Genomic DNA, 144,179 nt, shown 5'->3' with positions numbered 1-144,179 from the left:
TTTAATTAGTTTTATAAATAAAAGTTATGAAATTGGAATAATCAAAATATTCAAGTACTGATGTAGAAAAATAAAGAATAAATTAATCCAGGAAAAAAAAAAAAAAAGTCACAGGCTGGCAATCCTGCACTCCAAGAATATTTACCATAGCCAACACTTGGAAGCAAAGAAAATGTCCATCAACCGAGGAGTGCACAAAGTAGAAGTGGTCCATGTACTCAGTGGAAAATTACTCCAATAAAAAATAAAAATTAAATTTAAAAATCCAACCAAAGTAAGGAGACATCAGCTTGTGTGGGTTTGTCTGGGCACACTCCACTCTAATTTATAACCGAGAAACACCACAGGCCGCAAAGGCTTTTCCCTAGTTACCAGGGTGGGGGACATAGAAAGGCTGCCAGCCTCTGGCAGTTACCTGCAAAAGCAGCTTTAAAGCCTGTGCTAATGGTCATTTCATAGGAACAAGTACTGCAGAACTGTAAATGAAACCTGCCCTCAAAATGGCTTGAGGGAGGTAATGGCCACAACATTTCAAAATGTGACACATACTTAAAGAGAACACTTTGAAGAACTAAGGGGTAATCACAGCTTGAAAAAGAAAAAGGACATGCCTTAAAGCTCAATTTCAACAGATTATGTGACACATTCGAATTCAACCACAGAGAGGTATCAGCTCACACTTGTCAGAATAACCATCAGCAAGAAAACTACAAACAAAAAATGCTGAAGGTGTTGTGGAGAAATGCATACCCTCAGCTTCTAAGGGGACGTAACTTGGAAAGGGCCACGAATGAGAAGAGAATGGAGGTGCCGTAAAAAGGTAAACATTGAGCTACCATATGATCCAGCAGGCCCACTCCTCGACGTATAACCTAAGAAGAGAGAATTGGAAAGACACAGGCAGGCAAATCTGCATTGCACAGTATGACAAGAGCCAAGATATGGAAGTAACCAAAAAGTCCACCAACAGATGGGTGGACAAAGAAGAACTCCTCCATGTACAGATGGAATATTCGCTAGTGAAAAAAATGAAACAATGCCATTTGCAGCACCATAGATGAGTCTAGACGTAATCACGCCACCTGTAGTAAGTGAGAAAGCAAAAGACACATATCCTATCATATCACTTTTAAGAGTTACTTAAAAATTGACACCAATGAAGATATTTCCACAGAGAAAGGCAATCACAGATTCATTAGAAAACTTATGGTTCACCAAATAGAAAGGGATGAGGATTGGATCCATTACCATATTGGCGTCAACAGAGATATACAAACCATGTGAAATATATAACCACCAAAGACGTACGGAAGACCAGGAGAAGACTACTCAACATTGTGTCATAACCTACATGGGAAAAGGATGCGAGGAAGTATAGATACATGTATATGTGTGAAAGGACCACATCTTGCACACCTAGAACAAACAAACCATTGTAATCATATTGGCTGGGATAAAAAATAAAAAGTAAATTACAAATATGAACAAGAAGTAATGAGACATAAACCTAAAGGGCTTTTTCCTGGCACATTCCATTCTAATTTACAACCTAGAACACCACTTCCATTAAGGCTCTGTTTCCCTAGTAACCAAATTTGGTAAAGGGGAAATCCTGCCACCTTGTGGCCGTTTCCTGCAAGGACAGCTTTAAACGCACAGCTAATGGTCACTTAACATTCCAAAGGACTCAGGGCTGTAAAGGACACCTGCCCTAAAAAATTGTGCTGAAGTAGGGAATGGACAAAAAAATTCAAAACAGGCAAATGTTTCAGGAAGAGAGTATGAAGAGTTAAGTTTTACTCACGCTCTTTTTTTAAAAAAGGAAAATGCATAAAAGCTCAACCTCAGGGAGGGTTAGACCCATGCAATCTAATCTACAAAAAGTTTCAACTTACACCAGTCGAATGACCATCAGCAAAAAGTCTACAAACAATAAATGCTGAAGGGATTTTAGAGAACTGTGCACCCTCTACCTGCAGGTGAGAGGTAAAGGGGTAACAGCCAATAATGAGAACAGAAAGGAGCTGTGTTTAAAAGTAAAAATGGAGGTACCATTCAATCCAGCAGGCGCACCATTGGACCTCTCACCTGAGAAGACAAGAATCGAGAAGACACAGGCCGCCAAAGCTGCAGAGCAGCCTTATTCACAATAGCCAAGACAGGGAAGCAATCAAAATGTCCAACAACAGGTGAATGGATCAAGAAGAAGTGGTCCATGTACACAATGGAATATTAGCCCTGGAAAACAATGAACCATTGCTCTTTGAGGCACCACAAATGAGTCTGGAGATAATCACGAAACATGAGGTAAGTCGGAAAGCAAAAGACCTATATTCTATGATATCACTTATAGGCGTTATCTAATAACTGACACAAATGAACATATTTCCACAGAGAAAGACATTCACAGACTTCGAAAAGAAACTATGCTCATCTAAAAGGAAAGGTGGGGGGAATGGATAAATTAAGATTAGTGTTCCTATATGTATACAAACCCATATTATATACATATCTCAAAAAGACCGATCATATAGCAATGGACGTCTGCAGAACCCTCTGTAACATTTTATATGGGAAGAGGATCTGTACTTGAAAAGACATGCATAATGTACAAATGAACCAGATTGTGTACACCTAGGACAAACAATATTCTAAGCTTTACACCAAGTAAAACTTTTTTTAACCCAAGAAGAAATAATGAGACATCAACTTATGGGGGTTTCTCCATGCACATTCCAATGTAATTTACAGCCTAGGAACACGACTCCCAGAAAGGCTCTGCTGCCCTAGTACCCAGGTTTGGGAATGGAGAAATGCTGCCTCCTTGAGGCCACGTCCCACAACAGCAGCTTTAAACCCATTGCTAAAGGTCACTAAATATTTACCGAACTTGCAGTTCGGTAAAAGACATCTGCTCTCTAAAAAAATTCTGAGGTGGAATATCGACCAAAAATTTCCAGAGAGGGCAACCTTCCAAGAAAACAATTCCAAGAGTTATATTGTACTCCCAATTGTTTCCTTTTTTTTAACAGAAAAGAAAACGGTGGAGAAAAATGATGAGTTTTACGAATTTTCAAAGACATGCAAACCCAAATTACAAAAACCTATCAGCGCACAGCAGCCAGAAGGGCCATTAGCAAAAATGCTGCAAACAATAAATGCTGAAGCGATTGTGGAGAAATGCGTACCCTCGATTCTAAGGGGGACGTGGTAAGAGCCACTGAAGAAAACACAAAGAAGGTGCTTTGAAAAGGGAAACACGGTGCCACCAGTCAATCAATCACACCCACTGCTGGGCTTATCACCTGAGAAAATGAGAATCAAAAAGTCACAGGCTGGCAATCCTGCATTCCAAGAATATTTACCATAGCCAACACTTGGAAGCAAAGAAAATGTCCATCAACCGAGGAATGCACAAAGTAGAAGTGGTCCACGTACTCAGTGGAAAATTACTCCAATAAAAAATAAAAATTAAATTTAAAGATCCAACCAAAGTAAGGAGACATCAGCTTGTGTGGGTTTGTCCGGGCACACTCCACTCTAATTTATAACCGAGAAACACCACAGGCCGCAAGGGCTTTTCCCTAGTTACCAGGGTGGGGGACATAGAAAGGCTGTCACCCTCTGGCAGTTACCTGCAAGAGCAGCTTTAAAGCCTGTGCTAATGGTCATTTCATAGGAACAAGTACTGCAGAACTGTAAATGAAACCTGCCCTTGAAATGTCTTGAGGGAGATAATGGCCACAACATTTCAAAATGTGACACATACTTAAAGAGAACACTTTGAAGAACTAAGGGGTAATCACAGCTTGGAAAAGAAAAAGGACATGCCTTAAAGCTCAATTTCAACAGATTATGTGACACATTCAAATTCAACCACACAGAGGTATCAGCTCACACTTGTCAGAATAACCATCAGCAAGAAAACTACAAACAATAAATGCTGAAGTTGTTGTGGAGAAATGCATACCCTCAACTTCTAAGGGGATGTAACTTGAAAAGGGCCACGAATGAGAACAGAATGGAGGTGCCGTAAAAAGGTAAACATTGAGCTACCATATGATCCAGCAGGCCCACGCCTCGACGTATAACCTAGGAAGAGAGAATTGGAAAGACACAGGCAGGCAAATCTGCATTGCACAGTATGACAAGAGCCAAGATATGGAAGTAACCCAAAAGTCCACCAACAGATGGGTGGACAAAGAAGAACTCCTCCATGTAAAAATGAAATATTCGCTAGTGAAAAAAATGAAACAATGCCATTTGCAGCACCAAAGATGAGTCTAGACGTAATCACGCCACCTGTAGTAAGTGAGAAAGCAAAAGACACATATCCTATCATATCACTTTTAAGAGTTACTTAAAAATTGATACCAATGAAGATATTTCCACGGAGAAATGCAATCACTGATTCATTAGAAAATTTATGGTTCACCAAATAGAAAGGGAAGAGGATTGGATACATTACCATATTGGGGTTAACAGAGATATACAAACCATGTGAAATATATAACCACCAAAGACGTACGGAAGACCAGGAGAAGACTACTCAACATTGTGTCATAACCTACATGGGAAAAGGATGCGAGGAAGAATAGATACATGTATATGTGTGAAAGGACCACATCTTGCACACCTAGAACAAACAAACCATTGTAATCATATTGGCTGGGATAAAAAATAAAAAGTAAATTACAAATATGAACAAGAAGTAATGAGACATAAACCTAAAGGGCTTTTTCCTGGCACATTCCATTCTAATTTACAACCTAGAACACCACTTCCATTAAGGCTCTGTTTCCCTAGTAACCAAATTTGGTAAAGGGGAAATCCTGCCACCTTGTGGCCGTTTCCTGCAAGGACAGCTTTAAACGCACAGCTAATGGTCACTTAACATTCCAAAGGACTCAGGGCTGTAAAGGACACCTGCCCTAACAAATTGTGCTGAAGTAGGGAATGGACCAAAAATTCAAAACAGGCAAATGTTTCAGGAAGAGAGTATGAAGAGTTAAGTTTTACTCACGCTCTTTTTTTAAAAAAGGAAAATGCATAAAAGCTCAACCTCAGGGAGGGTTAGACCCATGCAATCTAATCTACAAAAAGTTTCAACTTACACCAGTCGAATGACCATCAGCAAAAAGTCTACAAACAATAAATGCTGAAGGGATTTTAGAGAACTGTGCACCCTCTACCTGCAGGTGAGAGGTAAAGGGGTAACAGCCAATAATGAGAACAGAAAGGAGCTGTGTTTAAAAGTAAAAATGGAGGTACCATTCAATCCAGCAGGCGCACCATTGGACCTCTCACCTGAGAAGACAAGAATCGAGAAGACACAGGCCGCCAAAGCTGCAGAGCAGCCTTATTCACAATAGCCAAGACAGGGAAGCAATCAAAATGTCCAACAACAGGTGAATGGATCAAGAAGAAGTGGTCCATGTACACAATGGAATATTAGCCCTGGAAAACAATGAACCATTGCTCTTTGAGGCACCACAAATGAGTCTGGAGATAATCACGAAACATGAGGTAAGTCGGAAAGCAAAAGACCTATATTCTATGATATCACTTATAGGCGTTATCTAATAACTGACACAAATGAACATATTTCCACAGAGAAAGACATTCACAGACTTCGAAAAGAAACTATGCTCATCTAAAAGGAAAGGTGGGGGGAATGGATAAATTAAGATTAGTGTTCCTATATGTATACAAACCCATATTATATACATATCTCAAAAAGACCGATCATATAGCAATGGACGTCTGCAGAACCCTCTGTAACATTTTATATGGGAAGAGGATCTGTACTTGAAAAGACATGCATAATGTACAAATGAACCAGATTGTGTACACCTAGGACAAACAATATTCTAAGCTTTACACCAAGTAAAACTTTTTTTAACCCAAGAAGAAATAATGAGACATCAACTTATGGGGGTTTCTCCATGCACATTCCAATGTAATTTACAGCCTAGGAACACAACTCCCAGAAAGGCTCTGCTGCCCTAGTACCCAGGTTTGGGAATGGAGAAATGCTGCCTCCTTGAGGCCACGTCCCACAACAGCAGCTTTAAACCCATTGCTAAAGGTCACTAAATATTTACCGAACTTGCAGTTCGGTAAAAGACACCTGCTCTCTAAAAAAATTCTGGGATGGAAAATCGACCAAAAATTTCAAAAGAGGGCAACCTTCCAAGGAAACAATTTCAAGATTTATATTGTACTCCCAATTGTTTCCTTTTTTTTTAACAGAAAAGAAAACGGTGGAGAAAAATGATGAGTTTTACGAATATTCAAAGACATGCAAACCCAAATTACAAAAACCTATCAGCGCACAGCAGCCAGAAGGGCCATTAGCAAAAATGCTGCAAACAATAAATGCTGAAGCGATTGTGAAGAAATGCGTACCCTCGATTCTAAGGGGGACGTGGTAAGAGCCACTCATGAAAACACAAAGAAGGTGCTTTGAAAAGGGAAACACGGTGCCACCAGTCAATCAATCACACCCACTGCTGGGCTTATCACCTGAGAAAAATGAGAATCAAAAAGTCACAGGCTGTAATAAGAACCTGCAGTATAAAAAAACAAACAAAACAACTAATACTAAACTTTCATTGGGTTATTTGTATGGAAATATGTTAATATAAATGTTTCAGACATTACATGAAATTTCTAAAAATCTTATATTTGTATTTGTATGGAAATATGTATGGAAATATGTTAATATAAATGTTTCAGACATTACATGAAATTTCTAAAAATCTTGTATTTGTATGGAAATATGTATGAAAATATGTTAATATAAATGTTTCAGACATTACATGAAATTTCTAAAAATCTTATATTTGTATTTGTATGGAAATATGCATGGAAATATGTTAATATAAATGTTTCAGACATTACATGAAATTTCTAAAAATCTTATATTTGTATTTGTATGGAAATATGTATGGAAATATGTTAATATAAATGTTTCAGACATTACAGGAAACTTCTAAAAATCTTATATGTTCTGGTATAATGTTATAAGTAATAATCCTAGTTATTACTTTAAAATGTATATCTCAGAAATAACTAATTTTCTTGTCAACTGCATTATTATGAACTTTCATCAAATCTTTAACCATGGTCATTTTTAAGTCTTTTGTCATTTACAGACAGTTCTGGGTGTACTCTGATGATTTTGCAAATATGTTCCTATAAAAGAGTTTCATCTTCAAGAAATTCATGGAAAAGACTCTGACAAGTACAGGTTTCTGGTAACTGACTGTACTGCTGAACTGAATGAATAAGCATTTTCAGAACTCTAATGAAAAACTGATGAACTCATAAAACTGCTAACAAAAGATCAAGATGAAAAAAAAGAAATTAATTACATGGGACTGAGTGAACTGATGAGGATGAGTATAATTTTTGTGACTTTCTGTCTGAATTAAAAAAAAATCCCACAAGGACTCAGAGGAAAAGAATATACAAATCAATTTTCACTGCAAAGTAAAGGAGCTGTTACAGTGGAGGATTACTGGACTGAATGTCAATATTATGACATAGTATAAGTGTGTTTCATGTTTGGTAATTGCAATCATTGTTGCTTTTGTTGTGGTCATCCATGTACAATGCTTGGTGTCAGTCTATCTATCTCTTGTAAAAATAAAAAAAATAAAAAAATAAAATAAAATAAAATAATCCAATATTTTCACAAACGCAAAACTGAAAAATACAAAATCTAACTATTAGAATTTCAAAAAGCATTTTAATTAGTTTTATAAATAAAAGTTATGAAATTGGAATAATCAAAATATTCAAGTACTGATGTAGAAAAATAAAGAATAAATTAATCCAGGAAAAAAAAAAAAAGTCACAGGCTGGTAATCCTGCACTCCAAGAATATTTACCATAGCCAACACTTGGAAGCAAAGAAAATGTCCATCAACCGAGGAGTGCACAAAGTAGAAGTGGTCCATGTACTCAGTGGAAAATTACTCCAATAAAAAATAAAAATTAAATTTAAAAATCCAACCAAAGTAAGGAGACATCAGCTTGTGTGGGTTTGTCTGGGCACACTCCACTCTAATTTATAACCGAGAAACACCACAGGCCGCAAAGGCTTTTCCCTAGTTACCAGGGTGGGGGACATAGAAAGGCTGCCAGCCTCTGGCAGTTACCTGCAAAAGCAGCTTTAAAGCCTGTGCTAATGGTCATTTCATAGGAACAAGTACTGCAGAACTGTAAATGAAACCTGCCCTCAAAATGGCTTGAGGGAGGTAATGGCCACAACATTTCAAAATGTGACACATACTTAAAGAGAACACTTTGAAGAACTAAGGGGTAATCACAGCTTGGAAAAGAAAAAGGACATGCCTTAAAGCTCAATTTCAACAGATTATGTGACACATTCAAATTCAACCACACAGAGGTATCAGCTCACTCTTGTCAGAATAACCATCAGCAAGAAAACTACAAACAATAAATGCTGAAGTTGTTGTGGAGAAATGCATACCCTCAACTTCTAAGGGGATGTAACTTGAAAAGGGCCACGAATGAGAACAGAATGGAGGTGCCGTAAAAAGGTAAACATTGAGCTACCATATGATCCAGCAGGCCCACGCCTCGATGTATAACCTAGGAAGAGAGAATTGGAAAGACACAGGCAGGCAAATCTGCATTGCACAGTATGACAAGAGCCAAGATATTTAAGTAACCCAAAAGTCCACCAACAGATGGGTGGACAAAGAAGAACTCCTCCATGTAAAAATGAAATATTCGCTAGTGAAAAAAATGAAACAATGCCATTTGCAGCACCAAAGATGAGTCTAGACATAATCACGCCACCTGTAGTAAGTGAGAAAGCAAAAGACACATATCCTATCATATCACTTTTAAGAGTTACTTAAAAATTGATACCAATGAAGATATTTCCACGGAGAAATGCAATCACTGATTCATTAGAAAATTTATGGTTCACCAAATAGAAAGGGAAGAGGATTGGATACATTACCATATTGGGGTTAACAGAGATATACAAACCATGTGAAATATATAACCACCAAAGACGTACGGAAGACCAGGAGAAGACTACTCAACATTGTGTCATAACCTACATGGGAAAAGGATGCGAGGAAGAATAGATACATGTATATGTGTGAAAGGACCACATCTTGCACACCTAGAACAAACAAACCATTGTAATCATATTGGCTGGGATAAAAAATAAAAAGTAAATTACAAATATGAACAAGAAGTAATGAGACATAAACCTAAAGGGCTTTTTCCTGGCACATTCCATTCTAATTTACAACCTAGAACACCACTTCCATTAAGGCTCTGTTTCCCTAGTAACCAAATTTGGTAAAGGGGAAATGCTGCCACCTTGTGGCCGTTTCCTGCAAGAACAGCTTTAAACGCACAGCTAATGGTCACTTAACATTCCAAAGGACTCAGGGCTGTAAAGGACACCTGCCCTAAAAAATTGTGCTGAAGTAGGGAATGGACAAAAAAATTCAAAACAGGCAAATGTTTCAGGAAGAGAGTATGAAGAGTTAAGTTTTACTCACGCTCTTTTTTTAAAAAAGGAAAATGCATAAAAGCTCAACCTCAGGGAGGGTTAGACCCATGCAATCTAATCTACAAAAAGTTTCAACTTACACCAGTCGAATGACCATCAGCAAAAAGTCTACAAACAATAAATGCTGAAGGGATTTTAGAGAACTGTGCACCCTCTACCTGCAGGTGAGAGGTAAAGGGGTAACAGCCAATAATGAGAACAGAAAGGAGCTGTGTTTAAAAGTAAAAATGGAGGTACCATTCAATCCAGCAGGCGCACCATTGGACCTCTCACCTGAGAAGACAAGAATCGAGAAGACACAGGCCGCCAAAGCTGCAGAGCAGCCTTATTCACAATAGCCAAGACAGGGAAGCAATCAAAATGTCCAACAACAGGTGAATGGATCAAGAAGAAGTGGTCCATGTACACAATGGAATATTAGCCCTGGAAAACAATGAACCATTGCTCTTTGAGGCACCACAAATGAGTCTGGAGATAATCACGAAACATGAGGTAAGTCGGAAAGCAAAAGACCTATATTCTATGATATCACTTATAGGCGTTATCTAATAACTGACACAAATGAACATATTTCCACAGAGAAAGACATTCACAGACTTCGAAAAGAAACTATGCTCATCTAAAAGGAAAGGTGGGGGGAATGGATAAATTAAGATTAGTGTTCCTATATGTATACAAACCCATATTATATACATATCTCAAAAAGACCGATCATATAGCAATGGACGTCTGCAGAACCCTCTGTAACATTTTATATGGGAAGAGGATCTGTACTTGAAAAGACATGCATAATGTACAAATGAACCAGATTGTGTACACCTAGGACAAACAATATTCTAAGCTTTACACCAAGTAAAACTTTTTTTAACCCAAGAAGAAATAATGAGACATCAACTTATGGGGGTTTCTCCATGCACATTCCAATGTAATTTACAGCCTAGGAACACGACTCCCAGAAAGGCTCTGCTGCCCTAGTACCCAGGTTTGGGAATGGAGAAATGCTGCCTCCTTGAGGCCACGTCCCACAACAGCAGCTTTAAACCCATTGCTAAAGGTCACTAAATATTTACCGAACTTGCAGTTCGGTAAAAGACACCTGCTCTCTAAAAAAATTCTGGGATGGAAAATCGACCAAAAATTTCAAAAGAGGGCAACCTTCCAAGGAAACAATTTCAAGATTTATATTGTACTCCCAATTGTTTCCTTTTTTTTTAACAGAAAAGAAAACGGTGGAGAAAAATGATGAGTTTTACGAATATTCAAAGACATGCAAACCCAAATTACAAAAACCTATCAGCGCACAGCAGCCAGAAGGGCCATTAGCAAAAATGCTGCAAACAATAAATGCTGAAGCGATTGTGAAGAAATGCGTACCCTCGATTCTAAGGGGGACGTGGTAAGAGCCACTCATGAAAACACAAAGAAGGTGCTTTGAAAAGGGAAACACGGTGCCACCAGTCAATCAATCACACCCACTGCTGGGCTTATCACCTGAGAAAAATGAGAATCAAAAAGTCACAGGCTGTAATAAGAACCTGCAGTATAAAAAAACAAACAAAACAACTAATACTAAACTTTCATTGGGTTATTTGTATGGAAATATGTTAATATAAATGTTTCAGACATTACATGAAATTTCTAAAAATCTTATATTTGTATTTGTATGGAAATATGTATGGAAATATGTTAATATAAATGTTTCAGACATTACATGAAATTTCTAAAAATCTTGTATTTGTATGGAAATATGTATGAAAATATGTTAATATAAATGTTTCAGACATTACATGAAATTTCTAAAAATCTTATATTTGTATTTGTATGGAAATATGTATGGAAATATGTTAATATAAATGTTTCAGACATTATATGAAATTTCTAAAAATCTTATATTTGTATTTGTATGGAAATATGCATGGAAATATGTTAATATAAATGTTTCAGACATTACATGAAATTTCTAAAAATCTTATATTTGTATTTGTATGGAAATATGTATGGAAATATGTTAATATAAATGTTTCAGACATTACAGGAAACTTCTAAAAATCTTATATGTTCTGGTATAATGTTATAAGTAATAATCCTAGTTATTACTTTAAAATGTATATCTCAGAAATAACTAATTTTCTTGTCAACTGCATTATTATGAACTTTCATCAAATCTTTAACCATGGTCATTTTTAAGTCTTTTGTCATTTACAGACAGTTCTGGGTGTACTCTGATGATTTTGCAAATATGTTCCTATAAAAGAGTTTCATCTTCAAGAAATTCATGGAAAAGACTCTGACAAGTACAGGTTTCTGGTAACTGACTGTACTGCTGAACTGAATGAATAAGCATTTTCAGAACTCTAATGAAAAACTGATGAACTCATAAAACTGCTAACAAAAGATCAAGATGAAAAAAAAGAAATTAATTACATGGGACTGAGTGAACTGATGAGGATGAGTATAATTTTTGTGACTTTCTGTCTGAATTAAAAAAAAAATCCCACAAGGACTCAGAGGAAAAGAATATACAAATCAATTTTCACTGCAAAGTAAAGGAGCTGTTACAGTGGAGGATTACTGGACTGAATGTCAATATTATGACATAGTATAAGTGTGTTTCATGTTTGGTAATTGCAATCATTGTTGCTTTTGTTGTGGTCATCCATGTACAATGCTTGGTGTCAGTCTATCTATCTCTTGTAAAAATAAAAAAAATAAAAAAATAAAATAAAATAAAATAATCCAATATTTTCACAAACGCAAAACTGAAAAATACAAAATCTAACTATTAGAATTTCAAAAAGCATTTTAATTAGTTTTATAAATAAAAGTTATGAAATTGGAATAATCAAAATATTCAAGTACTGATGTAGAAAAATAAAGAATAAATTAATCCAGGAAAAAAAAAAAAAAAGTCACAGGCTGGCAATCCTGCACTCCAAGAATATTTACCATAGCCAACACTTGGAAGCAAAGAAAATGTCCATCAACCGAGGAGTGCACAAAGTAGAAGTGGTCCATGTACTCAGTGGAAAATTACTCCAATAAAAAATAAAAATTAAATTTAAAAATCCAACCAAAGTAAGGAGACATCAGCTTGTGTGGGTTTGTCTGGGCACACTCCACTCTAATTTATAACCGAGAAACACCACAGGCCGCAAAGGCTTTTCCCTAGTTACCAGGGTGGGGGACATAGAAAGGCTGCCAGCCTCTGGCAGTTACCTGCAAAAGCAGCTTTAAAGCCTGTGCTAATGGTCATTTCATAGGAACAAGTACTGCAGAACTGTAAATGAAACCTGCCCTCAAAATGGCTTGAGGGAGGTAATGGCCACAACATTTCAAAATGTGACACATACTTAAAGAGAACACTTTGAAGAACTAAGGGGTAATCACAGCTTGGAAAAGAAAAAGGACATGCCTTAAAGCTCAATTTCAACAGATTATGTGACACATTCAAATTCAACCACACAGAGGTATCAGCTCACACTTGTCAGAATAACCATCAGCAAGAAAACTACAAACAATAAATGCTGAAGTTGTTGTGGAGAAATGCATACCCTCAACTTCTAAGGGGATGTAACTTGAAAAGGGCCACGAATGAGAACAGAATGGAGGTGCCGTAAAAAGGTAAACATTGAGCTACCATATGATCCAGCAGGCCCACGCCTCGACGTATAACCTAGGAAGAGAGAATTGGAAAGACACAGGCAGGCAAATCTGCATTGCACAGTATGACAAGAGCCAAGATATTTAAGTAACCCAAAAGTCCACCAACAGATGGGTGGACAAAGAAGAACTCCTCCATGTAAAAATGAAATATTCGCTAGTGAAAAAAATGAAACAATGCCATTTGCAGCACCAAAGATGAGTCTAGACGTAATCACGCCACCTGTAGTAAGTGAGAAAGCAAAAGACACATATCCTATCATATCACTTTTAAGAGTTACTTAAAAATTGATACCAATGAAGATATTTCCACGGAGAAATGCAATCACTGATTCATTAGAAAATTTATGGTTCACCAAATAGAAAGGGAAGAGGATTGGATACATTACCATATTGGGGTTAACAGAGATATACAAACCATGTGAAATATATAACCACCAAAGACGTACGGAAGACCAGGAGAAGACTACTCAACATTGTGTCATAACCTACATGGGAAAAGGATGCGAGGAAGAATAGATACATGTATATGTGTGAAAGGACCACATCTTGCACACCTAGAACAAACAAACCATTGTAATCATATTGGCTGGGATAAAAAATAAAAAGTAAATTACAAATATGAACAAGAAGTAATGAGACATAAACCTAAAGGGCTTTTTCCTGGCACATTCCATTCTAATTTACAACCTAGAACACCACTTCCATTAAGGCTCTGTTTCCCTAGTAACCAAATTTGGTAAAGGGGAAATGCTGCCACCTTGTGGCCGTTTCCTGCAAGAACAGCTTTAAACGCACAGCTAATGGTCACTTAACATTCCAAAGGACTCAGGGCTGTAAAGGACACCTGCCCTAAAAAATTGTGCTGAAGTAGGGAATGGACAAAAAAATTCAAAACAGGCAAATGTTTCAGGAAGAGAGTATGAAGAGTTAAGTTTTACTCACGCTCTTTTTTTAAAAAAGGAAAATGCATAAAAGCTCAACCTCAGGGAGGGTTAGACCCATGCAATCTAATCTACAAAAAGTTTCAACTTACACCAGTCGAATGACCATCAGCAAAAAGTCTACAAACAATAAATGCTGAAGGGATTTTAGAGAACTGTGCACCCTCTACCTGCAGGTGAGAGGTAAAGGGGTAACAGCCAATAATGAGAACAGAAAGGAGCTGTGTTTAAAAGTAAAAATGGAGGTACCATTCAATCCAGCAGGCGCACCATTGGACCTCTCACCTGAGAAGACAAGAATCGAGAAGACACAGGCCGCCAAAGCTGCAGAGCAGCCTTATTCACAATAGCCAAGACAGGGAAGCAATCAAAATGTCCAACAACAGGTGAATGGATCAAGAAGAAGTGGTCCATGTACACAATGGAATATTAGCCCTGGAAAACAATGAACCATTGCTCTTTGAGGCACCACAAATGAGTCTGGAGATAATCACGAAACATGAGGTAAGTCGGAAAGCAAAAGACCTATATTCTATGATATCACTTATAGGCGTTATCTAATAACTGACACAAATGAACATATTTCCACAGAGAAAGACATTCACAGACTTCGAAAAGAAACTATGCTCATCTAAAAGGAAAGGTGGGGGGAATGGATAAATTAAGATTAGTGTTCCTATATGTATACAAACCCATATTATATACATATCTCAAAAAGACCGATCATATAGCAATGGACGTCTGCAGAACCCTCTGTAACATTTTATATGGGAAGAGGATCTGTACTTGAAAAGACATGCATAATGTACAAATGAACCAGATTGTGTACACCTAGGACAAACAATATTCTAAGCTTTACACCAAGTAAAACTTTTTTTAACCCAAGAAGAAATAATGAGACATCAACTTATGGGGGTTTCTCCATGCACATTCCAATGTAATTTACAGCCTAGGAACACGACTCCCAGAAAGGCTCTGCTGCCCTAGTACCCAGGTTTGGGAATGGAGAAATGCTGCCTCCTTGAGGCCACGTCCCACAACAGCAGCTTTAAACCCATTGCTAAAGGTCACTAAATATTTACCGAACTTGCAGTTCGGTAAAAGACACCTGCTCTCTAAAAAAATTCTGGGATGGAAAATCGACCAAAAATTTCAAAAGAGGGCAACCTTCCAAGGAAACAATTTCAAGATTTATATTGTACTCCCAATTGTTTCCTTTTTTTTTAACAGAAAAGAAAACGGTGGAGAAAAATGATGAGTTTTACGAATATTCAAAGACATGCAAACCCAAATTACAAAAACCTATCAGCGCACAGCAGCCAGAAGGGCCATTAGCAAAAATGCTGCAAACAATAAATGCTGAAGCGATTGTGAAGAAATGCGTACCCTCGATTCTAAGGGGGACGTGGTAAGAGCCACTCATGAAAACACAAAGAAGGTGCTTTGAAAAGGGAAACACGGTGCCACCAGTCAATCAATCACACCCACTGCTGGGCTTATCACCTGAGAAAAATGAGAATCAAAAAGTCACAGGCTGTAATAAGAACCTGCAGTATAAAAAAACAAACAAAACAACTAATACTAAACTTTCATTGGGTTATTTGTATGGAAATATGTTAATATAAATGTTTCAGACATTACATGAAATTTCTAAAAATCTTATATTTGTATTTGTATGGAAATATGTATGGAAATATGTTAATATAAATGTTTCAGACATTACATGAAATTTCTAAAAATCTTGTATTTGTATGGAAATATGTATGAAAATATGTTAATATAAATGTTTCAGACATTACATGAAATTTCTAAAAATCTTATATTTGTATTTGTATGGAAATATGTATGGAAATATGTTAATATAAATGTTTCAGACATTATATGAAATTTCTAAAAATCTTATATTTGTATTTGTATGGAAATATGCATGGAAATATGTTAATATAAATGTTTCAGACATTACATGAAATTTCTAAAAATCTTATATTTGTATTTGTATGGAAATATGTATGGAAATATGTTAATATAAATGTTTCAGACATTACAGGAAACTTCTAAAAATCTTATATGTTCTGGTATAATGTTATAAGTAATAATCCTAGTTATTACTTTAAAATGTATATCTCAGAAATAACTAATTTTCTTGTCAACTGCATTATTATGAACTTTCATCAAATCTTTAACCATGGTCATTTTTAAGTCTTTTGTCATTTACAGACAGTTCTGGGTGTACTCTGATGATTTTGCAAATATGTTCCTATAAAAGAGTTTCATCTTCAAGAAATTCATGGAAAAGACTCTGACAAGTACAGGTTTCTGGTAACTGACTGTACTGCTGAACTGAATGAATAAGCATTTTCAGAACTCTAATGAAAAACTGATGAACTCATAAAACTGCTAACAAAAGATCAAGATGAAAAAAAAGAAATTAATTACATGGGACTGAGTGAACTGATGAGGATGAGTATAATTTTTGTGACTTTCTGTCTGAATTAAAAAAAAAATCCCACAAGGACTCAGAGGAAAAGAATATACAAATCAATTTTCACTGCAAAGTAAAGGAGCTGTTACAGTGGAGGATTACTGGACTGAATGTCAATATTATGACATAGTATAAGTGTGTTTCATGTTTGGTAATTGCAATCATTGTTGCTTTTGTTGTGGTCATCCATGTACAATGCTTGGTGTCAGTCTATCTATCTCTTGTAAAAATAAAAAAAATAAAAAAATAAAATAAAATAAAATAATCCAATATTTTCACAAACGCAAAACTGAAAAATACAAAATCTAACTATTAGAATTTCAAAAAGCATTTTAATTAGTTTTATAAATAAAAGTTATGAAATTGGAATAATCAAAATATTCAAGTACTGATGTAGAAAAATAAAGAATAAATTAATCCAGGAAAAAAAAAAAAAGTCACAGGCTGGCAATCCTGCACTCCAAGAATATTTACCATAGCCAACACTTGGAAGCAAAGAAAATGTCCATCAACCGAGGAGTGCACAAAGTAGAAGTGGTCCATGTACTCAGTGGAAAATTACTCCAATAAAAAATAAAAATTAAATTTAAAAATCCAACCAAAGTAAGGAGACATCAGCTTGTGTGGGTTTGTCTGGGCACACTCCACTCTAATTTATAACCGAGAAACACCACAGGCCGCAAAGGCTTTTCCCTAGTTACCAGGGTGGGGGACATAGAAAGGCTGCCAGCCTCTGGCAGTTACCTGCAAAAGCAGCTTTAAAGCCTGTGCTAATGGTCATTTCATAGGAACAAGTACTGCAGAACTGTAAATGAAACCTGCCCTCAAAATGGCTTGAGGGAGGTAATGGCCACAACATTTCAAAATGTGACACATACTTAAAGAGAACACTTTGAAGAACTAAGGGGTAATCACAGCTTGAAAAAGAAAAAGGACATGCCTTAAAGCTCAATTTCAACAGATTATGTGACACATTCGAATTCAACCACAGAGAGGTATCAGCTCACACTTGTCAGAATAACCATCAGCAAGAAAACTACAAACAAAAAATGCTGAAGGTGTTGTGGAGAAATGCATACCCTCAGCTTCTAAGGGGACGTAACTTGGAAAGGGCCACGAATGAGAAGAGAATGGAGGTGCCGTAAAAAGGTAAACATTGAGCTACCATATGATCCAGCAGGCCCACTCCTCGACGTATAACCTAAGAAGAGAGAATTGGAAAGACACAGGCAGGCAAATCTGCATTGCACAGTATGACAAGAGCCAAGATATGGAAGTAACCAAAAAGTCCACCAACAGATGGGTGGACAAAGAAGAACTCCTCCATGTACAGATGGAATATTCGCTAGTGAAAAAAATGAAACAATGCCATTTGCAGCACCATAGATGAGTCTAGACGTAATCACGCCACCTGTAGTAAGTGAGAAAGCAAAAGACACATATCCTATCATATCACTTTTAAGAGTTACTTAAAAATTGACACCAATGAAGATATTTCCACAGAGAAAGGCAATCACAGATTCATTAGAAAACTTATGGTTCACCAAATAGAAAGGGATGAGGATTGGATCCATTACCATATTGGCGTCAACAGAGATATACAAACCATGTGAAATATATAACCACCAAAGACGTACGGAAGACCAGGAGAAGACTACTCAACATTGTGTCATAACCTACATGGGAAAAGGATGCGAGGAAGAATAGATACATGTATATGTGTGAAAGGACCACATCTTGCACACCTAGAACAAACAAACCATTGTAATCATATTGGCTGGGATAAAAAATAAAAAGTAAATTACAAATATGAACAAGAAGTAATGAGACATAAACCTAAAGGGCTTTTTCCTGGCACATTCCATTCTAATTTACAACCTAGAACACCACTTCCATTAAGGCTCTGTTTCCCTAGTAACCAAATTTGGTAAAGGGGAAATGCTGCCACCTTGTGGCCGTTTCCTGCAAGAACAGCTTTAAACGCACAGCTAATGGTCACTTAACATTCCAAAGGACTCAGGGCTGTAAAGGACACCTGCCCTAAAAAATTGTGCTGAAGTAGGGAATGGACAAAAAAATTCAAAACAGGCAAATGTTTCAGGAAGAGAGTATGAAGAGTTAAGTTTTACTCACGCTCTTTTTTTAAAAAAGGAAAATGCATAAAAGCTCAACCTCAGGGAGGGTTAGACCCATGCAATCTAATCTACAAAAAGTTTCAACTTACACCAGTCGAATGACCATCAGCAAAAAGTCTACAAACAATAAATGCTGAAGGGATTTTAGAGAACTGTGCACCCTCTACCTGCAGGTGAGAGGTAAAGGGGTAACAGCCAATAATGAGAACAGAAAGGAGCTGTGTTTAAAAGTAAAAATGGAGGTACCATTCAATCCAGCAGGCGCACCATTGGGCCTCTCACCTGAGAAGACAAGAATCGAGAAGACACAGGCCGCAAAATCTGCAGAGCAGACTTATTCACAATAACCAAGACAGGGAAGCAATCAAAATGTCCAACAACAGGTGAATGGATCAAGAAGAAGTGGTCCATGTACACAATGGAATACTAGCCCTGGAAAACAATGAACCATTGCTCTTTGAGGCACCACAAATGAGTCTGGAGATAATCACGAAACATGAGGTAAGTCGGAAAGCAAAAGACCTATATTCTATGATATCACTTATAGGCGTTATCTAATAACTGACACAAATGAACATAATTCCACAGAGAAAGACATTCACAGACTTCGAAAAGAAACTATGCTCATCTAAAAGGAAAGGTGGGGGGAATTGATAAATTAAGATTAGTGTTCCTATATGTATACAAACACATATTATATACATATCTCAAAAAGACCGATCATATAGCAATGGACGTCTGCAGAACCCCCTGTAACATTTTATATGGGAAGAGGATCTGTACTTGAAAAGACATGCATAATGTACAAATGAACCAGATTGTGTACACCTAGGACAAACAATATTCTAAGCTTTACACCAAGTAAAACTTTTTTTAACCCAAGAAGAAATAATGAGACATCAACTTATGGGGGTTTCTCCATGCACATTCCAGTGTAATTTACAGCCTAGGAACACGACTCCCAGAAAGGCTCTGCTGCCCTAGTACCCAGGTTTGGGAATGGAGAAATGCTGCCTCCTTGAGGCCACGTCCCACAACAGCAGCTTTAAACCCATTGCTAAAGGTCACTAAATATTTACCGTACTTGCAGTTCGGTAAAAGACACGTGCTCTCTAAAAAAATTCTGGGATGGAAAATCGACCAAAAATTTCAAAAGAGGGCAACCTTCCAAGAAAACAATTTCAAGATTTATATTGTACTCCCAATTGTTTCCTTTTTTTAACAGAAAAGAAAACGGTGGAGAAAAATGATGAGTTTTACGAATTTTCAAAGACATGCAAACCCAAATTACAAAAACCTATCAGCGCAGAGCAGCCAGAAGGGCCATTAGCAAAAATGCTGCAAACAATAAATGCTGAAGCGATTGTGGAGAAATGCGTACCCTCGATTCTAAGGGGGACGTGGTAAGAGCCACTAAAGAAAACACAAAGAAGGTGCTTTGAAAAGGGAAACACGGTGCCACCAGTCAATCAATCACACCCACTGCTGGGCTTATCACCTGAGAAAATGAGAATCAAAAAGTCACAGGCTGGCAATCCTGCATTCCAAGAATATTTACCATAGCCAACACTTGGAAGCAAAGAAAATGTCCATCAACCGAGGAATGCACAAAGTAGAAGTGGTCCACGTACTCAGTGGAAAATTACTCCAATAAAAAATAAAAATTAAATTTAAAGATCCAACCAAAGTAAGGAGACATCAGCTTGTGTGGGTTTGTCCGGGCACACTCCACTCTAATTTATAACCGAGAAACACCACAGGCCGCAAGGGCTTTTCCCTAGTTACCAGGGTGGGGGACATAGAAAGGCTGTCACCCTCTGGCAGTTACCTGCAAGAGCAGCTTTAAAGCCTGTGCTAATGGTCATTTCATAGGAACAAGTACTGCAGAACTGTAAATGAAACCTGCCCTTGAAATGTCTTGAGGGAGATAATGGCCACAACATTTCAAAATGTGACACATACTTAAAGAGAACACTTTGAAGAACTAAGGGGTAATCACAGCTTGGAAAAGAAAAAGGACATGCCTTAAAGCTCAATTTCAACAGATTATGTGACACATTCAAATTCAACCACACAGAGGTATCAGCTCACACTTGTCAGAATAACCATCAGCAAGAAAACTACAAACAATAAATGCTGAAGTTGTTGTGGAGAAATGCATACCCTCAACTTCTAAGGGGATGTAACTTGAAAAGGGCCACGAATGAGAACAGAATGGAGGTGCCGTAAAAAGGTAAACATTGAGCTACCATATGATCCAGCAGGCCCACGCCTCGACGTATAACCTAAGAAGAGAGAATTGGAAAGACACAGGCAGGCAAATCTGCATTGCACAGTATGACAAGAGCCAAGATATGGAAGTAACCCAAAAGTCCACCAACAGATGGGTGGACAAAGAAGAACTCCTCCATGTAAAAATGAAATATTCGCTAGTGAAAAAAATGAAACAATGCCATTTGCAGCACCAAAGATGAGTCTCGACGTAATCACGCCACCTGTAGTAAGTGAGAAAGCAAAAGACACATATCCTATCATATCACTTTTAAGAGTTACTTAAAAATTGATACCAATGAAGATATTTCCACGGAGAAATGCAATCACAGATTCATTAGAAAACTTATGGTTCACCAAATAGAAAGGGATGAGGATTGGATACATTACCATATTGGCGTTAACAGAGATATACAAACCATGTGAAATATATAACCACCAAAGACGTACGGAAGACCAGGAGAAGACTACTCAACATTGTGTCATAACCTACATGGGAAAAGGATGTGAGGAAGTATAGATACATGAATATGTGTGAAAGGACCACATCTTGCACACCTAGAACAAACAAACCATTGTAATCATATTGGCTGGGATAAAAAATAAAAAGTAAATTACAAATATGAACAAGAAATAATGAGACATAAACCTAAAGGGCTTTTTCCTGGCACATTCCATTCTAATTTACAACCTAGAACACCACTTCCTTTAAGGCTCTGTTTCCCTAGTAACCAAATTTGGTAAAGGGGAAATCCTGCCACCTTGTGGCCGTTTCCTGCAAGAACAGCTTTAAACGCACAGCTAATGGTCACTTAACATTCACAAGGACTCAGGGCTGTAAAGGACACCTGCCCTAACAAATTGTGCTGAAGTAGGGAATGGACCAAAAATTCAAAACAGGCAAATGTTTCAGGAAGAGAGTATGAAGAGTTAAGTTTTACTCACGCTCTTTTTTTAAAAAAGGAAAATGCATAAAAGCTCAACCTCAGGGAGGGTTAGACCCATGCAATCTAATCTACAAAAAGTTTCAACTTACACCAGTCGAATGACCATCAGCAAAAAGTCTACAAACAATAAATGCTGAAGGGATTTTAGAGAACTGTGCACCCTCTACCTGCAGGTGAGAGGTAAAGGGGTAACAGCCAATAATGAGAACAGAAAGGAGCTGTGTTTAAAAGTAAAAATGGAGGTACCATTCAATCCAGCAGGCGCACCATTGGACCTCTCACCTGAGAAGACAAGAATCGAGAAGACACAGGCCGCCAAAGCTGCAGAGCAGCCTTATTCACAATAGCCAAGACAGGGAAGCAATCAAAATGTCCAACAACAGGTGAATGGATCAAGAAGAAGTGGTCCATGTACACAATGGAATATTAGCCCTGGAAAACAATGAACCATTGCTCTTTGAGGCACCACAAATGAGTCTGGAGATAATCACGAAACATGAGGTAAGTCGGAAAGCAAAAGACCTATATTCTATGATATCACTTATAGGCGTTATCTAATAACTGACACAAATGAACATATTTCCACAGAGAAAGACATTCACAGACTTCGAAAAGAAACTATGCTCATCTAAAAGGAAAGGTGGGGGGAATGGATAAATTAAGATTAGTGTTCCTATATGTATACAAACCCATATTATATACATATCTCAAAAAGACCGATCATATAGCAATGGACGTCTGCAGAACCCTCTGTAACATTTTATATGGGAAGAGGATCTGTACTTGAAAAGACATGCATAATGTACAAATGAACCAGATTGTGTACACCTAGGACAAACAATATTCTAAGCTTTACACCAAGTAAAACTTTTTTTAACCCAAGAAGAAATAATGAGACATCAACTTATGGGGGTTTCTCCATGCACATTCCAATGTAATTTACAGCCTAGGAACACGACTCCCAGAAAGGCTCTGCTGCCCTAGTACCCAGGTTTGGGAATGGAGAAATGCTGCCTCCTTGAGGCCACGTCCCACAACAGCAGCTTTAAACCCATTGCTAAAGGTCACTAAATATTTACCGAACTTGCAGTTCGGTAAAAGACACCTGCTCTCTAAAAAAATTCTGGGATGGAAAATCGACCAAAAATTTCAAAAGAGGGCAACCTTCCAAGGAAACAATTTCAAGATTTATATTGTACTCCCAATTGTTTCCTTTTTTTTTAACAGAAAAGAAAACGGTGGAGAAAAATGATGAGTTTTACGAATATTCAAAGACATGCAAACCCAAATTACAAAAACCTATCAGCGCACAGCAGCCAGAAGGGCCATTAGCAAAAATGCTGCAAACAATAAATGCTGAAGCGATTGTGGAGAAATGCGTACCCTCGATTCTAAGGGGGACGTGGTAAGAGCCACTAAAGAAAACACAAAGAAGGTGCTTTGAAAAGGGAAACACGGTGCCACCAGTCAATCAATCACACCCACTGCTGGGCTTATCACCTGAGAAAATGAGAATCAAAAAGTCACAGGCTGGCAATCCTGCATTCCAAGAATATTTACCATAGCCAACACTTGGAAGCAAAGAAAATGTCCATCAACCGAGGAATGCACAAAGTAGAAGTGGTCCACGTACTCAGTGGAAAATTACTCCAATAAAAAATAAAAATTAAATTTAAAGATCCAACCAAAGTAAGGAGACATCAGCTTGTGTGGGTTTGTCCGGGCACACTCCACTCTAATTTATAACCGAGAAACACCACAGGCCGCAAGGGCTTTTCCCTAGTTACCAGGGTGGGGGACATAGAAAGGCTGTCACCCTCTGGCAGTTACCTGCAAGAGCAGCTTTAAAGCCTGTGCTAATGGTCATTTCATAGGAACAAGTACTGCAGAACTGTAAATGAAACCTGCCCTTGAAATGTCTTGAGGGAGATAATGGCCACAACATTTCAAAATGTGACACATACTTAAAGAGAACACTTTGAAGAACTAAGGGGTAATCACAGCTTGGAAAAGAAAAAGGACATGCCTTAAAGCTCAATTTCAACAGATTATGTGACACATTCAAATTCAACCACACAGAGGTATCAGCTCACACTTGTCAGAATAACCATCAGCAAGAAAACTACAAACAATAAATGCTGAAGTTGTTGTGGAGAAATGCATACCCTCAACTTCTAAGGGGATGTAACTTGAAAAGGGCCACGAATGAGAACAGAATGGAGGTGCCGTAAAAAGGTAAACATTGAGCTACCATATGATCCAGCAGGCCCACGCCTCGACGTATAACCTAGGAAGAGAGAATTGGAAAGACACAGGCAGGCAAATCTGCATTGCACAGTATGACAAGAGCCAAGATATGGAAGTAACCCAAAAGTCCACCAACAGATGGGTGGACAAAGAAGAACTCCTCCATGTAAAAATGAAATATTCGCTAGTGAAAAAAATGAAACAATGCCATTTGCAGCACCATAGATGAGTCTAGACGTAATCACGCCACCTGTAGTAAGTGAGAAAGCAAAAGACACATATCCTATCATATCACTTTTAAGAGTTACTTAAAAATTGATACCAATGAAGATATTTCCACGGAGAAATGCAATCACTGATTCATTAAAAAATTTATGGTTCACCAAATAGAAAGGGAAGAGGATTGGATACATTACCATATTGGGGTTAACAGAGATATACAAACCATGTGAAATATATAACCACCAAAGACGTACGGAAGACCAGGAGAAGACTACTCAACATTGTGTCATAACCTACATGGGAAAAGGATGCGAGGAAGAATAGATACATGTATATGTGTGAAAGGACCACATCTTGCACACCTAGAACAAACAAACCATTGTAATCATATTGGCTGGGATAAAAAATAAAAAGTAAATTACAAATATGAACAAGAAGTAATGAGACATAAACCTAAAGGGCTTTTTCCTGGCACATTCCATTCTAATTTACAACCTAGAACACCACTTCCATTAAGGCTCTGTTTCCCTAGTAACCAAATTTGGTAAAGGGGAAATGCTGCCACCTTGTGGCCGTTTCCTGCAAGAACAGCTTTAAACGCACAGCTAATGGTCACTTAACATTCCAAAGGACTCAGGGCTGTAAAGGACACCTGCCCTAAAAAATTGTGCTGAAGTAGGGAATGGACAAAAAAATTCAAAACAGGCAAATGTTTCAGGAAGAGAGTATGAAGAGTTAAGTTTTACTCACGCTCTTTTTTTAAAAAAGGAAAATGCATAAAAGCTCAACCTCAGGGAGGGTTAGACCCATGCAATCTAATCTACAAAAAGTTTCAACTTACACCAGTCGAATGACCATCAGCAAAAAGTCTACAAACAATAAATGCTGAAGGGATTTTAGAGAACTGTGCACCCTCTACCTGCAGGTGAGAGGTAAAGGGGTAACAGCCAATAATGAGAACAGAAAGGAGCTGTGTTTAAAAGTAAAAATGGAGGTACCATTCAATCCAGCAGGCGCACCATTGGGCCTCTCACCTGAGAAGACAAGAATCGAGAAGACACAGGCCGCAAAATCTGCAGAGCAGACTTATTCACAATAACCAAGACAGGGAAGCAATCAAAATGTCCAACAACAGGTGAATGGATCAAGAAGAAGTGGTCCATGTACACAATGGAATACTAGCCCTGGAAAACAATGAACCATTGCTCTTTGAGGCACCACAAATGAGTCTGGAGATAATCACGAAACATGAGGTAAGTCGGAAAGCAAAAGACCTATATTCTATGATATCACTTATAGGCGTTATCTAATAACTGACACAAATGAACATAATTCCACAGAGAAAGACATTCACAGACTTCGAAAAGAAACTATGCTCATCTAAAAGGAAAGGTGGGGGGAATTGATAAATTAAGATTAGTGTTCCTATATGTATACAAACACATATTATATACATATCTCAAAAAGACCGATCATATAGCAATGGACGTCTGCAGAACCCCCTGTAACATTTTATATGGGAAGAGGATCTGTACTTGAAAAGACATGCATAATGTACAAATGAACCAGATTGTGTACACCTAGGACAAACAATATTCTAAGCTTTACACCAAGTAAAACTTTTTTTAACCCAAGAAGAAATAATGAGACATCAACTTATGGGGGTTTCTCCATGCACATTCCAGTGTAATTTACAGCCTAGGAACACGACTCCCAGAAAGGCTCTGCTGCCCTAGTACCCAGGTTTGGGAATGGAGAAATGCTGCCTCCTTGAGGCCACGTCCCACAACAGCAGCTTTAAACCCATTGCTAAAGGTCACTAAATATTTACCGTACTTGCAGTTCGGTAAAAGACACGTGCTCTCTAAAAAAATTCTGGGATGGAAAATCGACCAAAAATTTCAAAAGAGGGCAACCTTCCAAGAAAACAATTTCAAGATTTATATTGTACTCCCAATTGTTTCCTTTTTTTAACAGAAAAGAAAACGGTGGAGAAAAATGATGAGTTTTACGAATTTTCAAAGACATGCAAACCCAAATTACAAAAACCTATCAGCGCAGAGCAGCCAGAAGGGCCATTAGCAAAAATGCTGCAAACAATAAATGCTGAAGCGATTGTGGAGAAATGCGTACCCTCGATTCTAAGGGGGACGTGGTAAGAGCCACTAAAGAAAACACAAAGAAGGTGCTTTGAAAAGGGAAACACGGTGCCACCAGTCAATCAATCACACCCACTGCTGGGCTTATCACCTGAGAAAATGAGAATCAAAAAGTCACAGGCTGGCAATCCTGCATTCCAAGAATATTTACCATAGCCAACACTTGGAAGCAAAGAAAATGTCCATCAACCGAGGAATGCACAAAGTAGAAGTGGTCCACGTACTCAGTGGAAAATTACTCCAATAAAAAATAAAAATTAAATTTAAAGATCCAACCAAAGTAAGGAGACATCAGCTTGTGTGGGTTTGTCCGGGCACACTCCACTCTAATTTATAACCGAGAAACACCACAGGCCGCAAGGGCTTTTCCCTAGTTACCAGGGTGGGGGACATAGAAAGGCTGTCACCCTCTGGCAGTTACCTGCAAGAGCAGCTTTAAAGCCTGTGCTAATGGTCATTTCATAGGAACAAGTACTGCAGAACTGTAAATGAAACCTGCCCTTGAAATGTCTTGAGGGAGATAATGGCCACAACATTTCAAAATGTGACACATACTTAAAGAGAACACTTTGAAGAACTAAGGGGTAATCACAGCTTGGAAAAGAAAAAGGACATGCCTTAAAGCTCAATTTCAACAGATTATGTGACACATTCAAATTCAACCACACAGAGGTATCAGCTCACACTTGTCAGAATAACCATCAGCAAGAAAACTACAAACAATAAATGCTGAAGTTGTTGTGGAGAAATGCATACCCTCAACTTCTAAGGGGATGTAACTTGAAAAGGGCCACGAATGAGAACAGAATGGAGGTGCCGTAAAAAGGTAAACATTGAGCTACCATATGATCCAGCAGGCCCACGCCTCGACGTATAACCTAAGAAGAGAGAATTGGAAAGACACAGGCAGGCAAATCTGCATTGCACAGTATGACAAGAGCCAAGATATGGAAGTAACCCAAAAGTCCACCAACAGATGGGTGGACAAAGAAGAACTCCTCCATGTAAAAATGAAATATTCGCTAGTGAAAAAAATGAAACAATGCCATTTGCAGCACCAAAGATGAGTCTCGACGTAATCACGCCACCTGTAGTAAGTGAGAAAGCAAAAGACACATATCCTATCATATCACTTTTAAGAGTTACTTAAAAATTGATACCAATGAAGATATTTCCACGGAGAAATGCAATCACAGATTCATTAGAAAACTTATGGTTCACCAAATAGAAAGGGATGAGGATTGGATACATTACCATATTGGCGTTAACAGAGATATACAAACCATGTGAAATATATAACCACCAAAGACGTACGGAAGACCAGGAGAAGACTACTCAACATTGTGTCATAACCTACATGGGAAAAGGATGTGAGGAAGTATAGATACATGAATATGTGTGAAAGGACCACATCTTGCACACCTAGAACAAACAAACCATTGTAATCATATTGGCTGGGATAAAAAATAAAAAGTAAATTACAAATATGAACAAGAAATAATGAGACATAAACCTAAAGGGCTTTTTCCTGGCACATTCCATTCTAATTTACAACCTAGAACACCACTTCCTTTAAGGCTCTGTTTCCCTAGTAACCAAATTTGGTAAAGGGGAAATCCTGCCACCTTGTGGCCGTTTCCTGCAAGAACAGCTTTAAACGCACAGCTAATGGTCACTTAACATTCACAAGGACTCAGGGCTGTAAAGGACACCTGCCCTAACAAATTGTGCTGAAGTAGGGAATGGACCAAAAATTCAAAACAGGCAAATGTTTCAGGAAGAGAGTATGAAGAGTTAAGTTTTACTCACGCTCTTTTTTTAAAAAAGGAAAATGCATAAAAGCTCAACCTCAGGGAGGGTTAGACCCATGCAATCTAATCTACAAAAAGTTTCAACTTACACCAGTCGAATGACCATCAGCAAAAAGTCTACAAACAATAAATGCTGAAGGGATTTTAGAGAACTGTGCACCCTCTACCTGCAGGTGAGAGGTAAAGGGGTAACAGCCAATAATGAGAACAGAAAGGAGCTGTGTTTAAAAGTAAAAATGGAGGTACCATTCAATCCAGCAGGCGCACCATTGGACCTCTCACCTGAGAAGACAAGAATCGAGAAGACACAGGCCGCCAAAGCTGCAGAGCAGCCTTATTCACAATAGCCAAGACAGGGAAGCAATCAAAATGTCCAACAACAGGTGAATGGATCAAGAAGAAGTGGTCCATGTACACAATGGAATATTAGCCCTGGAAAACAATGAACCATTGCTCTTTGAGGCACCACAAATGAGTCTGGAGATAATCACGAAACATGAGGTAAGTCGGAAAGCAAAAGACCTATATTCTATGATATCACTTATAGGCGTTATCTAATAACTGACACAAATGAACATATTTCCACAGAGAAAGACATTCACAGACTTCGAAAAGAAACTATGCTCATCTAAAAGGAAAGGTGGGGGGAATGGATAAATTAAGATTAGTGTTCCTATATGTATACAAACCCATATTATATACATATCTCAAAAAGACCGATCATATAGCAATGGACGTCTGCAGAACCCTCTGTAACATTTTATATGGGAAGAGGATCTGTACTTGAAAAGACATGCATAATGTACAAATGAACCAGATTGTGTACACCTAGGACAAACAATATTCTAAGCTTTACACCAAGTAAAACTTTTTTTAACCCAAGAAGAAATAATGAGACATCAACTTATGGGGGTTTCTCCATGCACATTCCAATGTAATTTACAGCCTAGGAACACGACTCCCAGAAAGGCTCTGCTGCCCTAGTACCCAGGTTTGGGAATGGAGAAATGCTGCCTCCTTGAGGCCACGTCCCACAACAGCAGCTTTAAACCCATTGCTAAAGGTCACTAAATATTTACCGAACTTGCAGTTCGGTAAAAGACACCTGCTCTCTAAAAAAATTCTGGGATGGAAAATCGACCAAAAATTTCAAAAGAGGGCAACCTTCCAAGGAAACAATTTCAAGATTTATATTGTACTCCCAATTGTTTCCTTTTTTTTTAACAGAAAAGAAAACGGTGGAGAAAAATGATGAGTTTTACGAATATTCAAAGACATGCAAACCCAAATTACAAAAACCTATCAGCGCACAGCAGCCAGAAGGGCCATTAGCAAAAATGCTGCAAACAATAAATGCTGAAGCGATTGTGGAGAAATGCGTACCCTCGATTCTAAGGGGGACGTGGTAAGAGCCACTAAAGAAAACACAAAGAAGGTGCTTTGAAAAGGGAAACACGGTGCCACCAGTCAATCAATCACACCCACTGCTGGGCTTATCACCTGAGAAAATGAGAATCAAAAAGTCACAGGCTGGCAATCCTGCATTCCAAGAATATTTACCATAGCCAACACTTGGAAGCAAAGAAAATGTCCATCAACCGAGGAATGCACAAAGTAGAAGTGGTCCACGTACTCAGTGGAAAATTACTCCAATAAAAAATAAAAATTAAATTTAAAGATCCAACCAAAGTAAGGAGACATCAGCTTGTGTGGGTTTGTCCGGGCACACTCCACTCTAATTTATAACCGAGAAACACCACAGGCCGCAAGGGCTTTTCCCTAGTTACCAGGGTGGGGGACATAGAAAGGCTGTCACCCTCTGGCAGTTACCTGCAAGAGCAGCTTTAAAGCCTGTGCTAATGGTCATTTCATAGGAACAAGTACTGCAGAACTGTAAATGAAACCTGCCCTTGAAATGTCTTGAGGGAGATAATGGCCACAACATTTCAAAATGTGACACATACTTAAAGAGAACACTTTGAAGAACTAAGGGGTAATCACAGCTTGGAAAAGAAAAAGGACATGCCTTAAAGCTCAATTTCAACAGATTATGTGACACATTCAAATTCAACCACACAGAGGTATCAGCTCACACTTGTCAGAATAACCATCAGCAAGAAAACTACAAACAATAAATGCTGAAGTTGTTGTGGAGAAATGCATACCCTCAACTTCTAAGGGGATGTAACTTGAAAAGGGCCACGAATGAGAACAGAATGGAGGTGCCGTAAAAAGGTAAACATTGAGCTACCATATGATCCAGCAGGCCCACGCCTCGACGTATAACCTAGGAAGAGAGAATTGGAAAGACACAGGCAGGCAAATCTGCATTGCACAGTATGACAAGAGCCAAGATATGGAAGTAACCCAAAAGTCCACCAACAGATGGGTGGACAAAGAAGAACTCCTCCATGTAAAAATGAAATATTCGCTAGTGAAAAAAATGAAACAATGCCATTTGCAGCACCATAGATGAGTCTAGACGTAATCACGCCACCTGTAGTAAGTGAGAAAGCAAAAGACACATATCCTATCATATCACTTTTAAGAGTTACTTAAAAATTGATACCAATGAAGATATTTCCACGGAGAAATGCAATCACTGATTCATTAAAAAATTTATGGTTCACCAAATAGAAAGGGAAGAGGATTGGATACATTACCATATTGGGGTTAACAGAGATATACAAACCATGTGAAATATATAACCACCAAAGACGTACGGAAGACCAGGAGAAGACTACTCAACATTGTGTCATAACCTACATGGGAAAAGGATGCGAGGAAGAATAGATACATGTATATGTGTGAAAGGACCACATCTTGCACACCTAGAACAAACAAACCATTGTAATCATATTGGCTGGGATAAAAAATAAAAAGTAAATTACAAATATGAACAAGAAGTAATGAGACATAAACCTAAAGGGCTTTTTCCTGGCACATTCCATTCTAATTTACAACCTAGAACACCACTTCCATTAAGGCTCTGTTTCCCTAGTAACCAAATTTGGTAAAGGGGAAATGCTGCCACCTTGTGGCCGTTTCCTGCAAGAACAGCTTTAAACGCACAGCTAATGGTCACTTAACATTCCAAAGGACTCAGGGCTGTAAAGGACACCTGCCCTAAAAAATTGTGCTGAAGTAGGGAATGGACAAAAAAATTCAAAACAGGCAAATGTTTCAGGAAGAGAGTATGAAGAGTTAAGTTTTACTCACGCTCTTTTTTTAAAAAAGGAAAATGCATAAAAGCTCAACCTCAGGGAGGGTTAGACCCATGCAATCTAATCTACAAAAAGTTTCAACTTACACCAGTCGAATGACCATCAGCAAAAAGTCTACAAACAATAAATGCTGAAGGGATTTTAGAGAACTGTGCACCCTCTACCTGCAGGTGAGAGGTAAAGGGGTAACAGCCAATAATGAGAACAGAAAGGAGCTGTGTTTAAAAGTAAAAATGGAGGTACCATTCAATCCAGCAGGCGCACCATTGGGCCTCTCACCTGAGAAGACAAGAATCGAGAAGACACAGGCCGCAAAATCTGCAGAGCAGACTTATTCACAATAACCAAGACAGGGAAGCAATCAAAATGTCCAACAACAGGTGAATGGATCAAGAAGAAGTGGTCCATGTACACAATGGAATACTAGCCCTGGAAAACAATGAACCATTGCTCTTTGAGGCACCACAAATGAGTCTGGAGATAATCACGAAACATGAGGTAAGTCGGAAAGCAAAAGACCTATATTCTATGATATCACTTATAGGCGTTATCTAATAACTGACACAAATGAACATAATTCCACAGAGAAAGACATTCACAGACTTCGAAAAGAAACTATGCTCATCTAAAAGGAAAGGTGGGGGGAATTGATAAATTAAGATTAGTGTTCCTATATGTATACAAACACATATTATATACATATCTCAAAAAGACCGATCATATAGCAATGGACGTCTGCAGAACCCCCTGTAACATTTTATATGGGAAGAGGATCTGTACTTGAAAAGACATGCATAATGTACAAATGAACCAGATTGTGTACACCTAGGACAAACAATATTCTAAGCTTTACACCAAGTAAAACTTTTTTTAACCCAAGAAGAAATAATGAGACATCAACTTATGGGGGTTTCTCCATGCACATTCCAGTGTAATTTACAGCCTAGGAACACGACTCCCAGAAAGGCTCTGCTGCCCTAGTACCCAGGTTTGGGAATGGAGAAATGCTGCCTCCTTGAGGCCACGTCCCACAACAGCAGCTTTAAACCCATTGCTAAAGGTCACTAAATATTTACCGTACTTGCAGTTCGGTAAAAGACACGTGCTCTCTAAAAAAATTCTGGGATGGAAAATCGACCAAAAATTTCAAAAGAGGGCAACCTTCCAAGAAAACAATTTCAAGATTTATATTGTACTCCCAATTGTTTCCTTTTTTTAACAGAAAAGAAAACGGTGGAGAAAAATGATGAGTTTTACGAATTTTCAAAGACATGCAAACCCAAATTACAAAAACCTATCAGCGCAGAGCAGCCAGAAGGGCCATTAGCAAAAATGCTGCAAACAATAAATGCTGAAGCGATTGTGGAGAAATGCGTACCCTCGATTCTAAGGGGGACGTGGTAAGAGCCACTAAAGAAAACACAAAGAAGGTGCTTTGAAAAGGGAAACACGGTGCCACCAGTCAATCAATCACACCCACTGCTGGGCTTATCACCTGAGAAAATGAGAATCAAAAAGTCACAGGCTGGCAATCCTGCATTCCAAGAATATTTACCATAGCCAACACTTGGAAGCAAAGAAAATGTCCATCAACCGAGGAATGCACAAAGTAGAAGTGGTCCACGTACTCAGTGGAAAATTACTCCAATAAAAAATAAAAATTAAATTTAAAGATCCAACCAAAGTAAGGAGACATCAGCTTGTGTGGGTTTGTCCGGGCACACTCCACTCTAATTTATAACCGAGAAACACCACAGGCCGCAAGGGCTTTTCCCTAGTTACCAGGGTGGGGGACATAGAAAGGCTGTCACCCTCTGGCAGTTACCTGCAAGAGCAGCTTTAAAGCCTGTGCTAATGGTCATTTCATAGGAACAAGTACTGCAGAACTGTAAATGAAACCTGCCCTTGAAATGTCTTGAGGGAGATAATGGCCACAACATTTCAAAATGTGACACATACTTAAAGAGAACACTTTGAAGAACTAAGGGGTAATCACAGCTTGGAAAAGAAAAAGGACATGCCTTAAAGCTCAATTTCAACAGATTATGTGACACATTCAAATTCAACCACACAGAGGTATCAGCTCACACTTGTCAGAATAACCATCAGCAAGAAAACTACAAACAATAAATGCTGAAGTTGTTGTGGAGAAATGCATACCCTCAACTTCTAAGGGGATGTAACTTGAAAAGGGCCACGAATGAGAACAGAATGGAGGTGCCGTAAAAAGGTAAACATTGAGCTACCATATGATCCAGCAGGCCCACGCCTCGACGTATAACCTAAGAAGAGAGAATTGGAAAGACACAGGCAGGCAAATCTGCATTGCACAGTATGACAAGAGCCAAGATATGGAAGTAACCCAAAAGTCCACCAACAGATGGGTGGACAAAGAAGAACTCCTCCATGTAAAAATGAAATATTCGCTAGTGAAAAAAATGAAACAATGCCATTTGCAGCACCAAAGATGAGTCTCGACGTAATCACGCCACCTGTAGTAAGTGAGAAAGCAAAAGACACATATCCTATCATATCACTTTTAAGAGTTACTTAAAAATTGATACCAATGAAGATATTTCCACGGAGAAATGCAATCACAGATTCATTAGAAAACTTATGGTTCACCAAATAGAAAGGGATGAGGATTGGATACATTACCATATTGGCGTTAACAGAGATATACAAACCATGTGAAATATATAACCACCAAAGACGTACGGAAGACCAGGAGAAGACTACTCAACATTGTGTCATAACCTACATGGGAAAAGGATGTGAGGAAGTATAGATACATGTATATGTGTGAAAGGACCACATCTTGCACACCTAGAACAAACAAACCATTGTAATCATATTGGCTGGGATAAAAAATAAAAAGTAAATTACAAATATGAACAAGAAATAATGAGACATAAACCTAAAGGGCTTTTTCCTGGCACATTCCATTCTAATTTACAACCTAGAACACCACTTCCTTTAAGGCTCTGTTTCCCTAGTAACCAAATTTGGTAAAGGGGAAATCCTGCCACCTTGTGGCCGTTTCCTGCAAGAACAGCTTTAAACGCACAGCTAATGGTCACTTAACGTTCACAAGGACTCAGGGCTGTAAAGGACACCTGCCCTAACAAATTGTGCTGAAGTAGGGAATGGACCAAAAATTCAAAACAGGCAAATGTTTCAGGAAGAGAGTATGAAGAGTTAAGTTTTACTCACGCTCTTTTTTTAAAAAAGGAAAATGCATAAAAGCTCAACCTCAGGGAGGGTTAGACCCATGCAATCTAATCTACAAAAAGTTTCAACTTACACCAGTCGAATGACCATCAGCAAAAAGTCTACAAACAATAAATGCTGAAGGGATTTTAGAGAACTGTGCACCCTCTACCTGCAGGTGAGAGGTAAAGGGGTAACAGCCAATAATGAGAACAGAAAGGAGCTGTGTTTAAAAGTAAAAATGGAGGTACCATTCAATCCAGCAGGCGCACCATTGGACCTCTCACCTGAGAAGACAAGAATCGAGAAGACACAGGCCGCCAAAGCTGCAGAGCAGCCTTATTCACAATAGCCAAGACAGGGAAGCAATCAAAATGTCCAACAACAGGTGAATGGATCAAGAAGAAGTGGTCCATGTACACAATGGAATATTAGCCCTGGAAAACAATGAACCATTGCTCTTTGAGGCACCACAAATGAGTCTGGAGATAATCACGAAACATGAGGTAAGTCGGAAAGCAAAAGACCTATATTCTATGATATCACTTATAGGCGTTATCTAATAACTGACACAAATGAACATATTTCCACAGAGAAAGACATTCACAGACTTCGAAAAGAAACTATGCTCATCTAAAAGGAAAGGTGGGGGGAATGGATAAATTAAGATTAGTGTTCCTATATGTATACAAACACATATTATATACATATCTCAAAAAGACCGATCATATAGCAATGGACGTCTGCAGAACCCTCTGTAACATTTTATATGGGAAGAGGATCTGTACTTGAAAAGACATGCATAATGTACAAATGAACCAGATTGTGTACACCTAGGACAAACAATATTCTAAGCTTTACACCAAGTAAAACTTTTTTTAACCCAAGAAGAAATAATGAGACATCAACTTATGGGCGTTTCTCCATGCACATTCCAATGTAATTTACAGCCTAGGAACACGACTCCCAGAAAGGCTCTGCTGCCCTAGTACCCAGGTTTGGGAATGGAGAAATGCTGCCTCCTTGAGGCCACGTCCCACAACAGCAGCTTTAAACCCATTGCTAAAGGTCACTAAATATTTACCGAACTTGCAGTTCGGTAAAAGACACCTGCTCTCTAAAAAAATTCTGGGATGGAAAATCGACCAAAAATTTCCAAAGAGGGCAACCTTCCAAGGAAACAATTTCAAGATTTATATTGTACTCCCAATTGTTTCCTTTTTTTTTTAACAGAAAAGAAAACGGTGGAGAAAAATGATGAGTTTTACGAATATTCAAAGACATGCAAACCCAAATTACAAAAACCTATCAGCGCACAGCAGCCAGAAGGGCCATTAGCAAAAATGCTGCAAACAATAAATGCTGAAGCGATTGTGAAGAAATGCGTACCCTCGATTCTAAGGGGGACGTGGTAAGAGCCACTCATGAAAACACAAAGAAGGTGCTTTGAAAAGGGAAACACGGTGCCACTAGTCAATCAATCACACCCACTGCTGGGCTTATCACCTGAGAAAAATGAGAATCAAAAAGTCACAGGCTGTAATAAGAACCTGCAGTATAAAAAAACAAACAAAACAACTAATACTAAACTTTCATTGGGTTATTTGTATGGAAATATGTTAATATAAATGTTTCAGACATTACATGAAATTTCTAAAAATCTTATATTTGTATTTGTATGGAAATATGTATGGAAATATGTTAATATAAATGTTTCAGACATTACATGAAATTTCTAAAAATCTTGTATTTGTATGGAAATATGTATGAAAATATGTTAATATAAATGTTTCAGACATTACATGAAATTTCTAAAAATCTTATATTTGTATTTGTATGGAAATATGTATGGAAATATGTTAATATAAATGTTTCAGACATTACATGAAATTTCTAAAAATCTTATATTTGTATGGAAATATGTATGGAAATATGTTAATATAAATGTTTCAGACATTACATGAAATTTCTAAAAATCTTATATTTGTATTTGTATGGAAATATGTATGGAAATATGTTAATATAAATGTTTCAGACATTACAGGAAACTTCTAAAAATCTTATATGTTCTGGTATAATGTTATAAGTAATAATCCTAGTTATTACTTTAAAATGTATATCTCAGAAATAACTAATTTTCTTGTCAACTGCATTATTATGAACTTTCATCAAATCTTTAACCATGGTCATTTTTAAGTCTTTTGTCATTTACAGACAGTTCTGGGTGTACTCTGATGATTTTGCAAATATGTTCCTATAAAAGAGTTTCATCTTCAAGAAATTCATGGAAAAGACTCTGACAAGTACAGGTTTCTGGTAACTGACTGTACTGCTGAACTGAATGAATAAGCATTTTCAGAACTCTAATGAAAAACTGATGAACTCATAAAACTGCTAACAAAAGATCAAGATGAAAAAAAAGAAATTAATTACATGGGACTGAGTGAACTGATGAGGATGAGTATAATTTTTGTGACTTTCTGTCTGAATTAAAAAAAAAAAATCCCACAAGGACTCAGAGGAAAAGAATATACAAATCAATTTTCACTGCAAAGTAAAGGAGCTGTTACAGTGGAGGATTACTGGACTGAATGTCAATATTATGACATAGTATAAGTGTGTTTCATGTTTGGTAATTGCAATCATTGTTGCTTTTGTTGTGGTCATCCATGTACAATGCTTGGTGTCAGTCTACCTATCTCTTGTAAAAATAAAAAAAATAAAAAAATAAAATAAAATAAAATAAAATAATCCAATATTTTCACAAACGCAAAACTGAAAAATACAAAATCTAACTATTTGAATTTCAAAAAGCATTTTAATTAGTTTTATAAATAAAACTTATGAAATTGGAATAATCAAAATATTCAAGTACTGATGTAGAAAAATAAAGAATAAATTAATCCAGGAAAAAAAAAAAAAAAAAAGTCACAGGCTGGCAATCCTGCACTCCAAGAATATTTACCATAGACAACACTTGGAAGCAAAGAAAATGTCCATCAACCGAGGAGTGCACAAAGTAGAAGTGGTCCATGTACTCAGTGGAAAATTACTCCAATAAAAAATAAAAATTAAATTTAAAAATCCAACCAAAGTAAGGAGACATCAGCTTGTGTGGGTTTGTCTGGGCACACTCCACTCTAATTTATAACCGAGAAACACCACAGGCCGCAAAGGCTTTTCCCTAGTTACCAGGGTGGGGGACATAGAAAGGCTGCCAGCCTCTGGCAGTTACCTGCAAAAGCAGCTTTAAAGCCTGTGCTAATGGTCATTTCATAGGAACAAGTACTGCAGAACTGTAAATGAAACCTGCCCTCAAAATGGCTTGAGGGAGGTAATGGCCACAACATTTCAAAATGTGACACATACTTAAAGAGAACACTTTGAAGAACTAAGGGGTAATCACAGCTTGAAAAAGAAAAAGGACATGCCTTAAAGCTCAATTTCAACAGATTATGTGACACATTCGAATTCAACCACAGAGAGGTATCAGCACACACTTGTCAGAATAACCATCAGCAAGAAAACTACAAACAAAAAATGCTGAAGGTGTTGTGGAGAAATGCATACCCTCAGCTTCTAAGGGGACGTAACTTGGAAAGGGCCACGAATGAGAAGAGAATGGAGGTGCCGTAAAAAGGTAAACATTGAGCTACCATATGATCCAGCAGGCCCACTCCTCGACGTATAACCTAAGAAGAGAGAATTGGAAAGACACAGGCAGGCAAATCTGCATTGCACAGTATGACAAGAGCCAAGATATGGAAGTCACCAAAAAGTCCACCAACAGATGGGTGGACAAAGAAGAACTCCTCTATGTACAGATGGAATATTCGCTAGTGAAAAAAATGAAACAATGCCATTTGCAGCACCATAGATGAGTCTAGACGTAATCACGCCAACTGTAGTAAGTGAGAAAGCAAAAGACACATATCCTATCATATCACTTTTAAGAGTTACTTAAAAATTGATACCAATGAAGATATTTCCACAGAGAAAGGCAATCACAGATTCATTAGAAAACTTATGGTTCACCAAATAGAAAGGGATGAGGATTGGATACATTACCATATTGGCGTTAACAGAGATATACAAACCATGTGAAATATATAACCACCAAAGACGTACGGAAGACCAGGAGAAGACTACTCAACATTGTGTCATAACCTACATGGGAAAAGGATGTGAGGAAGTATAGATACATGTATATGTGTGAAAGGACCACATCTTGCACACCTAGAACAAACAAACCATTGTAATCATATTGGCTGGGATAAAAAATAAAAAGTAAATTACAAATATGAACAAGAAGTAATGAGACATAAACCTAAAGGGCTTTTTCCTGGCACATTCCATTCTAATTTACAACCTAGAACACCACTTCCTTTAAGGCTCTGTTTCCCTAGTAACCAAATTTGGTAAAGGGGAAATCCTGCCACCTTGTGGCCGTTTCCTGCAAGGACAGCTTTAAACGCACAGCTAATGGTCACTTAACATTCACAAGGACTCAGGGCTGTAAAGGACACCTGCCCTAACAAATTGTGCTGAAGTAGGGAATGGACCAAAAATTCAAAACAGGCAAATGTTTCAGGAAGAGAGTATGAAGAGTTAAGTTTTACTCATGCTCTTTTTTTAAAAAAGGAAAATGCATAAAAGCTCAACCTCAGGGAGGGTTAGACCCATGCAATCTAATCTACAAAAAGTTTCAACTTACACCAGTCGAATGACCATCAGCAAAAAGTCTACAAACAATAAATGCTGAAGGGATTTTAGAGAACTGTGCACCCTCTACCTGCAGGTGAGAGGTAAAGGGGTAACAGCCAATAATGAGAACAGAAAGGAGCTGTGTTTAAAAGTAAAAATGGAGGTACCATTCAATCCAGCAGGCGCACCATTGGACCTCTCACCTGAGAAGACAAGAATCGAGAAGACACAGGCCGCCAAAGCTGCAGAGCAGCCTTATTCACAATAGCCAAGACAGGGAAGCAATCAAAATGTCCAACAACAGGTGAATGGATCAAGAAGAAGTGGTCCATGTACACAATGGAATATTAGCCCTGGAAAACAATGAACCATTGCTCTTTGAGGCACCACAAATGAGTCTGGAGATAATCACGAAACATGAGGTAAGTCGGAAAGCAAAAGACCTATATTCTATGATATCACTTATAGGCGTTATCTAATAACTGACACAAATGAACATATTTCCACAGAGAAAGACATTCACAGACTTCGAAAAGAAACTATGCTCATCTAAAAGGAAAGGTGGGGGGAATGGATAAATTAAGATTAGTGTTCCTATATGTATACAAACCCATATTATATACATATCTCAAAAAGACCGATCATATAGCAATGGACGTCTGCAGAACCCTCTGTAACATTTTATATGGGAAGAGGATCTGTACTTGAAAAGACATGCATAATGTACAAATGAACCAGATTGTGTACACCTAGGACAAACAATATTCTAAGCTTTACACCAAGTAAAACTTTTTTTAACCCAAGAAGAAATAATGAGACATCAACTTATGGGGGTTTCTCCATGCACATTCCAATGTAATTTACAGCCTAGGAACACGACTCCCAGAAAGGCTCTGCTACCCTAGTACCCAGGTTTGGGAATGGAGAAATGCTGCCTCCTTGAGGCCACTTCCCACAACAGCAGCTTTAAACCCATTTGTAAAGGTCACTAAATATTTACCGAACTTGCAGTTCGGTAAAAGACATCTGCTCTCTAAAAAAATTCTGAGGTGGAATATCGACCAAAACTTTCCAGAGAGGGCAACCTTCCAAGAAAACAATTCCAAGAGTTATATTGTACTCCCAATTGTTTCCTTTTTTTTAACAGAAAAGAAAACGGTGGAGAAAAATGATGAGTTTTACGAATTTTCAAAGACATGCAAACCCAAATTACAAAAACCTATCAGCGCACAGCAGCCAGAAGGGCCATTAGCAAAAATGCTGCAAACAATAAATGCTGAAGCGATTGTGGAGAAATGCGTACCCTCGATTCTAAGGGGGACGTGGTAAGAGCCACTAAAGAAAACACAAAGAAGGTGCTTTGAAAAGGGAAACACGGTGCCACCAGTCAATCAATCACACCCACTGCTGGGCTTATCACCTGAGAAAATGAGAATCAAAAAGTCACAGTCTGGCAATCCTGCATTCCAAGAATATTTACCATAGCCAACACTTGGAAGCAAAGAAAATGTCCATCAACCGAGGAATGCACAAAGTAGAAGTGGTCCACGTACTCAGTGGAAAATTACTCCAATAAAAAATAAAAATTAAATTTAAAGATCCAACCAAAGTAAGGAGACATCAGCTTGTGTGGGTTTGTCCGGGCACACTCCACTCTAATTTATAACGGAGAAACACCACAGGCCGCAAGGGCTTTTCCCTAGTTACCAGGGTGGGGGACATAGAAAGGCTGTCACCCTCTGGCAGTTACCTGCAAGAGCAGCTTTAAAGCCTGTGCTAATGGTCATTTCATAGGAACAAGTACTGCAGAACTGTAAATGAAACCTGCCCTTGAAATGTCTTGAGGGAGATAATGGCCACAACATTTCAAAATGTGACACATACTTAAAGAGAACACTTTGAAGAACTAAGGGGTAATCACAGCTTGGAAAAGAAAAAGGACATGCCTTAAAGCTCAATTTCAACAGATTATGTGACACATTCAAATTCAACCACACAGAGGTATCAGCTCACACTTGTCAGAATAACCATCAGCAAGAAAACTACAAACAATAAATGCTGAAGTTGTTGTGGAGAAATGCATACCCTCAACTTCTAAGGGGATGTAACTTGAAAAGGGCCACGAATGAGAACAGAATGGAGGTGCCGTAAAAAGGTAAACATTGAGCTACCATATGATCCAGCAGGCCCACGCCTCGACGTATAACCTAAGAAGAGAGAATTGGAAAGACACAGGCAGGCAAATCTGCATTGCACAGTATGACAAGAGCCAAGATATGGAAGTAACCCAAAAGTCCACCAACAGATGGGTGGACAAAGAAGAACTCCTCCATGTAAAAATGAAATATTCGCTAGTGAAAAAAATGAAACAATGCCATTTGCAGCACCAAAGATGAGTCTAGACGTAATCACGCCACCTGTAGTAAGTGAGAAAGCAAAAGACACATATCCTATCATATCACTTTTAAGAGTTACTTAAAAATTGATACCAATGAAGATATTTCCACGGAGAAATGCAATCACTGATTCATTAGAAAATTTATGGTTCACCAAATAGAAAGGGAAGAGGATTGGATACATTACCATATTGGGGTTAACAGAGATATACAAACCATGTGAAATATATAACCACCAAAGACGTACGGAAGACCAGGAGAAGACTACTCAACATTGTGTCATAACCTACATGGGAAAAGGATGCGAGGAAGAATAGATACATGTATATGTGTGAAAGGACCACATCTTGCACACCTAGAACAAACAAACCATTGTAATCATATTGGCTGGGATAAAAAATAAAAAGTAAATTACAAATATGAACAAGAAGTAATGAGACATAAACCTAAAGGGCTTTTTCCTGGCACATTCCATTCTAATTTACAACCTAGAACACCACTTCCATTAAGGCTCTGTTTCCCTAGTAACCAAATTTGGTAAAGGGGAAATGCTGCCACCTTGTGGCCGTTTCCTGCAAGAACAGCTTTAAACGCACAGCTAATGGTCACTTAACATTCCAAAGGACTCAGGGCTGTAAAGGACACCTGCCCTAAAAAATTGTGCTGAAGTAGGGAATGGACAAAAAAATTCAAAACAGGCAAATGTTTCAGGAAGAGAGTATGAAGAGTTAAGTTTTACTCACGCTCTTTTTTTAAAAAAGGAAAATGCATAAAAGCTCAACCTCAGGGAGGGTTAGACCCATGCAATCTAATCTACAAAAAGTTTCAACTTACACCAGTCGAATGACCATCAGCAAAAAGTCTACAAACAATAAATGCTGAAGGGATTTTAGAGAACTGTGCACCCTCTACCTGCAGGTGAGAGGTAAAGGGGTAACAGCCAATAATGAGAACAGAAAGGAGCTGTGTTTAAAAGTAAAAATGGAGGTACCATTCAATCCAGCAGGCGCACCATTGGACCTCTCACCTGAGAAGACAAGAATCGAGAAGACACAGGCCGCCAAAGCTGCAGAGCAGCCTTATTCACAATAGCCAAGACAGGGAAGCAATCAAAATGTCCAACAACAGGTGAATGGATCAAGAAGAAGTGGTCCATGTACACAATGGAATATTAGCCCTGGAAAACAATGAACCATTGCTCTTTGAGGCACCACAAATGAGTCTGGAGATAATCACGAAACATGAGGTAAGTCGGAAAGCAAAAGACCTATATTCTATGATATCACTTATAGGCGTTATCTAATAACTGACACAAATGAACATATTTCCACAGAGAAAGACATTCACAGACTTCGAAAAGAAACTATGCTCATCTAAAAGGAAAGGTGGGGGGAATGGATAAATTAAGATTAGTGTTCCTATATGTATACAAACCCATATTATATACATATCTCAAAAAGACCGATCATATAGCAATGGACGTCTGCAGAACCCTCTGTAACATTTTATATGGGAAGAGGATCTGTACTTGAAAAGACATGCATAATGTACAAATGAACCAGATTGTGTACACCTAGGACAAACAATATTCTAAGCTTTACACCAAGTAAAACTTTTTTTAACCCAAGAAGAAATAATGAGACATCAACTTATGGGGGTTTCTCCATGCACATTCCAATGTAATTTACAGCCTAGGAACACGACTCCCAGAAAGGCTCTGCTGCCCTAGTACCCAGGTTTGGGAATGGAGAAATGCTGCCTCCTTGAGGCCACGTCCCACAACAGCAGCTTTAAACCCATTGCTAAAGGTCACTAAATATTTACCGAACTTGCAGTTCGGTAAAAGACATCTGCTCTCTAAAAAAATTCTGAGGTGGAATATCGACCAAAAATTTCCAGAGAGGGCAACCTTCCAAGAAAACAATTCCAAGAGTTATATTGTACTCCCAATTGTTTCCTTTTTTTTAACAGAAAAGTAAACGGTGGAGAAAAATGATGAGTTTTACGAATTTTCAAAGACATGCAAACCCAAATTACAAAAACCTATCAGCGCACAGCAGCCAGAAGGGCCATTAGCAAAAATGCTGCAAACAATAAATGCTGAAGCGATTGTGGAGAAATGCGTACCCTCGATTCTAAGGGGGACGTGGTAAGAGCCACTAAAGAAAACACAAAGAAGGTGCTTTGAAAAGGGAAACACGGTGCCACCAGTCAATCAATCACACCCACTGCTGGGCTTATCACCTGAGAAAATGAGAATCAAAAAGTCACAGGCTGGCAATCCTGCATTCCAAGAATATTTACCATAGCCAACACTTGGAAGCAAAGAAAATGTCCATCAACCGAGGAATGCACAAAGTAGAAGTGGTCCACGTACTCAGTGGAAAATTACTCCAATAAAAAATAAAAATTAAATTTAAAGATCCAACCAAAGTAAGGAGACATCAGCTTGTGTGGGTTTGTCCGGGCACACTCCACTCTAATTTATAACCGAGAAACACCACAGGCCGCAAGGGCTTTTCCCTAGTTACCAGGGTGGGGGACATAGAAAGGCTGTCACCCTCTGGCAGTTACCTGCAAGAGCAGCTTTAAAGCCTGTGCTAATGGTCATTTCATAGGAACAAGTACTGCAGAACTGTAAATGAAACCTGCCCTTGAAATGTCTTGAGGGAGATAATGGCCACAACATTTCAAAATGTGACACATACTTAAAGAGAACACTTTGAAGAACTAAGGGGTAATCACAGCTTGGAAAAGAAAAAGGACATGCCTTAAAGCTCAATTTCAACAGATTATGTGACACATTCAAATTCAACCACACAGAGGTATCAGCTCACACTTGTCAGAATAACCATCAGCAAGAAAACTACAAACAATAAATGCTGAAGTTGTTGTGGAGAAATGCATACCCTCAACTTCTAAGGGGATGTAACTTGAAAAGGGCCACGAATGAGAACAGAATGGAGGTGCCGTAAAAAGGTAAACATTGAGCTACCATATGATCCAGCAGGCCCACGCCTCGACGTATAACCTAAGAAGAGAGAATTGGAAAGACACAGGCAGGCAAATCTGCATTGCACAGTATGACAAGAGCCAAGATATGGAAGTAACCCAAAAGTCCACCAACAGATGGGTGGACAAAGAAGAACTCCTCCATGTAAAAATGAAATATTCGCTAGTGAAAAAAATGAAACAATGCCATTTGCAGCACCAAAGATGAGTCTAGACGTAATCACGCCACCTGTAGTAAGTGAGAAAGCAAAAGACACATATCCTATCATATCACTTTTAAGAGTTACTTAAAAATTGATACCAATGAAGATATTTCCACGGAGAAATGCAATCACTGATTCATTAGAAAATTTATGGTTCACCAAATAGAAAGGGAAGAGGATTGGATACATTACCATATTGGGGTTAACAGAGATATACAAACCATGTGAAATATATAACCACCAAAGACGTACGGAAGACCAGGAGAAGACTACTCAACATTGTGTCATAACCTACATGGGAAAAGGATGCGAGGAAGAATAGATACATGTATATGTGTGAAAGGACCACATCTTGCACACCTAGAACAAACAAACCATTGTAATCATATTGGCTGGGATAAAAAATAAAAAGTAAATTACAAATATGAACAAGAAGTAATGAGACATAAACCTAAAGGGCTTTTTCCTGGCACATTCCATTCTAATTTACAACCTAGAACACCACTTCCATTAAGGCTCTGTTTCCCTAGTAACCAAATTTGGTAAAGGGGAAATGCTGCCACCTTGTGGCCGTTTCCTGCAAGAACAGCTTTAAACGCACAGCTAATGGTCACTTAACATTCCAAAGGACTCAGGGCTGTAAAGGACACCTGCCCTAAAAAATTGTGCTGAAGTAGGGAATGGACAAAAAAATTCAAAACAGGCAAATGTTTCAGGAAGAGAGTATGAAGAGTTAAGTTTTACTCACGCTCTTTTTTTAAAAAAGGAAAATGCATAAAAGCTCAACCTCAGGGAGGGTTAGACCCATGCAATCTAATCTACAAAAAGTTTCAACTTACACCAGTCGAATGACCATCAGCAAAAAGTCTACAAACAATAAATGCTGAAGGGATTTTAGAGAACTGTGCACCCTCTACCTGCAGGTGAGAGGTAAAGGGGTAACAGCCAATAATGAGAACAGAAAGGAGCTGTGTTTAAAAGTAAAAATGGAGGTACCATTCAATCCAGCAGGCGCACCATTGGACCTCTCACCTGAGAAGACAAGAATCGAGAAGACACAGGCCGCCAAAGCTGCAGAGCAGCCTTATTCACAATAGCCAAGACAGGGAAGCAATCAAAATGTCCAACAACAGGTGAATGGATCAAGAAGAAGTGGTCCATGTACACAATGGAATATTAGCCCTGGAAAACAATGAACCATTGCTCTTTGAGGCACCACAAATGAGTCTGGAGATAATCACGAAACATGAGGTAAGTCGGAAAGCAAAAGACCTATATTCTATGATATCACTTATAGGCGTTATCTAATAACTGACACAAATGAACATATTTCCACAGAGAAAGACATTCACAGACTTCGAAAAGAAACTATGCTCATCTAAAAGGAAAGGTGGGGGGAATGGATAAATTAAGATTAGTGTTCCTATATGTATACAAACCCATATTATATACATATCTCAAAAAGACCGATCATATAGCAATGGACGTCTGCAGAACCCTCTGTAACATTTTATATGGGAAGAGGATCTGTACTTGAAAAGACATGCATAATGTACAAATGAACCAGATTGTGTACACCTAGGACAAACAATATTCTAAGCTTTACACCAAGTAAAACTTTTTTTAACCCAAGAAGAAATAATGAGACATCAACTTATGGGGGTTTCTCCATGCACATTCCAATGTAATTTACAGCCTAGGAACACGACTCCCAGAAAGGCTCTGCTGCCCTAGTACCCAGGTTTGGGAATGGAGAAATGCTGCCTCCTTGAGGCCACGTCCCACAACAGCAGCTTTAAACCCATTGCTAAAGGTCACTAAATATTTACCGAACTTGCAGTTCGGTAAAAGACATCTGCTCTCTAAAAAAATTCTGAGGTGGAATATCGACCAAAAATTTCCAGAGAGGGCAACCTTCCAAGAAAACAATTCCAAGAGTTATATTGTACTCCCAATTGTTTCCTTTTTTTTAACAGAAAAGAAAACGGTGGAGAAAAATGATGAGTTTTACGAATTTTCAAAGACATGCAAACCCAAATTACAAAAACCTATCAGCGCACAGCAGCCAGAAGGGCCATTAGCAAAAATGCTGCAAACAATAAATGCTGAAGCGATTGTGGAGAAATGCGTACCCTCGATTCTAAGGGGGACGTGGTAAGAGCCACTAAAGAAAACACAAAGAAGGTGCTTTGAAAAGGGAAACACGGTGCCACCAGTCAATCAATCACACCCACTGCTGGGCTTATCACCTGAGAAAATGAGAATCAAAAAGTCACAGGCTGGCAATCCTGCATTCCAAGAATATTTACCATAGCCAACACTTGGAAGCAAAGAAAATGTCCATCAACCGAGGAATGCACAAAGTAGAAGTGGTCCACGTACTCAGTGGAAAATTACTCCAATAAAAAATAAAAATTAAATTTAAAGATCCAACCAAAGTAAGGAGACATCAGCTTGTGTGGGTTTGTCCGGGCACACTCCACTCTAATTTATAACCGAGAAACACCACAGGCCGCAAGGGCTTTTCCCTAGTTACCAGGGTGGGGGACATAGAAAGGCTGTCACCCTCTGGCAGTTACCTGCAAGAGCAGCTTTAAAGCCTGTGCTAATGGTCATTTCATAGGAACAAGTACTGCAGAACTGTAAATGAAACCTGCCCTTGAAATGTCTTGAGGGAGATAATGGCCACAACATTTCAAAATGTGACACATACTTAAAGAGAACACTTTGAAGAACTAAGGGGTAATCACAGCTTGGAAAAGAAAAAGGACATGCCTTAAAGCTCAATTTCAACAGATTATGTGACACATTCAAATTCAACCACACAGAGGTATCAGCTCACACTTGTCAGAATAACCATCAGCAAGAAAACTACAAACAATAAATGCTGAAGTTGTTGTGGAGAAATGCATACCCTCAACTTCTAAGGGGATGTAACTTGAAAAGGGCCACGAATGAGAACAGAATGGAGGTGCCGTAAAAAGGTAAACATTGAGCTACCATATGATCCAGCAGGCCCACGCCTCGACGTATAACCTAAGAAGAGAGAATTGGAAAGACACAGGCAGGCAAATCTGCATTGCACAGTATGACAAGAGCCAAGATATGGAAGTAACCCAAAAGTCCACCAACAGATGGGTGGACAAAGAAGAACTCCTCCATGTAAAAATGAAATATTCGCTAGTGAAAAAAATGAAACAATGCCATTTGCAGCACCAAAGATGAGTCTAGACGTAATCACGCCACCTGTAGTAAGTGAGAAAGCAAAAGACACATATCCTATCATATCACTTTTAAGAGTTACTTAAAAATTGATACCAATGAAGATATTTCCACGGAGAAATGCAATCACTGATTCATTAGAAAATTTATGGTTCACCAAATAGAAAGGGAAGAGGATTGGATACATTACCATATTGGGGTTAACAGAGATATACAAACCATGTGAAATATATAACCACCAAAGACGTACGGAAGACCAGGAGAAGACTACTCAACATTGTGTCATAACCTACATGGGAAAAGGATGCGAGGAAGAATAGATACATGTATATGTGTGAAAGGACCACATCTTGCACACCTAGAACAAACAAACCATTGTAATCATATTGGCTGGGATAAAAAATAAAAAGTAAATTACAAATATGAACAAGAAGTAATGAGACATAAACCTAAAGGGCTTTTTCCTGGCACATTCCATTCTAATTTACAACCTAGAACACCACTTCCATTAAGGCTCTGTTTCCCTAGTAACCAAATTTGGTAAAGGGGAAATGCTGCCACCTTGTGGCCGTTTCCTGCAAGAACAGCTTTAAACGCACAGCTAATGGTCACTTAACATTCCAAAGGACTCAGGGCTGTAAAGGACACCTGCCCTAAAAAATTGTGCTGAAGTAGGGAATGGACAAAAAAATTCAAAACAGGCAAATGTTTCAGGAAGAGAGTATGAAGAGTTAAGTTTTACTCACGCTCTTTTTTTAAAAAAGGAAAATGCATAAAAGCTCAACCTCAGGGAGGGTTAGACCCATGCAATCTAATCTACAAAAAGTTTCAACTTACACCAGTCGAATGACCATCAGCAAAAAGTCTACAAACAATAAATGCTGAAGGGATTTTAGAGAACTGTGCACCCTCTACCTGCAGGTGAGAGGTAAAGGGGTAACAGCCAATAATGAGAACAGAAAGGAGCTGTGTTTAAAAGTAAAAATGGAGGTACCATTCAATCCAGCAGGCGCACCATTGGGCCTCTCACCTGAGAAGACAAGAATCGAGAAGACACAGGCCGCAAAATCTGCAGAGCAGACTTATTCACAATAACCAAGACAGGGAAGCAATCAAAATGTCCAACAACAGGTGAATGGATCAAGAAGAAGTGGTCCATGTACACAATGGAATACTAGCCCTGGAAAACAATGAACCATTGCTCTTTGAGGCACCACAAATGAGTCTGGAGATAATCACGAAACATGAGGTAAGTCGGAAAGCAAAAGACCTATATTCTATGATATCACTTATAGGCGTTATCTAATAACTGACACAAATGAACATATTTCCACAGAGAAAGACATTCACAGACTTCGAAAAGAAACTATGCTCATCTAAAAGGAAAGGTGGGGGGAATGGATAAATTAAGATTAGTGTTCCTATATGTATACAAACACATATTATATACATATCTCAAAAAGACCGATCATATAGCAATGGACGTCTGCAGAACCCCCTGTAACATTTTATATGGGAAGAGGATCTGTACTTGAAAAGACATGCATAATGTACAAATGAACCAGATTGTGTACACCTAGGACAAACAATATTCTAAGCTTTACACCAAGTAAAACTTTTTTTAACCCAAGAAGAAATAATGAGACATCAACTTATGGGGGTTTCTCCATGCACATTCCAGTGTAATTTACAGCCTAGGAACACGACTCCCAGAAAGGCTCTGCTGCCCTAGTACCCAGGTTTGGGAATGGAGAAATGCTGCCTCCTTGAGGCCACGTCCCACAACAGCAGCTTTAAACCCATTGCTAAAGGTCACTAAATATTTACCGTACTTGCAGTTCGGTAAAAGACACCTGCTCTCTAAAAAAATTCTGGGATGGAAAATCGACCAAAAATTTCAAAAGAGGGCAACCTTCCAAGAAAACAATTTCAAGATTTATATTGTACTCCCAATTGTTTCCTTTTTTTAACAGAAAAGAAAACGGTGGAGAAAAATGATGAGTTTTACGAATTTTCAAAGACATGCAAACCCAAATTACAAAAACCTATCAGCGCAGAGCAGCCAGAAGGGCCATTAGCAAAAATGCTGCAAACAATAAATGCTGAAGCGATTGTGGAGAAATGCGTACCCTCGATTCTAAGGGGGACGTGGTAAGAGCCACTAAAGAAAACACAAAGAAGGTGCTTTGAAAAGGGAAACACGGTGCCACCAGTCAATCAATCACACCCACTGCTGGGCTTATCACCTGAGAAAATGAGAATCAAAAAGTCACAGGCTGGCAATCCTGCATTCCAAGAATATTTACCATAGCCAACACTTGGAAGCAAAGAAAATGTCCATCAACCGAGGAATGCACAAAGTAGAAGTGGTCCACGTACTCAGTGGAAAATTACTCCAATAAAAAATAAAAATTAAATTTAAAGATCCAACCAAAGTAAGGAGACATCAGCTTGTGTGGGTTTGTCCGGGCACACTCCACTCTAATTTATAACCGAGAAACACCACAGGCCGCAAGGGCTTTTCCCTAGTTACCAGGGTGGGGGACATAGAAAGGCTGTCACCCTCTGGCAGTTACCTGCAAGAGCAGCTTTAAAGCCTGTGCTAATGGTCATTTCATAGGAACAAGTACTGCAGAACTGTAAATGAAACCTGCCCTTGAAATGTCTTGAGGGAGATAATGGCCACAACATTTCAAAATGTGACACATACTTAAAGAGAACACTTTGAAGAACTAAGGGGTAATCACAGCTTGGAAAAGAAAAAGGACATGCCTTAAAGCTCAATTTCAACAGATTATGTGACACATTCAAATTCAACCACACAGAGGTATCAGCTCACACTTGTCAGAATAACCATCAGCAAGAAAACTACAAACAATAAATGCTGAAGTTGTTGTGGAGAAATGCATACCCTCAACTTCTAAGGGGATGTAACTTGAAAAGGGCCACGAATGAGAACAGAATGGAGGTGCCGTAAAAAGGTAAACATTGAGCTACCATATGATCCAGCAGGCCCACGCCTCGACGTATAACCTAAGAAGAGAGAATTGGAAAGACACAGGCAGGCAAATCTGCATTGCACAGTATGACAAGAGCCAAGATATGGAAGTAACCCAAAAGTCCACCAACAGATGGGTGGACAAAGAAGAACTCCTCCATGTAAAAATGAAATATTCGCTAGTGAAAAAAATGAAACAATGCCATTTGCAGCACCAAAGATGAGTCTAGACGTAATCACGCCACCTGTAGTAAGTGAGAAAGCAAAAGACACATATCCTATCATATCACTTTTAAGAGTTACTTAAAAATTGATACCAATGAAGATATTTCCACGGAGAAATGCAATCACTGATTCATTAGAAAATTTATGGTTCACCAAATAGAAAGGGAAGAGGATTGGATACATTACCATATTGGGGTTAACAGAGATATACAAACCATGTGAAATATATAACCACCAAAGACGTACGGAAGACCAGGAGAAGACTACTCAACATTGTGTCATAACCTACATGGGAAAAGGATGCGAGGAAGAATAGATACATGTATATGTGTGAAAGGACCACATCTTGCACACCTAGAACAAACAAACCATTGTAATCATATTGGCTGGGATAAAAAATAAAAAGTAAATTACAAATATGAACAAGAAGTAATGAGACATAAACCTAAAGGGCTTTTTCCTGGCACATTCCATTCTAATTTACAACCTAGAACACCACTTCCATTAAGGCTCTGTTTCCCTAGTAACCAAATTTGGTAAAGGGGAAATGCTGCCACCTTGTGGCCGTTTCCTGCAAGAACAGCTTTAAACGCACAGCTAATGGTCACTTAACATTCCAAAGGACTCAGGGCTGTAAAGGACACCTGCCCTAAAAAATTGTGCTGAAGTAGGGAATGGACAAAAAAATTCAAAACAGGCAAATGTTTCAGGAAGAGAGTATGAAGAGTTAAGTTTTACTCACGCTCTTTTTTTAAAAAAGGAAAATGCATAAAAGCTCAACCTCAGGGAGGGTTAGACCCATGCAATCTAATCTACAAAAAGTTTCAACTTACACCAGTCGAATGACCATCAGCAAAAAGTCTACAAACAATAAATGCTGAAGGGATTTTAGAGAACTGTGCACCCTCTACCTGCAGGTGAGAGGTAAAGGGGTAACAGCCAATAATGAGAACAGAAAGGAGCTGTGTTTAAAAGTAAAAATGGAGGTACCATTCAATCCAGCAGGCGCACCATTGGGCCTCTCACCTGAGAAGACAAGAATCGAGAAGACACAGGCCGCAAAATCTGCAGAGCAGACTTATTCACAATAACCAAGACAGGGAAGCAATCAAAATGTCCAACAACAGGTGAATGGATCAAGAAGAAGTGGTCCATGTACACAATGGAATACTAGCCCTGGAAAACAATGAACCATTGCTCTTTGAGGCACCACAAATGAGTCTGGAGATAATCACGAAACATGAGGTAAGTCGGAAAGCAAAAGACCTATATTCTATGATATCACTTATAGGCGTTATCTAATAACTGACACAAATGAACATATTTCCACAGAGAAAGACATTCACAGACTTCGAAAAGAAACTATGCTCATCTAAAAGGAAAGGTGGGGGGAATGGATAAATTAAGATTAGTGTTCCTATATGTATACAAACACATATTATATACATATCTCAAAAAGACCGATCATATAGCAATGGACGTCTGCAGAACCCCCTGTAACATTTTATATGGGAAGAGGATCTGTACTTGAAAAGACATGCATAATGTACAAATGAACCAGATTGTGTACACCTAGGACAAACAATATTCTAAGCTTTACACCAAGTAAAACTTTTTTTAACCCAAGAAGAAATAATGAGACATCAACTTATGGGGGTTTCTCCATGCACATTCCAGTGTAATTTACAGCCTAGGAACACGACTCCCAGAAAGGCTCTGCTGCCCTAGTACCCAGGTTTGGGAATGGAGAAATGCTGCCTCCTTGAGGCCACGTCCCACAACAGCAGCTTTAAACCCATTGCTAAAGGTCACTAAATATTTACCGTACTTGCAGTTCGGTAAAAGACACCTGCTCTCTAAAAAAATTCTGGGATGGAAAATCGACCAAAAATTTCAAAAGAGGGCAACCTTCCAAGAAAACAATTTCAAGATTTATATTGTACTCCCAATTGTTTCCTTTTTTTAACAGAAAAGAAAACGGTGGAGAAAAATGATGAGTTTTACGAATTTTCAAAGACATGCAAACCCAAATTACAAAAACCTATCAGCGCAGAGCAGCCAGAAGGGCCATTAGCAAAAATGCTGCAAACAATAAATGCTGAAGCGATTGTGGAGAAATGCGTACCCTCGATTCTAAGGGGGACGTGGTAAGAGCCACTAAAGAAAACACAAAGAAGGTGCTTTGAAAAGGGAAACACGGTGCCACCAGTCAATCAATCACACCCACTGCTGGGCTTATCACCTGAGAAAATGAGAATCAAAAAGTCACAGGCTGGCAATCCTGCATTCCAAGAATATTTACCATAGCCAACACTTGGAAGCAAAGAAAATGTCCATCAACCGAGGAATGCACAAAGTAGAAGTGGTCCACGTACTCAGTGGAAAATTACTCCAATAAAAAATAAAAATTAAATTTAAAGATCCAACCAAAGTAAGGAGACATCAGCTTGTGTGGGTTTGTCCGGGCACACTCCACTCTAATTTATAACCGAGAAACACCACAGGCCGCAAGGGCTTTTCCCTAGTTACCAGGGTGGGGGACATAGAAAGGCTGTCACCCTCTGGCAGTTACCTGCAAGAGCAGCTTTAAAGCCTGTGCTAATGGTCATTTCATAGGAACAAGTACTGCAGAACTGTAAATGAAACCTGCCCTTGAAATGTCTTGAGGGAGATAATGGCCACAACATTTCAAAATGTGACACATACTTAAAGAGAACACTTTGAAGAACTAAGGGGTAATCACAGCTTGGAAAAGAAAAAGGACATGCCTTAAAGCTCAATTTCAACAGATTATGTGACACATTCAAATTCAACCACACAGAGGTATCAGCTCACACTTGTCAGAATAACCATCAGCAAGAAAACTACAAACAATAAATGCTGAAGTTGTTGTGGAGAAATGCATACCCTCAACTTCTAAGGGGATGTAACTTGAAAAGGGCCACGAATGAGAACAGAATGGAGGTGCCGTAAAAAGGTAAACATTGAGCTACCATATGATCCAGCAGGCCCACGCCTCGACGTATAACCTAAGAAGAGAGAATTGGAAAGACACAGGCAGGCAAATCTGCATTGCACAGTATGACAAGAGCCAAGATATGGAAGTAACCCAAAAGTCCACCAACAGATGGGTGGACAAAGAAGAACTCCTCCATGTAAAAATGAAATATTCGCTAGTGAAAAAAATGAAACAATGCCATTTGCAGCACCAAAGATGAGTCTAGACGTAATCACGCCACCTGTAGTAAGTGAGAAAGCAAAAGACACATATCCTATCATATCACTTTTAAGAGTTACTTAAAAATTGATACCAATGAAGATATTTCCACGGAGAAATGCAATCACTGATTCATTAGAAAATTTATGGTTCACCAAATAGAAAGGGAAGAGGATTGGATACATTACCATATTGGGGTTAACAGAGATATACAAACCATGTGAAATATATAACCACCAAAGACGTACGGAAGACCAGGAGAAGACTACTCAACATTGTGTCATAACCTACATGGGAAAAGGATGCGAGGAAGAATAGATACATGTATATGTGTGAAAGGACCACATCTTGCACACCTAGAACAAACAAACCATTGTAATCATATTGGCTGGGATAAAAAATAAAAAGTAAATTACAAATATGAACAAGAAGTAATGAGACATAAACCTAAAGGGCTTTTTCCTGGCACATTCCATTCTAATTTACAACCTAGAACACCACTTCCATTAAGGCTCTGTTTCCCTAGTAACCAAATTTGGTAAAGGGGAAATGCTGCCACCTTGTGGCCGTTTCCTGCAAGAACAGCTATATCGCACAGCTAATGGTCACTTAACATTCCAAAGGACTCAGGGCTGTAAAGGACACCTGCCCTAAAAAATTGTGCTGAAGTAGGGAATGGACAAAAAAATTCAAAACAGGCAAATGTTTCAGGAAGAGAGTATGAAGAGTTAAGTTTTACTCACGCTCTTTTTTTAAAAAAGGAAAATGCATAAAAGCTCAACCTCAGGGAGGGTTAGACCCATGCAATCTAATCTAGAAAAAGTTTCAACTTACACCAGTCGAATGACCATCAGCAAAAAGTCTACAAACAATAAATGCTGAAGGGATTTTAGAGAACTGTGCACCCTCTACCTGCAGGTGAGAGGTAAAGGGGTAACAGCCAATAATGAGAACAGAAAGGAGCTGTGTTTAAAAGTAAAAATGGAGGTACCATTCAATCCAGCAGGCGCACCTTTGGGCCTCTCACCTGAGAAGACAAGAATCGAGAAGACACAGGCCGCAAAATCTGCAGAGCAGACTTATTCACAATAACCAAGACAGGGAAGCAATCAAAATGTCCAACAACAGGTGAATGGATCAAGAAGAAGTGGTCCATGTACACAATGGAATACTAGCCCTGGAAAACAATGAACCATTGCTCTTTGAGGCACCACAAATGAGTCTGGAGATAATCACGAAACATGAGGTAAGTCGGAAAGCAAAAGACCTATATTCTATGATATCACTTATAGGCGTTATCTAATAACTGACACAAATGAACATATTTCCACAGAGAAAGACATTCACAGACTTCGAAAAGAAACTATGCTCATCTAAAAGGAAAGGTGGGGGGAATGGATAAATTAAGATTAGTGTTCCTATATGTATACAAACACATATTATATACATATCTCAAAAAGACCGATCATATAGCAATGGACGTCTGCAGAACCCCCTGTAACATTTTATATGGGAAGAGGATCTGTACTTGAAAAGACATGCATAATGTACAAATGAACCAGATTGTGTACACCTAGGACAAACAATATTCTAAGCTTTACACCAAGTAAAACTTTTTTTAACCCAAGAAGAAATAATGAGACATCAACTTATGGGGGTTTCTCCATGCACATTCCAGTGTAATTTACAGCCTAGGAACACGACTCCCAGAAAGGCTCTGCTGCCCTAGTACCCAGGTTTGGGAATGGAGAAATGCTGCCTCCTTGAGGCCACGTCCCACAACAGCAGCTTTAAACCCATTGCTAAAGGTCACTAAATATTTACCGTACTTGCAGTTCGGTAAAAGACACCTGCTCTCTAAAAAAATTCTGGGATGGAAAATCGACCAAAAATTTCAAAAGAGGGCAACCTTCCAAGAAAACAATTTCAAGATTTATATTGTACTCCCAATTGTTTCCTTTTTTTAACAGAAAAGAAAACGGTGGAGAAAAATGATGAGTTTTACGAATTTTCAAAGACATGCAAACCCAAATTACAAAAACCTATCAGCGCAGAGCAGCCAGAAGGGCCATTAGCAAAAATGCTGCAAACAATAAATGCTGAAGCGATTGTGGAGAAATGCGTACCCTCGATTCTAAGGGGGACGTGGTAAGAGCCACTAAAGAAAACACAAAGAAGGTGCTTTGAAAAGGGAAACACGGTGCCACCAGTCAATCAATCACACCCACTGCTGGGCTTATCACCTGAGAAAATGAGAATCAAAAAGTCACAGGCTGGCAATCCTGCATTCCAAGAATATTTACCATAGCCAACACTTGGAAGCAAAGAAAATGTCCATCAACCGAGGAATGCACAAAGTAGAAGTGGTCCACGTACTCAGTGGAAAATTACTCCAATAAAAAATAAAAATTAAATTTAAAGATCCAACCAAAGTAAGGAGACATCAGCTTGTGTGGGTTTGTCCGGGCACACTCCACTCTAATTTATAACCGAGAAACACCACAGGCCGCAAGGGCTTTTCCCTAGTTACCAGGGTGGGGGACATAGAAAGGCTGTCACCCTCTGGCAGTTACCTGCAAGAGCAGCTTTAAAGCCTGTGCTAATGGTCATTTCATAGGAACAAGTACTGCAGAACTGTAAATGAAACCTGCCCTTGAAATGTCTTGAGGGAGATAATGGCCACAACATTTCAAAATGTGACACATACTTAAAGAGAACACTTTGAAGAACTAAGGGGTAATCACAGCTTGGAAAAGAAAAAGGACATGCCTTAAAGCTCAATTTCAACAGATTATGTGACACATTCAAATTCAACCACACAGAGGTATCAGCTCACACTTGTCAGAATAACCATCAGCAAGAAAACTACAAACAATAAATGCTGAAGGTGTTGTGGAGAAATGCATACCCTCAACTTCTAAGGGGATGTAACTTGAAAAGGGCCACGAATGAGAACAGAATGGAGGTGCCGTAAAAAGGTAAACATTGAGCTACCATATGATCCAGCAGGCCCACGCCTCGACGTATAACCTAAGAAGAGAGAATTGGAAAGACACAGGCAGGCAAATCTGCATTGCACAGTATGACAAGAGCCAAGATATGGAAGTAACCCAAAAGTCCACCAACAGATGGGTGGACAAAGAAGAACTCCTCCATGTAAAAATGAAATATTCGCTAGTGAAAAAAATGAAACAATGCCATTTGCAGCACCAAAGATGAGTCTAGACGTAATCACGCCACCTGTAGTAAGTGAGAAAGCAAAAGACACATATCCTATCATATCACTTTTAAGAGTTACTTAAAAATTGATACCAATGAAGATATTTCCACGGAGAAATGCAATCACTGATTCATTAGAAAATTTATGGTTCACCAAATAGAAAGGGAAGAGGATTGGATACATTACCATATTGGGGTTAACAGAGATATACAAACCATGTGAAATATATAACCACCAAAGACGTACGGAAGACCAGGAGAAGACTACTCAACATTGTGTCATAACCTACATGGGAAAAGGATGCGAGGAAGAATAGATACATGTATATGTGTGAAAGGACCACATCTTGCACACCTAGAACAAACAAACCATTGTAATCATATTGGCTGGGATAAAAAATAAAAAGTAAATTACAAATATGAACAAGAAGTAATGAGACATAAACCTAAAGGGCTTTTTCCTGGCACATTCCATTCTAATTTACAACCTAGAACACCACTTCCATTAAGGCTCTGTTTCCCTAGTAACCAAATTTGGTAAAGGGGAAATGCTGCCACCTTGTGGCCGTTTCCTGCAAGAACAGCTTTAAACGCACAGCTAATGGTCACTTAACATTCCAAAGGACTCAGGGCTGTAAAGGACACCTGCCCTAAAAAATTGTGCTGAAGTAGGGAATGGACAAAAAAATTCAAAACAGGCAAATGTTTCAGGAAGAGAGTATGAAGAGTTAAGTTTTACTCACGCTCTTTTTTTAAAAAAGGAAAATGCATAAAAGCTCAACCTCAGGGAGGGTTAGACCCATGCAATCTAATCTACAAAAAGTTTCAACTTACACCAGTCGAATGACCATCAGCAAAAAGTCTACAAACAATAAATGCTGAAGGGATTTTAGAGAACTGTGCACCCTCTACCTGCAGGTGAGAGGTAAAGGGGTAACAGCCAATAATGAGAACAGAAAGGAGCTGTGTTTAAAAGTAAAAATGGAGGTACCATTCAATCCAGCAGGCGCACCATTGGGCCTCTCACCTGAGAAGACAAGAATCGAGAAGACACAGGCCGCAAAATCTGCAGAGCAGACTTATTCACAATAACCAAGACAGGGAAGCAATCAAAATGTCCAACAACAGGTGAATGGATCAAGAAGAAGTGGTCCATGTACACAATGGAATACTAGCCCTGGAAAACAATGAACCATTGCTCTTTGAGGCACCACAAATGAGTCTGGAGATAATCACGAAACATGAGGTAAGTCGGAAAGCAAAAGACCTATATTCTATGATATCACTTATAGGCGTTATCTAATAACTGACACAAATGAACATATTTCCACAGAGAAAGACATTCACAGACTTCGAAAAGAAACTATGCTCATCTAAAAGGAAAGGTGGGGGGAATGGATAAATTAAGATTAGTGTTCCTATATGTATACAAACACATATTATATACATATCTCAAAAAGACCGATCATATAGCAATGGACGTCTGCAGAACCCCCTGTAACATTTTATATGGGAAGAGGATCTGTACTTGAAAAGACATGCATAATGTACAAATGAACCAGATTGTGTACACCTAGGACAAACAATATTCTAAGCTTTACACCAAGTAAAACTTTTTTTAACCCAAGAAGAAATAATGAGACATCAACTTATGGGGGTTTCTCCATGCACATTCCAGTGTAATTTACAGCCTAGGAACACGACTCCCAGAAAGGCTCTGCTGCCCTAGTACCCAGGTTTGGGAATGGAGAAATGCTGCCTCCTTGAGGCCACGTCCCACAACAGCAGCTTTAAACCCATTGCTAAAGGTCACTAAATATTTACCGTACTTGCAGTTCGGTAAAAGACACCTGCTCTCTAAAAAAATTCTGGGATGGAAAATCGACCAAAAATTTCAAAAGAGGGCAACCTTCCAAGAAAACAATTTCAAGATTTATATTGTACTCCCAATTGTTTCCTTTTTTTAACAGAAAAGAAAACGGTGGAGAAAAATGATGAGTTTTACGAATTTTCAAAGACATGCAAACCCAAATTACAAAAACCTATCAGCGCACAGCAGCCAGAAGGGCCATTAGCAAAAATGCTGCAAACAATAAATGCTGAAGCGATTGTGGAGAAATGCGTACCCTCGATTCTAAGGGGGACGTGGTAAGAGCCACTAAAGAAAACACAAAGAAGGTGCTTTGAAAAGGGAAACACGGTGCCACCAGTCAATCAATCACACCCACTGCTGGGCTTATCACCTGAGAAAATGAGAATCAAAAAGTCACAGGCTGGCAATCCTGCATTCCAAGAATATTTACCATAGCCAACACTTGGAAGCAAAGAAAATGTCCATCAACCGAGGAATGCACAAAGTAGAAGTGGTCCACGTACTCAGTGGAAAATTACTCCAATAAAAAATAAAAATTAAATTTAAAGATCCAACCAAAGTAAGGAGACATCAGCTTGTGTGGGTTTGTCCGGGCACACTCCACTCTAATTTATAACCGAGAAACACCACAGGCCGCAAGGGCTTTTCCCTAGTTACCAGGGTGGGGGACATAGAAAGGCTGTCACCCTCTGGCAGTTACCTGCAAGAGCAGCTTTAAAGCCTGTGCTAATGGTCATTTCATAGGAACAAGTACTGCAGAACTGTAAATGAAACCTGCCCTTGAAATGTCTTGAGGGAGATAATGGCCACAACATTTCAAAATGTGACACATACTTAAAGAGAACACTTTGAAGAACTAAGGGGTAATCACAGCTTGGAAAAGAAAAAGGACATGCCTTAAAGCTCAATTTCAACAGATTATGTGACACATTCAAATTCAACCACACAGAGGTATCAGCTCACACTTGTCAGAATAACCATCAGCAAGAAAACTACAAACAATAAATGCTGAAGTTGTTGTGGAGAAATGCATACCCTCAACTTCTAAGGGGATGTAACTTGAAAAGGGCCACGAATGAGAACAGAATGGAGGTGCCGTAAAAAGGTAAACATTGAGCTACCATATGATCCAGCAGGCCCACGCCTCGACGTATAACCTAAGAAGAGAGAATTGGAAAGACACAGGCAGGCAAATCTGCATTGCACAGTATGACAAGAGCCAAGATATGGAAGTAACCCAAAAGTCCACCAACAGATGGGTGGACAAAGAAGAACTCCTCCATGTAAAAATGAAATATTCGCTAGTGAAAAAAATGAAACAATGCCATTTGCAGCACCAAAGATGAGTCTCGACGTAATCACGCCACCTGTAGTAAGTGAGAAAGCAAAAGACACATATCCTATCATATCACTTTTAAGAATTACTTAAAAATTGATACCAATGAAGATATTTCCACAGAGAAATGCAATCACTGATTCATTAGAAAATTTATGGTTCACCAAATAGAAAGGGATGAGGATTGGATACATTACCATATTGGGGTTAACAGAGATATACAAACCATGTGAAATATATAACCACCAAAGACGTACGGAAGACCAGGAGAAGACTACTCAACATTGTGTCATAACCTACATGGGAAAAGGATGCGAGGAAAAATAGATACATGTATATGTGTGAAAGGACCACATCTTGCACACCTAGAACAAACAAACTATTGTAATCATATTGGCTGGGATAAAAAATAAAAAGTACATTACAAATATGAACAAGAAGTAATGAGACATAAACCTAAAGGGCTTTTTCCTGGCACATTCCATTCTAATTTACAACCTAGAACACCACTTCCATTAAGGCTCTGTTTCCCTAGTAACCAAATTTGGTAAAGGGGAAATGCTGCCACCTTGTGGCCGTTTCCTGCAAGAACAGCTTTAAACGCACAGCTAATGGTCACTTAACATTCCAAAGGACTCAGGGCTGTAAAGGACACCTGCCCTAAAAAATTGTGCTGAAGTAGGAAATGGACAAAAGAATTCAAAACAGGCAAATGTTTCAGGAAGAGAGTATGAAGAGTTAAGTTTTACTCACGCTCTTTTTTTAAAAAAGGAAAATGCATAAAAGCTCAACCTCAGGGAGGGTTAGACCCATGCAATCTAATCTACAAAAAGTTTCAACTTACACCAGTCGAATGACCATCAGCAAAAAGTCTACAAACAATAAATGCTGAAGGGATTTTAGAGAACTGTGCACCCTCTACCTGCAGGTGAGAGGTAAAGGGGTAACAGCCAATAATGAGAACAGAAAGGAGCTGTGTTTAAAAGTAAAAATGGAGGTACCATTCAATCCAGCAGGCGCACCATTGGGCCTCTCACCTGAGAAGACAAGAATCGAGAAGACACAGGCCGCAAAATCTGCAGAGCAGACTTATTCACAATAACCAAGACAGGGAAGCAATCAAAATGTCCAACAACAGGTGAATGGATCAAGAAGAAGTGGTCCATGTACACAATGGAATACTAGCCCTGGAAAACAATGAACCATTGCTCTTTGAGGCACCACAAATGAGTCTGGAGATAATCACGAAACATGAGGTAAGTCGGAAAGCAAAAGACCTATATTCTATGATATCACTTATAGGCGTTATCTAATAACTGACACAAATGAACATATTTCCACAGAGAAAGACATTCACAGACTTCGAAAAGAAACTATGCTCATCTAAAAGGAAAGGTGGGGGGAATTGATAAATTAAGATTAGTGTTCCTATATGTATACAAACACATATTATATACATATCTCAAAAAGACCGATCATATAGCAATGGACGTCTGCAGAACCCCCTGTAACATTTTATATGGGAAGAGGATCTGTACTTGAAAAGACATGCATAATGTACAAATGAACCAGATTGTGTACACCTAGGACAAACAATATTCTAAGCTTTACACCAAGTAAAACTTTTTTTAACCCAAGAAGAAATAATGAGACATCAACTTATGGGGGTTTCTCCATGCACATTCCAATGTAATTTACAGCCTAGGAACACGACTCCCAGAAAGGCTCTGCTGCCCTAGTACCCAGGTTTGGGAATGGAGAAATGCTGCCTCCTTGAGGCCACGTCCCACAACAGCAGCTTTAAACCCATTGCTAAAGGTCACTAAATATTTACCGAACTTGCAGTTCGGTAAAAGACACCTGCTCTCTAAAAAAATTCTGGGATGGAAAATCGACCAAAAATTTCAAAAGAGGGCAACCTTCCAAGGAAACAATTTCAAGATTTATATTGTACTCCCAATTGTTTCCTTTTTTTTAACAGAAAAGAAAACGGTGGAGAAAAATGATGAGTTTTACGAATATTCAAAGATATGCAAACCCAAATTACAAAAACCTATCAGCGCACAGCAGCCAGAAGGGCCATTAGCAAAAATGCTGCAAACAATAAATGCTGAAGCGATTGTGGAGAAATGCGTACCCTCGATTCTAAGGGGGACGTGGTAAGAGCCACTCATGAAAACACAAAGAAGGTGCTTTGAAAAGGGAAACACGGTGCCACCAGTCAATCAATCACACCCACTGCTGGGCTTATCACCTGAGAAAAATGAGAATCAAACAGTCACAGGCTGGCAATCCTGCACTCCAAGAATATTTACCATAGCCAACACTTGGAAGCAAAGAAAATGTCCATCAACCGAGGAGTGCACAAAGTAGAAGTGGTCCACGTACTCAGTGGAAAATTACTCCAATAAAAAATAAAAATTAAATTTAAAAATCCAACCAAAGTAAGGAGACATCAGCTTGTGTGGGTTTGTCTGGGCACACTCCACTCTAATTTATAAATGAGAAACACCACAGGCCGCAAAGGCTTTTTCCTAGTTACCAGGGTGGGGGACATAGAAAGGCTGCCAGCCTCTGGCAGTTACCTGCAAAAGCAGTTTTAAAGCCTGTGCTAATGGTCATTTCATAGGAACAAGTACTGCAGAACTGTAAATGAAACCTGCCCTCAAAATGTCTTGAGTGAGGTAATGGCCACAACATTTCAAAATGTGACACATACTTAAAGAGAACACTTTGAAGAACTAAGGGGTAATCACAGCTTGAAAAAGAAAAAGGACATGCCTTAAAGCTCAATTTCAACAGATTATGTGACACATTCGAATTCAACCACAGAGAGGTATCAGCTCACACTTGTCAGAATAACCATCAGCAAGAAAACTACAAACAATAAATGCTGAAGGTGTTGTGGAGAAATGCATACCCTCAGCTTCTAAGGGGACGTAACTTGGAAAGGGCCACGAATGAGAAGAGAATGGAGGTGCCGTAAAAAGGTAAACATTGAGCTACCATATGATCCAGCAGGCCCACTCCTCGACGTATAACCTAAGAAGAGAGAATTGGAAAGACACAGGCAGGCAAATCTGCATTGCACAGTATGACAAGAGCCAAGATATGGAAGTAACCAAAAAGTCCACCAACAGATGGGTGGACAAAGAAGAACTCCTCTATGTACAGATGGAATATTCGCTAGTGAAAAAAATGAAACAATGCCATTTGCAGCACCATAGATGAGTCTAGACGTAATCACGCCAACTGTAGTAAATGAGAAAGCAAAAGACACATATCCTATCATATCACTTTTAAGAGTTACTTAAAAATTGATACCAATGAAGATATTTCCACAGAGAAAGGCAATCACAGATTCATTAGAAAACTTATGGTTCACCAAATAGAAAGGGATGAGGATTGGATACATTACCATATTGGCGTTAACAGAGATATACAAACCATGTGAAATATATAACCACCAAAGACGTACGGAAGACCAGGAGAAGACTACTCAACATTGTGTCATAACCTACATGGGAAAAGGATGCGAGGAAGAATAGATACATGTATATGTGTGAAAGGACCACATCTTGCACACCTAGAACAAACAAACCATTGTAATCATATTGGCTGGGATAAAAAATAAAAAGTAAATTACAAATATGAACAAGAAATAATGAGACATAAACCTAAAGGGCTTTTTCCTGGCACATTCCATTCTAATTTACAACCTAGAACACCACTTCCTTTAAGGCTCTGTTTCCCTAGTAACCAAATTTGGTAAAGGGGAAATCCTGCCACCTTGTGGCCGTTTCCTGCAAGAACAGCTTTAAACGCACAGCTAATGGTCACTTAACATTCACAAGGACTCAGGGCTGTAAAGGACACCTGCCCTAACAAATTGTGCTGAAGTAGGGAATGGACCAAAAATTCAAAACAGGCAAATGTTTCAGGAAGAGAGTATGAAGAGTTAAGTTTTACTCACGCTCTTTTTTTAAAAAAGGAAAATGCATAAAAGCTCAACCTCAGGGAGGGTTAGACCCATGCAATCTAATCTACAAAAAGTTTCAACTTACACCAGTCGAATGACCATCAGCAAAAAGTCTACAAAAAATAAATGCTGAAGGGATTTTAGAGAACTGTGCACCCTCTACCTGCAGGTGAGAGGTAAAGGGGTAACAGCCAATAATGAGAACAGAAAGGAGCTGTGTTTAAAAGTAAAAATGGAGGTACCATTCAATCCAGCAGGCGCACCATTCGACCTCTCACCTGAGAAGACAAGAATCGAGAAGACACAGGCCGCCAAAGCTGCAGAGCAGCCTTATTCACAATAGCCAAGACAGGGAAGCAATCAAAATGTCCAACAACAGGTGAATGGATCAAGAAGAAGTGGTCCATGTACACAATGGAATATTAGCCCTGGAAAACAATGAACCATTGCTCTTTGAGGCACCACAAATGAGTCTGGAGATAATCACGAAACATGAGGTAAGTCGGAAAGCAAAAGACCTATATTCTATGATATCACTTATAGGCGTTATCTAATAACTGACACAAATGAACATATTTCCACAGAGAAAGACATTCACAGACTTCGAAAAGAAACTATGCTCATCTAAAAGGAAAGGTGGGGGGAATGGATAAATTAAGATTAGTGTTCCTATATGTATACAAACACATATTATATACATATCTCAAAAAGACCGATCATATAGCAATGGACGTCTGCAGAACCCTCTGTAACATTTTATATGGGAAGAGGATCTGTACTTGAAAAGACATGCATAATGTACAAATGAACCAGATTGTGTACACCTAGGACAAACAATATTCTAAGCTTTACACCAAGTAAAACTTTTTTTAACCCAAGAAGAAATAATGAGACATCAACTTATGGGGGTTTCTCCATGCACATTCCAATGTAATTTACAGCCTAGGAACACGACTCCCAGAAAGGCTCTGCTGCCCTAGTACCCAGGTTTGGGAATGGAGAAATGCTGCCTCCTTGAGGCCACGTCCCACAACAGCAGCTTTAAACCCATTGCTAAAGGTCACTAAATATTTACCGAACTTGCAGTTCGGTAAAAGACACCTGCTCTCTAAAAAAATTCTGGGATGGAAAATCGACCAAAAATTTCAAAAGAGGGCAACCTTCCAAGGAAACAATTTCAAGATTTATATTGTACTCCCAATTGTTTCCTTTTTTTTTTAACAGAAAATAAAACGGTGGAGAAAAATGATGAGTTTTACGAATATTCAAAGACATGCAAACCCAAATTACAAAAACCTATCAGCGCACAGCAGCCAGAAGGGCCATTAGCAAAAATACTGCAAACAATAAATGCTGAAGCGATTGTGAAGAAATGCGTACCCTCGATTCTAAGGGGGACGTGGTAAGAGCCACTCATGAAAACACAAAGAAGGTGCTTTGAAAAGGGAAACACGGTGCCACCAGTCAATCAATCACACCCACTGCTGGGCTTATCACCTGAGAAAAATGAGAATCAAACAGTCACAGGCTGGCAATCCTGCACTCCAAGAATATTTACCATAGCCAACACTTGGAAGCAAAGAAAATGTCCATCAACCGAGGAGTGCACAAAGTAGAAGTGGTCCACGTACTCAGTGGAAAATTACTCCAATAAAAAATAAAAATTAAATTTAAAAATCCAACCAAAGTAAGGAGACATCAGCTTGTGTGGGTTTGTCTGGGCACACTCCACTCTAATTTATAAATGAGAAACACCACAGGCCGCAAAGGCTTTTTCCTAGTTACCAGGGTGGGGGACATAGAAAGGCTGCCAGCCTCTGGCAGTTACCTGCAAAAGCAGTTTTAAAGCCTGTGCTAATGGTCATTTCATAGGAACAAGTACTGCAGAACTGTAAATGAAACCTGCCCTCAAAATGTCTTGAGTGAGGTAATGGCCACAACATTTCAAAATGTGACACATACTTAAAGAGAACACTTTGAAGAACTAAGGGGTAATCACAGCTTGAAAAAGAAAAAGGACATGCCTTAAAGCTCAATTTCAACAGATTATGTGACACATTCGAATTCAACCACAGAGAGGTATCAGCTCACACTTGTCAGAATAACCATCAGCAAGAAAACTACAAACAAAAAATGCTGAAGGTGTTGTGGAGAAATGCATACCCTCAGCTTCTAAGGGGACGTAACTTGGAAAGGGCCACGAATGAGAAGAGAATGGAGGTGCCGTAAAAAGGTAAACATTGAGCTACCATATGATCCAGCAGGCCCACTCCTCGACGTATAACCTAAGAAGAGAGAATTGGAAAGACACAGGCAGGCAAATCTGCATTGCACAGTATGACAAGAGCCAAGATATGGAAGTAACCAAAAAGTCCACCAACAGATGGGTGGACAAAGAAGAACTCCTCTATGTACAGATGGAATATTCGCTAGTGAAAAAAATGAAACAATGCCATTTGCAGCACCATAGATGAGTCTAGACGTAATCACGCCAACTGTAGTAAATGAGAAAGCAAAAGACACATATCCTATCATATCACTTTTAAGAGTTACTTAAAAATTGATACCAATGAAGATATTTCCACAGAGAAAGGCAATCACAGATTCATTAGAAAACTTATGGTTCACCAAATAGAAAGGGATGAGGATTGGATACATTACCATATTGGCGTTAACAGAGATATACAAACCATGTGAAATATATAACCACCAAAGACGTACGGAAGACCAGGAGAAGACTACTCAACATTGTGTCATAACCTACATGGGAAAAGGATGTGAGGAAGTATAGATACATGTATATGTGTGAAAGGACCACATCTTGCACACCTAGAACAAACAAACCATTGTAATCATATTGGCTGGGATAAAAAATAAAAAGTAAATTACAAATATGAACAAGAAATAATGAGACATAAACCTAAAGGGCTTTTTCCTGGCACATTCCATTCTAATTTACAACCTAGAACACCACTTCCTTTAAGGCTCTGTTTCCCTAGTAACCAAATTTGGTAAAGGGGAAATCCTGCCACCTTGTGGCCGTTTCCTGCAAGAACAGCTTTAAACGCACAGCTAATGGTCACTTAACATTCACAAGGACTCAGGGCTGTAAAGGACACCTGCCCTAACAAATTGTGCTGAAGTAGGGAATGGACCAAAATTCAAAACAGGCAAATGTTTCAGGAAGAGAGTATGAAGAGTTAAGTTTTACTCACGCTCTTTTTTTAAAAAAGGAAAATGCATAAAAGCTCAACCTCAGGGAGGGTTAGACCCATGCAATCTAATCTACAAAAAGTTTCAACTTACACCAGTCGAATGACCATCAGCAAAAAGTCTACAAAAAATAAATGCTGAAGGGATTTTAGAGAACTGTGCACCCTCTACCTGCAGGTGAGAGGTAAAGGGGTAACAGCCAATAATGAGAACAGAAAGGAGCTGTGTTTAAAAGTAAAAATGGAGGTACCATTCAATCCAGCAGGCGCACCATTCGACCTCTCACCTGAGAAGACAAGAATCGAGAAGACACAGGCCGCCAAAGCTGCAGAGCAGCCTTATTCACAATAGCCAAGACAGGGAAGCAATCAAAATGTCCAACAACAGGTGAATGGATCAAGAAGAAGGGGTCCATGTACACAATGGAATATTAGCCCTGGAAAACAATGAACCATTGCTCTTTGAGGCACCACAAATGAGTCTGGAGATAATCACGAAACATGAGGTAAGTCGGAAAGCAAAAGACCTATATTCTATGATATCACTTATAGGCGTTATCTAATAACTGACACAAATGAACATATTTCCACAGAGAAAGACATTCACAGACTTCGAAAAGAAACTATGCTCATCTAAAAGGAAAGGTGGGGGGAATGGATAAATTAAGATTAGTGTTCCTATATGTATACAAACACATATTATATACATATCTCAAAAAGACCGATCATATAGCAATGGACGTCTGCAGAACCCTCTGTAACATTTTATATGGGAAGAGGATCTGTACTTGAAAAGACATGCATAATGTACAAATGAACCAGATTGTGTACACCTAGGACAAACAATATTCTAAGCTTTACACCAAGTAAAACTTTTTTTAACCCAAGAAGAAATAATGAGACATCAACTTATGGGGGTTTCTCCATGCACATTCCAATGTAATTTACAGCCTAGGAACACGACTCCCAGAAAGGCTCTGCTGCCCTAGTACCCAGGTTTGGGAATGGAGAAATGCTGCCTCCTTGAGGCCACGTCCCACAACAGCAGCTTTAAACCCATTGCTAAAGGTCACTAAATATTTACCGAACTTGCAGTTCGGTAAAAGACACCTGCTCTCTAAAAAAATTCTGGGATGGAAAATCGACCAAAAATTTCAAAAGAGGGCAACCTTCCAAGGAAACAATTTCAAGATTTATATTGTACTCCCAATTGTTTCCTTTTTTTTTTAACAGAAAATAAAACGGTGGAGAAAAATGATGAGTTTTACGAATATTCAAAGACATGCAAACCCAAATTACAAAAACCTATCAGCGCACAGCAGCCAGAAGGGCCATTAGCAAAAATGCTGCAAACAATAAATGCTGAAGCGATTGTGAAGAAATGCGTACCCTCGATTCTAAGGGGGACGTGGTAAGAGCCACTCATGAAAACACAAAGAAGGTGCTTTGAAAAGGGAAACACGGTGCCACCAGTCAATCAATCACACCCACTGCTGGGCTTATCACCTGAGAAAAATGAGAATCAAAAAGTCACAGGCTGTAATAAGAACCTGCAGTATAAAAAAACAAACAAAACAACTAATACTAAACTTTCATTGGGTTATTTGTATGGAAATATGTTAATATAAATGTTTCAGACATTACATGAAATTTCTAAAAATCTTATATTTGTATTTGTATGGAAATATGTATGGAAATATGTTAATATAAATGTTTCAGACATTACATGAAATTTCTAAAAATCTTGTATTTGTATGGAAATATGTATGAAAATATGTTAATATAAATGTTTCAGACATTACATGAAATTTCTAAAAATCTTATATTTGTATTTGTATGGAAATATGTATGGAAATATGTTAATATAAATGTTTCAGACATTACATGAAATTTCTAAAAATCTTATATTTGTATGGAAATATGTATGGAAATATGTTAATATAAATGTTTCAGACATTACATGAAATTTCTAAAAATCTTATATTTGTATTTGTATGGAAATATGTATGGAAATATGTTAATATAAATGTTTCAGACATTACAGGAAACTTCTAAAAATCTTATATGTTCTGGTATAATGTTATAAGTAATAATCCTAGTTATTACTTTAAAATGTATATCTCAGAAATAACTAATTTTCTTGTCAACTGCATTATTATGAACTTTCATCAAATCTTTAACCATGGTCATTTTTAAGTCTTTTGTCATTTACAGACAGTTCTGGGTGTACTCTGATGATTTTGCAAATATGTTCCTATAAAAGAGTTTCATCTTCAAGAAATTCATGGAAAAGACTCTGACAAGTACAGGTTTCTGGTAACTGACTGTACTGCTGAACTGAATGAATAAGCATTTTCAGAACTCTAATGAAAAACTGATGAACTCATAAAACTGCTAACAAAAGATCAAGATGAAAAAAAAGAAATTAATTACATGGGACTGAGTGAACTGATGAGGATGAGTATAATTTTTGTGACTTTCTGTCTGAATTAAAAAAAAAAATCCCACAAGGACTCAGAGGAAAAGAATATACAAATCAATTTTCACTGCAAAGTAAAGGAGCTGTTACAGTGGAGGATTACTGGACTGAATGTCAATATTATGACATAGTATAAGTGTGTTTCATGTTTGGTAATTGCAATCATTGTTGCTTTTGTTGTGGTCATCCATGTACAATGCTTGGTGTCAGTCTAACTATCTCTTGTAAAAATAAAAAAAATAAAAAAATAAAATAAAATAAAATAAAATAATCCAATATTTTCACAAACGCAAAACTGAAAAATACAAAATCTAACTATTTGAATTTCAAAAAGCATTTTAATTAGTTTTATAAATAAAACTTATGAAATTGGAATAATCAAAATATTCAAGTACTGATGTAGAAAAATAAAGAATAAATTAATCCAGGAAAAAAAAAAAAAAGTCACAGGCTGGCAATCCTGCACTCCAAGAATATTTACCATAGCCAACACTTGGAAGCAAAGAAAATGTCCATCAACCGAGGAGTGCACAAAGTAGAAGTGGTCCATGTACTCAGTGGAAAATTACTCCAATAAAAAATAAAAATTAAATTTAAAAATCCAACCAAAGTAAGGAGACATCAGCTTGTGTGGGTTTGTCTCGGCACACTCCACTCTAATTTATAACCGAGAAACACCACAGGCCGCAAAGGCTTTTCCCTAGTTACCAGGGTGGGGGACATAGAAAGGCTGCCAGCCTCTGGCAGTTACCTGCAAAAGCAGCTTTAAAGCCTGTGCTAATGGTCATTTCATAGGAACAAGTACTGCAGAACTGTAAATGAAACCTGCCCTCAAAATGGCTTGAGGGAGGTAATGGCCACAACATTTCAAAATGTGACACATACTTAAAGAGAACACTTTGAAGAACTAAGGGGTAATCACAGCTTGAAAAAGAAAAAGGACATGCCTTAAAGCTCAATTTCAACAGATTATGTGACACATTCGAATTCAACCACAGAGAGGTATCAGCACACACTTGTCAGAATAACCATCAGCAAGAAAACTACAAACAAAAAATGCTGAAGGTGTTGTGGAGAAATGCATACCCTCAGCTTCTAAGGGGACGTAACTTGGAAAGGGCCACGAATGAGAAGAGAATGGAGGTGCCGTAAAAAGGTAAACATTGAGCTACCATATGATCCAGCAGGCCCACTCCTCGACGTATAACCTAAGAAGAGAGAATTGGAAAGACACAGGTAGGCAAATCTGCATTGCACAGTATGACAAGAGCCAAGATATGGAAGTAACCAAAAAGTCCACCAACAGATGGGTGGACAAAGAAGAACTCCTCTATGTACAGATGGAATATTCGCTAGTGAAAAAAATGAAACAATGCCATTTGCAGCACCATAGATGAGTCTAGACGTAATCACGCCAACTGTAGTAAATGAGAAAGCAAAAGACACATATCCTATCATATCACTTTTAAGAGTTACTTAAAAATTGATACCAATGAAGATATTTCCACAGAGAAAGGCAATCACAGATTCATTAGAAAACTTATGGTTCACCAAATAGAAAGGGATGAGGATTGGATACATTACCATATTGGCGTTAACAGAGATATACAAACCATGTGAAATATATAACCACCAAAGACGTACGGAAGACCAGGAGAAGACTACTCAACATTGTGTCATAACCTACATGGGAAAAGGATGTGAGGAAGTATAGATACATGTATATGTGTGAAAGGACCACATCTTGCACACCTAGAACAAACAAACCATTGTAATCATATTGGCTGGGATAAAAAATAAAAAGTAAATTACAAATATGAACAAGAAGTAATGAGACATAAACCTAAAGGGCTTTTTCCTGGCACATTCCATTCTAATTTACAACCTAGAACACCACTTCCTTTAAGGCTCTGTTTCCCTAGTAACCAAATTTGGAAAAGGGGAAATCCTGCCACCTTGTGGCCGTTTCCTGCAAGGACAGCTTTAAACGCACAGCTAATGGTCACTTAACATTCACAAGGACTCAGGGCTGTAAAGGACACCTGCCCTAACAAATTGTGCTGAAGTAGGGAATGGACCAAAAATTCAAAACAGGCAAATGTTTCAGGAAGAGAGTATGAAGAGTTAAGTTTTACTCACGCTCTTTTTTAAAAAAAGGAAAATGCATAAAAGCTCAACCTCAGGGAGGGTTAGACCCATGCAATCTAATCTACAAAAAGTTTCAACTTACACCAGTCGAATGACCATCAGCAAAAAGTCTAAAAACAATAAATGCTGAAGGGATTTTAGAGAACTGTGCACCCTCTACCTGCAGGTGAGAGGTAAAGGGGTAACAGCCAATAATGAGAACAGAAAGGAGCTGTGTTTAAAAGTAAAAATGGAGGTACCATTCAATCCAGCAGGCGCACCATTGGACCTCTCACCTGAGAAGACAAGAATCGAGAAGACACAGGCCGCCAAAGCTGCAGAGCAGCCTTATTCACAATAGCCAAGACAGGGAAGCAATCAAAATGTCCAACAACAGGTGAATGGATCAAGAAGAAGTGGTCCGTGTACACAATGGAATATTAGCCCTGGAAAACAATGAACCATTGCTCTTTGAGGCACCACAAATGAGTCTGGAGATAATCACGAAACATGAGGTAAGTCGGAAAGCAAAAGACCTATATTCTATGATATCACTTATAGGCGTTATCTAATAACTGACACAAATGAACATATTTCCACAGAGAAAGACATTCACAGACTTCGAAAAGAAACTATGCTCATCTAAAAGGAAAGGTGGGGGGAATGGATAAATTAAGATTAGTGTTCCTATATGTATACAAACCCATATTATATACATATCTCAAAAAGACCGATCATATAGCAATGGACGTCTGCAGAACCCTCTGTAACATTTTATATGGGAAGAGGATCTGTACTTGAAAAGACATGCATAATGTACAAATGAACCAGATTGTGTACACCTAGGACAAACAATATTCTAAGCTTTACACCAAGTAAAACTTTTTTTAACCCAAGAAGAAATAATGAGACATCAACTTATGGGGGTTTCTCCATGCACATTCCAATGTAATTTACAGCCTAGGAACACGACTCCCAGAAAGGCTCTGCTACCCTAGTACCCAGGTTTGGGAATGGAGAAATGCTGCCTCCTTGAGGCCACTTCCCACAACAGCAGCTTTAAACCCATTTGTAAAGGTCACTAAATATTTACCGAACTTGCAGTTCGGTAAAAGACATCTGCTCTCTAAAAAAATTCTGAGGTGGAATATCGACCAAAAATTTCCAGAGAGGGCAACCTTCCAAGAAAACAATTCCAAGAGTTATATTGTACTCCCAATTGTTTCCTTTTTTTTAACAGAAAAGAAAACGGTGGAGAAAAATGATGAGTTTTACGAATTTTCAAAGACATGCAAACCCAAATTACAAAAACCTATCAGCGCACAGCAGCCAGAAGGGCCATTAGCAAAAATGCTGCAAACAATAAATGCTGAAGCGATTGTGGAGAAATGCGTACCCTCGATTCTAAGGGGGACGTGGTAAGAGCCACTAAAGAAAACACAAAGAAGGTGCTTTGAAAAGGGAAACACGGTGCCACCAGTCAATCAATCACACCCACTGCTGGGCTTATCACCTGAGAAAATGAGAATCAAAAAGTCACAGGCTGGCAATCCTGCATTCCAAGAATATTTACCATAGCCAACACTTGGAAGCAAAGAAAATGTCCATCAACCGAGGAATGCACAAAGTAGAAGTGGTCCACGTACTCAGTGGAAAATTACTCCAATAAAAAATAAAAATTAAATTTAAAGATCCAACCAAAGTAAGGAGACATCAGCTTGTGTGGGTTTGTCTGGGCACACTCCACTCTAATTTATAACCGAGAAACACCACAGGCCGCAAAGGCTTTTCCCTAGTTACCAGGGTGGGGGACATAGAAAGGCTGCCAGCCTCTGGCAGTTACCTGCAAAAGCAGTTTTAAAGCCTGTGCTAATGGTCATTTCATAGGAACAAGTACTGCAGAACTGTAAATGAAACCTGCCCTCAAAATGTCTTGAGTGAGGTAATGGCCACAACATTTCAAAATGTGACACATACTTAAAGAGAACACTTTGAAGAACTAAGGGGTAATCACAGCTTGAAAAAGAAAAAGGACATGCCTTAAAGCTCAATTTCAACAGATTATGTGACACATTCGAATTCAACCACAGAGAGGTATCAGCTCACACTTGTCAGAATAACCATCAGCAAGAAAACTACAAACAATAAATGCTGAAGGTGTTGTGGAGAAATGCATACCCTCAACTTCTAAGGGGACGTAACTTGGAAAGGGCCACGAATGAGAAGAGAATGGAGGTGCCGTAAAAAGGTAAACATTGAGCTACCATATGATCCAGCAGGCCCACTCCTCGACTTATAACCTAAGAAGAGAGAATTGGAAAGACACAGGCAGGCAAATCTGCATTGCACAGTATGACAAGAGCCAAGATATGGAAGTAACCAAAAAGTCCACCAACAGATGGGTGGACAAAGAAGAACTCCTCCATGTACAGATGGAATATTCGCTAGTGAAAAAAATGAAACAATGCCATTTGCAGCACCATAGATGAGTCTAGACGTAATCACGCCACCTGTAGTAAGTGAGAAAGCAAAAGACACATATCCTATCATATCACTTTTAAGAGTTACTTAAAAATTGACACCAATGAAGATATTTCCACAGAGAAAGGCAATCACAGATTCATTAGAAAACTTATGGTTCACCAAATAGAAAGGGATGAGGATTGGATACATTACCATATTGGCGTTAACAGAGATATACAAACCATGTGAAATATATAACCACCAAAGACGTACGGAAGACCAGGAGAAGACTACTCAACATTGTGTCATAACCTACATGGGAAAAGGATGCGAGGAAGAATAGATACATGTATGTGTGTGAAAGGACCACATCTTGCACACCTAGAACAAACAAACCATTGTAATCATATTGGCTGGGATAAAAAATAAAAAGTAAATTACAAATATGAACAAGAAGTAATGAGACATAAACCTAAAGGGATTTTTCCTGGCACATTCCATTCTAATTTACAACCTAGAACACCACTTCCATTAAGGCTCTGTTTCCCTAGTTACCAAATTTGGTAAAGGGGAAATGCTGCCACCTTGTGGCCGTTTCCTGCAAAAACAGCTTTAAACGCACAGCTAATGGTCACTTAACATTCACAAGGACTCAGGGCTGTAAAGGACACCTGCCCTAACAAATTGTGCTGAAGTAGGGAATGGACCAAAAATTCAAAACAGGCAAATGTTTCAGGAAGAGAGTATGAAGAGTTAAGTTTTACTCACGCTCTTTTTTTAAAAAAGAAAAATGCATAAAAGCTCAACCTCAGGGAGGGTTAGACCCATGCAATCTAATCTACAAAAAGTTTCAACTTACACCAGTCGAATGACCATCAGCAAAAAGTCTCCAAAAATAAATGCTGAAGGGATTTTAGAGAACTGTGCACCCTCTACCTGCAGGTGAGAGGTAAAGGGGTAACAGCCAATAATGAGAACAGAAAGGAGCTGTGTTTAAAAGTAAAAATGGAGGTACCATTCAATCCAGCAGGCGCACCATTGGACCTCTCACCTGAGAAGACAAGAATCGAGAAGACACAGGCCGCCAAAGCTGCAGAGCAGCCTTATTCACAATAGCCAAGACAGGGAAGCAATCAAAATGTCCAACAACAGGTGAATGGATCAAGAAGAAGTGGTCCATGTACACAATGGAATATTAGCCCTGGAAAACAATGAACCATTGCTCTTTGAGGCACCACAAATGAGTCTGGAGATAATCACGAAACATGAGGTAAGTCGGAAAGCAAAAGACCTATATTCTATGATATCACTTATAGGCGTTATCTAATAACTGACACAAATGAACATATTTCCACAGAGAAAGACATTCACAGACTTCGAAAAGAAACTATGCTCATCTAAAAGGAAAGGTGGGGGGAATGGATAAATTAAGATTAGTGTTCCTATATGTATACAAACACATATTATATACATATCTCAAAAAGACCGATCATATAGCAATGGACGTCTGCAGAACCCCCTGTAACATTTTATATGGGAAGAGGATCTGTACCTGAAAAGACATGCATAATGTACAAATGAACCAGATTGTGTACACCTAGGACAAACAGTATTCTAAGCTTTACACCAAGTAAAACTTTTTTTAACCCAAGAAGAAATAATGAGACATCAACTTATGGGGGTTTCTCCATGCACATTCCAATGTAATTTACAGCCTAGGAACACGACTCCCAGAAAGGCTCTGCTGCCCTAGTACCCAGGTTTGGGAATGGAGAAATGCTGCCTCCTTGAGGCCACGTCCCACAACAGCAGCTTTAAACCCATTGCTAAAGGTCACTAAATATTTACCGAACTTGCAGTTCGGTAAAAGACACCTGCTCTCTAAAAAAATTCTGGGATGGAAAATCGACCAAAAATTTCAAAAGAGGGCAACCTTCCAAGGAAACAATTTCAAGATTTATATTGTACTCCCAATTGTTTCCTTTTTTTTAACAGAAAAGAAAACGGTGGAGAAAAATGATGAGTTTTACGAATATTCAAAGACATGCAAACCTAAATTACAAAAACCTATCAGCGCACAGCAGCCAGAAGGGCCATTAGCAAAAATGCTGCAAACAATAAATGCTGAAGCGATTGTGGAGAAATGCGTACCCTCGATTCTAAGGGGGACGTGGTAAGAGACACTCATGAAAACACAAAGAAGGTGCTTTGAAAAGGGAAACACGGTGTCACCAGTCAATCAATCACACCCACTGCTGGGCTTATCACCTGAGAAAATGAGAATCAAAAAGTCACAGGCTGGCAATCCTGCACTCCAAGAATATTTACCATAGCCAACACTTGGAAGCAAAGAAAATGTCCATCAACCGAGGAGTGCACAAAGTAGAAGTGGTCCACGTACTCAGTGGAAAATTACTCCAATAAAAAATAAAAATTAAATTTAAAAATCCAACCAAAGTAAGGAGACATCAGCTTGTGTGGGTTTGTCTGGGCACACTCCACTCTAATGTATAACCGAGAAACACCACAGGCCGCAAAGGCTTTTCCCTAGTTACCAGGGTGGGGGACATAGAAAGGCTGCCAGCCTCTGGCAGTTACCTGCAAAAGCAGCTTTAAAGCCTGTGCTAATGGTCATTTCATAGGAACAAGTACTGCAGAACTGTAAATGAAACCTGCCCTCAAAATGTCTTGAGTGAGGTAATGGCCAAAACATGTCAAAATGTGACACATACTTAAAGAGAACACGTTGAAGAACTAAGGGGTAATCACAGCTTGAAAAATAAATAGGACATGCCTTAAAGCTCAATTCATCGGATTATGAGGCACATGCGAATTCAACCACAGAGAGTTATCAGCTCACACTTGTCAAAATAACCATCAGCAAGAAAACTACAAACAATAAATGCTGAAGGTGTTGTGGAGGAATGCATACCCTCAACTTCTAAGGGGACGTAACTTGGAAAGGGCAACGAATGAGAACAGAATGGAGGTGCCGTAAAAAGGTAAACATTGAGCTACCATATGATCCAGCAGGGCCACGCCTCGACGTATAACCTAAGAAGAGAGAATTGGAAAGACACAGGCAGGCAAATCTGCATTGCACAGTATGACAAGAGCCAAGATATGGAAGTAACCAAAAAGTCCACCAACAGATGGGTGGACAAGGAAGAACTCCTCCATGTAAAAATGAAATATTCGCTAGTGAAAAAAATGAAACAATGCCATTTGCAGCACCATAGATGAGTCTAGACGTAATCATGCCACCTGTAGTAAGTGAGAAAGCAAAAGACACATATCCTATCATATCACTTTTAAGAGTTACTTAAAAACTGATACCAATGAAGATATTTCCACAGAAAAAGGCAATCACAGACTCATTAGAAAACTTATGGTTCACCAAATAGAAAGGGATGAGGATTGGATACATTACCATATTGGGGTTAACAGAGATATACAAACCATGTGAAATATATAACCACCAAAGCATACGGAAGACCAGGAGAAGAGAACTCAACATTGTGTCATAACCTACATGGGAAAAGGATGCGAGGAAGAATAGATACATGTATATGTGTGAAAGGACCACATCTTGCACACCTAGAACAAACAAACCATTGTAATCATATTGGCTGGGATAAAAAATAAAAAGTAAATTACAAATATGAACAAGAAGTAATGAGACATAAACCTAAAGGGCTTTTTCCTGGCACATTCCATTCTAATTTACAACCTAGAACACCACTTCCATTAAGGCTCTGTTTCCCTAGTAACCAAATTTGGTAAAGGGGAAATGCTGCCACCTTGTGGCCGTTTCCTGCAAGAACAGCTTTAAACGCACAGCTAATGGTCACTTAACATTCCAAAGGACTCAGGGCTGTAAAGGACACCTGCCCTAAAAAATTGTGCTGAAGTAGGGAATGGACAAAAAAATTCAAAACAGGCAAATGTTTCAGGAAGAGAGTATGAAGAGTTAAGTTTTACTCATGCTCTTTTTTTAAAAAAGGGAAATGCATAAAAGCTCAACCTCAGGGAGGGTTAGACCCATGCAATCTAATCTACAAAAAGTTTCAACTTACACCAGTCGACTGACCATCAGCAAAAAGTCTACAAATAGTAAATGCTGAAGGGATTTTAGAGAACTCTGTACCCTCTACCTGCATGTGAGAGGTAAAGGGGTAACAGCCAATAATGAGAAGAGAAAAGAGCTGTGTTTAAAAGTAAAAATGGAGGTACCATTCAATCCAGCAGGCGCACCATTGGACGACTCACCTGAGAAGACAAGAATCGAGAAGACACAGGCTGCAAAAGCTGCAGAGCAGCCTTATTCACAGTAGCCAGGACAGGGAAGCAATCAAAATGTCCAACAACAGGTGAATGGATCAAGAAGAAGTGGTCCATGTACACAATGGAATATTAGCCCTGGAAAACAATGAACCATTGCTCTTTGAGGCACCACAAATGAGTCTGCAGATAATCACGAAACATGAGGTAAGTCAGAAAGCAAAAGACCTATATTCTATGATATCACTTATAGGCGTTATCTAATAACTGACACAAATGAACATATTTCCACAGAGAAAGACATTCACAGACTTCGAAAAGAAACTATTTTCATCTAAAAGGAAAGGTGGGGGGAATGGATAAATTAAGATTAGTGTTCCTATATGTATACAAACACATATTATATACATATCTCAAAAAGACCGATCATATAGCAATGGATGTCGGCAGAACCCTCTGTAACATTTTATATGGGAAGGGGATCTGTACTTGAATAGACATATATAATTTACAAATGAACCAGATTGTGTACACCTAGGACAATCAATATTCTAAGCTTTACACCAAGTAAAACTTTTTTTAACCCAAGAAGAAACAATGAGACATCAACTTATGGGGGTTTCTCCATGCACATTCCAATGTAATTTACAGCCTAGGAACACGACTCCCAGAAAGGCTCTGCTGCCCTAGTACCCAGATTTGGGAATGGAGAAATGCTGCCTCCTTGAGGCCACTTCCCACAACAGCAGCTTGAAACCCATTGCTAAAGGTCACTAAATATTTACCGAACTTGCAGTTCGGTAAAATACACCTGCTCTCTAAAAAAATTCTGGGGTGGAAAATCGACCAAAAATTTCCAAAGATGGCAACCTTCCAAGAAGAGAATTTCAAGAGTTATATTGTACTCCCAATTGTTTCCTTTTTTTAACAGAAAAGAAAACGATGGAGAAAAATGATGAGTTTTACGAATTTTCAAAGACATGCAAACCCAAATTACAAAAACCTATCAGCTCACAGCAGCCAGAAGGGCCATTAGCATAAATGCTGCAAACAATAAATGCTGAAGGGATTGTGGAGAAATGCGAACCCTCGATTCTAAGGGGGAAGTGGTAAGAGCCACCAATGAAAACACAAAGAAGGTGCTTTGAAAAGGGAAACACGGTGCTACCAGTCAATCAATCACACCCACTGCTGGGCTTATCACCTGAGAAAATGAGAATCAAAAAGTCACAGGCTGGCAATCCTGCACTCCAACAATATTTACCATAGCCAACACTTGGAAGCAATGAAAATGTCCATCAACCGAGGAATGCACAAAGTAGAAGTGGTCCACGTACACAGTGGAAAATTACTGCAATCAAAAATAAAAATTAAATTTAAAATTCCAACCAAAGTAAGGAGACATCAGCTTGTGTGGGTTTGTCCAGGCACACTCCACTCTAATTTATAACCGAGAAACACCACAGGCCGCAAGGGCTTTTCCCTAGTTACCAGGGTGGGGAACATAGATAGTCTGCTACCCTCTGGCAGTTACCTGCAAAAGCAGCTTTATAGCCTGTGCTAATGGTCATTTCCTAGGAACAAGTACTGCAGGACTTTAAATGAAACCTGCCCTCAAAATGTCTTGAGTGAGGTAATGGCCAAAACATGTCAAAATGTGACACATACTTAAAGAGAACACGTTGAAGAACTAAGGGGTAATCACAGCTTGAAAAATAAATAGGACATGCCTTAAAGCTCAATTCATCGGATTATGAGGCACATGCGAATTCAACCACAGAGAGTTATCAGCTCACACTTGTCAAAATAACCATCAGCAAGAAAACTACAAACAATAAATGCTGAAGGTGTTGTGGAGGAATGCATACCCTCAACTTTAAGTGGGATGTAACTTGGAAAGAGCCACTAATGAGAACAGAATGGAGGTGCCTTAAAAATGTAAACATTGAGCTACCATATGACACAGGAATCCCACTACTGGGTATACACCCAGAGAAAACCATAATTCAAAAATACACATGCACCCGAATGTTTATTACAGCACTATTTACAATAGCTAGGTCATGGAAGCAACCTAAACGCCCATCAACAGACCAATGGATAAAGAAGTTGTGGTACATATATAGAATGGAATATTACTCAGCCACAAAAAGGTACCAAATTGTTTCATTTGTTGAGACGTGGATGGATCTAGAGACTGCCATACAGAGTGAAGTAAGTCAGAAAGAGAAAAACAAATATCGTATATTAACGCAGATATGTGGAACCTAGAAAATTGGTACAGATGAGCCAGTTTGCAGGGCAGAAGTTGAGACACAGATGTAGAGCACAGACATATGGACACCAAGATAGGGAAAATGCGGTGGGGTGGGGATGGTGTTGTGCTGAATTGGGTGATTGGGATTGACATGTATACACTTGATGTGTATAAAATTGATGACTGATAAGAACCTGCAGTATAAAAAAACAAACTAAACAACTAATACTAAACTTTCATTCGGTTATTTGTATGGAAATATGTCAATATAAATGTTTCAGACATTACATGAAATTTCTAAAAATCTTATATGTTCTGGTATAATATTATAATTCATAATCCTAGTTATTACTTTAAAATGTATATGTCAGAAATAACTAATTTTCTTGTCAACTGCATTATTATAAACTTTCATCAAATCTTTAACCGTGGTCAGTTTTAAGTCTTTTGTCATTTACAGACAGTTCTGGGTGTACTCTGATACTTTTGCAAATATGTTCCTATAAAAGGGTTTCATCTTCATGAAATTCATGGAAAAGCCTCTGACAAGTACAGGTTTCTGGTAACTCTACTGTACTGCTGAACTGAATAAATAAGCATTTTCAGAACTCTAATGATAAAACTAATGAACTCATAAAAGTGCTAACAAAAGATCAAGATGAAAAAAAATTAATTCCATGGGACTGAGTGAACTGATGACGATAAGTATAATTTTTGTTACTTTCTGTTTGAATTTAAAAAAAAATCCCACAAGGAACCAGAGGCAAAGAATATACAAATCAATTTTCACTGCAAAGTAAAGCAGCTGCTACAGTGAAGGACTACTGGACTGAATGTCAATATTATGACATAGTATGAGTGTGTTTCATGTTTGGTAATTGCAATCATTGTTGCTTTTGTTGTGATCATCCATGTACAATGCTTGATGTCAGTCTATTTATCTCTTGTAAAAATAAAATACAGTGTGTGTGTTTGGGAAAAAAACGAATAAGAACTAATGAGACATAAACTTATGGGGATTTCTCCTGGCAAACTCCATTCTAATTTACAACCTAAGACAACGACGTCCAGAAAGGCTCTGCTGCCCTAGTACCTAGATTGGGGAATGGCGAAATGCTGCGTCCTTTTGGCCGTTTCCCACAACAGCAGCTTTAAACCCACTGCAAACGGTCACTAAATATTCACCAACTTGCAATTCTGTAAATGACACCTGCCCTCCAAAAAAATTCTGGGGTCAAAAATCGAACAAAAAATTCAAAAGAGGGCAACCTTCGAAGAAGATAATTTCAAGAGATATATTGTGCTCGCAGATTTTTCTTTTGATAAAAGAAAAATATGTGAAAAAATGATGAATTTTAGGAATTTTGAAAGATATGCAAACCCAAATTACAAAGACCTATCAGATCACAGCAGTCAGAATGGCCATCAGCAAAAATGGTGCAAACAATAAATGCTGAAGCGACTGTGGAGAAATGCATACCCTCGGTTCTAAGGGGGATGTTGTAAAAGTCACTAATAAAAACACATTGGAGGTGCTTTGAAAAAGTAAACACTGAGTGACCAGTCCATCAATCACACCCACTGCTGGGCCTATCACCAGAGAAAATGAGAATCAAAAAGTCACAGGCTGGGGGCTTCCCTGGTGGCGCAGTGGTTGAGAGTCTGCCTGCCGATGCAGGGGACACGGGTTCGAGCCCTGGTCCGGGAAGATCCCACATGCCGCGGAGCAGCTAGGCCCGTGCGCCACAACTACTGAGCCTGCTCATCTGGAGCTGTGCTCCGCAAAGAGAGGCTGCGACAGTGAGAGGCCCACGCACCACGATGAAGAGTGGCCCCCGCTTGCCACAACTGGAGAAAGCCCTCACACAGAAACAAAGAACCAACACAGCCAAAAATAAATAAATTAATAAATAAATAAATTTTTAAAAAAAATTCTTAAAAAAAAAAGTCACAGGCTGGCAATCCTGCACTCCAGCAATATTTACCATAGGCAACACTTGGAAGCAACGAAAATGTCCATCAACAGAGGAATGCACCAAGAAGTGGTCCATGTACAAAATAGAATATTACCTCCAAAAATAAATATAAATTAAATTTAAAAATCCAACAAAAGTAAGGAGACATCAGCTTTTGTGTGTTTATCTGGGCACATTCTACTCTAATTTACAACTGAGGAATACCACTGGCCATAAAGTCTGTTTCCCTAGTATCAGCGTGGGGAATGTAGAAAGGTAGCAGCCCTGTGGCCGTTACCTGCAAAAGCAGTTTAAAGCCGATGCTAATGGTCACTTCATATGAACAAGTACTGTAGGGCTGAAAATGAAACCTGCCCTAAAAATGTCTTGAGGGAGGTAATGGCCAAAACATTTCAAAATTTGACACATACTTTAAGAAACCACTTTGAAGAACTAAGCTGTAATTACAGCTTGAAAAATAAAAATGACTTGCCTTAAAGCTCAATTGCAACGGAATATGAGACACATGCAAATTCAACCGTAAAGAGTTGTCAGCTCACACCCGTCAGAATAACCATCAGCAAAAACTACAAAGAATAAAGGCTGGGCTTCCCTGGTGGCGCAGTGGTTGAGAATCTGCCTGCTAATGCAGGGGAGCCTGAGCTAATGGTCACTTCATATGAACAAGTACTGCAGGGCTGTAAATGAAACCTGCCCTCAAAATGTCTTGAGGGAGAAAATGGCCAAAATATTTCAAATGGTGACACATACTTTAAGAAAACACTTTGAAGAAATAAGCTCTAATCACAGCTGGAAAAATAAAAAGGACATGTCTTAAAGCTCAATTTCAACGCATTATGAGACACATGCAAATGCAACCACTAAGAGGTATCAGCTCACACCACTCAGAATAACCATCAGCAAAAACTACAAAGAATAAATGCTGAAGGTGCTGGGAAGAAATACATACCCTCCACTTTAAGTGGGACCTAACCTGGAAAGAGCCACTAAGGAGAGCAGAATAGAGGTGTCTTTAAAAGGTAAACATTGGCTGCCATATGATCCAGCAGACCTATTCCTGGACCTATAAACTAAGAAGACAGAATTGGCAGGACACAGGCACGCAAATCTGCATTGCCTAGTATTACAATAGCCAAGATATGGAAGTAACCAAAAAGTCCACAGACAGATGGGTGGACAAAGAAGAACTGTTACCTGTACAGATGGAATATGAGCTAGTGAAAAAATGAAACAATGCCATTTGCAGCACCATAGATGAGTCTAGAAGTAATCACGCAACTTGGAGTAAGTGAGAAGGCAAAAGACACATATCCTATCATATCTCATATAGGTGTTACCTAAAAAATGATACAAACAAAGATATTTCCACAGAGAAACACTATCATAGATTCATTAAAAAAACTTATGCTTCACCAACTGGAAAGGTGTGAGGATTGGATACATTACCATATTGAGGTTAACAGAGAGATACAAACACATGTGAAATATAGAATCACCAAAGACCTACGCAATACCAAGAGAAGACTCCTCAACATTGTGTCATAAGCTACGTGGGAAAAGGATCCGAAGAAGAATAGATATATGTATATGTGTGAAAGAACCACATCTTGCACACCTAGAGCAAACAAAACATTGTAATCAAGTTTGCTGTGATAAAAAATAAAAATTAAGTGAAAAATACGAACAAGAAGTAATGAGACATAAACTTAAAGGGCTTTTTCCTCGCACATTCCATTCTAATTTAAAACCTAGAACACCACTTCCAGTAAGGCTCTGTTGCCCTAGTAACCAGATTTGGTAAAGGAGAAATGCTGCCGCCTTCTGGCCGATTCCCGCAAGAGCAGCTTTTAACCCACAGCTAATGGTCACTTACCATTCACAAGGACTCAGGGCTGTAAAGGACACCTGCCTTCAAAATTGTGCTGAGGTAGGGAATGGATAAAAAAAAATTCAAAACAGGCAAAATTTTCAAGAAGATAGTATGAAGAGGTAACTTTTCCTCACTGTCTGTTCAAAAAAAGGAAAATGGATAAAAGCTCCACCTCAGGAAGTATTAGACTCATGCAATCTAATCTACAAAAAGTTTTCAACTCAAACCAGTCGACTGACCATTGGCAAAAAGTCTACAAACAATAAATGCTGAAGAGCTTTTAGAGAAATGTGTACCCTCTAGCTGCTGGTGAGATGTAAAGGGGTTAACCGCCAATAATGAGAACAGAAAGGAGCTGCATTTAAAAGGAAAAATTGAGGTACCATTCAATCCAGCAGGCGCACCAATGGGCCTCTCACCTGAGAAGACCAGAATGAAGAAGACCCGGGCTGCAAAAGCTGCACTGCAGCCTCATTCACAATAGACAAGACAGTGAAGCAACCAAAATGTCCATCAACAGATGAAAGGATAAAGAAGAAGTGGTCCATGTACACAATGAATACTAGCCATGGAAAACAATGAAACACTGCTCTTTGAGGCACCATAGATGATCTTGGAGATAATCACAGAACACGAGGTAAGTCGGAAAGCAAAAGTCCTATATCCTATGATATCACTTATAGGCGTTATCTAATAACTGACACAAATGAACATATTTCCACAGAGAAAGTCAATCACAGACTTATTAAAAAAAACTATGCTTATCTAAAAGGAAAGGTGGGGGGAATGGGTAAATGAAGATTAGCGTTACCATACGTGTACAAATACATATTATATACATATATCAAAAAGACCGACCATATAGCAAGGAAGGATTACGGAACACTCTGTAATAATTTACACGGGAAGAGGACCTCTACATAAATAGGTATATAGGATATGTAGATGAACCAGAGTGTGTACACCTTGGACAAGCAACATTCTAACGATTACCCCAATTGAAAAACTTAAAACAACGAACTAGGAGTAAGGAGACATAAACTTATGGGGGGTTTTCCTGGCACATTCCATCCAAATTTAAAACCTAGGCAAACAACTTCCAGAATGGCTCTGCTGCCCTAGTACCCAGATTTGGGAATGGAGAAATGCTGCATCCTTGTGGCCGTTTCCCACAACAGCAGCTTTAAACCCACTGCAAAAGGTCACTAAATATTCACCAATTGCAGGTCTGTAAATGACACCGGCCCTCCAAAAACTACTGAGGTCGAAAATCGACCCAAAAATTCTAGAGTGCCACTTTCCGAAAGGAAAATTTGAAGAGGTATATTACACTCACACGTTTTTACTTTTTTCTTTTAACAGAAAAGAAAAAGACGTGGAAAAATGATGAATTGTAGGAATTTTTACAGACATGTAAACCCAAATTACAAAAACCTATCAGCTCACACCAGTCAGAATGGCCATCAACAAAAATGCTGCAAACAATAAATGCTGACGTGATTGTGGAGAAATGCGTACCCTGGATTCTAAGGGGTCGTGGTAAGAGCCACTAATGAAAGCACAATTGAGGTGCTTGAAAAGGTCAACGTTGAGCTACCATACCAGTCAATCAATCATACCCACTGCTGGGTCTATCACCTGAGAAAATGAAAATCAAAAATCACAGGCTGGCAATCCTGCACTCCAGCAATATTTACCATAGGCAACACTTGGAAGCACCGAAAATGTCCATCAACAGAGGAACGCACAAGAAGAAGTGGTCCATGTACACACTGGAATATTAGCCATGGAAAACATGGAAGCACTGCTCTTTGAGGCACCATAGATGAGCCTGGAGATAATCACAAAACATGAAGTAGGTCGGAAAGCAAAAGACCTATAGCCTATATTATCACTTATGGCATTATCTAATAACTGACACAGATGAACATATTTCCAAAGAGAAAGACACTCACAGGCTTAGAAAACAAACTATGCTATCGAAAAGGAAAGGAGGGGGGAAATTGAGAAATGAAGATTAGTGTCACTATACATATACAAATACATATTATATACATGTATCAAAAAGACCGAATATATAGCAAGGGAGGTCGACGGAACACTGTAATATTTTACATGGGAAGAGGATCTGTACATTAATAGACATACATAATGTACAAATGAACCAGATTGTGTACACCTAGGACAAACAATATTCTAAACTTTACCCAGATTAAAAAAAAAATTAAAAACCAAGAAGAAGTAATGAGACATAAACTTATGGGGATTGCTCCTGGCAAATTCCATTCTAATTTACAACCTAGCACAATGACTTCCAGAAAGGCTCTGCTGCCCTAGTACCCAGATTGGGGAATGGAGAAATGATACCTCCTTGTGGCCGTTTCCCACAACAGCAGCTTTGAACCCACTGCAAAAGGTCACTAAATTTTCACCAACTTGCAGTTCTGTAAATGACACCTGACCTCCGGAAAATTTCGGGGTTCAAAAATCGACCGTAAAATTCAGAAGAGGGCAACCTTCGAAGAAGACAATTTCAAGAGCTATATTGTACTCACGGTTTTTTCTTTTAAGAAAAAGGCAAAGGAATATGATGAATTTTAAAAATTTTAATGACATGCATACCCATATTACAAAAACCTATCAGCTCACAGCAGTCAGAACGGCCATTAGGAAAAATGCTGCCAAAAATAAATGGTGAAGGGAGTGTGGAGAAATGCGTACCCTCGGCTGTAAGGGGGGGCATGTAAAGAGCCACTAAAGAAAACACAATGTAGGTGCTTTGAAAAGGGAAACATTGAGCTACCGGTCAATCAATCACAACCACTGCTTGGCCTATCACCTGAGAAAATGAGAATCAAAAAGTCACAGGCTGGCAAACCTGTACGCCAGCAAGATTAACCATAGCCAGCACTTGGAAGCAATGAAAATGTCCATCAACCGAGGAATGCACCAAGAAGAAGTGGTCCACGTACACAATGGAATATTACTCTAATAATAAATATAAATTAAATTTAAAAACAAACAAAAGCAAGGAGACATCAACATTTGTGGGTTTACCCGGGCACGTTGCACTCTAATTTATAACCGAAGAACACCACTGGCCGGTAGGTCTGTTTCCCTAGTACCAGCAAGGAGAACGTAGAAAGGCTGCCGCTCTCTGGCCGTTACCTGCAAAAGCAGGTTTAAAGCCTGAGCTAATGGTCACTTCATATGAACAAGTACTGCAGGGCTGTAAATGAAACCTGCCCTCAAAATGTCTTGAGGGAGAAAATGGCCAAAATATTTCAAATGGTGACACATACTTTAAGAAAACACTTTGAAGAAATAAGCTCTAATCACAGCTGGAAAAATAAAAAGGACATGTCTTAAAGCTCAATTTCAACGCATTATGAGACACATGCAAATGCAACCACTAAGAGGTATCAGCTCACACCACTCAGAATAACCATCAGCAAAAACTACAAAGAATAAATGCTGAAGGTGCTGGGAAGAAATACATACCCTCCACTTTAAGTGGGACCTAACCTGGAAAGAGCCACTAAGGAGAGCAGAATAGAGGTGTCTTTAAAAGGTAAACATTGGCTGCCATATGATCCAGCAGACCTATTCCTGGACCTATAAACTAAGAAGACAGAATTGGCAGGACACAGGCACGCAAATCTGCATTGCCTAGTATTACAATAGCCAAGATATGGAAGTAACCAAAAAGTCCACAGACAGATGGGTGGACAAAGAAGAACTGTTACCTGTACAGATGGAATATGAGCTAGTGAAAAAATGAAACAATGCCATTTGCAGCACCATAGATGAGTCTAGAAGTAATCACGCAACTTGGAGTAAGTGAGAAGGCAAAAGACACATATCCTATCATATCTCATATAGGTGTTACCTAAAAAATGATACAAACAAAGATATTTCCACAGAGAAACACTATCATAGATTCATTAAAAAAACTTATGCTTCACCAACTGGAAAGGTGTGAGGATTGGATACATTACCATATTGAGGTTAACAGAGAGATACAAACACATGTGAAATATAGAATCACCAAAGACCTACGCAATACCAAGAGAAGACTCCTCAACATTGTGTCATAAGCTACGTGGGAAAAGGATCCGAAGAAGAATAGATATATGTATATGTGTGAAAGAACCACATCTTGCACACCTAGAGCAAACAAAACATTGTAATCAAGTTTGCTGTGATAAAAAATAAAAATTAAGTGAAAAATACGAACAAGAAGTAATGAGACATAAACTTAAAGGGCTTTTTCCTCGCACATTCCATTCTAATTTAAAACCTAGAACACCACTTCCAGTAAGGCTCTGTTGCCCTAGTAACCAGATTTGGTAAAGGAGAAATGCTGCCGCCTTCTGGCCGATTCCCGCAAGAGCAGCTTTTAACCCACAGCTAATGGTCACTTACCATTCACAAGGACTCAGGGCTGTAAAGGACACCTGCCTTCAAAATTGTGCTGAGGTAGGGAATGGATAAAAAAAAATTCAAAACAGGCAAAATTTTCAAGAAGATAGTATGAAGAGGTAACTTTTCCTCACTGTCTGTTCAAAAAAAGGAAAATGGATAAAAGCTCCACCTCAGGAAGTATTAGACTCATGCAATCTAATCTACAAAAAGTTTTCAACTCAAACCAGTCGACTGACCATTGGCAAAAAGTCTACAACAAACAATAAATGCTGAAGAGCTTTTAGAGAAATGTGTACCCTCTAGCTGCTGGTGAGATGTAAAGGGGTTAACCGCCAATAATGAGAACAGAAAGGAGCTGCATTTAAAAGGAAAAATTGAGGTACCATTCAATCCAGCAGGCGCACCAATGGGCCTCTCACCTGAGAAGACCAGAATGAAGAAGACCCGGGCTGCAAAAGCTGCACTGCAGCCTCATTCACAATAGACAAGACAGTGAAGCAACCAAAATGTCCATCAACAGATGAAAGGATAAAGAAGAAGTGGTCCATGTACACAATGCATACTAGCCATGGAAAACAATGAAACACTGCTCTTTGAGGCACCATAGATGATCTTGGAGATAATCACAGAACACGAGGTAAGTCGGAAAGCAAAAGTCCTATATCCTATGATATCACTTATAGGCGTTATCTAATAACTGACACAAATGAACATATTTCCACAGAGAAACTCAATCACAGACTTATTAAAAAAAACTATGCTTATCTAAAAGGAAAGGTGGGGGGAATGGGTAAATGAAGATTAGCGTTACCATACGTGTACAAATACATATTATATACATATATCAAAAAGACCGACCATATAGCAAGGAAGGATTACGGAACACTCTGTAATAATTTACACGGGAAGAGGACCTCTACATAAATAGGTATATAGGATATGTAGATGAACCAGAGTGTGTACACCTTGGACAAGCAACATTCTAACGATTACCCCAATTGAAAAACTTAAAACAACGAACTAGGAGTAAGGAGACATAAACTTATGGGGGGGTTTCCTGGCACATTCCATCCAAATTTAAAACCTAGGCAAACAACTTCCAGAATGGCTCTGCTGCCCTAGTACCCAGATTTGGGAATGGAGAAATGCTGCATCCTTGTGGCCGTTTCCCACAACAGCAGCTTTAAACCCACTGCAAAAGGTCACTAAATATTCACCAATTGCAGGTCTGTAAATGACACCGGCCCTCCAAAAACTACTGAGGTCGAAAATCGACCCAAAAATTCTAGAGTGCCACTTTCCGAAAGGAAAATTTGAAGAGGTATATTACACTCACACGTTTTTACTTTTTTCTTTTAACAGAAAAGAAAAAGGCGTGGAAAAATGATGAATTGTAGGAATTTTTACAGACATGTAAACCCAAATTACAAAAACCTATCAGCTCACACCAGTCAGAATGGCCATCAACAAAAATGCTGCAAACAATAAATGCTGACGTGATTGTGGAGAAATGCGTACCCTGGATTCTAAGGGGTCGTGGTAAGAGCCACTAATGAAAGCACAATTGAGGTGCTTGAAAAGGTCAACGTTGAGCTACCATACCAGTCAATCAATCATACCCACTGCTGGGTCTATCACCTGAGAAAATGAAAATCAAAAATCACAGGCTGGCAATCCTGCACTCCAGCAATATTTACCATAGGCAACACTTGGAAGCACCGAAAATGTCCATCAACAGAGGAACGCACAAGAAGAAGTGGTCCATGTACACACTGGAATATTAGCCATGGAAAACATGGAAGCACTGCTCTTTGAGGCACCATAGATGAGCCTGGAGATAATCACAAAACATGAAGTAGGTCGGAAAGCAAAAGACCTATACCTTTATTATCACTTATGGCATTATCTAATAACTGACACAGATGAACATATTTCCAAAGAGAAAGACACTCACAGGCTTAGAAAACAAACTATGCTATCGAAAAGGAAAGGAGGGGGGAAATTGAGAAATGAAGATTAGTGTCACTATACATATACAAATACATATTATATACATGTATCAAAAAGACCGAATATATAGCAAGGGAGGTCGACGGAACACTGTAATATTTTACATGGGAAGAGGATCTGTACATTAATAGACATACATAATGTACAAATGAACCAGATTGTGTACACCTAGGACAAACAATATTCTAAACTTTACCCAGATTAAAAAAAAATTAAAAACCAAGAAGAAGTAATGAGACATAAACTTATGGGGATTGCTCCTGGCAAATTCCATTCTAATTTACAACCTAGCACAATGACTTCCAGAAAGGCTCTGCTGCCCTAGTACCCAGATTGGGGAATGGAGAAATGATACCTCCTTGTGGCCGTTTCCCACAACAGCAGCTTTGAACCCACTGCAAAAGGTCACTAAATTTTCACCAACTTGCAGTTCTGTAAATGACACCTGACCTCCGGAAAATTTCGGGGTTCAAAAATCGACCGTAAAATTCAGAAGAGGGCAACCTTCGAAGAAGACAATTTCAAGAGCTATATTGTACTCACGGTTTTTTCTTTTAAGAAAAAGGCAAAGGAATATGATGAATTTTAAAAATTTTAATGACATGCATACCCATATTACAAAAACCTATCAGCTCACAGCAGTCAGAATGGCCATTAGGAAAAATGCTGCCAAAAATAAATGGTGAAGGGAGTGTGGAGAAATGCGTACCCTCGGCTGTAAGGGGGGGCATGTAAAGAGCCACTAAAGAAAACACAATGTAGGTGCTTTGAAAAGGGAAACATTGAGCTACCGGTCAATCAATCACAACCACTGCTTGGCCTATCACCTGAGAAAATGAGAATCAAAAAGTCACAGGCTGGCAAACCTGTACGCCAGCAAGATTAACCATAGCCAGCACTTGGAAGCAATGAAAATGTCCATCAACCGAGGAATGCACCAAGAAGAAGTGGTCCACGTACACAATGGAATATTACTCTAATAATAAATATAAATTAAATTTAAAAACAAACAAAAGCAAGGAGACATCAACATTTGTGGGTTTACCCGGGCACGTTGCACTCTAATTTATAACCGAAGAACACCACTGGCCGGTAGGTCTGTTTCCCTAGTACCAGCAAGGAGAACGTAGAAAGGCTGCCGCTCTCTGGCCGTTACCTGCAAAAGCAGGTTTAAAGCCTGAGCTAATGGTCACTTCATATGAACAAGTACTGCAGGGCTGTAAATGAAACCTGCCCTCAAAATGTCTTGAGGGAGAAAATGGCCAAAATATTTCAAATGGTGACACATACTTTAAGAAAACACTTTGAAGAAATAAGCTCTAATCACAGCTGGAAAAATAAAAAGGACATGTCTTAAAGCTCAATTTCAACGCATTATGAGACACATGCAAATGCAACCACTAAGAGGTATCAGCTCACACCACTCAGAATAACCATCAGCAAAAACTACAAAGAATAAATGCTGAAGGTGCTGGGAAGAAATACATACCCTCCACTTTAAGTGGGACCTAACCTGGAAAGAGCCACTAAGGAGAGCAGAATAGAGGTGTCTTTAAAAGGTAAACATTGGCTGCCATATGATCCAGCAGACCTATTCCTGGACCTATAAACTAAGAAGACAGAATTGGCAGGACACAGGCACGCAAATCTGCATTGCCTAGTATTACAATAGCCAAGATATGGAAGTAACCAAAAAGTCCACAGACAGATGGGTGGACAAAGAAGAACTGTTACCTGTACAGATGGAATATGAGCTAGTGAAAAAATGAAACAATGCCATTTGCAGCACCATAGATGAGTCTAGAAGTAATCACGCAACTTGGAGTAAGTGAGAAGGCAAAAGACACATATCCTATCATATCTCATATAGGTGTTACCTAAAAAATGATACAAACAAAGATATTTCCACAGAGAAACACTATCATAGATTCATTAAAAAAACTTATGCTTCACCAACTGGAAAGGTGTGAGGATTGGATACATTACCATATTGAGGTTAACAGAGAGATACAAACACATGTGAAATATAGAATCACCAAAGACCTACGCAATACCAAGAGAAGACTCCTCAACATTGTGTCATAAGCTACGTGGGAAAAGGATCCGAAGAAGAATAGATATATGTATATGTGTGAAAGAACCACATCTTGCACACCTAGAGCAAACAAAACATTGTAATCAAGTTTGCTGTGATAAAAAATAAAAATTAAGTGAAAAATACGAACAAGAAGTAATGAGACATAAACTTAAAGGGCTTTTTCCTCGCACATTCCATTCTAATTTAAAACCTAGAACACCACTTCCAGTAAGGCTCTGTTGCCCTAGTAACCAGATTTGGTAAAGGAGAAATGCTGCCGCCTTCTGGCCGATTCCCGCAAGAGCAGCTTTTAACCCACAGCTAATGGTCACTTACCATTCACAAGGACTCAGGGCTGTAAAGGACACCTGCCTTCAAAATTGTGCTGAGGTAGGGAATGGATAAAAAAAAATTCAAAACAGGCAAAATTTTCAAGAAGATAGTATGAAGAGGTAACTTTTCCTCACTGTCTGTTCAAAAAAAGGAAAATGGATAAAAGCTCCACCTCAGGAAGTATTAGACTCATGCAATCTAATCTACAAAAAGTTTTCAACTCAAACCAGTCGACTGACCATTGGCAAAAAGTCTACAAACAATAAATGCTGAAGAGCTTTTAGAGAAATGTGTACCCTCTAGCTGCTGGTGAGATGTAAAGGGGTTAACCGCCAATAATGAGAACAGAAAGGAGCTGCATTTAAAAGGAAAAATTGAGGTACCATTCAATCCAGCAGGCGCACCAATGGGCCTCTCACCTGAGAAGACCAGAATGAAGAAGACCCGGGCTGCAAAAGCTGCACTGCAGCCTCATTCACAATAGACAAGACAGTGAAGCAACCAAAATGTCCATCAACAGATGAAAGGATAAAGAAGAAGTGGTCCATGTACACAATGCATACTAGCCATGGAAAACAATGAAACACTGCTCTTTGAGGCACCATAGATGATCTTGGAGATAATCACAGAACACGAGGTAAGTTGGAAAGCAAAAGTCCTATATCCTATGATATCACTTATAGGCGTTATCTAATAACTGACACAAATGAACATATTTCCACAGAGAAACTCAATCACAGACTTATTAAAAAAAACTATGCTTATCTAAAAGGAAAGGTGGGGGGAATGGGTAAATGAAGATTAGCGTTACCATACGTGTACAAATACATATTATATACATATATCAAAAAGACCGACCATATAGCAAGGAAGGATTACGGAACACTCTGTAATAATTTACACGGGAAGAGGACCTCTACATAAATAGGTATATAGGATATGTAGATGAACCAGAGTGTGTACACCTTGGACAAGCAACATTCTAACGATTACCCCAATTGAAAAACTTAAAACAACGAACTAGGAGTAAGGAGACATAAACTTATGGGGGGGTTTCCTGGCACATTCCATCCAAATTTAAAACCTAGGCAAACAACTTCCAGAATGGCTCTGCTGCCCTAGTACCCAGATTTGGGAATGGAGAAATGCTGCATCCTTGTGGCCGTTTCCCACAACAGCAGCTTTAAACCCACTGCAAAAGGTCACTAAATATTCACCAATTGCAGGTCTGTAAATGACACCGGCCCTCCAAAAACTACTGAGGTCGAAAATCGACCCAAAAATTCTAGAGTGCCACTTTCCGAAAGGAAAATTTGAAGAGGTATATTACACTCACACGTTTTTACTTTTTTCTTTTAACAGAAAAGAAAAAGGCGTGGAAAAATGATGAATTGTAGGAATTTTTACAGACATGTAAACCCAAATTACAAAAACCTATCAGCTCACACCAGTCAGAATGGCCATCAACAAAAATGCTGCAAACAATAAATGCTGACGTGATTGTGGAGAAATGCGTACCCTGGATTCTAAGGGGTCGTGGTAAGAGCCACTAATGAAAGCACAATTGAGGTGCTTGAAAAGGTCAACGTTGAGCTACCATACCAGTCAATCAATCATACCCACTGCTGGGTCTATCACCTGAGAAAATGAAAATCAAAAATCACAGGCTGGCAATCCTGCACTCCAGCAATATTTACCATAGGCAACACTTGGAAGCACCGAAAATGTCCATCAACAGAGGAACGCACAAGAAGAAGTGGTCCATGTACACACTGGAATATTAGCCATGGAAAACATGGAAGCACTGCTCTTTGAGGCACCATAGATGAGCCTGGAGATAATCACAAAACATGAAGTAGGTCGGAAAGCAAAAGACCTATAGCCTATATTATCACTTATGGCATTATCTAATAACTGACACAGATGAACATATTTCCAAAGAGAAAGACACTCACAGGCTTAGAAAACAAACTATGCTATCGAAAAGGAAAGGAGGGGGGAAATTGAGAAATGAAGATTAGTGTCACTATACATATACAAATACATATTATATACATGTATCAAAAAGACCGAATATATAGCAAGGGAGGTCGACGGAACACTGTAATATTTTACATGGGAAGAGGATCTGTACATTAATAGACATACATAATGTACAAATGAACCAGATTGTGTACACCTAGGACAAACAATATTCTAAACTTTACCCAGATTAAAAAAAAAATTAAAAACCAAGAAGAAGTAATGAGACATAAACTTATGGGGATTGCTCCTGGCAAATTCCATTCTAATTTACAACCTAGCACAATGACTTCCAGAAAGGCTCTGCTGCCCTAGTACCCAGATTGGGGAATGGAGAAATGATACCTCCTTGTGGCCGTTTCCCACAACAGCAGCTTTGAACCCACTGCAAAAGGTCACTAAATTTTCACCAACTTGCAGTTCTGTAAATGACACCTGACCTCCGGAAAATTTCGGGGTTCAAAAATCGACCGTAAAATTCAGAAGAGGGCAACCTTCGAAGAAGACAATTTCAAGAGCTATATTGTACTCACGGTTTTTTCTTTTAAGAAAAAGGCAAAGGAATATGATGAATTTTAAAAATTTTAATGACATGCATACCCATATTACAAAAACCTATCAGCTCACAGCAGTCAGAATGGCCATTAGGAAAAATGCTGCCAAAAATAAATGGTGAAGGGAGTGTGGAGAAATGCGTACCCTCGGCTGTAAGGGGGGGCATGTAAAGAGCCACTAAAGAAAACACAATGTAGGTGCTTTGAAAAGGGAAACATTGAGCTACCGGTCAATCAATCACAACCACTGCTTGGCCTATCACCTGAGAAAATGAGAATCAAAAAGTCACAGGCTGGCAAACCTGTACGCCAGCAAGATTAACCATAGCCAGCACTTGGAAGCAATGAAAATGTCCATCAACCGAGGAATGCACCAAGAAGAAGTGGTCCACGTACACAATGGAATATTACTCTAATAATAAATATAAATTAAATTTAAAAACAAACAAAAGCAAGGAGACATCAACATTTGTGGGTTTACCCGGGCACGTTGCACTCTAATTTATAACCGAAGAACACCACTGGCCGGTAGGTCTGTTTCCCTAGTACCAGCAAGGAGAACGTAGAAAGGCTGCCGCTCTCTGGCCGTTACCTGCAAAAGCAGGTTTAAAGCCTGAGCTAATGGTCACTTCATATGAACAAGTACTGCAGGGCTGTAAATGAAACCTGCCCTCAAAATGTCTTGAGGGAGAAAATGGCCAAAATATTTCAAATGGTGACACATACTTTAAGAAAACACTTTGAAGAAATAAGCTCTAATCACAGCTGGAAAAATAAAAAGGACATGTCTTAAAGCTCAATTTCAACGCATTATGAGACACATGCAAATGCAACCACTAAGAGGTATCAGCTCACACCACTCAGAATAACCATCAGCAAAAACTACAAAGAATAAATGCTGAAGGTGCTGGGAAGAAATACATACCCTCCACTTTAAGTGGGACCTAACCTGGAAAGAGCCACTAAGGAGAGCAGAATAGAGGTGTCTTTAAAAGGTAAACATTGGCTGCCATATGATCCAGCAGACCTATTCCTGGACCTATAAACTAAGAAGACAGAATTGGCAGGACACAGGCACGCAAATCTGCATTGCCTAGTATTACAATAGCCAAGATATGGAAGTAACCAAAAAGTCCACAGACAGATGGGTGGACAAAGAAGAACTGTTACCTGTACAGATGGAATATGAGCTAGTGAAAAAATGAAACAATGCCATTTGCAGCACCATAGATGAGTCTAGAAGTAATCACGCAACTTGGAGTAAGTGAGAAGGCAAAAGACACATATCCTATCATATCTCATATAGGTGTTACCTAAAAAATGATACAAACAAAGATATTTCCACAGAGAAACACTATCATAGATTCATTAAAAAAACTTATGCTTCACCAACTGGAAAGGTGTGAGGATTGGATACATTACCATATTGAGGTTAACAGAGAGATACAAACACATGTGAAATATAGAATCACCAAAGACCTACGCAATACCAAGAGAAGACTCCTCAACATTGTGTCATAAGCTACGTGGGAAAAGGATCCGAAGAAGAATAGATATATGTATATGTGTGAAAGAACCACATCTTGCACACCTAGAGCAAACAAAACATTGTAATCAAGTTTGCTGTGATAAAAAATAAAAATTAAGTGAAAAATACGAACAAGAAGTAATGAGACATAAACTTAAAGGGCTTTTTCCTCGCACATTCCATTCTAATTTAAAACCTAGAACACCACTTCCAGTAAGGCTCTGTTGCCCTAGTAACCAGATTTGGTAAAGGAGAAATGCTGCCGCCTTCTGGCCGATTCCCGCAAGAGCAGCTTTTAACCCACAGCTAATGGTCACTTACCATTCACAAGGACTCAGGGCTGTAAAGGACACCTGCCTTCAAAATTGTGCTGAGGTAGGGAATGGATAAAAAAAAATTCAAAACAGGCAAAATTTTCAAGAAGATAGTATGAAGAGGTAACTTTTCCTCACTGTCTGTTCAAAAAAAGGAAAATGGATAAAAGCTCCACCTCAGGAAGTATTAGACTCATGCAATCTAATCTACAAAAAGTTTTCAACTCAAACCAGTCGACTGACCATTGGCAAAAAGTCTACAAACAATAAATGCTGAAGAGCTTTTAGAGAAATGTGTACCCTCTAGCTGCTGGTGAGATGTAAAGGGGTTAACCGCCAATAATGAGAACAGAAAGGAGCTGCATTTAAAAGGAAAAATTGAGGTACCATTCAATCCAGCAGGCGCACCAATGGGCCTCTCACCTGAGAAGACCAGAATGAAGAAGACCCGGGCTGCAAAAGCTGCACTGCAGCCTCATTCACAATAGACAAGACAGTGAAGCAACCAAAATGTCCATCAACAGATGAAAGGATAAAGAAGAAGTGGTCCATGTACACAATGCATACTAGCCATGGAAAACAATGAAACACTGCTCTTTGAGGCACCATAGATGATCTTGGAGATAATCACAGAACACGAGGTAAGTTGGAAAGCAAAAGTCCTATATCCTATGATATCACTTATAGGCGTTATCTAATAACTGACACAAATGAACATATTTCCACAGAGAAACTCAATCACAGACTTATTAAAAAAAACTATGCTTATCTAAAAGGAAAGGTGGGGGGAATGGGTAAATGAAGATTAGCGTTACCATACGTGTACAAATACATATTATATACATATATCAAAAAGACCGACCATATAGCAAGGAAGGATTACGGAACACTCTGTAATAATTTACACGGGAAGAGGACCTCTACATAAATAGGTATATAGGATATGTAGATGAACCAGAGTGTGTACACCTTGGACAAGCAACATTCTAACGATTACCCCAATTGAAAAACTTAAAACAACGAACTAGGAGTAAGGAGACATAAACTTATGGGGGGGTTTCCTGGCACATTCCATCCAAATTTAAAACCTAGGCAAACAACTTCCAGAATGGCTCTGCTGCCCTAGTACCCAGATTTGGGAATGGAGAAATGCTGCATCCTTGTGGCCGTTTCCCACAACAGCAGCTTTAAACCCACTGCAAAAGGTCACTAAATATTCACCAATTGCAGGTCTGTAAATGACACCGGCCCTCCAAAAACTACTGAGGTCGAAAATCGACCCAAAAATTCTAGAGTGCCACTTTCCGAAAGGAAAATTTGAAGAGGTATATTACACTCACACGTTTTTACTTTTTTCTTTTAACAGAAAAGAAAAAGGCGTGGAAAAATGATGAATTGTAGGAATTTTTACAGACATGTAAACCCAAATTACAAAAACCTATCAGCTCACACCAGTCAGAATGGCCATCAACAAAAATGCTGCAAACAATAAATGCTGACGTGATTGTGGAGAAATGCGTACCCTGGATTCTAAGGGGTCGTGGTAAGAGCCACTAATGAAAGCACAATTGAGGTGCTTGAAAAGGTCAACGTTGAGCTACCATACCAGTCAATCAATCATACCCACTGCTGGGTCTATCACCTGAGAAAATGAAAATCAAAAATCACAGGCTGGCAATCCTGCACTCCAGCAATATTTACCATAGGCAACACTTGGAAGCACCGAAAATGTCCATCAACAGAGGAACGCACAAGAAGAAGTGGTCCATGTACACACTGGAATATTAGCCATGGAAAACATGGAAGCACTGCTCTTTGAGGCACCATAGATGAGCCTGGAGATAATCACAAAACATGAAGTAGGTCGGAAAGCAAAAGACCTATAGCCTATATTATCACTTATGGCATTATCTAATAACTGACACAGATGAACATATTTCCAAAGAGAAAGACACTCACAGGCTTAGAAAACAAACTATGCTATCGAAAAGGAAAGGAGGGGGGAAATTGAGAAATGAAGATTAGTGTCACTATACATATACAAATACATATTATATACATGTATCAAAAAGACCGAATATATAGCAAGGGAGGTCGACGGAACACTGTAATATTTTACATGGGAAGAGGATCTGTACATTAATAGACATACATAATGTACAAATGAACCAGATTGTGTACACCTAGGACAAACAATATTCTAAACTTTACCCAGATTAAAAAAAAAATTAAAAACCAAGAAGAAGTAATGAGACATAAACTTATGGGGATTGCTCCTGGCAAATTCCATTCTAATTTACAACCTAGCACAATGACTTCCAGAAAGGCTCTGCTGCCCTAGTACCCAGATTGGGGAATGGAGAAATGATACCTCCTTGTGGCCGTTTCCCACAACAGCAGCTTTGAACCCACTGCAAAAGGTCACTAAATTTTCACCAACTTGCAGTTCTGTAAATGACACCTGACCTCCGGAAAATTTCGGGGTTCAAAAATCGACCGTAAAATTCAGAAGAGGGCAACCTTCGAAGAAGACAATTTCAAGAGCTATATTGTACTCACGGTTTTTTCTTTTAAGAAAAAGGCAAAGGAATATGATGAATTTTAAAAATTTTAATGACATGCATACCCATATTACAAAAACCTATCAGCTCACAGCAGTCAGAATGGCCATTAGGAAAAATGCTGCCAAAAATAAATGGTGAAGGGAGTGTGGAGAAATGCGTACCCTCGGCTGTAAGGGGGGGCATGTAAAGAGCCACTAAAGAAAACACAATGTAGGTGCTTTGAAAAGGGAAACATTGAGCTACCGGTCAATCAATCACAACCACTGCTTGGCCTATCACCTGAGAAAATGAGAATCAAAAAGTCACAGGCTGGCAAACCTGTACGCCAGCAAGATTAACCATAGCCAGCACTTGGAAGCAATGAAAATGTCCATCAACCGAGGAATGCACCAAGAAGAAGTGGTCCACGTACACAATGGAATATTACTCTAATAATAAATATAAATTAAATTTAAAAACAAACAAAAGCAAGGAGACATCAACATTTGTGGGTTTACCCGGGCACGTTGCACTCTAATTTATAACCGAAGAACACCACTGGCCGGTAGGTCTGTTTCCCTAGTACCAGCAAGGAGAACGTAGAAAGGCTGCCGCTCTCTGGCCGTTACCTGCAAAAGCAGGTTTAAAGCCTGAGCTAATGGTCACTTCATATGAACAAGTACTGCAGGGCTGTAAATGAAACCTGCCCTCAAAATGTCTTGAGGGAGAAAATGGCCAAAATATTTCAAATGGTGACACATACTTTAAGAAAACACTTTGAAGAAATAAGCTCTAATCACAGCTGGAAAAATAAAAAGGACATGTCTTAAAGCTCAATTTCAACGCATTATGAGACACATGCAAATGCAACCACTAAGAGGTATCAGCTCACACCACTCAGAATAACCATCAGCAAAAACTACAAAGAATAAATGCTGAAGGTGCTGGGAAGAAATACATACCCTCCACTTTAAGTGGGACCTAACCTGGAAAGAGCCACTAAGGAGAGCAGAATAGAGGTGTCTTTAAAAGGTAAACATTGGCTGCCATATGATCCAGCAGACCTATTCCTGGACCTATAAACTAAGAAGACAGAATTGGCAGGACACAGGCACGCAAATCTGCATTGCCTAGTATTACAATAGCCAAGATATGGAAGTAACCAAAAAGTCCACAGACAGATGGGTGGACAAAGAAGAACTGTTACCTGTACAGATGGAATATGAGCTAGTGAAAAAATGAAACAATGCCATTTGCAGCACCATAGATGAGTCTAGAAGTAATCACGCAACTTGGAGTAAGTGAGAAGGCAAAAGACACATATCCTATCATATCTCATATAGGTGTTACCTAAAAAATGATACAAACAAAGATATTTCCACAGAGAAACACTATCATAGATTCATTAAAAAAACTTATGCTTCACCAACTGGAAAGGTGTGAGGATTGGATACATTACCATATTGAGGTTAACAGAGAGATACAAACACATGTGAAATATAGAATCACCAAAGACCTACGCAATACCAAGAGAAGACTCCTCAACATTGTGTCATAAGCTACGTGGGAAAAGGATCCGAAGAAGAATAGATATATGTATATGTGTGAAAGAACCACATCTTGCACACCTAGAGCAAACAAAACATTGTAATCAAGTTTGCTGTGATAAAAAATAAAAATTAAGTGAAAAATACGAACAAGAAGTAATGAGACATAAACTTAAAGGGCTTTTTCCTCGCACATTCCATTCTAATTTAAAACCTAGAACACCACTTCCAGTAAGGCTCTGTTGCCCTAGTAACCAGATTTGGTAAAGGAGAAATGCTGCCGCCTTCTGGCCGATTCCCGCAAGAGCAGCTTTTAACCCACAGCTAATGGTCACTTACCATTCACAAGGACTCAGGGCTGTAAAGGACACCTGCCTTCAAAATTGTGCTGAGGTAGGGAATGGATAAAAAAAAATTCAAAACAGGCAAAATTTTCAAGAAGATAGTATGAAGAGGTAACTTTTCCTCACTGTCTGTTCAAAAAAAGGAAAATGGATAAAAGCTCCACCTCAGGAAGTATTAGACTCATGCAATCTAATCTACAAAAAGTTTTCAACTCAAACCAGTCGACTGACCATTGGCAAAAAGTCTACAAACAATAAATGCTGAAGAGGTTTTAGAGAAATGTGTACCCTCTAGCTGCTGGTGAGATGTAAAGGGGTTAACCGCCAATAATGAGAACAGAAAGGAGCTGCATTTAAAAGGAAAAATTGAGGTACCATTCAATCCAGCAGGCGCACCAATGGGCCTCTCACCTGAGAAGACCAGAATGAAGAAGACCCGGGCTGCAAAAGCTGCACTGCAGCCTCATTCACAATAGACAAGACAGTGAAGCAACCAAAATGTCCATCAACAGATGAAAGGATAAAGAAGAAGTGGTCCATGTACACAATGAATACTAGCCATGGAAAACAATGAAACACTGCTCTTTGAGGCACCATGGATGATCTTGGAGATAATCACAGAACACGAGGTAAGTCGGAAAGCAAAAGTCCTATATCCTATGATATCACTTATAGGCGTTATCTAATAACTGACACAAATGAACATATTTCCACAGAGAAAGTCAATCACAGACTTATTAAAAAAAACTATGCTTATCTAAAAGGAAAGGTGGGGGTAATGGGTAAATGAAGATTAGCGTTACCATACGTGTACAAATACATATTACATACATATATCAAAAAGACCGACCATATAGCAAGGAAGGATTACGGAACACTCTGTAATAATTTACACGGGAAGAGGACCTCTACATAAATAGGTATATAGGATATGTAGATGAACCAGAGTGTGTACACCTTGGACAAGCAACATTCTAACGATTACCCCAATTGAAAAACTTAAAACAACGAACTAGGAGTAAGGAGACATAAACTTATGGGGGGTTTTCCTGGCACATTCCATCCAAATTTAAAACCTAGGCAAACAACTTCCAGAATGGCTCTGCTGCCCTAGTACCCAGATTTGGGAATGGAGAAATGCTGCATCCTTGTGGCCGTTTCCCACAACAGCAGCTTTAAACCCACTGCAAAAGGTCACTAAATATTCACCAATTGCAGGTCTGTAAATGACACCGGCCCTCCAAAAACTACTGAGGTCGAAAATCGACCCAAAAATTCTAGAGTGCCACTTTCCGAAAGGAAAATTTGAAGAGGTATATTACACTCACACGTTTTTACTTTTTTCTTTTAACAGAAAAGAAAAAGGCGTGGAAAAATGATGAATTGTAGGAATTTTTACAGACATGTAAACCCAAATTACAAAAACCTATCAGCTCACACCAGTCAGAATGGCCATCAACAAAAATGCTGCAAACAATAAATGCTGACGTGATTGTGGAGAAATGCGTACCCTGGATTCTAAGGGGTCGTGGTAAGAGCCACTAATGAAAGCACAATTGAGGTGCTTGAAAAGGTCAACGTTGAGCTACCATACCAGTCAATCAATCATACCCACTGCTGGGTCTATCACCTGAGAAAATGAAAATCAAAAATCACAGGCTGGCAATCCTGCACTCCAGCAATATTTACCATAGGCAACACTTGGAAGCACCGAAAATGTCCATCAACAGAGGAACGCACAAGAAGAAGTGGTCCATGTACACACTGGAATATTAGCCATGGAAAACATGGAAGCACTGCTCTTTGAGGCACCATAGATGAGCCTGGAGATAATCACAAAACATGAAGTAGGTCGGAAAGCAAAAGACCTATAGCCTATATTATCACTTATGGCATTATCTAATAACTGACACAGATGAACATATTTCCAAAGAGAAAGACACTCACAGGCTTAGAAAACAAACTATGCTATCGAAAAGGAAAGGAGGGGGGAAATTGAGAAATGAAGATTAGTGTCACTATACATATACAAATACATATTATATACATGTATCAAAAAGACCGAATATATAGCAAGGGAGGTCGACGGAACACTGTAATATTTTACATGGGAAGAGGATCTGTACATTAATAGACATACATAATGTACAAATGAACCAGATTGTGTACACCTAGGACAAACAATATTCTAAACTTTACCCAGATTAAAAAAAAATTAAAAACCAAGAAGAAGTAATGAGACATAAACTTATGGGGATTGCTCCTGGCAAATTCCATTCTAATTTACAACCTAGCACAATGACTTCCAGAAAGGCTCTGCTGCCCTAGTACCCAGATTGGGGAATGGAGAAATGATACCTCCTTGTGGCCGTTTCCCACAACAGCAGCTTTGAACCCACTGCAAAAGGTCACTAAATTTTCACCAACTTGCAGTTCTGTAAATGACACCTGACCTCCGGAAAATTTCGGGGTTCAAAAATCGACCGTAAAATTCAGAAGAGGGCAACCTTCGAAGAAGACAATTTCAAGAGCTATATTGTACTCACGGTTTTTTCTTTTAAGAAAAAGGCAAAGGAATATGATGAATTTTAAAAATTTTAATGACATGCATACCCATATTACAAAAACCTATCAGCTCACAGCAGTCAGAATGGCCATTAGGAAAAATGCTGCCAAAAATAAATGGTGAAGGGAGTGTGGAGAAATGCGTACCCTCGGCTGTAAGGGGGGGCATGTAAAGAGCCACTAAAGAAAACACAATGTAGGTGCTTTGAAAAGGGAAACATTGAGCTACCGGTCAATCAATCACAACCACTGCTTGGCCTATCACCTGAGAAAATGAGAATCAAAAAGTCACAGGCTGGCAAACCTGTACGCCAGCAAGATTAACCATAGCCAGCACTTGGAAGCAATGAAAATGTCCATCAACCGAGGAATGCACCAAGAAGAAGTGGTCCACGTACACAATGGAATATTACTCTAATAATAAATATAAATTAAATTTAAAAACAAACAAAAGCAAGGAGACATCAACATTTGTGGGTTTACCCGGGCACGTTGCACTCTAATTTATAACCGAAGAACACCACTGGCCGGTAGGTCTGTTTCCCTAGTACCAGCAAGGAGAACGTAGAAAGGCTGCCGCTCTCTGGCCGTTACCTGCAAAAGCAGGTTTAAAGCCTGAGCTAATGGTCACTTCATATGAACAAGTACTGCAGGGCTGTAAATGAAACCTGCCCTCAAAATGTCTTGAGGGAGAAAATGGCCAAAATATTTCAAATGGTGACACATACTTTAAGAAAACACTTTGAAGAAATAAGCTCTAATCACAGCTGGAAAAATAAAAAGGACATGTCTTAAAGCTCAATTTCAACGCATTATGAGACACATGCAAATGCAACCACTAAGAGGTATCAGCTCACACCACTCAGAATAACCATCAGCAAAAACTACAAAGAATAAATGCTGAAGGTGCTGGGAAGAAATACATACCCTCCACTTTAAGTGGGACCTAACCTGGAAAGAGCCACTAAGGAGAGCAGAATAGAGGTGTCTTTAAAAGGTAAACATTGGCTGCCATATGATCCAGCAGACCTATTCCTGGACCTATAAACTAAGAAGACAGAATTGGCAGGACACAGGCACGCAAATCTGCATTGCCTAGTATTACAATAGCCAAGATATGGAAGTAACCAAAAAGTCCACAGACAGATGGGTGGACAAAGAAGAACTGTTACCTGTACAGATGGAATATGAGCTAGTGAAAAAATGAAACAATGCCATTTGCAGCACCATAGATGAGTCTAGAAGTAATCACGCAACTTGGAGTAAGTGAGAAGGCAAAAGACACATATCCTATCATATCTCATATAGGTGTTACCTAAAAAATGATACAAACAAAGATATTTCCACAGAGAAACACTATCATAGATTCATTAAAAAAACTTATGCTTCACCAACTGGAAAGGTGTGAGGATTGGATACATTACCATATTGAGGTTAACAGAGAGATACAAACACATGTGAAATATAGAATCACCAAAGACCTACGCAATACCAAGAGAAGACTCCTCAACATTGTGTCATAAGCTACGTGGGAAAAGGATCCGAAGAAGAATAGATATATGTATATGTGTGAAAGAACCACATCTTGCACACCTAGAGCAAACAAAACATTGTAATCAAGTTTGCTGTGATAAAAAATAAAAATTAAGTGAAAAATACGAACAAGAAGTAATGAGACATAAACTTAAAGGGCTTTCTCCTCGCACATTCCATTCTAATTTAAAACCTAGAACACCACTTCCAGTAAGGCTCTGTTGCCCTAGTAACCAGATTTGGTAAAGGAGAAATGCTGCCGCCTTCTGGCCGATTCCCGCAAGAGCAGCTTTTAACCCACAGCTAATGGTCACTTACCATTCACAAGGACTCAGGGCTGTAAAGGACACCTGCCTTCAAAATTGTGCTGAGGTAGGGAATGGATAAAAAAAAATTCAAAACAGGCAAAATTTTCAAGAAGATAGTATGAAGAGGTAACTTTTCCTCACTGTCTGTTCAAAAAAAGGAAAATGGATAAAAGCTCCACCTCAGGAAGTATTAGACTCATGCAATCTAATCTACAAAAAGTTTTCAACTCAAACCAGTCGACTGACCATTGGCAAAAAGTCTACAAACAATAAATGCTGAAGAGGTTTTAGAGAAATGTGTACCCTCTAGCTGCTGGTGAGATGTAAAGGGGTTAACCGCCAATAATGAGAACAGAAAGGAGCTGCATTTAAAAGGAAAAATTGAGGTACCATTCAATCCAGCAGGCGCACCAATGGGCCTCTCACCTGAGAAGACCAGAATGAAGAAGACCCGGGCTGCAAAAGCTGCACTGCAGCCTCATTCACAATAGACAAGACAGTGAAGCAACCAAAATGTCCATCAACAGATGAAAGGATAAAGAAGAAGTGGTCCATGTACACAATGAATACTAGCCATGGAAAACAATGAAACACTGCTCTTTGAGGCACCATAGATGATCTTGGAGATAATCACAGAACACGAGGTAAGTCGGAAAGCAAAAGTCCTATATCCTATGATATCACTTATAGGCGTTATCTAATAACTGACACAAATGAACATATTTCCACAGAGAAAGTCAATCACAGACTTATTAAAAAAAACTATGCTTATCTAAAAGGAAAGGTGGGGGGAATGGGTAAATGAAGATTAGCGTTACCATACGTGTACAAATACATATTATATACATATATCAAAAAGACCGACCATATAGCAAGGAAGGATTACGGAACACTCTGTAATAATTTACACGGGAAGAGGACCTCTACATAAATAGGTATATAGGATATGTAGATGAACCAGAGTGTGTACACCTTGGACAAGCAACATTCTAACGATTACCCCAATTGAAAAACTTAAAACAACGAACTAGGAGTAAGGAGACATAAACTTATGGGGGGTTTTCCTGGCACATTCCATCCAAATTTAAAACCTAGGCAAACAACTTCCAGAATGGCTCTGCTGCCCTAGTACCCAGATTTGGGAATGGAGAAATGCTGCATCCTTGTGGCCGTTTCCCACAACAGCAGCTTTAAACCCACTGCAAAAGGTCACTAAATATTCACCAATTGCAGGTCTGTAAATGACACCGGCCCTCCAAAAACTACTGAGGTCGAAAATCGACCCAAAAATTCTAGAGTGCCACTTTCCGAAAGGAAAATTTGAAGAGGTATATTACACTCACACGTTTTTACTTTTTTCTTTTAACAGAAAAGAAAAAGACGTGGAAAAATGATGAATTGTAGGAATTTTTACAGACATGTAAACCCAAATTACAAAAACCTATCAGCTCACACCAGTCAGAATGGCCATCAACAAAAATGCTGCAAACAATAAATGCTGACGTGATTGTGGAGAAATGCGTACCCTGGATTCTAAGGGGTCGTGGTAAGAGCCACTAATGAAAGCACAATTGAGGTGCTTGAAAAGGTCAACGTTGAGCTACCATACCAGTCAATTAATCATACCCACTGCTGGGTCTATCACCTGAGAAAATGAAAATCAAAAATCACAGGCTGGCAATCCTGCACTCCAGCAATATTTACCATAGGCAACACTTGGAAGCACCGAAAATGTCCATCAACAGAGGAACGCACAAGAAGAAGTGGTCCATGTACACACTGGAATATTAGCCATGGAAAACATGGAAGCACTGCTCTTTGAGGCACCATAGATGAGCCTGGAGATAATCACAAAACATGAAGTAGGTCGGAAAGCAAAAGACCTATAGCCTATATTATCACTTATGGCATTATCTAATAACTGACACAGATGAACATATTTCCAAAGAGAAAGACACTCACAGGCTTAGAAAACAAACTATGCTATCGAAAAGGAAAGGAGGGGGGAAATTGAGAAATGAAGATTAGTGTCACTATACATATACAAATACATATTATATACATGTATCAAAAAGACCGAATATATAGCAAGGGAGGTCGACGGAACACTGTAATATTTTACATGGGAAGAGGATCTGTACATTAATAGACATACATAATGTACAAATGAACCAGATTGTGTACACCTAGGACAAACAATATTCTAAACTTTACCCAGATTAAAAAAAAAATTAAAAACCAAGAAGAAGTAATGAGACATAAACTTATGGGGATTGCTCCTGGCAAATTCCATTCTAATTTACAACCTAGCACAATGACTTCCAGAAAGGCTCTGCTGCCCTAGTACCCAGATTGGGGAATGGAGAAATGATACCTCCTTGTGGCCGTTTCCCACAACAGCAGCTTTGAACCCACTGCAAAAGGTCACTAAATTTTCACCAACTTGCAGTTCTGTAAATGACACCTGACCTCCGGAAAATTTCGGGGTTCAAAAATCGACCGTAAAATTCAGAAGAGGGCAACCTTCGAAGAAGACAATTTCAAGAGCTATATTGTACTCACGGTTTTTTCTTTTAAGAAAAAGGCAAAGGAATATGATGAATTTTAAAAATTTTAATGACATGCATACCCATATTACAAAAACCTATCAGCTCACAGCAGTCAGAATGGCCATTAGGAAAAATGCTGCCAAAAATAAATGGTGAAGGGAGTGTGGAGAAATGCGTACCCTCGGCTGTAAGGGGGGGCATGTAAAGAGCCACTAAAGAAAACACAATGTAGGTGCTTTGAAAAGGGAAACATTGAGCTACCGGTCAATCAATCACAACCACTGCTTGGCCTATCACCTGAGAAAATGAGAATCAAAAAGTCACAGGCTGGCAAACCTGTACGCCAGCAAGATTAACCATAGCCAGCACTTGGAAGCAATGAAAATGTCCATCAACCGAGGAATGCACCAAGAAGAAGTGGTCCACGTACACAATGGAATATTACTCTAATAATAAATATAAATTAAATTTAAAAACAAACAAAAGCAAGGAGACATCAACATTTGTGGGTTTACCCGGGCACGTTGCACTCTAATTTATAACCGAAGAACACCACTGGCCGGTAGGTCTGTTTCCCTAGTACCAGCAAGGAGAACGTAGAAAGGCTGCCGCTCTCTGGCCGTTACCTGCAAAAGCAGGTTTAAAGCCTGAGCTAATGGTCACTTCATATGAACAAGTACTGCAGGGCTGTAAATGAAACCTGCCCTCAAAATGTCTTGAGGGAGAAAATGGCCAAAATATTTCAAATGGTGACACATACTTTAAGAAAACACTTTGAAGAAATAAGCTCTAATCACAGCTGGAAAAATAAAAAGGACATGTCTTAAAGCTCAATTTCAACGCATTATGAGACACATGCAAATGCAACCACTAAGAGGTATCAGCTCACACCACTCAGAATAACCATCAGCAAAAACTACAAAGAATAAATGCTGAAGGTGCTGGGAAGAAATACATACCCTCCACTTTAAGTGGGACCTAACCTGGAAAGAGCCACTAAGGAGAGCAGAATAGAGGTGTCTTTAAAAGGTAAACATTGGCTGCCATATGATCCAGCAGACCTATTCCTGGACCTATAAACTAAGAAGACAGAATTGGCAGGACACAGGCACGCAAATCTGCATTGCCTAGTATTACAATAGCCAAGATATGGAAGTAACCAAAAAGTCCACAGACAGATGGGTGGACAAAGAAGAACTGTTACCTGTACAGATGGAATATGAGCTAGTGAAAAAATGAAACAATGCCATTTGCAGCACCATAGATGAGTCTAGAAGTAATCACGCAACTTGGAGTAAGTGAGAAGGCAAAAGACACATATCCTATCATATCTCATATAGGTGTTACCTAAAAAATGATACAAACAAAGATATTTCCACAGAGAAACACTATCATAGATTCATTAAAAAAACTTATGCTTCACCAACTGGAAAGGTGTGAGGATTGGATACATTACCATATTGAGGTTAACAGAGAGATACAAACACATGTGAAATATAGAATCACCAAAGACCTACGCAATACCAAGAGAAGACTCCTCAACATTGTGTCATAAGCTACGTGGGAAAAGGATCCGAAGAAGAATAGATATATGTATATGTGTGAAAGAACCACATCTTGCACACCTAGAGCAAACAAAACATTGTAATCAAGTTTGCTGTGATAAAAAATAAAAATTAAGTGAAAAATACGAACAAGAAGTAATGAGACATAAACTTAAAGGGCTTTTTCCTCGCACATTCCATTCTAATTTAAAACCTAGAACACCACTTCCAGTAAGGCTCTGTTGCCCTAGTAACCAGATTTGGTAAAGGAGAAATGCTGCCGCCTTCTGGCCGATTCCCGCAAGAGCAGCTTTTAACCCACAGCTAATGGTCACTTACCATTCACAAGGACTCAGGGCTGTAAAGGACACCTGCCTTCAAAATTGTGCTGAGGTAGGGAATGGATAAAAAAAAATTCAAAACAGGCAAAATTTTCAAGAAGATAGTATGAAGAGGTAACTTTTCCTCACTGTCTGTTCAAAAAAAGGAAAATGGATAAAAGCTCCACCTCAGGAAGTATTAGACTCATGCAATCTAATCTACAAAAAGTTTTCAACTCAAACCAGTCGACTGACCATTGGCAAAAAGTCTACAAACAATAAATGCTGAAGAGGTTTTAGAGAAATGTGTACCCTCTAGCTGCTGGTGAGATGTAAAGGGGTTAACCGCCAATAATGAGAACAGAAAGGAGCTGCATTTAAAAGGAAAAATTGAGGTACCATTCAATCCAGCAGGCGCACCAATGGGCCTCTCACCTGAGAAGACCAGAATGAAGAAGACCCGGGCTGCAAAAGCTGCACTGCAGCCTCATTCACAATAGACAAGACAGTGAAGCAACCAAAATGTCCATCAACAGATGAAAGGATAAAGAAGAAGTGGTCCATGTACACAATGAATACTAGCCATGGAAAACAATGAAACACTGCTCTTTGAGGCACCATAGATGATCTTGGAGATAATCACAGAACACGAGGTAAGTCGGAAAGCAAAAGTCCTATATCCTATGATATCACTTATAGGCGTTATCTAATAACTGACACAAATGAACATATTTCCACAGAGAAAGTCAATCACAGACTTATTAAAAAAAACTATGCTTATCTAAAAGGAAAGGTGGGGGGAATGGGTAAATGAAGATTAGCGTTACCATACGTGTACAAATACATATTATATACATATATCAAAAAGACCGACCATATAGCAAGGAAGGATTACGGAACACTCTGTAATAATTTACACGGGAAGAGGACCTCTACATAAATAGGTATATAGGATATGTAGATGAACCAGAGTGTGTACACCTTGGACAAGCAACATTCTAACGATTACCCCAATTGAAAAACTTAAAACAACGAACTAGGAGTAAGGAGACATAAACTTATGGGGGGGTTTCCTGGCACATTCCATCCAAATTTAAAACCTAGGCAAACAACTTCCAGAATGGCTCTGCTGCCCTAGTACCCAGATTTGGGAATGGAGAAATGCTGCATCCTTGTGGCCGTTTCCCACAACAGCAGCTTTAAACCCACTGCAAAAGGTCACTAAATATTCACCAATTGCAGGTCTGTAAATGACACCAGCCCTCCAAAAACTACTGAGGTCGAAAATCGACCCAAAAATTCTAGAGTGCCACTTTCCGAAAGGAAAATTTGAAGAGGTATATTACACTCACACGTTTTTACTTTTTTCTTTTAACAGAAAAGAAAAAGGCGTGGAAAAATGATGAATTGTAGGAATTTTTACAGACATGTAAACCCAAATTACAAAAACCTATCAGCTCACACCAGTCAGAATGGCCATCAACAAAAATGCTGCAAACAATAAATGCTGACGTGATTGTGGAGAAATGCGTACCCTGGATTCTAAGGGGTCGTGGTAAGAGCCACTAATGAAAGCACAATTGAGGTGCCTTGAAAAGGTCAACGTTGAGCTACCATACCAGTCAATCAATCATACCCACTGCTGGGTCTATCACCTGAGAAAATGAAAATCAAAAATCACAGGCTGGCAATCCTGCACTCCAGCAATATTTACCATAGGCAACACTTGGAAGCACCGAAAATGTCCATCAACAGAGGAACGCACAAGAAGAAGTGGTCCATGTACACACTGGAATATTAGCCATGGAAAACATGGAAGCACTGCTCTTTGAGGCACCATAGATGAGCCTGGAGATAATCACAAAACATGAAGTAGGTCGGAAAGCAAAAGACCTATAGCCTATATTATCACTTATGGCATTATCTAATAACTGACACAGATGAACATATTTCCAAAGAGAAAGACACTCACAGGCTTAGAAAACAAACTATGCTATCGAAAAGGAAAGGAGGGGGGAAATTGAGAAGTGAAGATTAGTGTCACTATACATATACAAATACATATTATATACATGTATCAAAAAGACCGAATATATAGCAAGGGAGGTCGACGGAACACTGTAATATTTTACATGGGAAGAGGATCTGTACATTAATAGACATACATAATGTACAAATGAACCAGATTGTGTACACCTAGGACAAACAATATTCTAAACTTTACCCAGATTAAAAAAAAAATTAAAAACCAAGAAGAAGTAATGAGACATAAACTTATGGGGATTGCTCCTGGCAAATTCCATTCTAATTTACAACCTAGCACAATGACTTCCAGAAAGGCTCTGCTGCCCTAGTACCCAGATTGGGGAATGGAGAAATGATACCTCCTTGTGGCCGTTTCCCACAACAGCAGCTTTGAACCCACTGCAAAAGGTCACTAAATTTTCACCAACTTGCAGTTCTGTAAATGACACCTGACCTCCGGAAAATTTCGGGGTTCAAAAATCGACCGTAAAATTCAGAAGAGGGCAACCTTCGAAGAAGACAATTTCAAGAGCTATATTGTACTCACGGTTTTTTCTTTTAAGAAAAAGGCAAAGGAATATGATGAATTTTAAAAATTTTAATGACATGCATACCCATATTACAAAAACCTATCAGCTCACAGCAGTCAGAATGGCCATTAGGAAAAATGCTGCCAAAAATAAATGGTGAAGGGAGTGTGGAGAAATGCGTACCCTCGGCTGTAAGGGGGGGCATGTAAAGAGCCACTAAAGAAAACACAATGTAGGTGCTTTGAAAAGGGAAACATTGAGCTACCGGTCAATCAATCACAACCACTGCTTGGCCTATCACCTGAGAAAATGAGAATCAAAAAGTCACAGGCTGGCAAACCTGTACGCCAGCAAGATTAACCATAGCCAGCACTTGGAAGCAATGAAAATGTCCATCAACCGAGGAATGCACCAAGAAGAAGTGGTCCACGTACACAATGGAATATTACTCTAATAATAAATATAAATTAAATTTAAAAACAAACAAAAGCAAGGAGACATCAACATTTGTGGGTTTACCCGGGCACGTTGCACTCTAATTTATAACCGAAGAACACCACTGGCCGGTAGGTCTGTTTCCCTAGTACCAGCAAGGAGAACGTAGAAAGGCTGCCGCTCTCTGGCCGTTACCTGCAAAAGCAGGTTTAAAGCCTGAGCTAATGGTCACTTCATATGAACAAGTACTGCAGGGCTGTAAATGAAACCTGCCCTCAAAATGTCTTGAGGGAGAAAATGGCCAAAATATTTCAAATGATGACACATACTTTAAGAAAACACTTTGAAGAAATAAGCTCTAATCACAGCTGGAAAAATAAAAAGGACATGTCTTAAAGCTCAATTTCAACGCATTATGAGACACATGCAAATGCAACCACTAAGAGGTATCAGCTCACACCACTCAGAATAACCATCAGCAAAAACTACAAAGAATAAATGCTGAAGGTGCTGGGAAGAAATACATACCCTCCACTTTAAGTGGGACCTAACCTGGAAAGAGCCACTAAGGAGAGCAGAATAGAGGTGTCTTTAAAAGGTAAACATTGGCTGCCATATGATCCAGCAGACCTATTCCTGGACCTATAAACTAAGAAGACAGAATTGGCAGGACACAGGCACGCAAATCTGCATTGCCTAGTATTACAATAGCCAAGATATGGAAGTAACCAAAAAGTCCACAGACAGATGGGTGGACAAAGAAGAACTGTTACCTGTACAGATGGAATATGAGCTAGTGAAAAAATGAAACAATGCCATTTGCAGCACCATAGATGAGTCTAGAAGTAATCACGCAACTTGGAGTAAGTGAGAAGGCAAAAGACACATATCCTATCATATCTCATATAGGTGTTACCTAAAAAATGATACAAACAAAGATATTTCCACAGAGAAACACTATCATAGATTCATTAAAAAAACTTATGCTTCACCAACTGGAAAGGTGTGAGGATTGGATACATTACCATATTGAGGTTAACAGAGAGATACAAACACATGTGAAATATAGAATCACCAAAGACCTACGCAATACCAAGAGAAGACTCCTCAACATTGTGTCATAAGCTACGTGGGAAAAGGATCCGAAGAAGAATAGATATATGTATATGTGTGAAAGAACCACATCTTGCACACCTAGAGCAAACAAAACATTGTAATCAAGTTTGCTGTGATAAAAAATAAAAATTAAGTGAAAAATACGAACAAGAAGTAATGAGACATAAACTTAAAGGGCTTTTTCCTCGCACATTCCATTCTAATTTAAAACCTAGAACACCACTTCCAGTAAGGCTCTGTTGCCCTAGTAACCAGATTTGGTAAAGGAGAAATGCTGCCGCCTTCTGGCCGATTCCCGCAAGAGCAGCTTTTAACCCACAGCTAATGGTCACTTACCATTCACAAGGACTCAGGGCTGTAAAGGACACCTGCCTTCAAAATTGTGCTGAGGTAGGGAATGGATAAAAAAAAATTCAAAACAGGCAAAATTTTCAAGAAGATAGTATGAAGAGGTAACTTTTCCTCACTGTCTGTTCAAAAAAAGGAAAATGGATAAAAGCTCCACCTCAGGAAGTATTAGACTCATGCAATCTAATCTACAAAAAGTTTTCAACTCAAACCAGTCGACTGACCATTGGCAAAAAGTCTACAAACAATAAATGCTGAAGAGGTTTTAGAGAAATGTGTACCCTCTAGCTGCTGGTGAGATGTAAAGGGGTTAACCGCCAATAATGAGAACAGAAAGGAGCTGCATTTAAAAGGAAAAATTGAGGTACCATTCAATCCAGCAGGCGCACCAATGGGCCTCTCACCTGAGAAGACCAGAATGAAGAAGACCCGGGCTGCAAAAGCTGCACTGCAGCCTCATTCACAATAGACAAGACAGTGAAGCAACCAAAATGTCCATCAACAGATGAAAGGATAAAGAAGAAGTGGTCCATGTACACAATGAATACTAGCCATGGAAAACAATGAAACACTGCTCTTTGAGGCACCATAGATGATCTTGGAGATAATCACAGAACAGGAGGTAAGTCGGAAAGCAAAAGTCCTATATCCTATGATATCACTTATAGGCGTTATCTAATAACTGACACAAATGAACATATTTCCACAGAGAAACTCAATCACAGACTTATTAAAAAAAACTATGCTTATCTAAAAGGAAAGGTGGGGGGAATGGGTAAATGAAGATTAGCGTTACCATACGTGTACAAATACATATTATATACATATATCAAAAAGACCGACCATATAGCAAGGAAGGATTACGGAACACTCTGTAATAATTTACACGGGAAGAGGACCTCTACATAAATAGGTATATAGGATATGTAGATGAACCAGAGTGTGTACACCTTGGACAAGCAACATTCTAACGATTACCCCAATTGAAAAACTTAAAACAACGAACTAGGAGTAAGGAGACATAAACTTATGGGGGGGTTTCCTGGCACATTCCATCCAAATTTAAAACCTAGGCAAACAACTTCCAGAATGGCTCTGCTGCCCTAGTACCCAGATTTGGGAATGGAGAAATGCTGCATCCTTGTGGCCGTTTCCCACAACAGCAGCTTTAAACCCACTGCAAAAGGTCACTAAATATTCACCAATTGCAGGTCTGTAAATGACACCGGCCCTCCAAAAACTACTGAGGTCGAAAATCGACCCAAAAATTCTAGAGTGCCACTTTCCGAAAGGAAAATTTGAAGAGGTATATTACACTCACACGTTTTTACTTTTTTCTTTTAACAGAAAAGAAAAAGGCGTGGAAAAATGATGAATTGTAGGAATTTTTACAGACATGTAAACCCAAATTACAAAAACCTATCAGCTCACACCAGTCAGAATGGCCATCAACAAAAATGCTGCAAACAATAAATGCTGACGTGATTGTGGAGAAATGCGTACCCTGGATTCTAAGGGGTCGTGGTAAGAGCCACTAATGAAAGCACAATTGAGGTGCCTTGAAAAGGTCAACGTTGAGCTACCATACCAGTCAATCAATCATACCCACTGCTGGGTCTATCACCTGAGAAAATGAAAATCAAAAATCACAGGCTGGCAATCCTGCACTCCAGCAATATTTACCATAGGCAACACTTGGAAGCACCGAAAATGTCCATCAACAGAGGAACGCACAAGAAGAAGTGGTCCATGTACACACTGGAATATTAGCCATGGAAAACATGGAAGCACTGCTCTTTGAGGCACCATAGATGAGCCTGGAGATAATCACAAAACATGAAGTAGGTCGGAAAGCAAAAGACCTATAGCCTATATTATCACTTATGGCATTATCTAATAACTGACACAGATGAACATATTTCCAAAGAGAAAGACACTCACAGGCTTAGAAAACAAACTATGCTATCGAAAAGGAAAGGAGGGGGGAAATTGAGAAATGAAGATTAGTGTCACTATACATATACAAATACATATTATATACATGTATCAAAAAGACCGAATATATAGCAAGGGAGGTCGACGGAACACTGTAATATTTTACATGGGAAGAGGATCTGTACATTAATAGACATACATAATGTACAAATGAACCAGATTGTGTACACCTAGGACAAACAATATTCTAAACTTTACCCAGATTAAAAAAAAATTAAAAACCAAGAAGAAGTAATGAGACATAAACTTATGGGGATTGCTCCTGGCAAATTCCATTCTAATTTACAACCTAGCACAATGACTTCCAGAAAGGCTCTGCTGCCCTAGTACCCAGATTGGGGAATGGAGAAATGATACCTCCTTGTGGCCGTTTCCCACAACAGCAGCTTTGAACCCACTGCAAAAGGTCACTAAATTTTCACCAACTTGCAGTTCTGTAAATGACACCTGACCTCCGGAAAATTTCGGGGTTCAAAAATCGACCGTAAAATTCAGAAGAGGGCAACCTTCGAAGAAGACAATTTCAAGAGCTATATTGTACTCACGGTTTTTTCTTTTAAGAAAAAGGCAAAGGAATATGATGAATTTTAAAAATTTTAATGACATGCATACCCATATTACAAAAACCTATCAGCTCACAGCAGTCAGAATGGCCATTAGGAAAAATGCTGCCAAAAATAAATGGTGAAGGGAGTGTGGAGAAATGCGTACCCTCGGCTGTAAGGGGGGGCATGTAAAGAGCCACTAAAGAAAACACAATGTAGGTGCTTTGAAAAGGGAAACATTGAGCTACCGGTCAATCAATCACAACCACTGCTTGGCCTATCACCTGAGAAAATGAGAATCAAAAAGTCACAGGCTGGCAAACCTGTACGCCAGCAAGATTAACCATAGCCAGCACTTGGAAGCAATGAAAATGTCCATCAACCGAGGAATGCACCAAGAAGAAGTGGTCCACGTACACAATGGAATATTACTCTAATAATAAATATAAATTAAATTTAAAAACAAACAAAAGCAAGGAGACATCAACATTTGTGGGTTTACCCGGGCACGTTGCACTCTAATTTATAACCGAAGAACACCACTGGCCGGTAGGTCTGTTTCCCTAGTACCAGCAAGGAGAACGTAGAAAGGCTGCCGCTCTCTGGCCGTTACCTGCAAAAGCAGGTTTAAAGCCTGAGCTAATGGTCACTTCATATGAACAAGTACTGCAGGGCTGTAAATGAAACCTGCCCTCAAAATGTCTTGAGGGAGAAAATGGCCAAAATATTTCAAATGGTGACACATACTTTAAGAAAACACTTTGAAGAAATAAGCTCTAATCACAGCTGGAAAAATAAAAAGGACATGTCTTAAAGCTCAATTTCAACGCATTATGAGACACATGCAAATGCAACCACTAAGAGGTATCAGCTCACACCACTCAGAATAACCATCAGCAAAAACTACAAAGAATAAATGCTGAAGGTGCTGGGAAGAAATACATACCCTCCACTTTAAGTGGGACCTAACCTGGAAAGAGCCACTAAGGAGAGCAGAATAGAGGTGTCTTTAAAAGGTAAACATTGGCTGCCATATGATCCAGCAGACCTATTCCTGGACCTATAAACTAAGAAGACAGAATTGGCAGGACACAGGCACGCAAATCTGCATTGCCTAGTATTACAATAGCCAAGATATGGAAGTAACCAAAAAGTCCACAGACAGATGGGTGGACAAAGAAGAACTGTTACCTGTACAGATGGAATATGAGCTAGTGAAAAAATGAAACAATGCCATTTGCAGCACCATAGATGAGTCTAGAAGTAATCACGCAACTTGGAGTAAGTGAGAAGGCAAAAGACACATATCCTATCATATCTCATATAGGTGTTACCTAAAAAATGATACAAACAAAGATATTTCCACAGAGAAACACTATCATAGATTCATTAAAAAAACTTATGCTTCACCAACTGGAAAGGTGTGAGGATTGGATACATTACCATATTGAGGTTAACAGAGAGATACAAACACATGTGAAATATAGAATCACCAAAGACCTACGCAATACCAAGAGAAGACTCCTCAACATTGTGTCATAAGCTACGTGGGAAAAGGATCCGAAGAAGAATAGATATATGTATATGTGTGAAAGAACCACATCTTGCACACCTAGAGCAAACAAAACATTGTAATCAAGTTTGCTGTGATAAAAAATAAAAATTAAGTGAAAAATACGAACAAGAAGTAATGAGACATAAACTTAAAGGGCTTTTTCCTCGCACATTCCATTCTAATTTAAAACCTAGAACACCACTTCCAGTAAGGCTCTGTTGCCCTAGTAACCAGATTTGGTAAAGGAGAAATGCTGCCGCCTTCTGGCCGATTCCCGCAAGAGCAGCTTTTAACCCACAGCTAATGGTCACTTACCATTCACAAGGACTCAGGGCTGTAAAGGACACCTGCCTTCAAAATTGTGCTGAGGTAGGGAATGGATAAAAAAAAATTCAAAACAGGCAAAATTTTCAAGAAGATAGTATGAAGAGGTAACTTTTCCTCACTGTCTGTTCAAAAAAAGGAAAATGGATAAAAGCTCCACCTCAGGAAGTATTAGACTCATGCAATCTAATCTACAAAAAGTTTTCAACTCAAACCAGTCGACTGACCATTGGCAAAAAGTCTACAAACAATAAATGCTGAAGAGCTTTTAGAGAAATGTGTACCCTCTAGCTGCTGGTGAGATGTAAAGGGGTTAACCGCCAATAATGAGAACAGAAAGGAGCTGCATTTAAAAGGAAAAATTGAGGTACCATTCAATCCAGCAGGCGCACCAATGGGCCTCTCACCTGAGAAGACCAGAATGAAGAAGACCCGGGCTGCAAAAGCTGCACTGCAGCCTCATTCACAATAGACAAGACAGTGAAGCAACCAAAATGTCCATCAACAGATGAAAGGATAAAGAAGAAGTGGTCCATGTACACAATGAATACTAGCCATGGAAAACAATGAAACACTGCTCTTTGAGGCACCATAGATGATCTTGGAGATAATCACAGAACACGAGGTAAGTCGGAAAGCAAAAGTCCTATATCCTATGATATCACTTATAGGCGTTATCTAATAACTGACACAAATGAACATATTTCCACAGAGAAAGTCAATCACAGACTTATTAAAAAAAACTATGCTTATCTAAAAGGAAAGGTGGGGGGAATGGGTAAATGAAGATTAGCGTTACCATACGTGTACAAATACATATTATATACATATATCAAAAAGACCGACCATATAGCAAGGAAGGATTACGGAACACTCTGTAATAATTTACACGGGAAGAGGACCTCTACATAAATAGGTATATAGGATATGTAGATGAACCAGAGTGTGTACACCTTGGACAAGCAACATTCTAACGATTACCCCAATTGAAAAACTTAAAACAACGAACTAGGAGTAAGGAGACATAAACTTATGGGGGGGTTTCCTGGCACATTCCATCCAAATTTAAAACCTAGGCAAACAACTTCCAGAATGGCTCTGCTGCCCTAGTACCCAGATTTGGGAATGGAGAAATGCTGCATCCTTGTGGCCGTTTCCCACAACAGCAGCTTTAAACCCACTGCAAAAGGTCACTAAATATTCACCAATTGCAGGTCTGTAAATGACACCGGCCCTCCAAAAACTACTGAGGTCGAAAATCGACCCAAAAATTCTAGAGTGCCACTTTCCGAAAGGAAAATTTGAAGAGGTATATTACACTCACACGTTTTTACTTTTTTCTTTTAACAGAAAAGAAAAAGGCGTGGAAAAATGATGAATTGTAGGAATTTTTACAGACATGTAAACCCAAATTACAAAAACCTATCAGCTCACACCAGTCAGAATGGCCATCAACAAAAATGCTGCAAACAATAAATGCTGACGTGATTGTGGAGAAATGCGTACCCTGGATTCTAAGGGGTCGTGGTAAGAGCCACTAATGAAAGCACAATTGAGGTGCTTGAAAAGGTCAACGTTGAGCTACCATACCAGTCAATTAATCATACCCACTGCTGGGTCTATCACCTGAGAAAATGAAAATCAAAAATCACAGGCTGGCAATCCTGCACTCCAGCAATATTTACCATAGGCAACACTTGGAAGCACCGAAAATGTCCATCAACAGAGGAACGCACAAGAAGAAGTGGTCCATGTACACACTGGAATATTAGCCATGGAAAACATGGAAGCACTGCTCTTTGAGGCACCATAGATGAGCCTGGAGATAATCACAAAACATGAAGTAGGTCGGAAAGCAAAAGACCTATAGCCTATATTATCACTTATGGCATTATCTAATAACTGACACAGATGAACATATTTCCAAAGAGAAAGACACTCACAGGCTTAGAAAACAAACTATGCTATCGAAAAGGAAAGGAGGGGGGAAATTGAGAAATGAAGATTAGTGTCACTATACATATACAAATACATATTATATACATGTATCAAAAAGACCGAATATATAGCAAGGGAGGTCGACGGAACACTGTAATATTTTACATGGGAAGAGGATCTGTACATTAATAGACATACATAATGTACAAATGAACCAGATTGTGTACACCTAGTACAAACAATATTCTAAACTTTACCCAGATTAAAAAAAAAATTAAAAACTAAGAAGAAGTAATGAGACATAAACTTATGGGGATTGCTCCTGGCAAATTCCATTCTAATTTACAACCTAGCACAATGACTTCCAGAAAGGCTCTGCTGCCCTAGTACCCAGATTGGGGAATGGAGAAATGATACCTCCTTGTGGCCGTTTCCCACAACAGCAGCTTTGAACCCACTGCAAAAGGTCACTAAATTTTCACCAACTTGCAGTTCTGTAAATGACACCTGACCTCCGGAAAATTTCGGGGTTCAAAAATCGACCGTAAAATTCAGAAGAGGGCAACCTTCGAAGAAGACAATTTCAAGAGCTATATTGTACTCACGGTTTTTTCTTTTAAGAAAAAGGCAAAGGAATATGATGAATTTTAAAAATTTTAATGACATGCATACCCATATTACAAAAACCTATCAGCTCACAGCAGTCAGAATGGCCATTAGGAAAAATGCTGCCAAAAATAAATGGTGAAGGGAGTGTGGAGAAATGCGTACCCTCGGCTGTAAGGGGGGGCATGTAAAGAGCCACTAAAGAAAACACAATGTAGGTGCTTTGAAAAGGGAAACATTGAGCTACCGGTCAATCAATCACAACCACTGCTTGGCCTATCACCTGAGAAAATGAGAATCAAAAAGTCACAGGCTGGCAAACCTGTACGCCAGCAAGATTAACCATAGCCAGCACTTGGAAGCAATGAAAATGTCCATCAACCGAGGAATGCACCAAGAAGAAGTGGTCCACGTACACAATGGAATATTACTCTAATAATAAATATAAATTAAATTTAAAAACAAACAAAAGCAAGGAGACATCAACATTTGTGGGTTTACCCGGGCACGTTGCACTCTAATTTATAACCGAAGAACACCACTGGCCGGTAGGTCTGTTTCCCTAGTACCAGCAAGGAGAACGTAGAAAGGCTGCCGCTCTCTGGCCGTTACCTGCAAAAGCAGGTTTAAAGCCTGAGCTAATGGTCACTTCATATGAACAAGTACTGCAGGGCTGTAAATGAAACCTGCCCTCAAAATGTCTTGAGGGAGAAAATGGCCAAAATATTTCAAATGGTGACACATACTTTAAGAAAACACTTTGAAGAAATAAGCTCTAATCACAGCTGGAAAAATAAAAAGGACATGTCTTAAAGCTCAATTTCAACGCATTATGAGACACATGCAAATGCAACCACTAAGAGGTATCAGCTCACACCACTCAGAATAACCATCAGCAAAAACTACAAAGAATAAATGCTGAAGGTGCTGGGAAGAAATACATACCCTCCACTTTAAGTGGGACCTAACCTGGAAAGAGCCACTAAGGAGAGCAGAATAGAGGTGTCTTTAAAAGGTAAACATTGGCTGCCATATGATCCAGCAGACCTATTCCTGGACCTATAAACTAAGAAGACAGAATTGGCAGGACACAGGCACGCAAATCTGCATTGCCTAGTATTACAATAGCCAAGATATGGAAGTAACCAAAAAGTCCACAGACAGATGGGTGGACAAAGAAGAACTGTTACCTGTACAGATGGAATATGAGCTAGTGAAAAAATGAAACAATGCCATTTGCAGCACCATAGATGAGTCTAGAAGTAATCACGCAACTTGGAGTAAGTGAGAAGGCAAAAGACACATATCCTATCATATCTCATATAGGTGTTACCTAAAAAATGATACAAACAAAGATATTTCCACAGAGAAACACTATCATAGATTCATTAAAAAAACTTATGCTTCACCAACTGGAAAGGTGTGAGGATTGGATACATTACCATATTGAGGTTAACAGAGAGATACAAACACATGTGAAATATAGAATCACCAAAGACCTACGCAATACCAAGAGAAGACTCCTCAACATTGTGTCATAAGCTACGTGGGAAAAGGATCCGAAGAAGAATAGATATATGTATATGTGTGAAAGAACCACATCTTGCACACCTAGAGCAAACAAAACATTGTAATCAAGTTTGCTGTGATAAAAAATAAAAATTAAGTGAAAAATACGAACAAGAAGTAATGAGACATAAACTTAAAGGGCTTTTTCCTCGCACATTCCATTCTAATTTAAAACCTAGAACACCACTTCCAGTAAGGCTCTGTTGCCCTAGTAACCAGATTTGGTAAAGGAGAAATGCTGCCGCCTTCTGGCCGATTCCCGCAAGAGCAGCTTTTAACCCACAGCTAATGGTCACTTACCATTCACAAGGACTCAGGGCTGTAAAGGACACCTGCCTTCAAAATTGTGCTGAGGTAGGGAATGGATAAAAAAAAATTCAAAACAGGCAAAATTTTCAAGAAGATAGTATGAAGAGGTAACTTTTCCTCACTGTCTGTTCAAAAAAAGGAAAATGGATAAAAGCTCCACCTCAGGAAGTATTAGACTCATGCAATCTAATCTACAAAAAGTTTTCAACTCAAACCAGTCGACTGACCATTGGCAAAAAGTCTACAAACAATAAATGCTGAAGAGCTTTTAGAGAAATGTGTACCCTCTAGCTGCTGGTGAGATGTAAAGGGGTTAACCGCCAATAATGAGAACAGAAAGGAGCTGCATTTAAAAGGAAAAATTGAGGTACCATTCAATCCAGCAGGCGCACCAATGGGCCTCTCACCTGAGAAGACCAGAATGAAGAAGACCCGGGCTGCAAAAGCTGCACTGCAGCCTCATTCACAATAGACAAGACAGTGAAGCAACCAAAATGTCCATCAACAGATGAAAGGATAAAGAAGAAGTGGTCCATGTACACAATGAATACTAGCCATGGAAAACAATGAAACACTGCTCTTTGAGGCACCATAGATGATCTTGGAGATAATCACAGAACACGAGGTAAGTCGGAAAGCAAAAGTCCTATATCCTATGATATCACTTATAGGCGTTATCTAATAACTGACACAAATGAACATATTTCCACAGAGAAAGTCAATCACAGACTTATTAAAAAAAACTATGCTTATCTAAAAGGAAAGGTGGGGGGAATGGGTAAATGAAGATTAGCGTTACCATACGTGTACAAATACATATTATATACATATATCAAAAAGACCGACCATATAGCAAGGAAGGATTACGGAACACTCTGTAATAATTTACACGGGAAGAGGACCTCTACATAAATAGGTATATAGGATATGTAGATGAACCAGAGTGTGTACACCTTGGACAAGCAACATTCTAACGATTACCCCAATTGAAAAACTTAAAACAACGAACTAGGAGTAAGGAGACATAAACTTATGGGGGGGTTTCCTGGCACATTCCATCCAAATTTAAAACCTAGGCAAACAACTTCCAGAATGGCTCTGCTGCCCTAGTACCCAGATTTGGGAATGGAGAAATGCTGCATCCTTGTGGCCGTTTCCCACAACAGCAGCTTTAAACCCACTGCAAAAGGTCACTAAATATTCACCAATTGCAGGTCTGTAAATGACACCGGCCCTCCAAAAACTACTGAGGTCGAAAATCGACCCAAAAATTCTAGAGTGCCACTTTCCGAAAGGAAAATTTGAAGAGGTATATTACACTCACACGTTTTTACTTTTCTCTTTTAACAGAAAAGAAAAAGGCGTGGAAAAATGATGAATTGTAGGAATTTTTACAGACATGTAAACCCAAATTACAAAAACCTATCAGCTCACACCAGTCAGAATGGCCATCAACAAAAATGCTGCAAACAATAAATGCTGACGTGATTGTGGAGAAATGCGTACCCTGGATTCTAAGGGGTCGTGGTAAGAGCCACTAATGAAAGCACAATTGAGGTGCTTGAAAAGGTCAACGTTGAGCTACCATACCAGTCAATTAATCATACCCACTGCTGGGTCTATCACCTGAGAAAATGAAAATCAAAAATCACAGGCTGGCAATCCTGCACTCCAGCAATATTTACCATAGGCAACACTTGGAAGCACCGAAAATGTCCATCAACAGAGGAACGCACAAGAAGAAGTGGTCCATGTACACACTGGAATATTAGCCATGGAAAACATGGAAGCACTGCTCTTTGAGGCACCATAGATGAGCCTGGAGATAATCACAAAACATGAAGTAGGTCGGAAAGCAAAAGACCTATAGCCTATATTATCACTTATGGCATTATCTAATAACTGACACAGATGAACATATTTCCAAAGAGAAAGACACTCACAGGCTTAGAAAACAAACTATGCTATCGAAAAGGAAAGGAGGGGGGAAATTGAGAAATGAAGATTAGTGTCACTATACATATACAAATACATATTATATACATGTATCAAAAAGACCGAATATATAGCAAGGGAGGTCGACGGAACACTGTAATATTTTACATGGGAAGAGGATCTGTACATTAATAGACATACATAATGTACAAATGAACCAGATTGTGTACACCTAGGACAAACAATATTCTAAACTTTACCCAGATTAAAAAAAAAATTAAAAACTAAGAAGAAGTAATGAGACATAAACTTATGGGGATTGCTCCTGGCAAATTCCATTCTAATTTACAACCTAGCACAATGACTTCCAGAAAGGCTCTGCTGCCCTAGTACCCAGATTGGGGAATGGAGAAATGATACCTCCTTGTGGCCGTTTCCCACAACAGCAGCTTTGAACCCACTGCAAAAGGTCACTAAATTTTCACCAACTTGCAGTTCTGTAAATGACACCTGACCTCCGGAAAATTTCGGGGTTCAAAAATCGACCGTAAAATTCAGAAGAGGGCAACCTTCGAAGAAGACAATTTCAAGAGCTATATTGTACTCACGGTTTTTTCTTTTAAGAAAAAGGCAAAGGAATATGATGAATTTTAAAAATTTTAATGACATGCATACCCATATTACAATAACCTATCAGCTCACAGCAGTCAGAATGGCCATTAGGAAAAATGCTGCCAAAAATAAATGGTGAAGGGAGTGTGGAGAAATGCGTACCCTCGGCTGTAAGGGGGGGCATGTAAAGAGCCACTAAAGAAAACACAATGTAGGTGCTTTGAAAAGGGAAACATTGAGCTACCGGTCAATCAATCACAACCACTGCTTGGCCTATCACCTGAGAAAATGAGAATCAAAAAGTCACAGGCTGGCAAACCTGTACGCCAGCAAGATTAACCATAGCCAGCACTTGGAAGCAATGAAAATGTCCATCAACCGAGGAATGCACCAAGAAGAAGTGGTCCACGTACACAATGGAATATTACTCTAATAATAAATATAAATTAAATTTAAAAACAAACAAAAGCAAGGAGACATCAACATTTGTGGGTTTACCCGGGCACGTTGCACTCTAATTTATAACCGAAGAACACCACTGGCCGGTAGGTCTGTTTCCCTAGTACCAGCAAGGAGAACGTAGAAAGGCTGCCGCTCTCTGGCCGTTACCTGCAAAAGCAGGTTTAAAGCCTGAGCTAATGGTCACTTCATATGAACAAGTACTGCAGGGCTGTAAATGAAACCTGCCCTCAAAATGTCTTGAGGGAGAAAATGGCCAAAATATTTCAAATGGTGACACATACTTTAAGAAAACACTTTGAAGAAATAAGCTCTAATCACAGCTGGAAAAATAAAAAGGACATGTCTTAAAGCTCAATTTCAACGCATTATGAGACACATGCAAATGCAACCACTAAGAGGTATCAGCTCACACCACTCAGAATAACCATCAGCAAAAACTACAAAGAATAAATGCTGAAGGTGCTGGGAAGAAATACATACCCTCCACTTTAAGTGGGACCTAACCTGGAAAGAGCCACTAAGGAGAGCAGAATAGAGGTGTCTTTAAAAGGTAAACATTGGCTGCCATATGATCCAGCAGACCTATTCCTGGACCTATAAACTAAGAAGACAGAATTGGCAGGACACAGGCACGCAAATCTGCATTGCCTAGTATTACAATAGCCAAGATATGGAAGTAACCAAAAAGTCCACAGACAGATGGGTGGACAAAGAAGAACTGTTACCTGTACAGATGGAATATGAGCTAGTGAAAAAATGAAACAATGCCATTTGCAGCACCATAGATGAGTCTAGAAGTAATCACGCAACTTGGAGTAAGTGAGAAGGCAAAAGACACATATCCTATCATATCTCATATAGGTGTTACCTAAAAAATGATACAAACAAAGATATTTCCACAGAGAAACACTATCATAGATTCATTAAAAAAACTTATGCTTCACCAACTGGAAAGGTGTGAGGATTGGATACATTACCATATTGAGGTTAACAGAGAGATACAAACACATGTGAAATATAGAATCACCAAAGACCTACGCAATACCAAGAGAAGACTCCTCAACATTGTGTCATAAGCTACGTGGGAAAAGGATCCGAAGAAGAATAGATATATGTATATGTGTGAAAGAACCACATCTTGCACACCTAGAGCAAACAAAACATTGTAATCAAGTTTGCTGTGATAAAAAATAAAAATTAAGTGAAAAATACGAACAAGAAGTAATGAGACATAAACTTAAAGGGCTTTTTCCTCGCACATTCCATTCTAATTTAAAACCTAGAACACCACTTCCAGTAAGGCTCTGTTGCCCTAGTAACCAGATTTGGTAAAGGAGAAATGCTGCCGCCTTCTGGCCGATTCCCGCAAGAGCAGCTTTTAACCCACAGCTAATGGTCACTTACCATTCACAAGGACTCAGGGCTGTAAAGGACACCTGCCTTCAAAATTGTGCTGAGGTAGGGAATGGATAAAAAAAAATTCAAAACAGGCAAAATTTTCAAGAAGATAGTATGAAGAGGTAACTTTTCCTCACTGTCTGTTCAAAAAAAGGAAAATGGATAAAAGCTCCACCTCAGGAAGTATTAGACTCATGCAATCTAATCTACAAAAAGTTTTCAACTCAAACCAGTCGACTGACCATTGGCAAAAAGTCTACAAACAATAAATGCTGAAGAGCTTTTAGAGAAATGTGTACCCTCTAGCTGCTGGTGAGATGTAAAGGGGTTAACCGCCAATAATGAGAACAGAAAGGAGCTGCATTTAAAAGGAAAAATTGAGGTACCATTCAATCCAGCAGGCGCACCAATGGGCCTCTCACCTGAGAAGACCAGAATGAAGAAGACCCGGGCTGCAAAAGCTGCACTGCAGCCTCATTCACAATAGACAAGACAGTGAAGCAACCAAAATGTCCATCAACAGATGAAAGGATAAAGAAGAAGTGGTCCATGTACACAATGAATACTAGCCATGGAAAACAATGAAACACTGCTCTTTGAGGCACCATAGATGATCTTGGAGATAATCACAGAACACGAGGTAAGTCGGAAAGCAAAAGTCCTATATCCTATGATATCACTTATAGGCGTTATCTAATAACTGACACAAATGAACATATTTCCACAGAGAAACTCAATCACAGACTTATTAAAAAAAACTATGCTTATCTAAAAGGAAAGGTGGGGGGAATGGGTAAATGAAGATTAGCGTTACCATACGTGTACAAATACATATTATATACATATATCAAAAAGACCGACCATATAGCAAGGAAGGATTACGGAACACTCTGTAATAATTTACACGGGAAGAGGACCTCTACATAAATAGGTATATAGGATATGTAGATGAACCAGAGTGTGTACACCTTGGACAAGCAACATTCTAACGATTACCCCAATTGAAAAACTTAAAACAACGAACTAGGAGTAAGGAGACATAAACTTATGGGGGGGTTTCCTGGCACATTCCATCCAAATTTAAAACCTAGGCAAACAACTTCCAGAATGGCTCTGCTGCCCTAGTACCCAGATTTGGGAATGGAGAAATGCTGCATCCTTGTGGCCGTTTCCCACAACAGCAGCTTTAAACCCACTGCAAAAGGTCACTAAATATTCACCAATTGCAGGTCTGTAAATGACACCGGCCCTCCAAAAACTACTGAGGTCGAAAATCGACCCAAAAATTCTAGAGTGCCACTTTCCGAAAGGAAAATTTGAAGAGGTATATAACACTCACACGTTTTTACTTTTTTCTTTTAACAGAAAAGAAAAAGGCGTGGAAAAATGATGAATTGTAGGAATTTTTACAGACATGTAAACCCAAATTACAAAAACCTATCAGCTCACACCAGTCAGAATGGCCATCAACAAAAATGCTGCAAACAATAAATGCTGACGTGATTGTGGAGAAATGCGTACCCTGGATTCTAAGGGGTCGTGGTAAGAGCCACTAATGAAAGCACAATTGAGGTGCTTGAAAAGGTCAACGTTGAGCTACCATACCAGTCAATTAATCATACCCACTGCTGGGTCTATCACCTGAGAAAATGAAAATCAAAAATCACAGGCTGGCAATCCTGCACTCCAGCAATATTTACCATAGGCAACACTTGGAAGCACCGAAAATGTCCATCAACAGAGGAACGCACAAGAAGAAGTGGTCCATGTACACACTGGAATATTAGCCATGGAAAACATGGAAGCACTGCTCTTTGAGGCACCATAGATGAGCCTGGAGATAATCACAAAACATGAAGTAGGTCGGAAAGCAAAAGACCTATAGCCTATATTATCACTTATGGCATTATCTAATAACTGACACAGATGAACATATTTCCAAAGAGAAAGACACTCACAGGCTTAGAAAACAAACTATGCTATCGAAAAGGAAAGGAGGGGGGAAATTGAGAAATGAAGATTAGTGTCACTATACATATACAAATACATATTATATACATGTATCAAAAAGACCGAATATATAGCAAGGGAGGTCGACGGAACACTGTAATATTTTACATGGGAAGAGGATCTGTACATTAATAGACATACATAATGTACAAATGAACCAGATTGTGTACACCTAGGACAAACAATATTCTAAACTTTACCCAGATTAAAAAAAAAATTAAAAACTAAGAAGAAGTAATGAGACATAAACTTATGGGGATTGCTCCTGGCAAATTCCATTCTAATTTACAACCTAGCACAATGACTTCCAGAAAGGCTCTGCTGCCCTAGTACCCAGATTGGGGAATGGAGAAATGATACCTCCTTGTGGCCGTTTCCCACAACAGCAGCTTTGAACCCACTGCAAAAGGTCACTAAATTTTCACCAACTTGCAGTTCTGTAAATGACACCTGACCTCCGGAAAATTTCGGGGTTCAAAAATCGACCGTAAAATTCAGAAGAGGGCAACCTTCGAAGAAGACAATTTCAAGAGCTATATTGTACTCACGGTTTTTTCTTTTAAGAAAAAGGCAAAGGAATATGATGAATTTTAAAAATTTTAATGACATGCATACCCATATTACAATAACCTATCAGCTCACAGCAGTCAGAATGGCCATTAGGAAAAATGCTGCCAAAAATAAATGGTGAAGGGAGTGTGGAGAAATGCGTACCCTCGGCTGTAAGGGGGGGCATGTAAAGAGCCACTAAAGAAAACACAATGTAGGTGCTTTGAAAAGGGAAACATTGAGCTACCGGTCAATCAATCACAACCACTGCTTGGCCTATCACCTGAGAAAATGAGAATCAAAAAGTCACAGGCTGGCAAACCTGTACGCCAGCAAGATTAACCATAGCCAGCACTTGGAAGCAATGAAAATGTCCATCAACCGAGGAATGCACCAAGAAGAAGTGGTCCACGTACACAATGGAATATTACTCTAATAATAAATATAAATTAAATTTAAAAACAAACAAAAGCAAGGAGACATCAACATTTGTGGGTTTACCCGGGCACGTTGCACTCTAATTTATAACCGAAGAACACCACTGGCCGGTAGGTCTGTTTCCCTAGTACCAGCAAGGAGAACGTAGAAAGGCTGCCGCTCTCTGGCCGTTACCTGCAAAAGCAGGTTTAAAGCCTGAGCTAATGGTCACTTCATATGAACAAGTACTGCAGGGCTGTAAATGAAACCTGCCCTCAAAATGTCTTGAGGGAGAAAATGGCCAAAATATTTCAAATGGTGACACATACTTTAAGAAAACACTTTGAAGAAATAAGCTCTAATCACAGCTGGAAAAATAAAAAGGACATGTCTTAAAGCTCAATTTCAACGCATTATGAGACACATGCAAATGCAACCACTAAGAGGTATCAGCTCACACCACTCAGAATAACCATCAGCAAAAACTACAAAGAATAAATGCTGAAGGTGCTGGGAAGAAATACATACCCTCCACTTTAAGTGGGACCTAACCTGGAAAGAGCCACTAAGGAGAGCAGAATAGAGGTGTCTTTAAAAGGTAAACATTGGCTGCCATATGATCCAGCAGACCTATTCCTGGACCTATAAACTAAGAAGACAGAATTGGCAGGACACAGGCACGCAAATCTGCATTGCCTAGTATTACAATAGCCAAGATATGGAAGTAACCAAAAAGTCCACAGACAGATGGGTGGACAAAGAAGAACTGTTACCTGTACAGATGGAATATGAGCTAGTGAAAAAATGAAACAATGCCATTTGCAGCACCATAGATGAGTCTAGAAGTAATCACGCAACTTGGAGTAAGTGAGAAGGCAAAAGACACATATCCTATCATATCTCATATAGGTGTTACCTAAAAAATGATACAAACAAAGATATTTCCACAGAGAAACACTATCATAGATTCATTAAAAAAACTTATGCTTCACCAACTGGAAAGGTGTGAGGATTGGATACATTACCATATTGAGGTTAACAGAGAGATACAAACACATGTGAAATATAGAATCACCAAAGACCTACGCAATACCAAGAGAAGACTCCTCAACATTGTGTCATAAGCTACGTGGGAAAAGGATCCGAAGAAGAATAGATATATGTATATGTGTGAAAGAACCACATCTTGCACACCTAGAGCAAACAAAACATTGTAATCAAGTTTGCTGTGATAAAAAATAAAAATTAAGTGAAAAATACGAACAAGAAGTAATGAGACATAAACTTAAAGGGCTTTTTCCTCGCACATTCCATTCTAATTTAAAACCTAGAACACCACTTCCAGTAAGGCTCTGTTGCCCTAGTAACCAGATTTGGTAAAGGAGAAATGCTGCCGCCTTCTGGCCGATTCCCGCAAGAGCAGCTTTTAACCCACAGCTAATGGTCACTTACCATTCACAAGGACTCAGGGCTGTAAAGGACACCTGCCTTCAAAATTGTGCTGAGGTAGGGAATGGATAAAAAAAAATTCAAAACAGGCAAAATTTTCAAGAAGATAGTATGAAGAGGTAACTTTTCCTCACTGTCTGTTCAAAAAAAGGAAAATGGATAAAAGCTCCACCTCAGGAAGTATTAGACTCATGCAATCTAATCTACAAAAAGTTTTCAACTCAAACCAGTCGACTGACCATTGGCAAAAAGTCTACAAACAATAAATGCTGAAGAGCTTTTAGAGAAATGTGTACCCTCTAGCTGCTGGTGAGATGTAAAGGGGTTAACCGCCAATAATGAGAACAGAAAGGAGCTGCATTTAAAAGGAAAAATTGAGGTACCATTCAATCCAGCAGGCGCACCAATGGGCCTCTCACCTGAGAAGACCAGAATGAAGAAGACCCGGGCTGCAAAAGCTGCACTGCAGCCTCATTCACAATAGACAAGACAGTGAAGCAACCAAAATGTCCATCAACAGATGAAAGGATAAAGAAGAAGTGGTCCATGTACACAATGAATACTAGCCATGGAAAACAATGAAACACTGCTCTTTGAGGCACCATAGATGATCTTGGAGATAATCACAGAACACGAGGTAAGTCGGAAAGCAAAAGTCCTATATCCTATGATATCACTTATAGGCGTTATCTAATAACTGACACAAATGAACATATTTCCACAGAGAAAGTCAATCACAGACTTATTAAAAAAAACTATGCTTATCTAAAAGGAAAGGTGGGGGGAATGGGTAAATGAAGATTAGCGTTACCATACGTGTACAAATACATATTATATACATATATCAAAAAGACCGACCATATAGCAAGGAAGGATTACGGAACACTCTGTAATAATTTACACGGGAAGAGGACCTCTACATAAATAGGTATATAGGATATGTAGATGAACCAGAGTGTGTACACCTTGGACAAGCAACATTCTAACGATTACCCCAATTGAAAAACTTAAAACAACGAACTAGGAGTAAGGAGACATAAACTTATGGGGGGTTTTCCTGGCACATTCCATCCAAATTTAAAACCTAGGCAAACAACTTCCAGAATGGCTCTGCTGCCCTAGTACCCAGATTTGGGAATGGAGAAATGCTGCATCCTTGTGGCCGTTTCCCACAACAGCAGCTTTAAACCCACTGCAAAAGGTCACTAAATATTCACCAATTGCAGGTCTGTAAATGACACCGGCCCTCCAAAAACTACTGAGGTCGAAAATCGACCCAAAAATTCTAGAGTGCCACTTTCCGAAAGGAAAATTTGAAGAGGTATATTACACTCACACGTTTTTACTTTTTTCTTTTAACAGAAAAGAAAAAGGCGTGGAAAAATGATGAATTGTAGGAATTTTTACAGACATGTAAACCCAAATTACAAAAACCTATCAGCTCACACCAGTCAGAATGGCCATCAACAAAAATGCTGCAAACAATAAATGCTGACGTGATTGTGGAGAAATGCGTACCCTGGATTCTAAGGGGTCGTGGTAAGAGCCACTAATGAAAGCACAATTGAGGTGCTTGAAAAGGTCAACGTTGAGCTACCATACCAGTCAATCAATCATACCCACTGCTGGGTCTATCACCTGAGAAAATGAAAATCAAAAATCACAGGCTGGCAATCCTGCACTCCAGCAATATTTACCATAGGCAACACTTGGAAGCACCGAAAATGTCCATCAACAGAGGAACGCACAAGAAGAAGTGGTCCATGTACACACTGGAATATTAGCCATGGAAAACATGGAAGCACTGCTCTTTGAGGCACCATAGATGAGCCTGGAGATAATCACAAAACATGAAGTAGGTCGGAAAGCAAAAGACCTATAGCCTATATTATCACTTATGGCATTATCTAATAACTGACACAGATGAACATATTTCCAAAGAGAAAGACACTCACAGGCTTAGAAAACAAACTATGCTATCGAAAAGGAAAGGAGGGGGGAAATTGAGAAATGAAGATTAGTGTCACTATACATATACAAATACATATTATATACATGTATCAAAAAGACCGAATATATAGCAAGGGAGGTCGACGGAACACTGTAATATTTTACATGGGAAGAGGATCTGTACATTAATAGACATACATAATGTACAAATGAACCAGATTGTGTACACCTAGGACAAACAATATTCTAAACTTTACCCAGATTAAAAAAAAATTAAAAACCAAGAAGAAGTAATGAGACATAAACTTATGGGGATTGCTCCTGGCAAATTCCATTCTAATTTACAACCTAGCACAATGACTTCCAGAAAGGCTCTGCTGCCCTAGTACCCAGATTGGGGAATGGAGAAATGATACCTCCTTGTGGCCGTTTCCCACAACAGCAGCTTTGAACCCACTGCAAAAGGTCACTAAATTTTCACCAACTTGCAGTTCTGTAAATGACACCTGACCTCCGGAAAATTTCGGGGTTCAAAAATCGACCGTAAAATTCAGAAGAGGGCAACCTTCGAAGAAGACAATTTCAAGAGCTATATTGTACTCACGGTTTTTTCTTTTAAGAAAAAGGCAAAGGAATATGATGAATTTTAAAAATTTTAATGACATGCATACCCATATTACAAAAACCTATCAGCTCACAGCAGTCAGAATGGCCATTAGGAAAAATGCTGCCAAAAATAAATGGTGAAGGGAGTGTGGAGAAATGCGTACCCTCGGCTGTAAGGGGGGGCATGTAAAGAGCCACTAAAGAAAACACAATGTAGGTGCTTTGAAAAGGGAAACATTGAGCTACCGGTCAATCAATCACAACCACTGCTTGGCCTATCACCTGAGAAAATGAGAATCAAAAAGTCACAGGCTGGCAAACCTGTACGCCAGCAAGATTAACCATAGCCAGCACTTGGAAGCAATGAAAATGTCCATCAACCGAGGAATGCACCAAGAAGAAGTGGTCCACGTACACAATGGAATATTACTCTAATAATAAATATAAATTAAATTTAAAAACAAACAAAAGCAAGGAGACATCAACATTTGTGGGTTTACCCGGGCACGTTGCACTCTAATTTATAACCGAAGAACACCACTGGCCGGTAGGTCTGTTTCCCTAGTACCAGCAAGGAGAACGTAGAAAGGCTGCCGCTCTCTGGCCGTTACCTGCAAAAGCAGGTTTAAAGCCTGAGCTAATGGTCACTTCATATGAACAAGTACTGCAGGGCTGTAAATGAAACCTGCCCTCAAAATGTCTTGAGGGAGAAAATGGCCAAAATATTTCAAATGGTGACACATACTTTAAGAAAACACTTTGAAGAAATAAGCTCTAATCACAGCTGGAAAAATAAAAAGGACATGTCTTAAAGCTCAATTTCAACGCATTATGAGACACATGCAAATGCAACCACTAAGAGGTATCAGCTCACACCACTCAGAATAACCATCAGCAAAAACTACAAAGAATAAATGCTGAAGGTGCTGGGAAGAAATACATACCCTCCACTTTAAGTGGGACCTAACCTGGAAAGAGCCACTAAGGAGAGCAGAATAGAGGTGTCTTTAAAAGGTAAACATTGGCTGCCATATGATCCAGCAGACCTATTCCTGGACCTATAAACTAAGAAGACAGAATTGGCAGGACACAGGCACGCAAATCTGCATTGCCTAGTATTACAATAGCCAAGATATGGAAGTAACCAAAAAGTCCACAGACAGATGGGTGGACAAAGAAGAACTGTTACCTGTACAGATGGAATATGAGCTAGTGAAAAAATGAAACAATGCCATTTGCAGCACCATAGATGAGTCTAGAAGTAATCACGCAACTTGGAGTAAGTGAGAAGGCAAAAGACACATATCCTATCATATCTCATATAGGTGTTACCTAAAAAATGATACAAACAAAGATATTTCCACAGAGAAACACTATCATAGATTCATTAAAAAAACTTATGCTTCACCAACTGGAAAGGTGTGAGGATTGGATACATTACCATATTGAGGTTAACAGAGAGATACAAACACATGTGAAATATAGAATCACCAAAGACCTACGCAATACCAAGAGAAGACTCCTCAACATTGTGTCATAAGCTACGTGGGAAAAGGATCCGAAGAAGAATAGATATATGTATATGTGTGAAAGAACCACATCTTGCACACCTAGAGCAAACAAAACATTGTAATCAAGTTTGCTGTGATAAAAAATAAAAATTAAGTGAAAAATACGAACAAGAAGTAATGAGACATAAACTTAAAGGGCTTTTTCCTCGCACATTCCATTCTAATTTAAAACCTAGAACACCACTTCCAGTAAGGCTCTGTTGCCCTAGTAACCAGATTTGGTAAAGGAGAAATGCTGCCGCCTTCTGGCCGATTCCCGCAAGAGCAGCTTTTAACCCACAGCTAATGGTCACTTACCATTCACAAGGACTCAGGGCTGTAAAGGACACCTGCCTTCAAAATTGTGCTGAGGTAGGGAATGGATAAAAAAAAATTCAAAACAGGCAAAATTTTCAAGAAGATAGTATGAAGAGGTAACTTTTCCTCACTGTCTGTTCAAAAAAAGGAAAATGGATAAAAGCTCCACCTCAGGAAGTATTAGACTCATGCAATCTAATCTACAAAAAGTTTTCAACTCAAACCAGTCGACTGACCATTGGCAAAAAGTCTACAAACAATAAATGCTGAAGAGCTTTTAGAGAAATGTGTACCCTCTAGCTGCTGGTGAGATGTAAAGGGGTTAACCGCCAATAATGAGAACAGAAAGGAGCTGCATTTAAAAGGAAAAATTGAGGTACCATTCAATCCAGCAGGCGCACCAATGGGCCTCTCACCTGAGAAGACCAGAATGAAGAAGACCCGGGCTGCAAAAGCTGCACTGCAGCCTCATTCACAATAGACAAGACAGTGAAGCAACCAAAATGTCCATCAACAGATGAAAGGATAAAGAAGAAGTGGTCCATGTACACAATGAATACTAGCCATGGAAAACAATGAAACACTGCTCTTTGAGGCACCATAGATGATCTTGGAGATAATCACAGAACAGGAGGTAAGTCGGAAAGCAAAAGTCCTATATCCTATGATATCACTTATAGGCGTTATCTAATAACTGACACAAATGAACATATTTCCACAGAGAAACTCAATCACAGACTTATTAAAAAAAACTATGCTTATCTAAAAGGAAAGGTGGGGGGAATGGGTAAATGAAGATTAGCGTTACCATACGTGTACAAATACATATTATATACATATATCAAAAAGACCGACCATATAGCAAGGAAGGATTACGGAACACTCTGTAATAATTTACACGGGAAGAGGACCTCTACATAAATAGGTATATAGGATATGTAGATGAACCAGAGTGTGTACACCTTGGACAAGCAACATTCTAACGATTACCCCAATTGAAAAACTTAAAACAACGAACTAGGAGTAAGGAGACATAAACTTATGGGGGGTTTTCCTGGCACATTCCATCCAAATTTAAAACCTAGGCAAACAACTTCCAGAATGGCTCTGCTGCCCTAGTACCCAGATTTGGGAATGGAGAAATGCTGCATCCTTGTGGCCGTTTCCCACAACAGCAGCTTTAAACCCACTGCAAAAGGTCACTAAATATTCACCAATTGCAGGTCTGTAAATGACACCGGCCCTCCAAAAACTACTGAGGTCGAAAATCGACCCAAAAATTCTAGAGTGCCACTTTCCGAAAGGAAAATTTGAAGAGGTATATTACACTCACACGTTTTTACTTTTTTCTTTTAACAGAAAAGAAAAAGGCGTGGAAAAATGATGAATTGTAGGAATTTTTACAGACATGTAAACCCAAATTACAAAAACCTATCAGCTCACACCAGTCAGAATGGCCATCAACAAAAATGCTGCAAACAATAAATGCTGACGTGATTGTGGAGAAATGCGTACCCTGGATTCTAAGGGGTCGTGGTAAGAGCCACTAATGAAAGCACAATTGAGGTGCTTGAAAAGGTCAACGTTGAGCTACCATACCAGTCAATCAATCATACCCACTGCTGGGTCTATCACCTGAGAAAATGAAAATCAAAAATCACAGGCTGGCAATCCTGCACTCCAGCAATATTTACCATAGGCAACACTTGGAAGCACCGAAAATGTCCATCAACAGAGGAACGCACAAGAAGAAGTGGTCCATGTACACACTGGAATATTAGCCATGGAAAACATGGAAGCACTGCTCTTTGAGGCACCATAGATGAGCCTGGAGATAATCACAAAACATGAAGTAGGTCGGAAAGCAAAAGACCTATAGCCTATATTATCACTTATGGCATTATCTAATAACTGACACAGATGAACATATTTCCAAAGAGAAAGACACTCACAGGCTTAGAAAACAAACTATGCTATCGAAAAGGAAAGGAGGGGGGAAATTGAGAAATGAAGATTAGTGTCACTATACATATACAAATACATATTATATACATGTATCAAAAAGACCGAATATATAGCAAGGGAGGTCGACGGAACACTGTAATATTTTACATGGGAAGAGGATCTGTACATTAATAGACATACATAATGTACAAATGAACCAGATTGTGTACACCTAGGACAAACAATATTCTAAACTTTACCCAGATTAAAAAAAAATTAAAAACCAAGAAGAAGTAATGAGACATAAACTTATGGGGATTGCTCCTGGCAAATTCCATTCTAATTTACAACCTAGCACAATGACTTCCAGAAAGGCTCTGCTGCCCTAGTACCCAGATTGGGGAATGGAGAAATGATACCTCCTTGTGGCCGTTTCCCACAACAGCAGCTTTGAACCCACTGCAAAAGGTCACTAAATTTTCACCAACTTGCAGTTCTGTAAATGACACCTGACCTCCGGAAAATTTCGGGGTTCAAAAATCGACCGTAAAATTCAGAAGAGGGCAACCTTCGAAGAAGACAATTTCAAGAGCTATATTGTACTCACGGTTTTTTCTTTTAAGAAAAAGGCAAAGGAATATGATGAATTTTAAAAATTTTAATGACATGCATACCCATATTACAAAAACCTATCAGCTCACAGCAGTCAGAATGGCCATTAGGAAAAATGCTGCCAAAAATAAATGGTGAAGGGAGTGTGGAGAAATGCGTACCCTCGGCTGTAAGGGGGGGCATGTAAAGAGCCACTAAAGAAAACACAATGTAGGTGCTTTGAAAAGGGAAACATTGAGCTACCGGTCAATCAATCACAACCACTGCTTGGCCTATCACCTGAGAAAATGAGAATCAAAAAGTCACAGGCTGGCAAACCTGTACGCCAGCAAGATTAACCATAGCCAGCACTTGGAAGCAATGAAAATGTCCATCAACCGAGGAATGCACCAAGAAGAAGTGGTCCACGTACACAATGGAATATTACTCTAATAATAAATATAAATTAAATTTAAAAACAAACAAAAGCAAGGAGACATCAACATTTGTGGGTTTACCCGGGCACGTTGCACTCTAATTTATAACCGAAGAACACCACTGGCCGGTAGGTCTGTTTCCCTAGTACCAGCAAGGAGAACGTAGAAAGGCTGCCGCTCTCTGGCCGTTACCTGCAAAAGCAGGTTTAAAGCCTGAGCTAATGGTCACTTCATATGAACAAGTACTGCAGGGCTGTAAATGAAACCTGCCCTCAAAATGTCTTGAGGGAGAAAATGGCCAAAATATTTCAAATGGTGACACATACTTTAAGAAAACACTTTGAAGAAATAAGCTCTAATCACAGCTGGAAAAATAAAAAGGACATGTCTTAAAGCTCAATTTCAACGCATTATGAGACACATGCAAATGCAACCACTAAGAGGTATCAGCTCACACCACTCAGAATAACCATCAGCAAAAACTACAAAGAATAAATGCTGAAGGTGCTGGGAAGAAATACATACCCTCCACTTTAAGTGGGACCTAACCTGGAAAGAGCCACTAAGGAGAGCAGAATAGAGGTGTCTTTAAAAGGTAAACATTGGCTGCCATATGATCCAGCAGACCTATTCCTGGACCTATAAACTAAGAAGACAGAATTGGCAGGACACAGGCACGCAAATCTGCATTGCCTAGTATTACAATAGCCAAGATATGGAAGTAACCAAAAAGTCCACAGACAGATGGGTGGACAAAGAAGAACTGTTACCTGTACAGATGGAATATGAGCTAGTGAAAAAATGAAACAATGCCATTTGCAGCACCATAGATGAGTCTAGAAGTAATCACGCAACTTGGAGTAAGTGAGAAGGCAAAAGACACATATCCTATCATATCTCATATAGGTGTTACCTAAAAAATGATACAAACAAAGATATTTCCACAGAGAAACACTATCATAGATTCATTAAAAAAACTTATGCTTCACCAACTGGAAAGGTGTGAGGATTGGATACATTACCATATTGAGGTTAACAGAGAGATACAAACACATGTGAAATATAGAATCACCAAAGACCTACGCAATACCAAGAGAAGACTCCTCAACATTGTGTCATAAGCTACGTGGGAAAAGGATCCGAAGAAGAATAGATATATGTATATGTGTGAAAGAACCACATCTTGCACACCTAGAGCAAACAAAACATTGTAATCAAGTTTGCTGTGATAAAAAATAAAAATTAAGTGAAAAATACGAACAAGAAGTAATGAGACATAAACTTAAAGGGCTTTTTCCTCGCACATTCCATTCTAATTTAAAACCTAGAACACCACTTCCAGTAAGGCTCTGTTGCCCTAGTAACCAGATTTGGTAAAGGAGAAATGCTGCCGCCTTCTGGCCGATTCCCGCAAGAGCAGCTTTTAACCCACAGCTAATGGTCACTTACCATTCACAAGGACTCAGGGCTGTAAAGGACACCTGCCTTCAAAATTGTGCTGAGGTAGGGAATGGATAAAAAAAAATTCAAAACAGGCAAAATTTTCAAGAAGATAGTATGAAGAGGTAACTTTTCCTCACTGTCTGTTCAAAAAAAGGAAAATGGATAAAAGCTCCACCTCAGGAAGTATTAGACTCATGCAATCTAATCTACAAAAAGTTTTCAACTCAAACCAGTCGACTGACCATTGGCAAAAAGTCTACAAACAATAAATGCTGAAGAGCTTTTAGAGAAATGTGTACCCTCTAGCTGCTGGTGAGATGTAAAGGGGTTAACCGCCAATAATGAGAACAGAAAGGAGCTGCATTTAAAAGGAAAAATTGAGGTACCATTCAATCCAGCAGGCGCACCAATGGGCCTCTCACCTGAGAAGACCAGAATGAAGAAGACCCGGGCTGCAAAAGCTGCACTGCAGCCTCATTCACAATAGACAAGACAGTGAAGCAACCAAAATGTCCATCAACAGATGAAAGGATAAAGAAGAAGTGGTCCATGTACACAATGAATACTAGCCATGGAAAACAATGAAACACTGCTCTTTGAGGCACCATAGATGATCTTGGAGATAATCACAGAACACGAGGTAAGTCGGAAAGCAAAAGTCCTATATCCTATGATATCACTTATAGGCGTTATCTAATAACTGACACAAATGAACATATTTCCACAGAGAAACTCAATCACAGACTTATTAAAAAAAACTATGCTTATCTA

This window comes from Balaenoptera acutorostrata, chromosome 7, assembly GCF_949987535.1.
Source record: "Balaenoptera acutorostrata chromosome 7, mBalAcu1.1, whole genome shotgun sequence".
Taxonomy (NCBI): domain Eukaryota; kingdom Metazoa; phylum Chordata; class Mammalia; order Artiodactyla; family Balaenopteridae; genus Balaenoptera; species Balaenoptera acutorostrata.
This window is presented reverse-complemented; position numbering follows the sequence as displayed.